Here is a 103,189-nt window from a genome sequence, read left to right as displayed (position 1 = left end):
TCCTGAAGAAAGAAAAGATTGTCACCCTTCTTCCTACACATTACCACCAAGGAATAGTGATATTTCTTTTATAGAAGAAATTCAAAAAAAAATTCCATCCACCTGCGTACAAGCGGCCGCACTCCATTAAAAAACATAACGGAGCAGTAAGTTCTTACGACAAATTAGTTCCACCGGATCCTTGATCAGTTTGAATTCAAAGCAAGCTGCGTTACGACATGTCCAAATGACCCAGCATATCGCAGCCAAACGCACAGCAGCAGAAATTCAATTGGATCTAGATGTATATCATTCCTTGATCTGCATTTTATTTTTGGATTTTATGAAACTTCAGAGTTTACAAAGGATTAAAAGAAAAGGTCGTTTTGCCAGTTCTCTGGGCCGAAGCCTAGTTTATCTTCTCCTGCCGGCCTGGCCCGCCTCTCTTCGTGTCTGTCTTACACCTCTCGGCCGTAGCCCCTCTCTCCCTTGGCCGTAGCCCCCCTCTCCCTCACCATCTCTTTTTTCTCTCTTGGGCCACCCTCTCTCCCTTGGCCCATTTAGTGGACCGGCCTATACCTGGCCCAGGAGAGATTTTCCCCTGGGCTTTGCCCTCCTCTCCATCGATCTCCAGGGCGTGAGCTCGCCCACGATCCAGAAACTGCGGCCGCCTTCCGCAAACGCTCAGTCGCTCACACGAAAGGTCGCAGCATTCGCTAAAAAAAAAACGAAAGGTCCGCAGCAGTAAAAGCCAAGTTGACTAATTTGCTTCTGCTGCTCTAAAAAAAGACTACTAAATCTAAGCAGGGACGGATCCAGGATGTGAGTATAGAGGGGCAAATTTAAAAAGTTTGACATTGAAGGGGGCAAATTGAGTACTAATTCTAATATTTTTCCCATTTTTATTCATGGATGGTACTAATTTTACCTTGAAAATACTCTTAGCAGGGATCAAAGACACTTACGATGGGTCGGAGGATTTTTTTTTCACCGCACCCCTTCTCTTGCTCGCGCATCCGCTACCCCTTGTCTGTTTTAAATTAGTTACTTTGTACTAAATTAGCGACAACTAAAATGGAAACATAATAAGTGTTGCTGAGTTTTTCAGAATAGGTTGCTGAGTTTTTCAGAATACCTGTACGTTTAGGCTTCTAAAGCCTATTAATCATTACTGTTTCTATGCAAACAATTTTGGTGCTTCTGTTGGATGAACGAAGTTGAGGCTAATAGAGATTGGAGGAAGATGAACACATGGCACTCCTACTATAAAGTACATGTAAATATGAAAAGAAAAATAATCAATTAGCATTATACTCCGTATTATTTTGTCTCTAAACGGCTGCATGTACAATTAATTTAAGACGGACCAAGTAAAACGATTAGTCAGCATTTTTATCTCTCGGCTGTAATTAAGCTGTGCCCCAAATACAATTTCTAGAAGGAATATGAAGATTTACGATTTCTAGAAGAAACGTAACCAATCCGCCGATTTGCTGATGGCGACGATGACAAGACGGACGGACACTAACACGGACGTGGGATCCACAAAAATTAATTAACAACCCTCCATACGCATATATAGTTCACATCCATGTCCGAGGCGCAGAGACAGTCACTCGGCGTGATCGATATCATCGCGACGGGTTGTTTGTAAATCGCACTTAACGTGACTTTGAAGTCAACGATTCTGGCAGGCCGGTCGATTACGATCTGCAAACCGATCGATGCAATTACGGGACGATTAGGGCTAGCTAAATCATGTGGACAGACAATATGGCCACCTAATTTTCTTAGGCTCCGGTCCCATCGGATCGAGGGCTGCTTAATTTTCGAAGCCACACATGCAAATACGATCATTAACACAGTAGCATGATTGCGGATCGAGGGGTTGCACACATGGTAATCGATCGGACCTGGTCGTTGGACATCCCGGGCAGGCAGGCAGGCAGCTGGATATAGCCCTTTTCTGGAGGAGACATGCATGTCTATCTCCGTTGTTTGACGAAGGTGACCAAAAGCAAAGCCTAAAGCCGATATGTCGATCGCCCTCGCGCGCGCGGCAAGCGCGCAGCCAAGAATAACCGCGGCCGTCGGCGCGCCCGAGAGAGAGATACCCACACCACACGTACCTGATCACCCATTTGTCAATGGTGCCGATCGAAGTGGTGCGTGCGCGCGCCGGCTATACCTCTATCTGTGTCATGCAGTTTAAGCTCGCGCGATATGATGGGCCGGCTGCGCTAGCTGGGCCCCCGACTCTCCCACACGTCTCGTGCCGACACTCCCGTGCGGGCAGTCCGGCCGGCCCGTCGGTCAACCTCGTGAGTGCGCCATGCAGGGAATCAGGATATATAGGACCCAGCGCCACGACATTCAGATCGACACGTCAAGATTAAGATCGGGCCACGGAATTAATTACTTCCATGCATATATATATGGTTATGGTCGTCGCGTCACTAGCTAGACTTCTGTGGTCGATGTCGACCCGAGCAACTTGTACGTGTGCTCTGCCTCCAAAGCCAAAGGTCTAGCTAGCTAGCTACATGCCTTAGCCGGAATATTGCACAGCGCGGCGGATCCCGGATATATGTAGTGTTATATCTCGTCGGCACACACGGCCGGATCGCGCGGAAGTAGCCTGGAGAAACAAGTCAGAAACTGGTATGGATGCGCGCGGCGCGTACTTGTCGCTGGATATGGTGGTTCTTGCGCGCGGGGTTTCAAACGATCGAGACGGTACGGTTCAGGCGTCGCGCTCATCGATCGATCAGCAAATGGCCGGGGTTTCTGAATCCATCCGGCGAGTACCGAGTACGTCGCACAACGCTAGCAAGCTAGCTGCGGCTTGTGGGGGAAGAAGTAAACAAACGGACGAAACGGTATCGATGCGTCCCGATCTGATCGGTTTTTTTTTCTTGCGAAGGCTGATGATCAAGAGGTCGACAGTGCTGGGAGCTACTTCTAGCCAGCTGACTGTCAGACAGGATGGATGAATTGCAGACTGGGCGTGCGGCGCGTCGTTTTCCATGCCTAGCTAGAGCGCGGGGAATTCCGGATCGGATTCGCTTATATATCAGTGGCCACAAGTAGTGGCCTGGCTAGTGTGGCCAAGCGTCAAAGCGTGTTAGTCGTTTTAAGAAACAACTGCACTGCTAACAGGTTGTAGCACGTTGGTGCGCTGTCTGTCGATTTTCCTTGGCATGTATTCTTAGCTTGCAGTGCCTTGGTTATACTTATAGCCGTTGATGTATTTCCAGATTGCACTCCACGCCGACGTAATGAAATGAAGCAATGCTCCAGATGGACTTCCTGCAGCTGCAATGAGACCAGTCAGGCAGTTCGGTCACCTGAACTATTTGCCGGGCCGGATATCCGGCACGAAGAAAAAGAGAGGCAGAAAGATACTTTTCTGAACAGGATGTACAGCAGGAAGCTTCCTTTGCAGAAATCAACATCAGAGAGGATTCCATCAGCATACAGTATATATCTTCCCTGGGAAGCAGACGGCATGCAAGAATTTACGTACGACCCGCCTTACTTATATTGCTCCTGGTGGCTGATAAGATTATTCACGGTGGTTATAGTCCCTCCTTGATGTTGTGTACCTTTTTCACGAGGTAGTAATAATGTCCCTGGCGACATGATGGAAGCTTGAATTCCAGTGTGGCTTCTTTTGAATGACTACATATATAGGTGCACAAAAAGGAATGTCACGTCGTCTGGGAAAAACGAGAGCACAAAACGTAAAGTCAGACACTGAGCTCTGGGCTGAAAGGGAAGAGATGCGCTTCTTCAGCAAAACGTGACAAAATAAGGAGTGGAGCATTCATGTCGGAGTCGCACTACTTCGCTGTTGCTAATGCTCCGCTCGATGATATATATCAGCTGACAACGGCAATTAAGCTAATCAATTAATGATTTCGATCTATCACAAGCGATCAATTAGGGTTCTGCAACGATTTCACGGACGACGTACGGGAGATTCGATATATTTTCTTCCCCGGCCTGAGAAAAGCTGCGTACATTCGAGTTGCGAGTGAGAACTGAGAAACTCATCTGTAAGCTCCAAACATTCGGAGATAATGCAGACCGTTTCTTTCTTATTTTTAACGTCACCTTCCGTGCTGTACCTCTTTTTGTTATTAAGCATAGAAACATGTTACGGACGTCCTACTATATCTACCTAAGATACAGTACTACCTGTACAATCCATGGCTAAATTAATTTTGCTTTCCCGGTAAGTCTTACAAGCATGTTACGCGCGGGAAGAGACTGGTAAAAGGAAACAGATGAATCTATGAGTAGTAAACTTCTCTTCCGAAAAAGAGGATTTTTTTTTAGTAACAGACTGCACGTCATCGACCGTACGTACGGCGCGACACTCAATACTGATACCGGTACCACCACAACTTTCTGCACTCACTCCAGAATCCAGACATGTCTATCTCAGGGGGAAACAGGACCGTACGTGGTACACCGGTTAGTTAGGTTGCTTGTTTCAGCTTCTTGGCCTTCGTAGCTAGCTAGCTTCCCTCGGCGCAACTTCAACGAGGGTTACTATAGCCGTTACTGAGAAAAGGAAAAATATTTAACTCATAACTAGTAACAAATTTTCTAATAAATCGTTATTAAGAGTTGATACTAAACATTAAAAACTAGATATTCATGTGAGATGGTGGAGCCCATCAAGTAAGTGTTTTAGTAACAAGTGGTCTCTCCAACAAGTATATGGTTGTTACTAGTATCTTGGTACAAGCGCCCAAGCAGTTTCTTGTACAAGTAATCAGTATTTTATTTTTTCATTTTCTCTTCCATTCACATCATCAAAAAGACTATGTGGCATGCTCAACTGAGGTGTACTATTAGATGCCCTTATACTAGCTGATACTATTGTGCCGTGAGAGCAAGAAAAAGCATTGAAAGGAACAGTACTGGCCCGGCCTCCCAATGAAATAAAGTGGCCTGAATTAGGTGGGAGGGGACTTAATTAGTGCACCCGTTTGGTTTGCATGGCTTGAGCATGCATGCAGGCGCTAGCTTTTCCGTTGTGGCCAGCGAACGAGCTCAATCATGCAAGTTACTCATGCAAGGCAAGTGCACATCACGCCATCTTTTTGTGATGGCAACGGCCTCTAGCTAACTCGCATTACCGGCCAGCAGCATACGTACGTACTCTGTCTCGCCAAAGCCAGAGGCTGAAATATATCAGCGACATCGCGATGAATAATAAACTAGTCACGGCGTGGGATGTGCCGGTCGAGCCGTATTTGCGTAATGTGATGTGTGTAATGCAGCCAATTAGCTGCTACTAGCTTAGCTCAGACCGGCCGGCTTGCATAACTTCAAAGAGGAGCCACCATGATGCAAGCTAAACCCTTTTTGCGCCTCTTCTGCCCTTTTACTTTCCTTTCTAGAGGAGGCATGTCAATTCTCGGCCAGGCAGGAGGGAGAGAATCCAGCTGCCTGATCTTTTCACCCCCCACAATAGGGACATGCACTTGCGGTCACAAATTCTTAATCAACTGGGCACTCGATCGATCGATTCCTTTTACATGTCATGCACTGACCGTTCGTACGTACGTACTTCCACGTAGTCCTTAGTGTCGGTAAGATACTTTCTAATGCGACTCCGTATATATACACTAGATGCATGGCTCGGTGCGCCGTGTGCGTCTCCTTTCTCTGCCCACTAGCTTTTTCTGAAGTCTGAAATACTCCGTCAACTACGTCAACAACAGTATGAGAATACTGGACGTAGCAGTTGTCGTCCCCCTAGGTACCGGAAATTGGAGTTTCCTTGAAGAAATGAACAGGGGGTACAAAAGGAATCGGAAGGGGATACTGTCTCTCCCTTTTCGCGGCTGAGCTTTATATTTATTTTCTTCTTGTGGGTGAAAGCGGCCAGCTTGTCTTTGAGCCATGCACTCCTGCAGCTCGACTGAAAGGGAAAAGCTACCTACCTTGGTGACGCAGAATTGGAGAAGAAGCATTGTTTCGATTTCCGAAATGCAGTAGTACATGTAGATCATCCGAATCAAATAGTAATACAGTATGCAAGTGTTACACTATGTCTCTTCAATTTTACTCGTACAAACCTGACAAGCTTGCCAAGTGGCAAGAGCATTCACCATTACTTTGTTGTATCGCCACTACCACCAATATATATTCTTCATCGCCGGCCGGGTCTCCCCCTTTTCGAAAAAAAATAATATTCTTCATCGAGATAATGAATAATCATGCAGTGGCAGTTAGACAGGTCATATGTAAGCGTACCGAGCAATCTGAAATGTCAAAGTAACCGAGACAGATGCTCAACGTTTCCTAAAACCCATTCTTCTAGAACATTTTCCATGCACACTATGTACTGATAAATGGCTTGGTTACAGTGCATGTACGGTTATGTGAGTTAAACTGATATTGCACCGTGCAGACGCATGCGTGCATGTAGCTGCAGTTGAAAGAGCCCAAGCGGAAGGCGCGACCATTAGCTAGCTAGCCATATGTCCTCATGGCAACCAAGCTGTGAAGTCACTGAAGTGAACAAACAATATGCATGTGATGGAGCAAATTGGAAGCTAAGCCCGACCCTGATAGGTCACCAAACGTTCGCGGCCGTGCGCAGGGGCGGTGGTCTCGGTGCTACGCTAACCTGCATGCTTTCTCCAACGCACGCTAACTTAGCCTCGCCGGCCGGGCGGACACATTCCCAGCTGCGCGTCCCTGTCCATGCGGTTGCAGCTCCCTCCTGCACCTTGAGCTCTCTCTCGATCCCCGCTGCTGTGCTGATGCTTTATACTACTCCGATCCTACACGAAATGCTATCATTCACACTGGCCTTCAAGCCACACTAAATAGAACGAGCGCGCTTCACTATGTAGATTCGGGCCGTGTTGTGTCGTGCGCTGTGATTTCTTGCCCGGCCCCACTGGCGACAACGCGTGCATTTGCAGAGAAGAGAAACTGTTTTACAAGTTGAGTACTGCTCGTCTAAGATCCGAGGAACAATAAGGCTTGGCATATAGAAAACAGGTGCATCTCCTTTTTGGCGTAGGAGCCAAGAGCTCTCCTGCACTGCACGCAGGCGCAGCGGCAGTGGCTTTATGGAAGGGGCCGTTCGCCTTTTAGCGTGTGTGTACTGGAAGCGGCATGATTGCTTGCACGATTGATCGCCTTCTCAAGGCACCGCACGTACGCGCTACACGAGCGATCGATGGGAACCGATCGAGCGCGGCCGGCGCGTACGTAGAAGAGGAACTGAACATTGTATCGCTATCTTTTATCCTCCCATCAGGTAGTACACTGGTACTGTTTGTTAATCTCACTACTACAAACCGATCTATATGTCACGGCACATCAGTAACGGGTCCGGCGCGACCGTTACTGATGAACAACATCAGTGTCGGTCGCGGCCGCGACCGTTACTGATGTACCATCCTTCCTCGCGAGAGACATCAGTGACGGTCGGTTAAGAGACGACCGTTACTGATGAACCACGCATCAGTAACGGTCGCCCTAACGCGCCCTCCATTGATGTGTGGTACATCAGTAACGGGCCGTGTTAAAGCGACTGTTACTGATGTCTTCCCTATTATCAGTAACGGTCGCCCATGTTCCGATCGTCACTGATGATACTCGCGGTTTAAATACGCGAGGCAGAGCCGCAGCTGGTCGCATTGCGCGTCGTAACGGACCAGCTGCGGCCCGTTCTTCTCCAGCAATGGCGAAGCCCTGCCCGAAGCCGCCGGCGAGCCCCGCAGGTAGCCCCTCCTCCGTCTCCCTTCCTCCTCTCCCCCCCCCCCCCCGCGCGCCGGCGGCCCCCATCTCCATGGGCCGGCGAGCTCCAATCTTCGAGCCCGAAGCTTCCCTCTCACTTGCGAGCTATCTCTCCCTCCCGATCTATCTCGCCGGCCTCCAATTTCTCTACGAAGTTCCCCAATTTCAAATTTTTGAGCTCCGGCCACCGATCAAAATGCGGTCTCCTCCTCGTCGCCCGGAGCTTCCCTCTCCCTTGCGAGCTCTCTCTCCCTCCCGATCTTTCTCGCCGGCCTCCAATTTCTCTCCGAATGTCTCTAATTTCAAATTTAATTTGCGGACCACGACTTTATCCTCTTATTCCTTAATTTGGAATGTCTGGAGAAATACGCAGACCACGGCTTTATCCTCTTCTTCCTTAATTTGGAGTAAGTTAAAGTTTACATATGGAACCATTTTTTTTTCTAATTCAGTCTTTCTTATACACCATTAGATACTAAAGTTTGTTTCTTTTGAAAACAAAGACCATTGGGTGACACTACTCATTTGTTTGGTTTGGTCCGCGGTGTACTACTTCGATTCACTACTTCCGAAGAAGGGTGTTCGAGGTCGCTACTGGAAACCCATCAAATCACTCATTAACACTGCCTTGAAAGTTGCGACCAAGGGAAAACTAGCTGGTAAAGATAAAGACGAGCCTCACCACAACCACATGTTCCCTTGCCAGCAACAGCCGTCCGGCAGTGTGTACTGTGGCTACTACTGCTGTCACATCCTTATGGAGAATGCCAGCATGTTCAAGCCTAAGTGGAAGGGGTCAGTCGCGGCGATGGAAGAGTACTGGCGGCCCCGAATGACAATGGGACACCGACCTAAATGGGTCATGTATAACATTCAAAGGGAGTTCGCCCATCTCATCAACAATGAGGTCATCAAGCCTAGTGGGGACTTCTACGAACGCGTGGAACAAGTGATGACTAGGGTTCACCCACAACAATAGCTTCAAACTTGATTTTGCTATGAAATTTTGACACTTTGTAATCAATGTCGTGAAGTGAGATACATTTGTATTCTTTATATGCTTTAAATGACGCGGCTTTATATACATTTGTATGCTTTAAATGATGTGGCTGTGTATTTTCTTGTGATGTGCTGTGTATTCAAATATATATTTTTTTGTGTATTTTCTGTGGTTTTAATTATTATTTTAATTACTGAAAATGTATCGGTGTCGGTCGCTCGCCCGACACTGATGTGGCAAAGCGACCGTTACTGATGTACATATCATCAGTGATGGGCATGAAAACGTGACCGTCACTAAAGATGGTCTTCATAAGTAACGGTTGGGTCGGGCCGCCCGCCACTAATGATGGTACATCAGTAACGGTTGGACCGACCGTTACTGATGATACCCATCATCAGTAACAGGAAGTTAGTAACGGCGGCCCCGACCGTTACTGATGTTGTTTTTCGACCGTTACTAATAAGCCTTTCTGTAGTAGTGTCTGTACGATTTTGCTATTTCTAAGAGGACCGAGAACTATTTTGGTGGATGGTAACAATCTTCTACTCCCTCCGACTGGTATTATTTGTCTCAAATTTGCCCAAATGCGGATGTATCTATGTGTAAAAGCGTCTAGATACATGTAATATTTTGACAAGTAATTCCGGCCGAAGGGAGTAATTCAATTATGAAATTCGTTCAGGATTTATAAAAATATACTCCCTCTGATCCTAAATTCTTGACTCAAATTTGTCCAAATATGGATGTATCTATTGTTAAAAAGCGTCCACATACATGTAATATTTCGACAACAAATTAGGATCGGAGGGAGTAAATGATAAGAACCACTTAATCGGATGTTTATGATCATCGACCGAGGAATGCGTGCTCGTGCGAAATTGTGTGTTCTTTTTTATCGAAACTAGTGTATTCGGTGTGTGTTCTGCAACGCGTTAGCTTATTAGTTTTAAACCTGAGCTGCTTACCGTCTAATGCTCGATTTAACATTGCTGAACTATGTTGCGCTGAACTTATTTTATAATTAATTTGATATGGAAAAAAATACAAACGAAAGCAAGAAAGTTGGTTAAGCAAACACGGAAATAGGCAAAAGCTGGCTGAAAAAGCTAGATTGTCATAACCCTCCTAGTTCTTGAGAATCTAAAGAGAATATGCACAGATGCATGCTTACCGTCCGCCGGGCCCCTCTGCTAATTCTTGATACCGTTGTCACGATTTGGGCACAGTGGCACTGCGCGACAGACAGCGGTTCTGGGAATTAATTAAAGCGAGGGCCGGGGTCGACACACTTCCAATTCTCCTACTGTCGGCTGCCACCAGCAAAAACGATTTTAGGGGCAGTGATCCGGTTATTCCCGTTCGAGAAAAACAGCGTTCTATTTACACGGGCGAGTGCGACCTCAGCCACCCGCATCGAACGTTTCGACCCTAGCTAGCTAGCTCGCCTAGCGTGGTGTAGCGTCAGGTTGTCACGGTTCACCACCGCGCGGGCGACGGGATTAATTGCGCGCTCGGCCCATTTGCAAATCGATATGGACGGAACGCGGCAGTCAAGCAAAAGCCTGTCGATAGCATATGACACACAGGGTTAGTGCGATCAATGTAATCCAAGCACAGCTAATACGAGACTATTATATAGCAGCACAACGTGGCCGCTCTGTTGAAATGTTCTGCATTGATGTGTTGTGTTTGCGCCAGTAAAACTAACTTGTCAAGTAGAAAAATAGACCGGTGTGATACCGAACGTAAAGGAACGCACAGCCTATGTTCGTAGCATTGCAAACAGAGTACAGATGGTGTGTGTTTAGCTTGCGTGATCGCAATAGTCCCCTAGATGATTAATGGTGTGCCGTGCTCCATAACCATGTGTTAGAGAGAGAGAGAAAAGAAAATCTATAGTCGTATCTCCAACTAACCCCACCTTTTTCTTCCGTCTTTTCCATCCTGCTGTAGCGTTGGGGCCGGCCCCTTTGCCCTCTCCATCTCTGCTTCTCTCTGCTGTTACACCAGTAGCAGAAGTTGCTTCTCTTCCTTGCGCCCGCACGCACCCAGCAGCTATTTTAAATCCCACCTCCCAGAGACGGGATGTATCTTAAGCTTCAATCCATTGAAGCGCAAGCACATCAAAGCACACACGCACATACGGATACTCCTCGGCGGGTTAGCTAGCTTGCTTGGAACCCACTTGATTGCTGCTTCGTCTCCCCGTCCTCCCCCCCCCCCCCCCCCCCCCCCCGTACGTGCGCAGTTCTCGGCACGCTTCCTCATATATACCCCGGCCAGCCTCCACGAGACCGATAGATTCACAGACAGATAGATACTCGGGCAACGAACCAACAACACTGCCGAGGTAGCTCGCCAGTTGCTTCAATTCAGTTCGTTCAACCGGCCGCGGGCTATGGGGCGGCACGCGGGCACTGGCGGCGTGCAGCAGAAGCTGCGCAAGGGGCTGTGGTCTCCCGAGGAGGACGAGAAGCTCTACAATCACATCATCCGTTACGGCGTCGGGTGCTGGAGCTCTGTGCCCAAGCTCGCTGGTACGCTCCCATTCCTACTCTGCTCTTCTGTTTCGTTGCATCTGTGATCGGTTCTCGGTTCGCGCACGTCGTTGGTACTGAATGCGTGCTGCTGAATCTCAGGCCTGCAGAGGTGCGGCAAGAGCTGCCGGCTGCGGTGGATCAACTACCTGCGCCCCGACCTGAAGCGGGGCAGCTTCTCGCAGCAGGAAGAGGACGCCATTGTCGGCCTGCATGAGATCCTAGGAAACAGGTACATTGCCTTCGAGATTTTACCTGTTGTTAGCAATGTGAAATTGGTTAGTTAGCGGCAGGTGACCCTGATCAGCAAAAACAAAAAAAATCAATGCAGGTGGTCGCAGATTGCATCTCACCTGCCGGGCCGGACGGACAACGAGATCAAGAACTTCTGGAACAGCTGCCTCAAGAAGAAGCTGCGACAGCGCGGCATCGACCCGAGCACCCACAAACCCATCTCCAGCGCGGCTGCGGCCGTGGAAACGGACCAGGCGCCGAAAGATCAGAAGCCACAGACCGCCGTCGAGGGTTTCAGTACCCTAAAGCAGCAGCAGGTGTTCGACCCATTCCCGGTCACCGACACCTTCAACGGCGGCTTCGACGGGGTCGGTATGACATTGTATGACAACCTCGGTGGCAAGGACGCGTCCGGGTTCGTGGACTACAGCAGCGTGCTGGACGTGTCGGAGAACCTGGGCTACGGCGAGAGCTCCAGCAACAGCAGCAACTGGAACTGCGCGCCGGAGGTGAACAATGTGCTCGAGGGGCATTGGGCCTCTGAGAGCAAGGCGGAGCCTTTCGCCGGCTACGGCGGCGGCGAGCAGGATGAGGCGCTTGAGCACAAGTTCGTGCTGCCCTGCCAGGGCGGGCAAGAGCACAGCATGGCGCATTTTGACTTCAACCTCGAGTACTTTTGAGGCATTTCTGAATTTAGCTATTATTACTGTCGTATATATCCTATTGTTTTTACACACGGGGCAAAGACCAACACCTGGGAGATTAGAGACTGTATTTTGTTAATTTTCTCTAGTCCTTACTCCTTTAACACGCTTTTCTTTTTCTGTGTATGGTTTTTGTATGGCTAAAATAAGAAAAAAGGTATAGGAATGTGAACATTGTGTAGTTTTACTACTCCGTATGAGATTTGTAAGAATAAGTCTCTTACTCTTTTGCTCAGTAAGTTGCTACCACATGGAAGATTTGTGCCTTGTGGTTTTCCTCTCCTGAAAAAGGAACTAACATCATGGCTCTTACTAATTGCTTTGGCCGGTCGCCATCCTGCTTTAGCTTTTATATTGATTTGTGTCTCACGAAATCGATGAGAAAGACAGATGCTACACTATATCACTCGGAATTAGGAGCAGCTGCGAGTGCCACACTGCCACACGAGTCAATTTCAGTGATTTGTTTGGGAACAGTAATGCTCGCACAACGATTTCACGGGCATTATTAATGCTGCTGTTAGCTTCAAGCCCAAATTTTTCTCGAAAGGCCCCTTTTGCTAAAAGGTACTGCACCACGCTAATCACTCCCATGACATCGAATAGTTTAGCGGTGTTGGTAGAGAAACAGAGAGACGAGTGAGATTAAAGAAAGACGCTAACCACCTTGCTGCCGATTTGGGATTCCCACCTACGGAGTATTTGTTTTGTATCAGCAGTTCGCCGACAGTAGTATACACTCCATGTCCATGTGACGAGAAATGTGAGTCTCGTCGGTTTTGTCGTGGCGCAGAGCCATGATGTCTTGCTTGACGCCAAAAACTCTGACCGCGCGCAGGTAGCGGCGACACGAACACTGCAACTGCATGATGGCTGCAAGCGTCGTCGTGGACATGGTGCTTCCAATCCAATCCGAAGTTTCAGAAGCGGCCAGGAAAGGTGTCAAAACGGAGGGGCCATCGCGTAGCATAGCATGGATGCATGATGTCTTCACAAGGAACGGCCGTGTCAGGCAGGCGCAGGTTAATCGTCTCCCCGACACCGACGCTGAACAGAACTACAGAAGCAAAGGGGATGACGTACGGATGATAGCATCGAACACCACGCGTGGGCGTGGCACTATAAGCTGCCTGGCACGTTTGGTTTGGTGGCCTCGTGGTTTCGTCGATCCCTGGGGAGCCAGGTTGGAATCATTCATCAGGGATAATACGAAAGCAGACCACCAAACATCTGATTTGATTTGATATCCTGATCTTATCTGTCATGCACCAGACGGCCGATCAGCGATCTGTGGACCGGACGCAGCGAGAGACCACGAGGAACAAATTGACGACCAGGCACAGTCCGCGAACAGGGGCGGGGCGACGGGGCTCGTCTGGTACGGAGGGCATGGGAGCACGAAGGGCGCTGCTGTGTGCCGCTGGTACGGGCGTTGGCGCGACCTGGCAGGCAGGGCTCTGTGCGATGCGAGGGTCGGTTCACGCCGATCTGGTCGCTGTGACGCTGTAGCGGGTTGAAGCCGGAACAGCGGCGGCGATGTATGTACGTGCGGTCCGTGTGTGCGCCAGTGGCGATTGGATCCTTTCGTCGACACATGCGCAGGCAAAACACGCACGTGGAAACTGTAGCGGAAGCAAGAACAACTGATACGCTACCGCTGTCGTTGCTGTGTTGTTGCCATTGCACGCCCCTGAATCTGAATCGGATGATCCTTGACTCTGTCGCGTGTCGCGTGCTCGTCTCCCGCCCCGGCACTCCGCGCGTAACGGAGGCCTAGACCAGCCCAGCCCACTAGCATTTCGTTGCTTCCGCAGTGTGGCCACGTCTCGGCCCATACATAGGCTCAAAGGTCGGCCTGTTCCGTTTCAAAAAAAAAAAAGGTCGGCCTGCACACCAAGGCCCCTAATTAAACACATGACAACGTTGTTGCAACTAGACATACAAGTACCGACATCGATCCATCGACGATGGTTCAGGTGGGCAGCGCGGCCGCAAACCACAGCGACGGCGACAATGCCAAATGTACACAAGTATTACAACAGTACTTCTAAATTCTAAAGGTACAGAACATCACCATGGTGCGATTCAACATCGATCACGCACACCAACATGTGCACAAGTACTGATCGGCTACCGAACTTTGATATACTAGTGGTGCACACAAGTACTGATCGGCTAGCACCTAGCAGTACAGCTTATGAGGCTAATATATGTCTATCTAATCTAACGCCATACAAGCCCAAGAAGCGAGAACCGTCGTCGTCAACTGAGGCGCGTACGTGCTCAGTGGTGGCCAGGGAGCTTCTCCTTGATCTTCTGCATGATGCCCTTCTTTTCGTGCGTTGCCGCTGCATGCGTCCCCGTCCCAGCCGCCGCCGGCACCGCGTGCCCGGCGCCCTTGTGCTCCTCCTGCTTGTTGCTGTTATTGCTGCCCGGAAACTTCTCCTTTATCTTCTCCTTGATGCTCTTCTTCCTCCTCTGCCGCCCGCCTTGACCGTCATCCTCCGACGACTGCACGTACACATGGTCGCGCAACAAGACATATGAAGGTACAAGCGAATTAACTAAATACATACTCGGATGGCGAACGAATTAAAAGTGCACATACCGAGCTGGAGCTGGAGCTGCCGGAGCGGCGAAGAGTTTCGCCGAGCGTCGTGTGCTCCTCCTTCTCCCTGCTGGACTGGAGCTGGTCGCCCGCGATGATGCCGCTGCCGACCACGCCCTCATCATAAGCGTACGCCGTGGTCTCGCCAGGGGCGAGACTGCCGCCGCTTAGCGCGCCCTCATCGTGTGTGTAAGCCTCGGTGGCGCCGTTCGGGGAAACGGCGCCGCCGCCGCCAAGTATCACGCCCTCGTGCGGGTACGCCGTGCTAGCCATGCCGGCGCCGTAATCGGCCGGCGCCACCACCATGTCGCCGATGCCTTCCGAGCTGTACGTGGGCAGCAGGCCCAGTTCCCTCGGGATGGGGTTGCCGTACTGGTCGACCGGCGGCACTGGGTTGCCGTACTGGTCGACGCGCGGGTACGGGTGCCCGTACTCTCCACTGTAGTCCGCCATTAGCTGCGCGCTCTCGCCGCAGTGCTTTCTTTCTAACGGATTTTCACGATTTGGGTTCTGTGGCCGTGGGCAGTGGCTTGTGAGTTAGTCTCGATCGGCGGCGGCGCCTTCGCGCGCGTGCTGCTCGCAGAGGATGGGAATGGATCGATCAATGGAGGCGGAGCAAGCGTCTACGATTCCGTTTTTATGTAGCCGTAGGAGGACGGCGGTAAGCGCAGGGACGCCACGTAGTCGCCGCATGCGGCCACGTATGCACTGGCTAGCTGACGGGAGGAAGACACGTTATCTCCGGACGTGCCACGTTTTGGCCCGGTCTGGGAGACCCCCGTTGATTGTTCGCATTTTATGTTGGAGTACAACAGTTCGAATCCCATCAGATCGCAACCATCTAAAAATTGCTGATATTCTGATCGGATCAACAGGGAGAAGTCCGATGCCTTGCGTTTATTCATATCCTATCTCACTAAGAAATAGCCGTGGACAGTAGACTCCTCTTTGTGCTTCGCGCGGGGAAGCCTCAGCTGAGTGGTGCGGTGGCATGTACATGGTCGTCTTGATCAGGGAGACGGTGCTGCTTCTGACGTGCCGCTTTCAACACGCAGGCTGTTTTCCCGCTGGTAGTGTGATTTTGCACCCTGGTTTTACATGGGAAACGGGAAAGGGTTCCAGATTACAACACATTACTATGAATTTGCACCCTGGTTTTACATGGAAAATGGGGATGGATATGGAATCACTCAACATGGCATTCTTTAGCTAAGAGATGACACGCTGACAATGTTAAAGAAAATTCGAGCACATGTCTTAGAGATGAGCACACTGACAATGTTTTTTTTTCTTTCGAGCACATGTCTTAGAGATAAGAAATGTTAGCACACCAAAAATATTGAATTTAACAGTTATGCCAACAAATCAGTCAAAGACTCCTATTTAATTAATAATTCAAAATTGGAAGTTCAAAGTTTCATAACTAGCTTAAGTATACTCAACACTATCCGAGCTTTATAATGAGTTTTGCCTAATGACATACCTACATGAGTCTTAGAGACCCGAGAAGATATTCTGTGCAACCACCCTTTTAAGTGCTATCGTGCTACCAACGCATGGTAGCACCCATATAATTTTTTTAAATGAGTGAGTTTATAAGATATGTATTTACAATCCTACAAAGTACTATTCGTGTATGAATTTTCCTTTTTATTCCTCAATGTGTATAATGATTTTGGATTCGGAATTTGTGTGATTGTATGCAAATATTTTATAAACGCACTAAATGTTTTTCAAACAAATTGAAAACTTTTAGGATGCTACCATGGTAGCACGGTAGCACCCAAAGGCTGGGGAGGTAGTACCGGATATACGTCCCTCAAAAATATAATGCTAGGAAAATCACCTACGAATATTTTTGGAGGCTCAAATAATTTTAGAAAAACATTACGAGAGCCACAATAATACATCATATAGATCGTCAACTAAGGCTGCAGTCAGTGTCATAGCTCATTGTCAAGAAGTTATAAACCGGGAGCTGTAAGGGATATTTTGTAGGATGCATATTTTACGCAATTTATATAACATGAAAGATTGGGGAGAGAAGTAACTGGGTTAGAGTAACTTACTTGGAATATTGACCCCAGCTTTTTCAATCCTTTTGTGCGCAACATCAGAACATCTTTGGAGACATTATTCTCTCTCAAGAACTATAGAGAAAGAATAAAAACCATGATAACCATGACAGAAATATAAGCATACGTGCATGGCACTGTGAACATCAATGAACTGAGGTGGGCAGTGCTTACTGCTCGGCAGACACGCCAAAGTGTTGATTCGATATCAACCACATTAATTTTCCACAAGGAACTGAGCATTGCGTCCTTTTTCTCCTCGATGCTCTTCATAATCTGCTCTTCCTTGTTGTCTCCGTCCTCAATTTTTTTCATCCCTTCTTGCAATTGTATCAGAGCAATGGCACCTATAATAAGACTTAGGATCAGGCTAATTCTCCACAAAAGGAAGGAAAACAACACGGGTAAAAGAGCATACTAGGATGTACCTGCAGCTGCGTTAACCTGTGACTTTACGTGGTGCCCCTTGTCCCTAACCCACTCAGCTATGAATGGCACGCCCATATACATTCTACTTTTTCCAAGTTCTCTTGCTGCTTGTCGAACATAAATGTAGCCAATAGTGTGAAGCATAGCCTCACCGAAAGCTGAAATATTATTTTACATAACTGAACCACATGAAAAGCTCTAGTAGAATATGTATCGTTTTCATAGTCAGGGAATGGAAACGAGTCTTGCAGGCATCATGCTATAATACTTGAGAAATTATGAGTCGCAGAAGCTTTTCGACTTAAGATCCTTTCCAGGATCATAGTTTTCCTTTGGCTTGTTTGGGAAAACAAATACAGATTTGGGAAGGCTTTGAAATGCTTGGTTACAGTAAAAGTACCTACTGAAATCTAGGCTGTGTGGAAACTGTTCAATGAAGTATGTTTTCAACACAAGGCTATCTCCAATCCTCACTATGTTAATGTGCTTGATTGGCCAAAAATACTTCAGGACTATGAGTGGTAGTTGTTGCAGAGCAACCCATTAAGTAGTGAAGCATTTTTCTTTCTCAACATAAGGCTCGCCTCTGTTATATGCTGCATTTGCCAAATGAAGAAAGCAGTAGGAATGGGCGCTGTAAACTAAGAAAGCAAAGCAAGCAGTGATGCGATACAGCTAGTTTGCTTGGTTTTTCTCCCTGGTTTTACTTAGTTTGTCTGTTTTCTTTTTTTGACCGAACTTGTCTGTTTTCTTCAATTTAGGTTGTTTAGGTTTATTTTATTGTGTGGTCGTCAGCACACTCGTGGCGTTATACCTGTTCCACTTTCTCCTTAATACTACGCTCTTAAGAAAAAGTATTCTAGAAAAAACAATTTCCCAGGGCACGAGGCTGATGGAACATGTGGCAATGAAATTTTTTGATGCAGGAGAGCAGGACGGTGCTGAAGATCAACTATACTTGGGCTTCAAATTGGTGATGGAAGTGAATGCTTATTAATGTAATGAAGTTTCACCTTATTTTTTTCACCATGATGTTGTAATAGTTCTCAGATAGTGGGTGGATCTTGCGAATTCTGTCCAAGTCATCACTATGCTTCCATTTTGAACTTTTGTAGCTTCAGTTGATTTCTAGTAATTGAAATAGGAGGGTTTCTCCGACCTAAATATCAAGCGTTTTTTACCCCAACAAAAGAACACAAATGAACCAAAATAAAAAGGAGTTACTTGCACTTTGCACCAGGATGATCACTGCTTGACTTCTTTTTTGAAAGAGAGACTGATTGACTGCTCATGTCACTTTGCAGTTTGCACCAGATTTTGCAAAAGGTTTTTACTGTGCAGCAGGTCCGGCACAACAATACTATACTGTCCACCAGGTCCCGTAAAAAAACACTCGTATGCAAGTTTGAAAAAATCTGGAAATAATCATACATGTGTATTATGGAACGAAATATATACCTATAGATTTTGGTGAAAAACCATGATCATCTACCTGGTTAAAAATTTCATACATGTCTGCAAAAGAAGCACACATGTGTTTTGCACAGCCTGCAGATTATCATATTTTTTAACCAATATCTATAGGTATATATATCGTCCAATAATACACACCTATGAGTGTTTTTAGATATTCTGTGCTTTATATGCGTGTTTCTTTTACGGGACCTGCTGTAAAGAGAAATATTATTGTGTGCTAGACATAGTGCAAAGTGAAATCTTTCAGAAAACCTAGTGTAAACTGACACAGGTGGTGATCTGTCTGATGCAAAGTGCAATTTACTCAAATAAATATAGCTGGTTAATCATGAAAAAAGAAAACAATTAAATATGCGTATATGCAAAGCAATACAAGTTGATGAAATTCCCATGCTTCTAAGGAAATTGGGATGAAGGTGAGTATGATACCGGCTTCAGATAAACGTTGAGCTTCTGCACTTGCCCAATCACCAAATTCCTTATGCCTTCTGTCAACGTATGGTTGAATTCTAAACTTAAGGCTCTGAATAAGTTTTTGCTCTCTTTCGGTTTGCAATTCCTGCAACCCAGAGAAGGTATTAAGGTCCAGGTGTGAAGCATCTGCCAAGACTAAAGTTTACTGCAAGTAACTGAGTATTATTGGAGCACTATACCTTTATTTTCTCTTGAATCCTTGCACTTGCCTCTGGACTATCTGAATCTTCCTCTGTCTCTACAGAAGCTACGGATGCCAGTGCAAGCTGGCCAACATAATCTTCAAAATAGTCACTCCCAAAGAGCATCCCAAAGACAGCAGTTGGATCAATCATGTTATCACTGAAATGCCATTATTAGAAATTCAGTGGCACCTTTAGCTACAAATTTGACAAGGATGATTAGCAAAAGAAATGCACATGCGACATACAAGTTAAATTTCACTCTTCGTGGCAATTGGATTTTCCTTAAAAACTTGGTTTGTTCTGTGTAATACCATAAAAGGTGTTGGGAGCTTAATATTTCATTATAAGTGTATAAAAAAAATTCAGGCTTACTGGGGAAGACCTTCCTTTCCATGCTTATCATAAGAATCCTTCTTTACAGGGTCACTTAGAACTTGATAGGCCTCACCTAATTCCTTGCGGAAGTAACTCATTTAAGTCAGTATTTGTAGGATTGCAGAAAGCTAGTAGCCCTGTAAAGACTGCAGAGATAATGGGTATAACAATGCAACACAACGAATTCTGTTACGAAGTAAAACAATATCAGGAACAGAAATGCAACCAGAGTGACCATCTCATTTGTTCTGTCATCTACAAACCATTGCGACACTGCATCCACAGCTGCTATTGCCTCTCCTAGAATATTGATTCTACAGCCACAGTCCATATATACGACTATCTCTGCATTCTAGAATCAAGGAATAGAACGGGAAGGAGCGGAGCACACGGCGCAATAGAACAGAAGCGAAACAATGTACCTGAAACTTCCGCGCGGCATCAGGGTTCCCGGAATTCTTGTCCGGGTGAACCAACTTGGCCTGAAAACCCAAACATCTCCAGCACAGTTAAATCAGGACCCATGCCATCGGCATTTGATCGCTTTAGGATTTACGCACCTTGAGGTAATAAGCCTTCTTGATCTCTGCCGCGGAGGCGGCAGTGCTGACCCCCAGGGTGTCGTAGTACGCGGTGTCCTTCACCATCGCAACTCCTCCTGATCGCACTGCCCCTGAACAAACGCAAACAGAAAGAAAAAAATGAAACCTGAGGAGGATCGAATTGGAGAGGGGGATAACAAAATCGGTTTATTGGAGAGAGGTGAGGCAACGCAATCAAGAATCGGAAAAGCCGAGGAGTGGTGGTTTCCTCGCCTGTCCAGGAGCCCGGAGATTATGGGAGCAGGTTGATGTGATGTGGTCGACGCGAACGAAGTTTGCTGGGTCGGAACCCGCACTCACCTCGCGCGTTCCCGTCCAGGACAAAATTCCGGTACGGCCCGCTTGGAACTTGGAAGCCCGTTTCTGGGCCCAACACCGGGGCAGTATCAGCGGAGCCAGAAGCCCAGAACACAGGAAGGGGCGACAGCCGCCGCCGCAAGCATGCGCGCTCGTCCTCCTCCACGAATCCGAGTCCACCCGCCGCCGCCGCCGGCCATGAAGAGGCTCATTCCCACGCATCTGGAGCTATCGGCCGCCATCCACGCCGCAGTGGACGAAAATGTCACCGCCGCCGTCTCGCTCGCGCTGAAGTTGGCACCCACTGTCCCACCATCCCGCTCCCGAAGCAGTCCGTCGCTCTCCTCCGCCGCCTCGCCACGCACCGCCCTGTCGGCGCAGCGCGGGACCTACTCGCAGGCGCTCTCATTTGTCCCCAGCTCGCCGCGCTCCTCGCGATCTGGTCCTAACCGACCACGGCATCAGCACCGATGACACGTCCACAGTTCCTGCTTCTGCAGGTCGAATCAAGTTCTTTTTCTTTCCATCGTTTTCTTGTCAGGAATTAGTAGAAACCAGGAGCATCTCCACTCGGCCCCGTAAAGCCCCCCAAACTTCAAATGGGGCGGCGGCATCCGAAAACCCATCCAGTATAGGCTCCTAATTTTAAAATTTAGCCGGCGCGGCAATGCGGGCCACACCTGTCGACGAGATAATCTAATTTTCCCTCCACTCCCCCCCCCCCGCCTGGGCGACCAGTCCCGCCATTTCTCCCCATTCTCGCTGCCGACACCACCACAAAGCGCCTCGCCGACACCACCGCCGCTCCAAAAAAACCATGGCACCGAAGATGTATGCAGCGCCTCGTCCCACGCTGGCCGGCGACGTAGCGGGGAAGAAACCCAAGGAGAAGGAGCGACTGCCTGGGATGAGCAACGCCGACTAGGCGGCGGATTGTACCCGCCACAGCGTCGAGAACGCCTCCCACCGTGAACGAGAGAGGAAGGCCAACGAGAGACACCGACCTGGCCCGGCAGATGGAGGCGCAGAGGGTCGCGGCCTCGGCGCACAAGGCTCGCATTCCTGTGCCGCGGCCACCCTCCAGCCAGCACTGGAGCAGCGGGAGCCAAGGGAGCTCTTCGTCGTCCCAGTCGCCGTCAGGCATATCGCCGGTGTCGCCCCATATGCCCCATGACAGCCATGGAAATGCCACGCCGTCCCTCTCGCGGTTCTCGTCGGACTACCCCGACACCGATCCCCTCGGCGGCTTCAACCCCAGCACCTTCGCCGCGGACCCCCTCGGAGGTTTCAACCCCAACGCCTTCACCTCACCTCCTCTGCGGCAGGGGCCTCTTTCCTACAACGGTTCCTCTCCGTTCGCCTCCTTCCAGCAGTTCCCCGCCGGCTGCAGCCAGCCCGCGAGCAACCCGTTCGGCAGAATGTCGCAAGGTGACTCCATCATGGCCGACATGATCAACGACGGCTCCCAGCATGTCCACTACACATACACCCAAGAAGAAGAGCTTTACACCGCCGAGGACATTGAAGAGCGAGAAGAATGGGCTGACGGAACAGAGGAGCCCGTCGTCGCCGAGCCGAGGGGGAAGAAGAAGGGTGCGGCCGAGAAGAAGAAGGCCGCCGGCGGAGGCCGAGGACCCAAATGGACAGCCAAGGAACACGAGTGCCTCGCCGAAGCTTGGAAGGTCGTGAGCATGGATCCCTTCACCGGCGCGAATCAATCTAGCGACACCTATTGAAGGCGTGTGAAAACGGCGTATGATGAACGCCGGGTCATCGATCGGGAGTTCGCGTCAGTGACCCACGATCGCAACGAGTCCGGCTTGTCGCACCGATGGCAAATGATCCAACAAGCGTGCAACAAGTGGCATGGCATTCAAGAAGAGGTGCGCCGGCGACCCGCAAGCGGCAGCAACACCCACGATCAGGTAAGCCAGCGCCTTGTTTGAGCTTTTTGTCGCCGATTATACATTTGACGCCCGGTCTTGTAGATGGTCGCCATGCTCACCGGCTTCCGAGACGACAACGACGGTGCCGATTTCAAGTTCATCCACGTCTTCGCAAGAATTGAGACGTGCGACAAATGGACGGAGACGCGGAATGGCCTCGCCAAGTCCGGCACCTATGACCCGAAAGCCGCTCCTCCGGTGTCGGAAGTGCCAAGTCCGGCACGGCGGTCGCGGCGTCACGGTGGGCGACGGTGATCAAGATGCAAGATGACAAGTTCAAGATCCTCAAGGTGAATGTCGCGGCGCAGAAGAGGCGGGATGACTTGTTGATCTTTACATGCGACACCACCAGCATGGATGCCGAGGTGAAGGCGTGGTACGACGGCCAGCGCATGATCATTTTGGCCGAAGTGAGAGCGCCGACGTTGGCGCCCGCCACAGCAGCAACGACCACCTCTACTCCATCGGCACCCTCACCGCCCGAAACAGCAACTCCGGCCACTTCTATACTACCGGCGGGCTAGGAAGTGCCATCAGCACCGGCGGAAGACGAAGGGGCCGAGTGATTTCATTTTTATTTAAATTTGATGTTATTTTGATCGTCGAAACTTGTGATGACTTGGGCAATTCGGTGATTTGAGCCGGTCTGTGAAATGGCGGCAAAACTTTGTTTGAATTGTATTTTTTTTGGGGGGGGAGGGGGGCCAAAATTTGGGGGGTGCGGCTGGGTCGCGGCTGGGCCTCAAACGAAGAGGGTGCGCCGCACCCGCCCCCCCCCCCCCCCCCCCAAATGGCCTAGCGCCGGACATGAAATGGGGGGCCGAGTGGAATTGCTCTAAGGACATCTCCAAGGGAACCCCTAAGTCCTCCCCATTTGTCCAAATCTGTCCATATGGGGGTCCATGAGCAAAATACATAACCAATGGGAACTCCATTTGTCCAAAAGTGGTCCACACTCCTCATTTTTTCCGCAAATTTGGGGAGAGTATGGAGAGTACCTATTTGTGCAAAACTCAACCAAATCTTGTCCACTTGTCTTTTTGGCCCAGATGTCAAAGACTTATGAAGAGATAAATGGGAGTTACCATTGGACAACTTAATATTTTGCCCACCTCCATTTGTCCAAAGACTTCTAAAATGGACAAATGGGAAAGACAAATGGGGGTTCACCTTTAAAGATGCCCTAAGTTAAAGTATTTATGGATGGAGCTTTTTTTGATCGGACCCTAGCTTGTCAGATGATTGTCACCCATTCAGCCTGGTCTGTATGTCTCGCGATCTTCGTAAAACTAGTTATGTGCGTATGTAATCGGTACGGTAGGATACTTATGCATTCGGTGCAAACCCGTTGGTGGCAATAAAGTGTACCCGTAACATACCTATTTTCAGAGTTTTCAAAAACTTCTTTTGTAAAAATGATTATCGCTGAATTAATCCGAGCTTACCTGAAGATTGCTTAAAATCTTCAGTTAAATTGAATTAACATTAACTAGAATATAAATTGGACTTTCTTTTGATCTTATTGGTTATCTAATATCCTTTTAAGAGTAAAATACACTGTAGGTACTAATTCTTTTGTAAAGATTCCAAGTTATTTCTAATACTTTCAAAATGAACGTTTGAGTCCTAATAGTTTCATAAGTGGTTCATCTGTTGTCTGCGTGTGTCTAATGTCTTGACGTGGCCAGCCACGTGGACTGGGCCCGCCTATAATATAACCCTTCGATGGGAATTCTTAGAAATTTTTTGACTTTCTTCTCCTTTCCTACTGACATCCCGGCCTTCCCTCTCCTTCTATGAAATTTGCTGATATTTTCGAAATTCATTTGATATATATTGTAATTTATTTTATTTGTACAAATATAAACCTCTCCCTTTTCGTTTTTAGCCTTTGGGCTGAAATGCCCAACTCTCTCTTCTCTATTTTTTCTCTCCTTGGGCCATCCTCTTTCCTGGCCAACTTCTCTCCGGACCGATACTAGATAAACAGAGGGATTCTCTTGGTCCGGTCTTTATTTCTCAGTGTCGTGTGAATGTGTGGGGTTGACAATGGTCTATTGTGTCGCCGGACCATGAGAATTCCTATGTTTATCTAGTATCGTTGTTGAACGAAATTGGACGAACACACACCTATAAAAATAATTTTCATCAAAAAGCATGATTTTACTTCAAATATAATCATTTTTCTGCAAAAGAACCGGTTTTCTGCAAAATAACCATATAGCCTTTTTTTAAAGTCCCACATATGATTATTTAGGTTTGCCCGACGAGGCAAGTTGGGTAAGTATTGTACTCATGCTCATGGTCGGATGAACCCCTCCGAAAATGGTAATTTATTTATACCATATACTAGTATTTACACTTAATCAAGTTTCACTCATGTTCGATGCTCTAATACGCTACTAATTCACATGGTTCAACAACCCCGCCACCCACTTATGCGCTTTGATCTAACTAGGCACTGATATCTACAATACTCTTTGTTGTCTACCTTCTGGAGGATAGTAAGCTGCAACGCTAAGCTCTAAAATGTTGAGTTCTCACTCATGGACACTGACGCGAGGGAATGGCCCTTCGGGTCCTCACCTTTGGTATACCTGCTACGGCATAACAGGGGTCCGCTCGAAGGCCCACTACAATCCATCAAGCCAACTACCTCGGCTTGGTGCTCAAGATAAGAACAGATAATTAAGGAAACCAAATCAGGGTTTATCTCTAATTGTAACCGATCCGGACTCTACGCCCGAAACCTAGCCTCCTATATATTCCCTCCATTTCACAAAGAATGGCGTCCACGGTTTTCGAGATCGAACTTTGACCAACGATTACATCAATATATGTAGGTTATATGCTACAAATTTTATATTGTTGAAAAGGTCTTTGAAATACGAATCCAATGACATAGTTTTTTAAGCACAAAACCCTCAGATCATTAGTCTAATTGTTGGTCAAAGTAAAATCTTGAAATGTGTGCGTGACATTCTTTGTGAAAAGGAGGGAGTATATAAAGAACTAGGAGGGGGAGCCGGGGAGGGGGGAGCCTATTCTCTCTTAGAGGGATCCACGGATCTCATCTCTCATACACGCCTTCATGGCAACCTTGTAATCTCTCCATCAATACAGATCAGACAAGCATGACGTAAGGGTACTATCTTCCGAGGGCCTTGAACCTGGGTAAATCGTGTCCCCCGTGTCCTTATTAGCCGACGGAATCGTCAACACACGCCTGTGCTCTCACTACTTGAAAGCCCTCTAGTTTGGGTATGCCGAAATAGCCCCTCGTCATTGGCGCCGACCGTGTGGAAGATGTGTTTTGGATTTACGATTTCGCTCCGATTCCGGCGGCCAGCCACTGCACCGACGTACGTGAAGAAACCAATCTACTCCACCGCCAGCAGCCACCCTCGTGCGGACCGATCGAACACGAAGCTACGTGGTGCAAAAAGAATCAAAGAAAAACTCATCTCGAAGACGGTGGCTCCCGTACGTACGGTACAATCAGATCGGGCCTGCCGAGCAAAAGTGCAGGCCGCGTCTCCACGACGTGTGTGATCCAGAGAATCCTCGTCGGCATCTCCACGGTGTGTGCGATCGTCGGCCTGCTTCCAATTCTACAGACCCATCGAACGAGCAGATCCGATCTGTTGGGTACACATCCAAGCTCGAAGCATCGATCGGACAAAGCTGTCAAATCACAACCCCGTCCGCTCGAAGCCATGAACAGAGGAATCGCTGCATGCTCGCCTGCACGAAGCCGCGCGCTGCCGCAGATTGGCGGTAACAGGCCCACGCCTTGCCGTGAGGAACGCTGCCACGGCCGTCCCAGATCTTTGCGGAACAGAAGCAACGAAGCAATCAGCGAAAGAGCAGTACCGGACGACCCGCGCATCACGCGCGCACCCGACAGATCGACCGGGATACGCGGCGTAAACCTCTCACGAACCGATCATCCTCTTCAAGTCTGCATGCACGAACGCCTCTTGAATCCAACGAAACGAGCCCGCTCCGCACCCGACATGGAAAATGCAGCCGCAAGGGTCCGGCCCATACTCCTATATGCTGTCCATATACAGCTATTCCAAGGAAAGAAAGGGGCCCACTAGAAGGCAACAGAACACCACGTGAAGTACGGAGTACTAATCAAGCCGGTGACCAGCGAGAAGCCGAGAACGTGGATCGATCAAGCAAACATCATACGTGCGTGCATCAGGGGCTTGAAGCATACATCCAACATGGCAACATGCAAAATCTGCATGTCCCAGATCGAAGCAAAGTTCAGCATGTGAACCCGCGTGTCCGCGAACCACGCGACCAAACGTCCGACGTCATTCCGTGCCACGTCGTCTCCTTCCGTTACATTGACTCCAGCCGACGCATCAATTCCGTCCGACCCCGAGTCCGACGTGACTTCATACACACCGCATCAACTCCCGTTGTCACGACGACTTCGTCCGCCGATCGCGTCGACTCCGTCTGCTATACGGACTCCGCTTGTCGCGTCGACCCGACCGCGCCGCATCGACTCCGTCCGCTGCGGCCCCGTCAGCTCCGTCCGCCGACTTCCGCCGCACCCAACACTCGGGGGTTGCGCTCCGCAGGCAAAACGACTTCCGCCGCACCGTCTAAAGATACACTGCTGCAGCTACACCTTGCAGATAAGTATTGTTATTTATTTGTTAATTTCGAACATGACACGTTTTGATCAAACAACTAAAACTCCATCGACTACAAATAGTCGACTTTCTTCGGCTACGATGACTTGATGCACTTCCGAGTCCTCGTAGTCGAAACACCTTCGACTCCACGTGCTAACAAACATGCCGCCTGAGTAGCTGATTCTGCCTACGAAGTCGAATCCATGAACTCCAACCGAGTTGCAGCCCAACTGGCAGGTTGGCATGGGACAGAAACGACGGGCGTCAGGCTAATGAAAGGGCCTGCGTACGACATAGCACGCCGAGTTCGATCAAATAACAAAATAATTGTTAAATTAATAAGCTAATGAGATATTCTAGCAGGACTGTATACTTTAAACTGTTTTTGCAATTACTGCAGTTTACATCAAGACAGGCACAAAGGCCACGAAGATTTGAGTCTATGCTTGACTATCAGCAGTCAACCATAGCCTCGGGGGCTACTCCCACCGGGAGTGCTCATCGCGCCTATCCGACTCACCGATTCGCCGCCTCGTCAACGCCATATGCGCCGTGTCGACTCCGTCCGACCCAGCGTCCGACGCGACTCTGCTGTCACGCCGACTACGACTACAAGATACGTGACCCGCGACTTTGAGTCTCTACCCGAGTCTACGACTCGGCTAGACACTAGGGGGCTACTCCCACCGGGAGCGCTGGCCGCGCACCCGGTTATTTTGGCTGCATCGCCCTTCGGGTTTGCCGGCTTCACCATCCTTCGGGTCCTCGATAGAGTCGACCAGGATTATCTGCGCTAACAATCGACAGAGCACAAGTCGAGTCCGCTCCTTGATAAGCCTCACTCGCCGATACGAACTAAGAATCACACCCGACAATGGGTACTTTACAGTTTTCCCGGGTCGCATAGACTGCGAAACACACCCGAAGCCACGTTCATAACGTGAAGGTAAGACCTGATGGCTTCCATCGGGCCTGGAAATTAGCACCGTCTGGCAATTCTAGTTTATCCATGACTGCAACATGATGAAGATCCCGACGGACGCGTCGGTTGATCACCCCACGGTACTGGATTTCGAGTCTGTAAAACCCCCGGCAGGTTTGACTCAAATACTGCCAGTTATCCAAGTTCGAGCCTGGGGCTCGAGTGCTGATGTATGCTAAAAAAGTTTTTGCCCTGGTGCAATTAACTGGACTCGACCAGTCGAGTATTCCAGGCGTGTTACGCAACCATCCCGCAAAGCTTTTCTGAATTCCGTTGAAATTATCTTGTGTCTCTGAGACATAGCTCGACACATTGCCGAGTCGACAGCTTCTGTTTCTTGCGTCCCTACTCGAGTCTACGACTCGACCAGTCACTCGGGGGCTAACTGACGAGGGAATGATCCTTCGGGCCCTCACCTTTGGTATACCTGCTACGGCCTAACAGGGGGTCCACTCGAAGGCCCACTACAATCCGTGAAGTCCAACTACCTCGGCTTGCTACTCAAGATAAGAACAGATAATTAAGGAAACCAAATCAAAGTTTATCTCTAATTGTAACCGACCCGGACTCTACGCCCGAGACCTAGCCTCCTATATAAAGGACTAGGAGGGGGAGCCGGGGTGGGGAGAGCCTATTCTCTGTTAGAGGGATCCACAGATCTCATCTCTCATACACGCCTCCATGGCAACCTTGTAATCTCTCCATCAATACAGACCAGATAAGCAGAACGTAGGGGTATTACCTTCCGAGGGTCCTGAACCTAGGTAAATCGTGTCCCCCGTGTCCTTGTTAGCCGACGGAATCGCCAACACACATCCGTGCTCTCGCTACTCGAAAGCCCTCTAGTTTGGGTATGCTGAGGCAGCCCCTCGTCAGACACGGCTTCTAGACCGATTGCTGGCAACGTGGTTTAAATTTTTGTCAAATTCCCTTAAATTTTCTAAAATTTTGGGTACGAAATATGCATCTAGAAATTTCAGATCATTTTACATAATTAGTATTAATTCATAAAAAAGAATCCAAACTAATGTCAAAATTTCCAAGACTTTGGTCATTTCGATGACGACTGAAATATTTATGTAGTGCTCTAAACAAAAATCTTCATAAGTGTGGCACCCCCCCCCCCCCCCCCCTACTTGGAGGATCGGATCTTGATGGGTGAGGTCACGTAAACTGCATCGACTGTCTATGGCTAAGATGGAATCTCCACACATTATTTTTGTTCATTTTTCATTGTAACTTTTAATAGAAATATCATTTTTTAGTTAACATAAGACTCCTTTTTTCCTTCAGCATCGTTATTTATCTTGTGTAGAATTGTTTTTTGGGGATCTTGTGTTGTACAATTGTTACTTGTCAAGAGAAGACTCTTGTATTAACCGTCGAGTGAAGACGTTGAGACTAGTTAAACAGCGTAGGTCCCTCTGCTCAGCGTCCCGCACCACCGTGGTCCAAACCGTCCCGACGGGTTATCCAACGGTCACTCCTACCGCGGCGACCCCGCGTGCGCCATGTCGACGAACCGAAGCCCATGTAGCGCGCTTCCGTGTCACCCCCTCGGCCCTCCTCTGTCCTTTGCCCACCGATGAAAGGGTAGCCGAAGCTTCTTTCCCCTTCTTCCCCAAAAGAGAATTCTCCGATAAAAAAAGGACTGAAATTCAAACAAGGCTCCCCTCCCTTTCGTATACGCTCTTCACGGGATACAAGGTTTGGGGACCACAAATCCGCCGCCGGAGTCGAGCTTGGAGAGGGAGGAAGGTCGGGATGTCGGCGCCCCTCGACCGGCCAGCGAGGCCCAGTGAGTGTTGAGTGCTCCTTTCGATCCCCCCCCCCCCCCCCCCCCCGCCTCGTATTTGCCAAGCGGAAAGATTATGGCCGCTGTAAGGTTGCTTCCTTGGGGTTGTATAATTATAGTAGAACATGACAGTTCACTAAAGACAATCAGTATAATTGAGATTTTAGCTCTTGGATTCAGGGCGCTGTGATTCTGTATGTGATGGCTTTCTGTTGAGGAGAGTTTCAGTTTTTTTAAATAATTGCAGTATGTTGAATACGAAATGGAGTAGGAATTATGATTAGTTGATTACATCAATTGGGTTTCTGAATGTGTTGATACCTGTGATGACTATTAATTCATCCTAAATCATCGCTAAGTGCTCAGTTCACCTATTGGCTATTGCTTTTTTAGAAGAATATGGATCACTAGGTTCCATTTCACAAAAATGAAACCCAAACTGTTACAGCACTTCTGTTAAAAAAACGAAGAAAGCATCTGACATAAACTGGATACATCGTTATTGCCTAGTGCTTATCGATACTACGGCAGCAATTGCCGGTTTCTATTTTACTAAGAGAAGGTACACTCTGACAATATTGCAGGTGCAGGTTTTGAGGGCTTTGCGCATGATGACGAAATTGAAGAGAGCAAATCTGACGAAGATAACTCAGAAGGTGACAAGAAGGCCAAAATGGGACCCTTCAAGAAAAGAGCGATTAGTGCGGGAAATAAATTTAGGCATTCCTTAAGGAAAAAGAGGAAACAGAAGAGTGACAATTTAGTCTCCATAGAGGATACCAGGGATGTGCAAGAACTGAAAACTGTCGAAAGATTCCGCCGATGCTTGCTTGATGGGGGCTTGTTACCAGAATGCCATGACGATTATCACATGATGTTGAGGTACCACATGCATACTTGGGTCTTCCTAGGTAGATTACCTCCATTTCCAGCAAAAATATCCAAAAGTAACATGTTGCTTTGATATTCTAGAGTAAATTTCATAAAACAACAACTTTAATGCACAAACTATAAAAAAAACTACATATTAAGAACCATTTTGATAGAACTATAAAATTAGAGATCGCGCCACAAAACTACAGAGGGTTTTCTGAGTACCATGTGATTCAGGATTTTGTGAAGTTGCATCACAACCTGTAGTTCTGTGGTATAATTGGTCTCTAAATATGTAGCTCTGTGAAATTGATGTTTACTTTGTGCTACAGAGCCTACGGTTGATCCCTTAATCTGTAGTTTTGAGAAATTGGTACTTAAACTTATGTTTTTTTGGTAGTTTGTACATTAGAGCAGTGGCTTTCTTACTCTTATATCAAATTTGATGTCTTTCTTAAAGCTATGTTCAGAAGAAAAATCCTTTTCTGACCATTTGGTGCTATGCATTCCATGTGTAGATTTCTGAAAGCAAGGAAGTTTGATATTGAAAAAGCAAAGCATATGTGGTCAGAAATGCTTAGATGGAGGAGTGAATTTGGGGTCGACAATATAGAGGTAAATCTAAATATGAAACTTACACCAAGAAATCAAAGATTATTTTTTGAGACCATATGTGGGAGAGCTGCATGTATGTATAATTATATAAGATAGATGAATATCTTATAACACCTAGGAGAATCAGCAACTAGGATGTGAAAAAAAAAACTTGTAAGGAGAAATAATTGCTACAAGATGACACAACATGGCGACCACAACCTACAACCTAATATCCTGAAGCTCCTTTGCTCTAGCCATGCTCCACACCCTGAAGGTTTGTTACTTTACAATGAAGTTAAGAAACACTTGATTCTTTAGGAATTCAACTACACCGAACTACATGAAGTTAAGAAGTATTATCCCCAGTTTTACCATGGAGTGGATAGAGACGGAAGGCCTGTCTATGTTGAACTAATCGGGAAAGTTGATGCCCATAAGCTAGTCCAAGTAACAACTATTGACCGATATGTGAAGTATCATGTCAAGGAGTTCGAGAGATGTTTCCAGATGAGGTTTCCAGCTTGCTCCATTGCTGCGAAAAGGCACATAGACTCGTCTACTACTATTTTAGATGTGCAAGGGGTGGTATGTTTTATTTTTCCAGTTCTGTTTTCAGTCAATCCACTTCTATGTGGTTATTATAGTAATTTTCTTTTTTGTAATTCAGGGCTTAAAGAACTTCTCAAAAGATGCAAGGGAATTGATCATGCGACTGCAGAAGGTCGACAATGACAACTATCCAGAGGTAGAGGATCCGGTCATTCTGCTTCAGTGTTATGTTTACTGTCTTCTGCTAATTGACAACCTCTTAATTCATGTGCACATTTGTTTCCTCTTTTAAATTGTATATATAGTTAATGACTACTCATTCTGAATGCTCTTGGCAGACATTGTACCGAATGTACATTATAAATGCTGGGCAGGGCTTCAAGATGTTATGGGGTACAATAAAGTCATTTCTTGATCCACAAACTGCTTCGAAGATTCATGTAAGTAGTGCAACTGTGAAATATGTTTATTTTCTCATCATTCATGGCCAACTCTTTTTATTGCGAGTTTGTGGGTTAACTTTTAGTGCACGTAATGATTACCTCTACCTTTCTCATAAAGGTTCTTGGAAGCAAGTACCAAAATAAGCTGCTTGAAATAATAGATGAGAGGTTAGTACTGGTCTGTCAAAACTTTTATTCATTTAAACTTAATAATTTCTTCATGTATATTTCTGTATGGCTTCTGTCTGATTTTGCTGGTACCTTGTTCAGTGAACTGCCAGATTTTCTTGGAGGCAAATGCAGGTGTGAAGAGAACGGAGGTTGCTCAAAATCAGACAAAGGTCCTTGGAAGGATCCTAGCATAATAGAGGTTTTCTCCTCCTCACACTCTTATTACTTGCTGGCCTGCTTTATATCACTAGCATAACGCATCTTCCATTTTACCAGAGGGTCCTTAATGGTGAAGCAAACTATGGTCGGCAAATTCTTGCCATATCAAGCACCAATGGAACGAAAGTTTGTAATACTAAGCCTCATTACTCAGCTGTAAGAACGATTTGTTCTGATTATATAGATTACTAGATGACCTTAAAAAAAGTTAAAGGGAAAGGAATCACCATAAAATTCCATTAAAACTTTTACCCTGATCCCCTTTTCGACAGAAACAAGCCAGTGATGTCTCAGATGAGTCTACTCCTGAAGTAGAAGACATTTCGTCACCTACGGCTCCAATGAACACCGTCATGGACCCTGATTTGACCCTTCTTAATGAGGCAAGTTATTCCCCTTTTAGTTGTCATTCCATTATTATTTTTAACTAATTCCACCGCTAGAACTGCATAAATTATATACCCAATTGTAAACATATGATTTAATTTTACCATATCCATTCTTCAACTGGCTTTGTCTTTGGGCTTTGGTCATTTCAACTACCTGAGCTTAAGCCATGACAGTCTTCTATTTGGAACATCGATGGTAGGTGAAGTGCCTTTTGTGTTACTGCGAGAGTCTTAATTTCTTGTATCTATTCTCTTCACAGTACTTCTTGTTGGCAAGTGTAATCATTAAAATATGTTGTCTACTTGCAGCCACAATCGTCAGGGCATGCTTCAACTTCTGGTGCTGCTCCTGTTGTAGAGGAGAGCTTCCATCTTGTTGACAAGGATGCATGTAACAGTCCAATTTCCACGTCAATGGCTTCTGCATCAGGTTTTTATATCTGTTATCACTCTTATGCCTCTTACTAACAAGTTTTGATGACTTATGACCAAATTGTGACAGACTAGAAACATACTTACCCTCAGTCCGACATAACGAAAAATCTAAATGGGTAATATGGAACGTATTAATTTTTCGGGAATATTATTCGATGTTTTTGACTTAGAATATGGTATATTATAATTAGCCTGAGTACAAGTTTAATGTATTTATATTGACTGGTTTTTTTGCATGCTTCACTCAGGTTCATTCTCCTTGAGAAATATACCTATCGCACTGGGAGTGCTGCGAAGTCAGATTATTACTTGTGTAACCGTTTTAATTATGAGCCTTTTTACGGTGCTCCGGTCTGTCCGAAGAAGAATGTCTAAAAGGTTCTCGAGTCAGGTCACTGCCTGTGACTTTCTTCAACAATTGGAGTTTACGGAAGAGGTTCAACCTCCATCTCCTTCTCGATATACAGAAAATGGTACCCTTTCGCATGTATTAAGGCGGCTTGGTGAACTAGAGGAGAAGGTGCATGTACTTGGAACAAAGCCATCTCAAATGCCACATGAAAAGGAGGAAGTGCTCAATGCAGCTGTCCGCCATGTGGATGCATTGGAAACCGAGCTAATTTCTACAAAGAAGGTATTTCTAGTTTGTTAAATAAACTAGTAAGTTGCCCGTGCGTTGCAACGGAACACAAAAGTTTACCATCGATGTTCTCCACATGCTCTTCAGTAGAAACCATGTATTATTTTTTTAGCTGTCACTTTCTTTTTAAACAAGTTGCACATATCAGTGTTTGAATCTTTCAAGTGCAAAGAAGGTATTTCTAGTTTGTTAAATAAATGGCAGTTCTCGAGCAATGACTTCAGATTAATGTTTAATGATATCAAGTATATTAGTTATTGTTGTGAGTTTAGTACTTGTAACACTTTACCAAGTCAATTGTTTGCACTACAGGGATGAGAATCAACATATTGCTACCCTCTGTCCATTCATTTGGTTAATATGTTTTTTGTATGATCCTTTATTTATCTCATATGCAGACACTTTACGAAACATTGATGAAGCAGGACGAGCTGCTTTCATATGTTGAACGACAAGAGAATATCAAGTTCCGGGTAAGATATGGGTTGTACTTGTACATTGCTCCTATAATTTGTTCGTCCCTTCCAAATATTTTTTATGCTAGCGTCCTAGTCCATACCGTAATATGCCTCCGTGGTTCCATCTATTAATTGCAGAAAAAGAGGCTTTGCTTCTAAGCACTGGAGTACATTCCAAGCTATTTCTCTTCCATCAAGATAGGATACTCTTCTTGCCAATTGGACGCATATATTTGTTCCGGTGTAAAGTTCTGTAAGTATTACAAATAGAGGGGTCCGTGAGCATGTTGGAACTCTTTGATGTTCTAGGTTGGAGTAATCGTTGATGGTTGTGACATTTCTGAGTTCAGAAATGCAAAGGTGTAGAGAGTTGAGAATTAAGATTCTTGGTTTGTGCGTTAAAGCAAGATGTTTGTTCATTTTTGGCTGTTTCCTGGCATATGCCTAACCTTGTAAGATAGATGGTAGGCTGTCCTTCTACATGCTGATATATACGAGGACTGAGAACCGATGCCTGCTGTTATATCCATGACATGCCAAGCAGTGCATAAATTTGGTTGCTTCCATTGTAATATTGTATCAGGGAGGGCTTCTCTTCCATAATTCCATCATCTATTTATTTTCTTTTTTGTATCTGGGGTTTAAACGTGTGATCTTTCTTACAGACATCTGCTGCGTTTCCTGTAGAAGGCATCCTTTTTCCTGTCCATCTATTTTTATAGTTGAACGTTGAATTTCTAGCCTGTAGAACACCAGCATGATAGTAGCATCCATGCTTTAGTGACCGCATTTGATGGGTCGAAGTCCTTAGGAGAAAGGACTCCAATTTTAGAGGACGGCATATGTGATTCGTGCGGGACTTTAGAGAGTACCTTACCGCCTACGCCGGCCGTCGTTAGTCGTATTGTGGTGGGACACACTGGCTTGCAAGTCGTGCCGACGCGCCTAAGAGCAGCCAGTGTGGTAGATTACAATAAGAGTGCATCTTCTTGCGTCGGTGTAGTGGCAAAAGGCTACTACCTTCGTTCCTAACGTAAGATGTTTTAACTTTGTTTTAAAAAATCATTTTTTTAAAGTTTGACCAAAGCTTATATGAAAATGCACTAATCAAACAAATATACCACGAAAATATATAGTACACGGATTTGACAAAACTAAAGATATATAACATGACGGATTTGACAAAACTAATTTAGAGTTGCAGATGTTGATAGTGAATTAAGACAAATCTAGTGGAGTACACTGTACATCTATATCTAGAAACGGAGAGTACCATTTTGCTTCGTTGTAAGTTTGTAACTTGTAAGCTGTATGTTCCAAAAGAAACTCTGCAAGTCTGGAGGCAAGCCCTTAAGCAATCGAACGGGATACGCTGACTGACCCAATGCAATTCTGGTTTGACTGCAAGACTGAAGTTATCAATCGGAATGAGAACTTCCTTGTGGATATTCCGCTGATGTCTTTGGCACACCCGATGCCGGAAAACACTAGTGGCCTTCTGGGGACACCATCATGCACGTATGTATGCCGTCAGATCAGCCAGTGAAAGCTGGGTCGCAGCAGTCAAAGGTCACAGCACCATCTCCATCTCGTTGATTGCTCCACCAGTAGGATTTGACCCGCTCGATTCTGCCACTAATTCGATTCGAGGCAAAGAGCATTTTCAAGAGCGTATCCATTTTTTGGATACCCAAAATCATTATAGTTACGGAAGAGAGAAAATATGGAAATTCAAATTGGTTCTAACTTTCTTAGCATACCTAAAAATGAGTACCCAAATCCATTGATTCTAACCGGTCCCACCTGCCATTGAGCCACCACCTTCTTCTTCCCCCACGCTCCCCTCTCTCCCAAATTCTTCTCTCTCCCTCCTGCATCCGATCCACATCGGAGAAAGGTCACGCGCAAGGCATGTTGGGCGGCGGAGGGCGCGGGTCGGGGCCGGGTCAGGGCGTTGCTTGGGGTGGGAGGGGCGGATCAGGGAAACTCCTCGTCGGGGCAAGGAGGCATTGGTCGGGGAAGCTCCTCGTCGGACCGAGGCAGCGAGGTGTGGTGGCGGTGCTCGTCGGGAAAGGCGCAGCCGCGGGTGAAGCTCGTCGTGAGTGGAGGTCGGGCACGAGCCCTGACGGTCGCCGCCTGTCAGGAGGCGCAAAGGAGGTGGCGGCGCCGGTCCGAGCTCGATGGGAAGCCATGCATCTCGCTGGAGGTGCTCGGATTCGACGAGGGATGGGCGCAGGGAGTCCGCGTGGACGGGGGAGAGCGGCCGGCGGCGGGGGGGGGGGGGGGGGGAAGCTTCGTTTCCGGCGGCGGCGCCAAATCCGGCGGTCGGGTGGCAGGAGGGAAGGGAGAGAAGGGGACGCGGGAGTGAAATTTCAGGCCAGTTGGAGATTTGCGTCTTTTTGTTATTCTAGCCTAGAATATTGGGGGCAAAACATGAGCAGCTGTCCAAATTATATCGAACAAATATGGTTACGCTGCTGGAGTTTGTTTTTGAAACAAAATACTCATATTGTCAGTTTTTAGGTATTCTAGCAAAATATGGATATGTCATTGGAGATGCTCTTGACAAGCTATTGCTGCTTCCACGTTCGACGCTTCCAAATCGAGCTCCGCCTTGCGCTTTTTTGCTGTTTGGGTTGTCTCGTTTTGACCTGCGTCGCCGGCAGGCAGGCGGCAGCAAGGGCACGGACAACACGTGAAGGATTCAGACAGTAAATCGAACATGGTGTGCTGTCTGCTGTGCACAAGTGACGCAGCTGGTGTCTCTATGAACTGAACCTAGAGACTACGATTCGGGTACAATCCAGCGACCATATTCACAGGCTTATTAGGTTGGTGCTTTCATTCTGGCACGTCAGGCAACAATGTTTTGTTCAACTTGAACCACTGAACCCTTGGACTGCATCCAAACTGACGTCATTTTTGGCGACGAATTGTAACAATGGTCAAGCCTGAAAAGTTTGTATGGCTGTTGGTGCACGTTGCAGATTCTGTATGTCAACTTGGGAATTTGAGGTGACACGTAGAGGAAAAGAGGAACATGCTAAAAACCGTCCATTTCCAGTGCCCATTCCTGTAGCCACTTAGTTTTGTTCTCGATCGAGCCGTGAAGTCAAGGGGCTGCCAAGACCAGGAGCACTGCATATTCACGGCGCTTAGTTGTCAATGACTGAAACATGATTGGTGTCCCCTGAATTCGCCATCGGCGCAGGAGTTGATGCATGTCTTACTCACAGATCTCATGTACCTGGATTTGATATATGGAGCTCGTGACGTTATGGATCCCTCCGGTGGTTGTAGTGTCAGGTTCTCCTGATGGTTTAACTTAGGTGACAGTGGTGACCGAATACATGCAATAAAATTGAGGCAATATATTCTGATGCTTCTCTAGTGGCTCAGGTCTGTAGGATGCCTGATGTCACAAACCACAAATGAAGGAAGTGCTTAAGTTGTACTTGGGACATATGCTTCTCAGTTCTGAGGTCATGAAATAAGACACTGTAGGTTGGCCCTGTCTGCAGCACTTTTTTGGTGCAGAGGCTGTAAGATCAATAAATTCTTTCTTTTCAGTTTTTTTTTCTGCCATATATGCAACCGATGTAAGAACGCCGTACTTCCGAAGAAGCTTGCTTACGAGAGAAGTTCAATCTAGATCAATCATCTCGATATTAACACTTCATTGCGCCTGACACTCCCAAGTTTTTGGTTCCGAGAGAACCTTGAGTGTTATTTTTCATAACTTCTTACTGAAAAGACATGAGACGAAATAATTTATTCGCAAAGATAGAATACCTGGAACTTGAAATTTTGTATTTGACCAATCTTTTATGCAGTGGTGGCAACATATGTTGCCCCCTTTAGATTTCTTATCATCTATATTTTCCCTCGGGCATATGCTTGGATTGTTGTATTTTTTTGGGCGGAGGCTGATATTTAGTTCAATTTTTCAGGAGAGTCTATTATATACTAAAAGTAATATGAAAGGTACCGATGGGAGACCACGTTGATCCACATCGTCAGAATTATTTTGATGGTTAGATCTAAGAGTTGTACAAACTCAACGGTTAGATCTACGTGACACGTAAAATTTCATTTAGATCGTGTAATTAGAACCTGGAACAACATAACGTGTCACGTTCCTTTTCCTAGAGTCAAAACGCAGGGTGCATCTGGCCGACTGGATTGCCCGTTGCGCTGCCCACGCAGACCCTGAGTTTGGCCGCAACATGCCCTAATTAAGGCTTGGTGCCTTGGTATTCTCTAACCTAATACGGATTCCTGTATGGCTGCACTGAGGTTGATGATTTAAGGTGCCCTTGATCGGCGGAGTTAAAGCACGAGGTTGACTCCTTTATATATTTGCGGTCCGGTTATCATCAATGGAAGGAGTACTAGTTTTATTTTGTCCTCATTGAATTAGTAGCGGCAGGGATGAAGAGAGTATCCATGCATATCGTCGCTTCGCTCCCTTTCCAATGGTTCAGAGCGAATGCGAAGAGTAAGGTTGGTCACAGCGAGGAGTAACATAAATCAGTAACATGCATATGTTACTAGTCTATGTTACTACTTTAATAGTGGGTAGTAACATATTTGTGGTAACATAGAAAGCTCATTTATTAGTTTTATAGACTCATTGTATCTTGGGAAGTGTGATGTGATGGTAATATATTTAGTTACCCCAACTCTCTCTTTCCTCATTAACAACATGCCACATCACTCAAATTGCTTAGTTGGCACTTTAGTTACCACCTTTGTTACTCCCACTATGACCAGCCTAAAAAGCATCCAACGCTCAGACCAAAAATTACTAATAGGAAGGATGAATATTTTTTTATTACACGTACTGCTTAATTTCCATGCATAGTCCTTAAGATGCTTTAGATAATTGTATTAAGAATCCTTAAGATGCTTTAGATAATTGTATTAAGAATTAAGATTAAGAATTAACAAACAATGTTGTATATATTTAAAACTATTTGTACGAGCCTGCATAACCACGATGTAGAATAACTATCTATATTCATCTATATATACATGGCATATTCTTTTTATTATGAGAAACACAGTACAAACGAAGACGCTCACGACACGCGCTTACACTCACCTCTTGTACAGAGCGTATTCTAAGCAATAAGATATGGAACTTCGTGTGTTGCCTCATCCTTTTCGCCAGTATGGTTGTGTTCTAAAGCATCTCTCTAATTTCTTGGGTATATTTGATGGAGTATTCTAAGCAATACGATATGGATCTAACGAGGAGGATATATTTGATGGAGTATCAAAAACACCAAAGTGGTTAAGGCCCACGTAGGATCAATATGTTGGGTTAGTGGTAAAACCGATATTTATTCTTACGCTCTGAATGTACCTCCATCTGGCGATCAATATATTATAGCCTTTCAACTTTATTTTCTGTTGTTTTCTTCATGAGTAACGAGAATTTGAAGTACTAAACTCAGTTCCGCTTGTAATAATCAATATTCTATATATCTGCAATAATGGGTTATATATAAAAACGGCGAGCTCGCCGTGTAAACTTTAGTCCAATTATTGGCACAATATATAATCACGTAAAAATTTAATCTCACGTTACGATTTAGTTCTCCTGAAATCCTACAGACTAATGTAACTTAGCGTACACGCGACCTATCAGCGCAAGCAACCGATTGGCCAATTCCACATGTGAAGTCTAATTCAAGCATGATCTGAAATTTAATTCCAGATATATAAATAAAACTAATATCACCTTGAATGATCAATTAGTCTGATGCAAACATTGATCGACATGTTGGCTCGCGTTCTGAACTTCGATTGTGAGTTGCATTCTAAAACCACATATGTATAAGAGGTTGTCTCATGTTCAAAACATGATATATTTATATACTTCTTGGTGTAGTGAGATCAAGGTTTTAAATCACGCGCTAAATTATTTCGCGGCGGCATCCTCCAGATGCAATAGCGGCCGCTATTGCGCCTCAATCGTGTCATGGCGTACAAAAAATTTGTGCCAAATCTAAACTTATCTGTTATATAATGAAGAAATTAATGCAAAATTAGGGATCAACGTTGATTTCGCGGCAACTATCATAGCACCGCGCCGAGGCTTCCGTGCCGCTGTAGCGGCCAAATCGCGTGCTATTTGTTTACATGAGTGAGATTGGTTAATTCTACATAGGTGTATCGGGATTGATTAATTTCATTTGAGAGTATTAAGCTAATATCAAGTCAAACAAAACATGCGAGCTCTTGAGGTGGGGAGTTCGGTAGGAGCGCAACAGGTTAATTTTCCGAAGGTTGGTGCTTCCGGCCCTTGAAGTTGTGTTTTTGGTTTGGGAGTTATTCAGAGTCATGCTAGGGCGTGCTCCACCGACCTGGGAAATTAGGGCCTTCGGTTCGTTGGTTTTCTTTTCTTTGCTCCCCCACTATCGGGCGCCTTCCTTGAAAAAAAAAACATGACAACTCTTATAAACATGCTATACTACGGCGACCTAAAATTGAAGTTTGAAACGTAGACCGCTTCTATCTATATGACACATACATATCATTGATTTGATGTTTTTTGAAATAACATAGCAATACATATCTATGTGAGACAAAGAAATAAAAACATAAAAAGATGTTTCCCGCGCAATTAATTGCGCGGGACACCTTGCTAGTTGAACTTAACAGTAAATACCGCCTCCTCTCACAAAAAATACAACATTTCAAGCAGGGTTTTAATGTGGTTAATGGCAATGAAATATAGTAGTCGCTCTCTTGAATCTAAATCTCATTCGCACTAGCTGGCAAGTTCACTTTATTGTTCGAGAAAAGCAAGTTCACTTTATTCTCAGAATTTCCACAAAATACCTTTCTATGTGAAGTATGTATTCATCATCCATTATATTACATCAAGTAAGATTATATAGATCCACAGCCCTATAAATATATTATATTGCGCATGCACAGGCATAAAGTCGTAATATTCCCTGTAACTGTGAGCCAACAGAATGTGTGGAAACCAGAAAACTAGGGCCGCGTAATCAGATGCATGCAAGGACGGTTTAGCTCGAAGGGTCGCTATACACTGGTCAAAAGGGAGTGGAGTGGAGGGAGAGAGGTTCGTTTGAATATATGCATGGTACTTTTCAAATGCAATCATAGTGTAAAATTCAAAAATACATAAGGTGCTCATGCACTAGCTAGGGAGAAGCTCTGCATGCACCTGGTGAACTCTTAAATTAACAACCGCCAATTAGTCCGAGACCCACCACGCATGAACCCCCAATAAGTCAACAAGGGTATCGGACAATGAACACATATTTCTAATTAACTTGCAGCAACGCAAGCATATACTTTTTGTATATATGCTCTCCTAGTATCTTTATTCTGCCAAGTTGGTATTAAGTACATATAAAACGTCCATATAACCTCATTAATAAGAAGGTTACGCGATTTCATTTAGCATTTAGTATGAACCTTTGGACCCACCTCAGAGGCATTCTTTTTCCTCTTGTAAATTTAAAAAGGTTTTAAAATACCAAGAGAGAACACATCAGAGTGCCCTCCTAACAGTGCCAATCATCATGATTTTCTATTCAATTGTATTTTCCTTTTCTACTTGGGTAGCCGTAATCAAGAAGCACCTCAAAGCTCTCTCCTAACAGCGCTGCATCATCATAATTTTCTTGCCAGTTGTGTATATGCTGCATTTCATAAATCTAATTTCTAATTGATTTTGAACTATCTCTGGACTCTATATTGTTTTGTAGGAAACCAATTTGCTAATGTACTTTTATTTATCATTACAAATTTCATAAATAAGAACACATTCTTTATGAACCTAATTGCATTTTTCACATACACATATATTGAATGTAGCTATGTAAGGATTTCCTATGGAGCTCATAAGAAACCAAATTGCTAATTTCTTTTATCCGTTGCTCCAAACTCTTATATAAATAATTTAGTTGTATTCTATAAACCCAACTATCAGCATTAAACAATATTGCTAATTAAATATGTATGAACGCAAAAATTACTAATTCTCTTAAGTTGTTTTTCAAATCCTTCCATTTTTACTTAAAACTTCATAATTTATTTTTGTATTCTTACTGCACATATAACTTTAAAAAAAATTAAAACATGGTTTATTCCAAGTTTATCTACGAAAGCAATTGATATTTTTTATTTCTTATCCCAAATATATTATACAAAATAGAGTTTATATTTGTAATATCCAACTAATAATTCACATATAAATTATTCCAAAATTTAGCTATTTATATTCTCTTTATGGATATTGTATGAAATCCAGTTTACAAGTTTATTTATATACAGGTTTTTGTATAAAAAAGTTAAATACAAGATTTTGATGTTGAGGATCAGATGCTCCAGATTTGTCGCTATTAGGTAAGATCGTCGGTGCGGGAGGCGGCTGACCACCCGCCCCTCGACCGATTGATAACTAGTGCACCCCAAATATAATCTGCAAATAAACCAGCACAGTTTTCAGTTTAGTGATTTGGCAAATTTCAACTTTCAGAGGTTGGGCACAGTATTGAACAACGACGGAGCTAGGGCCACCACCCCACCCCCAGCCTATTTTTTTCTCTTTGTTTCATCCTCCTTTTCGTCAAGCTCATCCACTGGTATTGAAGGGGCAAAGTGCTGAGCATAGGTAGTTAGATACCTTAAATATTGTATGCAGAGATATAGAATGTGGAATATATGAGTACCATATCTTCAATTCTTAATGTGCTGTCAAAGCCTTGATGGGCATTAGACATTTGCAGTGCAGGCTTGCAACAATGGACGTGTCCACCTTAAGGCGTTTGCTAGGCCAGATTTTGCATTTTCTTTGTTCTCCTTTACCTCAAATGCAAAAGAAAGAGAGATGCCTATTAGCCATGCTATGTGTTTACAATAGCATATTAGCATATGTCTAGTCTTAATCAGTACGTGTGCAAATCCCGTTACATAATCTTTAACTGTAAAAGCTAGCCAAGTTACATAATTTCGCATTGTCTGTCTATGCCTTTTCCTAAGTGCAGGCAAAGATTCTTGTTTGTTCCAAAAATTTACTTTTCGTGATATATATATGAAGTTAATTAGTCCATAGATTTGCACTGCGTGATTAATATAAAGGGTTTAGGCTTTTCTTAGTGTGAAGTACTTTGATTCTTCATGAATAAAGTTCACCCCTCAGTTCAAGATCATTTCTTCCTCCTTGCAAAAAAAAAAAAAAGAGACCAGTTCTGCCTGAAAAGTACTGCAAGTACATGACCCGTTTAACTCACGAGTAGTCCTGTTTAGCTCGCCGTGACAAGAAAACAGGGCAACACAAGACAATGTGATCCACAACTCTATCACTCTATCTCCAGTTTCTTATACTTGGAAGTTGGAGCAAGCAACAGCGAACTGGAGAGAGAAGAGAAGAAGAGAGGAAAAAGGACCCGGTTTGCAACGATACCTAACACTCTAGATTTCGGAAGCAATTCACGGGAGCCTCAGGCTCTCGCTATCAGCACATTCCATTCCACTCATGATAGGCAAGTTAGAGGAAGGAGAGCAAACACTGCTGGTTCCGGTTGGGGAATGTACCGATGAGACGTCGTCACACATCACACGAGACACGAGTCCGCCCACCTGCACTGCACTTTGGCACTCCTTGGGACACTCTGCTCCTCTCGTCTCGTGTGCCCGCCCACTGCCCCCAATTCCTTCCCTTCTGCACGGAAAAGAAAACGGAAAAAGGTGGCGATCGACGGTCCAGCCCCACCGCCTCTCAATTTTCCACCGGCGACACGCCTAGCTGTCCCGCCGCGATACGCCACGAACCCACGGCCCCCGAATATCTTCCCCAGAGGGCCAGCTTTTGGGGATTCTCAATCATAAACTAAACTGCAGGATTGCTGAATCTTTTCTCTTGTTTATATACGGATGGATGGAAATGGCGTTCGTGACACCCAGCTGGCTGTGTCTGTGTGTGGCGTACCGTATCTAATCTTCGTTTGCATTTACTCATTTCGATTCATAAAAAGTGCTATCCACTTAGTACAAATTTTTTACGAAACGAAGTACTTAGTACAAAATGGACAACAGTTTTATGAATAGGGGGAGTACTTAATAATGATACCATTACTATAGCTGCAGCTTGAGAGGTCTGATATTTCTCCCCATTGCATACGGTAGCCACTTAGCCAACGGTGTGGAGCGAGCATGGCGGTCGTCATTTTTATGAGTACAATTTGCGCAAGTGGGGGCGCGCCCCTCGCAACTGGACTATTCGGATTCCATTTGGCCGCCTATAAATACCACGAGGTGCGAGCACTGCAGATGCCAAGCTAGGCAGCCAAGCCGGTCACAAAGCCAGGACAGGCAAAGCTAAGCAGTTTGGAGAGGAGACCAGCTGATACTGTCTGAAATCCGAAGGTGAGTTCTTAAGAAGCTGCTTGATTTGGCTCTGGAATGCTTGATCTCATGCGTGTGCATATCATGTAGCTGATGAAAATAGCATTGTTTTGTTTGTCCACATATATGATCGGTCGGTGCTGCTAGCTAGACAGCTAGAGGATGATGGGCTACATATGCTCTGCATTTAGCATGTTTTGTCCACTTCCATTGCATCTGTTGAATCAAGAACCTTCCATTTCTGAAAGGAAGCACTGAACAGGGGAGAGGCTTTCAAGCATTCAATCCATGTTGCCTGTTTAAACATGGAAATGCCTGTTTGAAAAAGTGGGCAGTCTTTCGAGAACTGCATCCATTCGCCTATTTAGACATGGAAATGGCATTTGTTCCATTTGGAAACAGGTTCTCTGTTCCGCGCCAACAAGAAAATCTTCCTCATAAAAAAAACATGGATATGTCTCTGAACAAAGTGGAAAGTGTCCTTTGAGTTGTTACTGTAGGAGTCATGGTAGACAGGGCACCAATTAAGCACAAAAGGTGTCGGTTGACTCAGGTTTCCAGCCACTTATTATGGAGGGAACATGGCCGATAAAATATATTTTAATAAGAAGACATGGCCGGAAAATGTTTCCACCAGTAGTTTTGCTTGGCGTCTTTTAATTTCTGCATAGCATTCTCATCACACTGTCACTTCGTTTCACCTGAGAGAGTCCAATCTGCCGCCGTGCACGGTATGATAACATCGAATCCGAGACCATGTACTTAAAGCCTGACAGTATTGTACTTTATCTGACTGAACCTGGCTTCTCAATGAGTCGTACCAAAACCGAGCCAAAAAGGACATCTCAGTTAGACATATCACGCTTTGTTTGCATAAAGTGGCCTAAACAGATGCCTCGAGAATAACTTTTACACCTACCGTGTAACTGCCCGTAGCTAGAGATACGGTGTAGAGTAGCTCTTTTTTGCTGCCAAACATATTTTGTGCAAAATGTTGTTGTACTACACAGTTAAGCAGCGTCCTGAACTTGTATGTATTTTACATTACAGGACCACAGGAAGAAGGCATTAATTCTTGATAACCAGTCCACTACCACCAGTGACCAGCCATGGCTTCCTCAATGGTCCACTGCTCCGACAAGCTCCCGTTCATGAACGTGGAGACGATCCTCCACATGAAAGAAGGCCTCGACGAGACCAGCTACGCGCAGAACTCTTCGCTTCAGGTGAGCAATTCATCCACCTCGATCACGGATGATTGACATTCCCAATTCAGATCAAGACACATTCTGAACACGTATATTATCAATTCTTGCAGAAGAGGGGCATGGACACTCTGAAGAGCCTGATCACCAACTCTGCCACGGACGTGTACCTTTCGCAGATGCCGGAGAGGTTCACGGTGGCCGACCTCGGGTGCTCCTCGGGCCCGAACGCGCTGTGCCTGGTGGAGGACATCATCAGGAGCATCGGCAAGGTATGCCGCGGCTCGTCGACGCAGCCGCCGCCGGAGTTCTCGGTGCTCCTCAACGACCTCCCGACCAACGACTTCAACACCATCTTCTTCAGCCTCCCGGAGTTCACCGACCGGCTCAAGTCGGCCGCCAGGTCCGACGAGTGGGGCCGGCCGATGGTGTTCCTGTCCGGCGTCCCCGGGTCCTTCTACGGCAGGCTCTTCCCCCGGCAGAGCGTGCACTTCATCTGCTCCTGCTCCAGCCTGCACTGGCTCTCCCAGGTCCCTCCGGGGCTCTTCGACCAGACCACGAACGCGCCGATCAACAAGGGGAAGATGTACATATCAGACACGAGCCCTTTCGCCGTCCAACTGGCCTATTTTAGGCAGTTCCAGCGAGACTTCAGCCTGTTCCTAAAGTCGCGCGCCGCCGAGGTCCTCCCGGGCGGCAGGATGGTTCTGGCCATGCTGGGCCGGCAAAGCGAGAGCCGCGCCGACCGGAGGACGAACTTCCTGTGGGAGCTCCTGTCCGAGTCATTCGCGGCACTCGTGTCAAAGGGGCTGGTTGGGCAGGACAAAGTGGACGCGTACAACGTGCCGTTCTACGCGCCGTCGCTGCGGGAGGTGGAGGAGGAAGTGCGTCGGGAAGGGTCCTTCGGAGTCGACCACGTGCAGGCGCAGGAGATCAACCTGAGCAGCAGCGGCGACGCCAAGGAGGACGGCAGGACGGTGTCGATGGCGATCAGGGCCATCCAGGAGTCCATGCTGAGCCACCACTTCGGGCCGGACGTCGTGGACGCGCTGTTCCACGAGTACACCCAGCTCGTCACCGAGTCCATGGAGAGGGAGGAGGTCAAGAGCGTCCAGATTGGGGTGCTCGTCACCAGGTTGTGAGATGATCTGAGTCTGTCTTAGCTAGCGTGGATTTATTAATGGTGCTGATGGTTGACGCGTAGAAGGTAGCAGTGCGTGTATAGCTTGACTCTGTTCTGTTCTTTGTTGTTGTTGTCGTCGTCGTCGTCGTCTTTGTTTTGTTGTTTCCAGTATCAACTGGTGGAGTACTAACTAGTTTCATGTGGCTTAACTGATAGGATTGGAAGAATGAAAGCCATATTGGCAAGTGTATTTCAGTTTAAATGAAAAGCATATACAATTCAAGTGAGTATGGCTCAATATATCGACTTAAAATAGTTATGTTAGTCGACATAAACCGTCTGGTCTGATTATTGTTGCACGAACTAGCACGTTGGCCTGCGCGAAATGCGCGTGATAGACCTGATGATCGCTCTTGTATTATTTTTTTGTACGTGTGCTAATGATTTTTTCATTTTGTACCTCTTTTGATTCCCTACTGTACTGTTATATCCCATCTGGCCGGGTTTATAAGGCTCGCTCGGGATTTTATAAGGGACTTTGGCGAAAGCGACACAAAAAAAATATCGTTGTATTCGTATTGGAAAATTCAACCAATAGTATATGTTTATATAGCTACATTTCTTTTTGTATAATTGTTCGTCAAAGTTTGGTACAAAATTCAATGCGGGTCTTATAAATTGATGGAGTGAGTATAATTTACTGATATTAGATTTTGTCCGATATGTATCTATTCATCATATTTTTAAGTACTTTTAATTCTAAAATCGAAAATATGATATTTGTATACCTAAGGGCTTCCAGGGCGTGCCAAAAGCCAAATTTGTCAAATATATCCAAATTGGCATTGACGCTAAATTTTAGTTTTCATGCAGTGAAATGATGCCAAATTTTGCACGTAAATGGGACCCACAAAAGAATGGATTAATTACCCATTTCCCTTGTCTCTTCTTCTTCCCCAATCTCACTTTCCCATCAAATCCTCGGACCCCAACTCCGCCAGCGCCCCACGGCACCACCTCCGCTCGCGGCCCTGCACCTCCTCCACTCCTCCGACGCACGCCCTCTGCCCCACCTCCGCCCCTTCTACGCACGCCCTACACCGCCTCCGCTAGTGCCCCTATGCCGCGCTCGCCCAACAGCGCCTCCGACCCCTCCGCGCGCACCCCTGCACTGCCTTCCGCTATGCCCGGCACCACTGTGGAGGCTTTAAGGGATATAGTTCTGTACCTAAATTGTGTAATCCCTCACATGAGCCTCTCATTCCCCAAATCCCCTAGGCGGCCAGGCCACAACCGCCACAGTACTCCCACCCTTGTCCGTTGCTGCTCTGCTTGGCGCCTCTCGCCACTGCTTCTTGTTGTTAGTTTGGACTCGGTATTTCTTTTTGGAGGTTCAGTCGAACGTAACATCAAATAAACGATGCGTCAGTTTCCCTCATTTTTTCCTTAATCTATTTTTGGCGGATTCTTTTTCTTAATCAAGGTGGAGGGCCTCGGTACCCTTCATATTGCTTTTAGTTTATTATTTAATATTTTCATGACCTGTGAAGAAATAAAATTGATAACATATTATGTTACATTTGGCACCATAAAAACAAACACTTAGATTATTATGTATTTTATTTCATGACCTATGAAGGAAAACAACGAAAGTAAAGTTGAAATGTTGTCGTGTAAGAGACTATGTTATGTTTGGCAAAAAAAAAACAAATTTAACTTAATTACCACTAATTACAATAAATTGGGCTTACTTGGGCCTAAAAATATTTTAATGTTTATTATAGCTCAACAAATATACCTCTAATTATCTCTAATGTCACTGTTGGAGTGTTGGGCCTAATTGGCCCTGAAACCACTTTAATGTTTAGTAATAGCCCATCAAACATACGCTCTCATTAAATCTTGATCATTAGATATAAGATCGAATGGTCAAATTAATTGAGATGATGTGGATTAACGTGAAGCCTCCCCTCGGTACCTCTCATATTGCTTTTAGTATAGGCTTTGTGTATCCGAACTACAAATTCATGATGTCGATGCAGATATGCAAGATTTTACAGTACCAATCGGCACCAACCTTTCCTTTTGCAGGTAATAAGGCTTTAGCTTATTCTTGCGACTCGTGAAAAAACAATGAAAAATTTATTATCGTCTAATGCAGTTCGATGTTGTGTTCGACAACATAGAAATAAATATTTAGCTTAGTTAGCATGCTGGCTTATATGAGTCTCAAACCACTTTGATGTTTTGTCCTTATCCCATCAGATATACCCACCTTAATAAATCTTAACCATGAGATATAAGATCTAACGGTCTAAATATTTCAAATGATGTGGATGATCTACATGGAGCCTCCCCTTGGCACCCTTTATATTGACTCTATTAGGAGTAACATATTTTCTTAAGCAGCTGATTCAATTTCATTTATTTTTGTACTATAGTTTTGGTTTTGTAGGTATTGGATTGGATATGAGTGACTGGAGAGTGATTCATGTGGGGCAGCAAATAGTTAACATCGCCGGCAACGTGATAGGTATGGATAAGTTCTTTTAGCAAAACCGTGCTGTGAAACGTGACATGTCTTTTTTTATACGAAAAGCCCAAAGCCTAATGTATCGTAACAACGTTTGGAGTGGGCTTTCGGTTTCCTCCTTTTTAGCAACCAACGTGACCTTCATATAGATCTGAATTTGAACGCGTTTGGAGTGGGCTTCGGTTTCCTATTTTTTAGCAGCCAACGTGACATACATAATAGATCTGAATTTGTACGTGCCTGTGAGAAGAAAGGCAAACGTTGTTCACGACCCTCAGATCTTAGATTTAACGATCAAAATAATTCTGATGATGTGGATCAACGTGGAGTCTCTCCTCGGTACCCCTCATATTGCTTTTAGTATATAATAAATAGATTTCATTTTTATATCAGATGGTTGTTTACTGCAGTTATTTCTCAGCCACAAAACCGACAAGCCAATGTCAAGGATCTGTCTCGTTTATTTGACTTGTATTACTTCTGTCCTCAACTTCTTTTGTTAACAACAAAATGAAGTCAACTAGGACTGTTGTTTGCAGTTACAATACCTAAGCTCCAACCTCACAACACACTTCAGATGTCACTTCATGAGCCGAAATCCGCTGGGGTCCTGGTCGGAGTGGCTTCGTGTGCTACTAGATCGTGTACCTATGGACGAGGGAGCAAAGGGTTCTGATATTGCCATGGCGTGCATAGCACACTTGTGCAATGACGTGATCCATGGAAAAGTGAACATTTCGCAATGGCATACGAAAATTCATTTTCTAGCGGCTCAGCTAAGTGCCGGTGCCCATTCGGCCGTTCCTTCTCGCAGCGATTCGTGCTGCCCGACAACGTAGCCCGTGTACGTCACATGTATCTATGCCCCAATATATTAAATTAGAGTTGGTGTGATGATACGGTCGCCGCCGTAGGTTAACTTGGTACGGTCGTCGTCCTAGGTTAATTTCGTTAAAATTACAACCAATATGTCCCTGTCCGTTATTTTTTTTCCTCCAGTTAAAATTACAACAAATATGTCACTGCACGTTAGTTTCTTTTCCTCCAGTTTTTTTCACGATTTCTCCTACTCCATCTTACAACTGACGCCACCACACCCGCATGCCGACCTCGACGGCGCTATGAGTTGCCTACACAGAAAATAAAAATAAATAGTTTATGATTTTGTTGACCCGTAGCAACGCGCGGGCACACCTGCTAGTTCGTTATTATCTGCAGCTAGTTTCGTGGGTGGACCCATACGGTGGGGGTGGCTAATCCTGGCCATCGGGCCGACCCGGCACGGCCCGGGCACGAGATGGGGACGGCCCCGCACAGCACGGCCTGGCACGGGTGGGCACGAAATGAAGTCGTGCCGTGCTGGTTTGGCCCACAGGCCTGATCTGGGAAGAAGACCTGGAACACAGTCATTTCCGGCCTGGCCTAACGGCCTGAAAGCACAAAGGCCCGAGCTGTGTACGTTCGGGCTGTTTCGGCCCGTTCGGGGTATTTTGGCCTGTTCGGGGCGTTTTTAAAGGAAAAATTCTGTAAAAATTGAAAAAACACTGGAAAACACGTAAAAAAGTTTGTAAAAAAGAATTAAAATTGGTTTGTTTTCATGTCGTGCTTTTCGTGCCGGGTTCGTTCCCGTGCCGTGCTCGTCCCGGTGCTTTGCATGCCGTGCTCGTGCCAGCCCATGGGCCGGAATCCCTAAAAAATCCTGTCACGTGGTGGGCTTCATGCTTGGCCCGACACGATTTGGCCCGGGCCGTGCTTCAACGTTAGACAGTCGGACTCATATGGGTGTGTTCTTTCAAGAATGCTCTGTAGGACAACATTTTTTGCTATTCATAGCCGCAATGAACACATTAAGGCATGTTGCCAACTTGACTTACAACAGTTTGAGAGTTGCACATCTTCACATAGAGAGGGTTATATCATACTCTTCTCTGTTATGCGTATAGCTTCATTCTTCCCAGGTCCTACTTCATGAGATCTCCGATCACATAGGTTGGGTGTACTATGGCGTAACGTTCATGGGTCTCAATCCCATCTCCCTCGATGCGCTCTCTATCACATTACGTGATAGTCCCTTTGTAAAGGGATCTGCCGGGTTTTGTCTGTTTGAATATATGTAATAGTTATTACTCCACAGTTTCTCAATTTCCTGACAGACTTCACACGACAAGACCATAGGAGGCAGCCAGGGATAGTAGTATTCGGATGGTAGTAAGTCTAGCAACGGGTGAATAGGTGTCGAAGTAATCTTCGTCTTCTTTCTGAGTGTAGCCTTTTGCCACCAGCCGCCTTATACTTTTCAATAATACCGTCACGCTTTAGTTTCTTCTTGAACACCCACTTGAAGCCCACTGGCTTACAACCATGTGGTCGTTCAGATAACTCCCAAGTCCCATTAGAAAGAATGGAATCCATCTCACTCTGGACAGTTTCTTTCCAGTCATCTGCATCCGAAGATACATAAAGGCTATGCAATGGTTTTGGGAGTATCCTCCACAAGGTACACAATGAAGTCATCACCGAGGGATTTTGCAATCCTTTGTCTCTTACTCCTGGAAGGAGCTTCATTGTCATCCTTCTCAACATCATCCTCAGGATGTTCGAATTCATTATCAGATGTATTAGATTCAGTTATGCTAGACTCAGATAATATTTCAGAAGAAATCTAGCAATGTTATGCATATCTTTCATAGGAAAAAATATTCTCAAAAAATGTTGCATCATAAGATTACATAATAGTATCAACATGCATATCAGGTACCTCGGATTTAACTACTAAGAATCTATAGCCTACACTCCGCTGAGCATAGCCTAGAAAGATACAATCCACTGTTTTCGGTCCGACCTTGCGTTTCTTGGGAATTGGAACATTGATCTTCGCCAAACATCCCCAAGTGCGCAAGTAAGAAAGTGATGGCTTTCTCCCAATCGACTCCTCATAGGGAGTCTTCTCTTTATTTTTGTTTGGAACTATATTCAGGACATGACATGAAGTCAGCAGAGCCTCCTCCCACCATGCCTTAGATAAACCGGCGATGACTAACGTGGAATGCACCAAGTCAGTCAACGTGCGGTTTTTCTCTCGGCGACCCCGTTTGATTGGGGCGAATAAGGAGGCGTCCTCTCATGAATAATAACATGTTCCTCACAAAATTCATCAAATATATTGGAGAAATACTCACCACCACGATCCGACCTAATACGTTTGATCTTTCTCTCGAATTGCTTTTCAACTTCAGCCTTATAGATTTTAAAGCAGTCTAAAGCCTCATCTTTCATTCGCAACAAATAAACATAGCAGAATCTATTGGCATCATCAATTAACGTCATAAAATATCTCTTTCCACCTTTTGTCAACACACCATTCATCTCACAAAGGTCAGAACGTATGCGTTCTAGAGGTGCCAGATTAATTCTCTCCTCGACCGCCGTGTGGGGCTTTCGAGATTGCTTTGATTGCACACAACTATGGCACTTAGAACATTTGGCAATGCTAAAAGTAGGAATTAAACGAGACATTAAAACGAAATTAATATGACATAAACGAGAGTGCGAAACACTTGCATCATCATTAAGATTGCCACAAATATGTTTCACTGACATGTTACTAAAATCTGAAAGGGAAAACGGAACAAAGCCTCCGCACTCATAGTCTTTACGAATAAATTGTCCATGTTTGGAAACAACTACTTGATTAGACTCCAAAACTACCTTAAAACCATCTCTGCATAAAATGGAACCGTTAACGAGATTCTTGTTCATGGAGGGGACATGCATCACATTCCTTAGCCGCACAATCTTGCCCGATGTAAACTTCAGATCGACCGTACCAACACCATGAACAGTTGCGTGTGACGTGTTTCCCATCAAGACGGTTGAATCCCTTCCATGCTGGTAAGAAGTAAACAAAGAGATGTCAGAACATACATGAACATTAGCACCCGTATCAATCCACCAACATGGAGATTGAAATAATGGAAGAACAATAGGTAAAATACCATACGTCTCAGTGTTGCTAGCGGTCACAACGTTGACAGTCTTCTGCCCATTTTTCCCTCTGCGATCTGCACAATCATGACAGTCTCTGGATAAGTGGCCGAGCTCTTGAAGGTAGTAGTCTGCGCAGGCTTGTTGTTAACAACAGCGGACTTCTTCCCTTTGTTCTTTGCGTTGCCGTGAAAATTCCTCTGTATCATATTGGTGTTAGACGGAATTTTAGCAGCCCTCTTTGTGGTGTCCTTAGCCTGAGCTTTCTCTTCAACATCAAGGAACGCTATCAGTTGTTTGACTAATATCTCCTGTCTCTTGTGTTTCAGAGACGTGGCGAAGTTCCTCCACGCAGGAGGTAACTTTGCAATGTGCACCCAGCCACGTACTTATCGGACAAGTCACACTTGAGAAGTTGGATCTCTCTCACAATGACCTGTATCTCTTGCACCTGTTCAACTACAGAACGGTTATCCACCATCATGTAATCATTAAGAGACTCCATGGTATACAGTTCACTGCCTGCATCGGTTGCACCGAATTTAGCATCCAGTACATCCCACAACTCCTTCCCATCTTCTATGTGCATGTACACAGCACAAAGACGGTCAGAAAAATCACTCAGAATGATGCATCCTCTAAAGGCAACATTGGCATCCTAGAGTTTTTTCTGAGCTTACTCACACAAATCTCTGTCAGGTTTGCCGTTTGTTACCCAGAATGCTTTCAGAGTCTGCAACCAGAGCATGGCCTTTAATTGTCATCTCTCGAACTACACCCCGAAGAATTTATCCGTCTTTAGTGCATCTGCTAAACCCATATTTAAATCCGGAAATTGCCTATAATAATGTTTTTGGACTGTTGGAAAATTAAACAGTTTCGAGAATATAAAAAATATGAATAATTCTAGAATATAGATCATGACGACAGTGGCAACTAACACACGCATCTCAAAAATACTAGAAGTATTTAACAGCCCAACGAACATCAATATGAACTTGCAAATCATAGCTAAATTGTAGATCGTATTACGGATTACGTATTGTTGTGATGAAGAAGAAGCCATGACGACGATCGATTTGACTTGACGACGTTCCTGACGACGAAGACGGCGGCACGTAGCACCGCCTGACTTGGACAGTAAACGACCTGTGGTGACGGAAGCAAGCAGTCGCGCGGACCGCTTCCCAAAAACCTTATTCTCCCTCTCCCATACAGGATCGCAAAGACAAAAGGTTCCGGAGACCTGCTCTCCCGTTTGCTGGTACACGCCTGCGTTCCGGATGGAGTAGACTACGATGACGGCGCAAAAGCGAGAGACAGGCGAAACCCAAACTCGGTTGTGTTGTGTACCGATCGAGGGACGGGGCGGCTGTATAAATTTCACGCAGGTATAGGTCGGTTCGGTTTAGGAATCCTGAACCGACTCCACAAAATCTGCACACGTCCGTAACAGATTCCAAAAATACCTCGCACGCGTGACAAAAAGATAGGAAGCCCGGCTCGGCTCGTCTCGGCTTGAACTCGATCCACGAAACGCGCGCCCGCGCCGTGACGAGGAGGAGGAGCGCGCGTGGGGATTTCTCTTGCTCACTTGCTTACTAGGTGAGAAGCAACATCCCTTATATGTTGGTCACACTCACTCTAAACTAGCAACATGGACTATTCGCACTCCCCTCATCCCACTTTATGAATGGGCTTTTGATATTTTCATAATTATTAAATCTTGGGCCTTGGGTTGATCAGGTCCACCCAAATTCTAGCAATTCTTGTGTATCCAGGTACTTGGTGCAGCCTTTAACGACTGGAATTCCGAGTTTGATTATCTAGTTTTCCGCAGATCTGGTCTGGCTGCAAGTTTCAGAGGACCATAACTTGGAGAATGTACTCCGTTAGCCACCTTCTTCCACCAGAAGCTTAGGTGTTTTTCGGTTCCCCAATTTCCTGAATCAGATTTTTCCCAACACCCCAATTTCCTGACGCTGTAAGATAGGCAAGTTTACTATACTAGTTAGAGAAAATACTCGAATCAGAATTTCAATGATATACTATCGAAATAATTATGATATTGAAATCTCTTTGAGACATTTTGATATAATAGTTCAATTTCTGGGTATGTCTGATACATGAGATAATTAACATGTGGAACTTTAGGAGGAGCAAATTGGTCATGAAAAAATTCTTATTTATCCAGATACTTGTTGTAGCCTTTAACTACTGAAATTTCGTGTTTGATTCTCTCAGGTCATCTACTGCCTCCTTCTCTTCCTCCTTCAGATCCTCCTCCTCTGGCTATGATTACTTAGTGCTTTGATCTGTGATGTGTTCTTGCAGGTGAAGACTTTATCTGAAGAAACAAAGAGATCTGCTATGGCATTTTTCCAAACCAAACTCATAGCTTATGAATGAGAACTGCTAATTCCAGTGTGATAACTGCCATAAAAGATCAGGTTTTCATCAGTGGCTTGAATCCATGACAACTATCTGGGGTAGAACCGTAGAAGTTAATTGTTTTCAAGTTGCAAAGTTTTACCAGCAGCTCCTGACATGTGTCTTCTAGGTTGAATCAGGTTTCCATCAGTGGCCAGCTGGGCCATGTCGCAGTGGATTGAATCCATTAGGTTGTAGCTAACGTCTTTAGATTTTTTTCACAATCATGTGTCTTGTAGTCCTATGGACTGTGAGTCGGAGCCTAGAGGGTATGAATGGGCAGCTCCTGACCTCATGGCATGATTTGCATGTTCTCTCATGGAGGTTAATTGTTATCATATCTGATAGAATGATGATTTGCCGTTGTGGTTTGACATGATCCTATACCGTGACAGCCGAGCTAGTTTGGGAACCGGGTGTTGTTTGGATTGTCCTGTGTTGTGTTCAATATCACTGTAAATTATTTGGTTTTTGATTACCTACAATTACCAACAATCCTAAACACTTAGATTGTTCTTGGAGCTGAGACCCACCCAGATTAGTTTTGAGCCATGTAAAGAATGCCAATAGTAAGTCTCTTTTCAAAATAAATATGTAAAAGGTTATAATACTTTTTTGCAGATGTTCAAACAAATTCTCCTTGGTCAGATTAGGAACCGACAGTACGCGGAGGATCATTTCGATCTTGTATGTTTTCTGATGTAGAAGTCATCAAACATGGCTTTTATGCTAAAGAACCGCCTTCCCCTATGAGAATCACAGTAATCATGACATTTGAGCATAGGAGAGGTGCTACCACAGATAAGACAGCTTGCTTTTCTTATTCCACGCGAATCTCTTCTTCCTCCTTTTGTCTTGCACATCCTGTCTCTCTTCTTCCATGGATTGGCTTGTTCTTCTTCTTCGTCCTTCGTCTTTTCAGATGATATTTTCTTCTCCATCACCTCAGCTACCAAGCGGCGTAGACGATCGACATTTTTCTATGTGTATACGATCTTGTATGCAATGCAATGAAATGTATTCGATCTTGTATGCACTGCAATGAAATATATTTGATATGCATGTATGGATTTGGAGCTAAATATTATGCATCATGTGTGTATTCTACGATCTTGTATATGCAGTACTACAATGGAATATATTAGTCGATCTTGTATGCAAAGCAATGAAAAGGGTTCGAACCATCATTCAATATGAATTTTCATTGCTGTAATTTGTTTATGTGCGATATAAATCACAAATTAGAATTATCGCAGACTAAACAAACATCAGTGGTCTATTTTTTTAATCCTAAGAGCATTAGCACTGACGCGTGTCACATAAAAAAGCGTTAGCGTAAAAGGCAGACGTGTCAGAAGTTCAAAAGTCATCACCTGACTAGTCCGAAATGCATCACAGTGGGTTTTCCACGTGTCAGAGATAACTAGTTCTGCAGCAGTGTGGTGGAGGAGCCGCGGCAGCTGCAGCAGCAAGAAGAACATGAAGACTCTGTCTGTCTCGCATAGTCAGGCCCATCCCCGCCGGACGGCCGGAGTTCCTCCCATCGTGCACCACCAAATCCGTCCCATGCCGGAGCTCGCCTTGCCGCCAACGACCTCCGAGCCTCCCCGCGCCGTCGTGCCTGGACCGGCGTCGTCCCACGCCGGGGTGTATTCCATGTTGGAGCTCATTCCGCCGCCGCACGGCCCAGCCCGACCGGGGAGGAGAGAGATTGGGAGGAAGCGGGGAGGAAGCAGAGGAGGTAGCCGGCACCGGCGGTGCAGATGGTCACGACGACCAGAGGGTTGCCGGCCGATTTCACTGTAGAGAGAGGGAGAGAGACGGGGCCTGATGCTGGCATGGTGGCAGTCAATTTAGTCAAAATTTGCAAAGTATTCAAAAAATCCAGGTTCAAACATGATTAAGGGGGAATCTAAACGGTATTAAAATTTCAAGGGTGTGTTGTAACCGACTAACCGGTATTCAAGTTGAGGAGCTAGTTTAAACTGCGTGGTAAGTTTAGGATTGTAATATGGACTTATCTATATTACAAACAGGTTCAAACATGATTAAGGGGGAATCTAAACGGTATTAAAATTTCAGGGGTGTGTTGTAACCGACTAACCGGTATTTAAGTTGAGGAGCTAGTTTAAACTGCGTGGTAAGTTTAGGATTGTAATATGGACTTATCTATATTACAAACACAATGCCGATGTCTAATACCAAGATCCAATGTGTACATCCAAACTAGCTATAACTTCTTTTCCACCTTTTTCCTCGGTTGCTTTCCAATGTTTATTAATGAGTTTTTTTAATCAATTGGGATGTTCAAGTATTTAATAGGTAAAGTGCCAGGTGCAGTGGTGCACAGGTAAAAATATCCTTATACATTTGAACTTGTCTGACGGCTTTACCTAGACAGTCTAGGTAAACTTCACTTCTGAAGAAAGTGAGTCGTGAGTCTCATTTGTAAGTGGTGGTGCAAATCAGGCACTTAGTTTAGGCAATGGCAGAACTTCCACAAAGCAAAAGAAGTCCTTATTGAAATAGCTCTGTAGGGGAACATTCAGGAACAAAGGCGGAATCAAATGACATATTTCTCATTTGTATTTATATTAAAAAAGAATGATGGTTCAGCTATATATGAACAGAGACAATCTGGTATATAACTGTACAAACAGATATCCACCACACCAACTACGGCGCCCAAACTGGGTTGCAGTACTCTCCTACAGAACCTCAGCTAGAAACCCACTCTTTCAGAGTCCTAACAAAACGAAAACAATGATTGATCACTTCATGTTTGATCAGGCGAGCAACGGCGCAGATGAATCCTTGCATCTCCATTTCCTGCTGTAGTAAGCGTACAGTACCAACTGCGTTGCTCCCAGGACAACTCCAAGCCCATTAGGCAACTGAAAGTTCACATATGTGAAATTTGTCAGTACAAGCATTCACACAAACACATTGATTCAAGTGTAGATTGAAATGGGGATCGACCGATCGGGTGCTCACATAGATGAAGAAATCACGCAGCAGAAACCCATATACCGCGAATGATGCGCTCATCAGCAATGTAGAGAGGGACAGGTAGAACGGCATGAACTCTACGCACTCGGTCCGAATCACCACGCCCTGAAGAACCAAATGAATGGTGGCATGTGAAGAAACATGGCAAAACCAGTTTGATATTAAGTCCTAGATTATGCCGTTGCTTGGTTGGAAGGCGTACCATGACGGCTAGTGGGGAAGCAAACATGGAGATGAGCGATGCCATGCTCACGGCGCCAACGAACTGCTGCCGGAGCGGCTGGTCAAAGAAAGCGAGGCTCCCGTACGAGACCACCGCAAACGCGCAAACCAGGAGCGCCAGGAGCCCTATGATCCTCAGCTGTGGAGGAAACGGAGAACATATTTCAATGTTTTGCTCATAGTACCGTATGTAGAAACGGAGGTGAAAGTGAGAATGGGTTCAGGACGGGAAGGAAATTACTATACCCGTGTCTTTCTGCTGTCGGCGTAGATGAAGAAGAGGGAAATGTAAGCGAGCTGGAACACCGCTCCGGTGCCGTTGACGGTGGCGACGAGGAGCCTGCCGTCGGAGACCCACGGGAGCGCGTACCACAGGCAGATGAAGCAGTTGAGCAGGGACAGCAGGTAAGGGAGCCCATCGAATTGCTCCGTTGATTTGGCTTTCAGAATCCTCTTGAACGTCGGCCTGAAAACGTAACAGGAAACACCAATCCATCAGAAACCTCTCTCTCCATGCCACGATGATCGAATTGATAACAAAAGACACAGCGAGATCATGTGTAATGGAGTATATGCTTACACTGGTGACAGGAAGAGAGCGAAGGCAAAGATGTTGCCTGCAAAAGGAGTTGCCCAAATTCTCAAGAGATTAGCAACTCTGTCTTTCCAAACCATTTGCTACATGTAACTTGCAAGTGCGAAAGATGAAGAACATTACCTGCGGAACCTGCAGCAAAGCAAGAGATGTCATACAGGGAGAGGGAATCCATGGAAGCCTTTTTTTTTTCCTTCTATCTCCCCTTTTCCACGTCTGCCTTCTTGTACTGATACACTGCAGGCTGTGGCTCTTATAGAGGACCGCACGACTCAGTTAAGGCGACGAAAAGGCCACAAACCACATGTTTGAATGTATGGTTGAATCACTGAGAGCCTGGCCCTGGGGATACACACAGTCACACACGCCCTCCTCTTTTTTTCCCACCTACGGCCTGCAAGACTGCGAGCATGTGTCTCCACTCAGCAGCAGGAAACCAAAAACTTGTCTTCATATAGTAATGCCAGATTCCTTTCGTTTTCGTGAATTGTATGGGTGTAATCCTCACAGACCTGATTTTATTTTCCTTTATTATTTTTGGCGACTAGCTCATTATTTGCCGACAGGCTGGCAGAGTGTACAAACTCATTACTTGCATTACGGTAAAGTGAATTTTCCCAGCTGCTATCATTTCCAGCGGTCAGATCGAAAGCATCTTTCCTGGCTACCGGGTAGTTGATAGGTCGGATAGCATATCTTCGTCATGAACACAAATCGGCCAAGTCGCTGTACAAACTTGTGGCTGAAAGAAAGGTTGGATACTTGGATGGCCACCGCTTGCTCGTGTTATTGGACCCAAAAAATCGCCGGTCGTAGCAACCATTGGATTGGATGGCCACGAACACCTCTGGAAAGTGGATGACTAAAGACGCAGTTGAGGCTGACACGCCGTGCCATGTCGCTTGCTTAAAATGAGCAGACAAACTTGGCACGGGGAAATGCAACGGTTCTGCAAATCTGTGCTCAAAACTTCTGAAGAAAAGCCCTTAGTTTCACAATATGTGGCTATACCAGCTTTTGGACAAACGCTTCTCAGAGATAAAATATCTTGGCAGGGCTGGCGAAATCCCGTCGGGCATTCTTTTTTTTTTCATGCCCCAGTATCGAAGAAAAGTTGGCGAAAGCCAGCTCAAAATGTCATACTCAACAAGAACTCCAGCCTACAGTGCTCCTGAATTGTAGAATCCACCAGTATTCCGAACCGTGACTCACCATTTAACGAAATGACGTTCCAGGTGAGCTCTTTCGTATTAAAAATCACCCGTAGAAAACACAATTTGAAGCAGGGAAAGCGCAAACGCCTTCGGACAACATGCAAAAGCACATGAGCTTCATTTCCACAATTGGGCAGATAAATATATGAATGTCGGACGGCCGGACATTTGGGGAGCAATGTGGTCCAAGCGAGTGCAATCATCTAATGCACAAGCAACATTAAGAGTCTAACCCCACACATCTCAGGATTATTTATTTCTGTAATGAACAGTCTGATATGTTGGGGATTATCACAGACCACCACTACAAAGAACGTCTCAAACTGTGACATGGTCATGAAAAGGGGACATACCTCCCCAAAAATTAAGTATAAGAAATAAAGAGCAAAATTTTCAGAGTCGACCCGCTTAAACTCATATGCTACAAGGACAGCAGACCTAGGAGATACTAGACAAGGGTCTTCAGAATACTAAACACCCACGCATATTAACCACAACCAATACGGTGTAACTTTGCACAGCAAGACACAGAAACATGGGCGGGGAGAACATCAGCACGATGTCGTTCAAAACCCGTCAACTTCATCATTTGTGTGGCCATTCAACGAGTTTAGTTACAATTACCCATCAGCTTTGAACAACTTTGCATCTTCTGTCCTCTTGCTTTCCAAGTTCCAATCATGTACCTGGGGATAATAATAATACCTTTTAAGGCTACTAACAAGATATAACTTGCATGAATGAAAGGACAAGCATTAAACAGCCCAAAAGTCCACCAAGGTGCACCATCCAAGTACAAAATTCACCATACTCATTTCCCACAGTACCGTCATTTTAAGTCTACAATGACAGGCTAGTTTATTATCCAAAATTTCCATGCATACAGAACATTAGCAAGTATAGAGAATACATCATGGATAGATTGCGGGTACATCCCTGAAATGAAATCAGCTAAATACCCTATCTAACTGAGTGTTATGCTAGTACCAGTAGTCAGCTATAGGTGATGAAAAGGAGCACAGTATATATCAAAAAAAGGTGCCTCCTAGTACTCCACCCAATGGTGGCAGGTTCGTCAAGATAGCAGATAGAACAAAAAAAGGTGCCTCCTAGTACTTCCCACATAAGGATGGTAGCAACTTCCATCATACCTACCCACTCTATTAAATAAAGTCTAAAGTAAACCTGCCAATATCTTGGACGCCAAATATTTGACTGAAAGCAGAGTATTGTATATCTATAAAACAGTCAACTTACAGGTATTCTGGAATTCAAGAATTATTTTAACAAAACCAACAGGAAAATAGACATAAAACATATGATGTGAATAACATGGCTATTCCCCAACAAGAGCAAAATTGAGGGCATAATTCTTGTTCGCTGAAGTTGAATCTGAACAGTGTACTAAATGAACCATATGTAATATTGTTATAAAACTACACCATACAGCATAAGTGGGTAAGTTAGTGGTGTATAACCACCACTGTATACACGCTGCTTCGAGAACCACGAAAAAAAATGTTAACTTATCATATCTAACAGATCCTCCGCCAAAAGACCATTAGCATATAAAGAACACTGTTTATGATTCTACATGCACCCTGGCCTCTTAATTTCTTCTAAATGCAAAACAATCAAAATTATTCAGGTATCACTTAATTACAGAGATCATTGGTGTCTTCCAGAGATCACTTCATCACGAACCGAGCATTTGATTTAAGAAATCAGCTCCTGGTATAAAAGCTCGTTATATGTATGAGAATTGGCATGATATGATGTCTCCATTCATATTGGAAAGCTAAAGTTTAATATGGAAAGAATCGTGCTTATATACTTTTGTACATATAAATACTGAGTCTTGACAATGAAAGGGGAGCACTGAAACACTCAGATTTGATAGGCATCATGTTGCTCCCTTGTACTTTCCACGATTCAAGAAATACTTAGAAGGTAAGACAGCAACTCTACTGATAAACCCAGAAGGCATAACGGAATTTGAAAGATTAAGGGTCATTTGTTCAAAATTTCTTCTTGGCATCATTTCCCCAAACTCGGTAAAATATGTTTTTAACTGTATACACAAATTATTACAATCCTGTCAATAACAGTGTCGTGTCGGCAGTTGCGATACTTTGAGACAGAAAGATGGAATCACAGGTGCTGCTACATTCAGTCCAAGAAAATTAACTCAGGACATGCTGTTGAATTTTTATACATGTCAATAGCAGGAGCATACCAATTTATAAGCAAGGGCGGTGTAAAGTGAGGAGAATAAACTAGAAGTACAGATCCATGGATTTGCTATTTATCTCTCACACACAAAAAAATGATACAATTTTCACAGTGGCAACCCTCACGTGAGGGTATATTTTAGCATGTTTCACAAAAACACATGGTCTACTGTTTGCAATTACTACTTCTGTTCTTGATGAAAAGGCATCCCCAGTGCTTCTGCAGTTGCTTGGAAAAAAACTATTTACAGCGCTTCTCATGTTTCAAAGGTCTACCATACCAAGAATGTGTCAACTATTACACAAATCCCACAACTTCTAGCAAATTTACAGAATCCATACAAACAATCAATTGGCAGTCATTCCCATTGAGAAAAGCATCAACAAAAACACAATCATAGAATGCAGAACCATCTCACCTCAATCTATCTCTCTGAACCAGCAAGGGCATCAAAAACCCCGCAGCAATTCCACCATTTCGCCCGATGCCCTGCAGCAGCCACCGCTACTGCAGGTCCACGCGCCACCTGCAATGAAAGTAACATGGCCAGTGAGACATCACAGTTTCAAAACGTGGGGGATGGGTGGTAATTGGTAAACACTAAACAGGCAGAAACATTATGTACCTCTGTAGTCTGCACACTAGCTGCCTCACGAGACCGTGATACCTCACCCTTTGCCTCCGGTTCCTGCACCACATCTGTCGTGGCCGTCTGCCTGACCACAACCTCATCGCCTTCCGTCTCTGGTTCATGCACCGGATGCACCTTGGCCGTCTCCCGGACCACCACCCCCTCGCTCTTCACCTCCGGTTCCAGCACCTCAGGTGCCTCAGACACCACGACATCCTGCACCTCCGGTTCCTGCACCACGACATGCGCCTTCGCCCTCACATCTACCTTACCCTCTTGTTCCCGCTGACCGGCTTCAGGCGGCAAAGCATCAACCATGACCTCCTCCCCGGCATCGCCCGTTGCGTCCTCCTGAACGACCTCGTCGGTGCGCTCCACAGGCACCTCTGAGGCGGCCCCCTTCTTCTCCTCCTCGTCGGCCTCCGCCCTCGGCGTCACCATCTCCTCGGAGCTCTCCATCGAATCCTCGCTCGCATCCACTGCGGGCAACACCACCGCCAACAACAACACACGGCATCAGAAACACAAATACATCCATCATATTATAGGGCACGAAAGGGGGCAGGGCAAAAGGCGAACAACTAATAAAGCGGCCGGTGGGAACGTGGGGGAGGGGTGGCCGACGCCAGCGGAGAGCATGGGAATGCCACCCTCGCCGCAAGCGCAAAAGGCGATTCTTGCCTCCCCGCTGATGCCGAAAGCGGCATGTCGCAGATCTGCCCGGGCTTAAAGAGTGGGGACGAGGAGAAGGTTAGATGCCATGCGTACCTGGAGGAATGTTAAGTGGGATTGGTAGGTGGTTGCCATCGCTGGCGGCGTCGCCGTGGCTGGAGTTATTGCTTCCGTTGTTCCCGTTGGCACCGCCTTCGGAACCGGCGGGGTGGTCCCCCTGCTGCTTCTTCTTGAGCTTGGCACGCTTCTTGGCCCCCTTCGGCATGGCGGAATTCGAGGGTGGTGCGGCGCCGGCGCGGAGCGATGGAACGCGGGATAGAGAGGGCGAGGGGGAAGAAGATGGAGGAGGAAGGAGATTTGTTTTGTTGTGGAGGGAGGGGATCAGCTCGTTTTTGTTAGGTTTACACAGAGGATGGGTCAAATTTGAACGAGATTTATCTATAGGAAAAATACAAAACAGCTTGTTCTTTTCCGGGTGGGTACGTATACAAAGTCTGAGAGGCTATTTTGGTTCGTCCAATAGTAAAGCTATACTCAATGCACATAAATATTTTTTTCAAAAAAAATGGTGATGCCGTGTTTTAGTTTCTAGGATTACATGAAGATCATATTAAACAAAAAAAGGAAAATGTTGAAACAAAATATATGTTTTCTTCTTGGAAAGATCTTTTTTTCATCTTATTGAAATCAATTAATTATTGCAATTATTATTTATATTTATATGTTTTGAGAATATAGAAAGTCAAAACGTCCCTAAAATGTCTTCTTTGATTATTATATTTTCCAGCTCCGTGTCCAAATATAGATGATTATAACTTGGCCATTCTCGCTATGGCTCATAACGATGGCATTTCTCATGAGGTATCTTGATGGATTTTAGACTCACTTTTAAACACGAAGCTAAGGTTACAAACGAACAGGATCTAAAGCTAAAGCCACACAGAAATGTACGATCACAGAATATACATTTCGGTGCACATGGCAACTCGGGTTTGCCTAGCAGTTCCTCGGACGGAGCGTTTCGCTTTTGTTTTGCGAGTGGACAGACACCGGTGGTCGGGCAGGCGAGCCCCATTGGGGCCTCCCCCTCAATTTAGGAACGTCGTCAACAATAGGAAACAGAAGAAACTCGTGCAAATTCCATACACGGTCGAAAAACGGCTCTTCTCTTCCACGGGCTATATATGAGCTGCAACTTACATAAGGTCAACAATAGAAAGCAGTAGAAACTGACAGCTCATCTCGGAGCTGGTCATTACGTAGCCCAGGCCCAGCAAGCGATACACAGCACTAGAGTTGTCAAGGCCAACCAAGGCCCGATCCTTTCGATCGGTCTAGGCACTTCCTGTGCGCAGAAGATCGTGTGGAAACTTTCGTTGTCAGGATGTGGTCAGTTTGAAAGAGAACCACATATAAATCCCGAGCCGAACTCGTGCCAACGCTCCGCCTCGTGCCGGGCTGGTGGAGCCTGGGGGCGTCCTTTTGCAAATGTCTCCGTTGATGCAGGTGTCGTGTTGCAAGTGGCCCCACTCCCCCCGGGGAGAGGCTGACGTGTCACCCATGGGCAAATTGGATCCAAAGACTGAGCTATCAAGTTCATAGTGGCATGACGGCGTCGTCTTGGAAGGATCAGAGGGTCTCGCCCGAGATTTAATTGGAGATGGCGCAACATTTTCCACTATCGTTAATTCCTCGTCCGTTCAAGTCTGAAGTCAGTTTTTTTCTGTCATTAAACTCCTCGTCCGTTGAAATCTGAAGTCAGTGTTCGCACGAAGAATAATACTCTCACTGTCCTCCTAAAAGAGAAGACAAAACGGATCAAGTTGGCAATAAAATGGTCTGGGTATTCAAATCTGGCATTATTTTACAACAATATATCGTGATCTGAGTACAAGATTCCTTTGAGTTTTTTTTTAACTGATTCTGTTTTGTACCGATTTCAGATCTACTGATGCACGAGACTAGTATGCTTTAGTATTCAGGTGTCCCCCAGATTCGTTCCTCTACAATATGGCAAACCATGTGGATGTCAGTGCAAAACACAAATACAGTATAAGAATTTCAGGTTAACATGCATGCACTCACTTGGAGCACATAATGATGTCTGAAAGAAAACGGGGAATTGTTTTTGCTCGAACTGTCCAGAGAAGGACAGGTGAAGCGTTGGTAGCGTGTAGCTTCCATTCTGTTCAACAGTCTGTGGCTCCATGTTGCACGTATCACCACAAGATGGATGAGACCGGGCCTACAATAAACAAGCATGAACATGACATAAAGGAACCCCCCACAGCGATATTATCTGGAAAAAGTTATGCATTACAATAAAGCAATTAACTATGGCTTCTCATGAGCCATGGAACAACTAATTAGCTATATATTTTTGTATTGGTGGACATGGTACTTTATCCTAAAGCAAGAAAGCATCCTAGCACAAGCGCCTGGGCCATGGCCACAGTGATCAGGATGTGTGTAGCCAGCATAGATTGCCACACGCTTCGAGAAGCAGGGATGTTTGTAAACTGGACAATAAATAGGATGGAAGTTTGTTCTTTTCTTCCACGGACACCAAGAGATAGCAAATAAGTTTCCCAATTCGTCTGTTGTTTTCCAAGTAAAATATATTAGAAGTCCTAATTCTTTTTTAAATGTGTCTAATTAGTTCCTAAACTTAAAAAATGCACGCTGCGTCTTCTCGAAACTTTTCAAGAAAAATCACGAATTGGATCAATACTTTTCAAAATTATTCACCGCGGTCCTAAGTGTGTGTCTTCTAGTATGATCGGTGCTGTTTGACCTAGCATCACATAGGCCTAAGCCCACCTATCAGGAAAATGCTCTGAAAATTAAACCATACTCCATACCATAGTGGTCATGCACTGAGTCAAATGATGTAAAATTTACTTGATTTCAAATGGACGAAACAATGGAGATTTTTTTTTTGGCAAATGGCAATCCGGCTTATCACCCGACAAGTGGGCGCAGGTCTACATGACGCTGGTCAAACGGCGATGTCACCCATCAATCAGCCTAGGAGACACATACTTAGAACCTATGGTGAACAACTTAAAAAAAATATTAGGATCTAAGGCCTCGTTTGGCGCAGGAGTCTTTTTGGGGTGCCCATTGTTTTTCCCGGCCCAGCCCAGACACCCAAAAATAGTAATGTGCTGATTGGCATGCCGGTTTTCGTGTGTACAAAACCCTAGAAACCCACAAAAACACGTCGAGCCGAAAAAAAAACGAGACGCGAGTCGTCCTTGCACCGCCCGCCTCTGTGCCGTTGCCTGCGGCTGCGCCGTCGCTGTCCTCTGCATCGTCACCCTCCTCGGACACCGTCGGCACCCGCCTCCCCGACGTCTTTGTTCACGCGAGGAAATCTGGTAGATTTCGATTTGTTCCTCCCGAAATTCCTTTGTTTTTTCGCTGATTAAGTTACTGGATGATAGGAACTGCCGGTAGTTGGTGGTGTTAATTTGATCTCGACTTGTTTCTTCAACTTGCGTAAAGCTGGGTGTAACATTAGCAGATCCAATTCTTTTTTTGAGACGGGATCCAATTCTACTTTGCCTTGGTGTTGAATTTCATCACAAGCTAGCTCTGTTTTTGTCTGAACATACGAAAACGCTCCACGTGCTGAGTTGAAGGCCTGAAGCTGGCTGTGTTTTTTTTTTCATCGATGTTTTCCTTTCCAATAGACTGAGTTGATGTTGTAAAAATTATATGTTTATTACAATTTCATGTGCTGATGTACTTCAGTCAGAAATCTCCTTTTAGAAAGCACTTGTGCCGAACACTGAAAATTGTGATGGGGAAGGAAATTGAGTGGAAAAAAGTGTTTTGGTGATGAGAGTGTTTTTGCCCACAACACTAGGTAAAAGACACTAGACACCCCAAAAACACCCCTGTGCCAAACAGGGCCTAAATGTGCAAAAAAAAATTCAAAATTTCATGACTAACTTGACACATTTAAAAAATAATAGAATTTTACTCTTTTCCTTTGGTGTTGGTTGTTACTTGACAGACAACAGATTGGTAATCGGCAATTCAGTCAAGTACTTGTGACTTAACCCTCAAACCGTCAAAGAATGATCTACTAGCTTCCCCGGGACTTAACGTTCAAACCGCCAAATAGTGTCAGTTTTTGTTAGCTTGTTCAGATATCAGGCAACGAACAGTTTCGGACTCTCGGTTAGTACTGTTACGCTCAGAAAGTTGCAATGAAATCCCCCTTGAATGCATCATGGGACCCGGCTACGTTTAGTAGTACTACCAGAGGCATTACGACCCGGCTACGTTTAGACCAGAGGCGTTAGGACAAGATACCTACTGGCTGCTTAACTGTTTTCTTTGACATGAGTTGCTTAACTACTGAAATGTACTTATTCCACATTATCCAATAGCATACCAACGTTAATGTGTTAACAATCGGTGATTAATTATTACTCTCTCCGATTCATAATAGGTATCTTGAATTTAATAGAAGATTGTACTAACTTTAACTTTGAGAAAATACAAGGCGCTACTCTTCAGGGGTGCACGCAAAAAGAAACGTGTTACTTCCACGTCCAGAGTACAAGGTCCTATTTTGAGAAAATTTGTCCAAATGATCAAATATCACTGAGAATATCTCTTTCAAATATACCACTCAAATTTTGCACATGTCCAAATTAACCACTACCATCAATTGACCGTCAAGTCGCTGATGAAAAGACTCGCTCGGGTGTTGTCTACATCTGGGGCGTTCTTAGTGAAGCCGTTTTATAAGAATTTGATTAATTCTGATTGTTAATTTCGTCATAAGATTATTTAGAAACTTTTTTTTGGCAAAAAAGACGACCAATCTATTAATAATCATCAACATCAATACAAAGAGTTCTAAGAGTATTAAAAAATTACAAGTAGATCTTTGGACCACCTAGCAACAGCAACAAGAACTAGAACGAGCCAAAGGCGGGCCCCGTCTTTTCCCCTCCATCACCGGAGCCAGGCAGAGCTTGGCTAAGGGTTGCTTATGGTAGTGGACGGTGGGGTAGTCGTCGTGCTAAGGCCCCAAAGGACCAGCGCACCAGAGCTGCAACCATCGCCAAAGATGAGAACTGTACATCGGAAGAGACATACCTAAAACCATACGAACAAACGCAGAAGCTGACCGAAACCCAAGGGATTCGCCAGAAACCTAAAAAGCTGGCCAGATCCCAAGGGATTGTCGGAAACACAACTCCACGCCAGGCCTAGTGCCCAACGATTGACTCCAAACTTTAGCCTGACGACGCTTTTGCGAGGAAGAACACCGATCTGAGGCAGGCTGCATGACTTTTATTCCCATAGCCGCCGACGCCCCAACACCGGAGACGAAGAACACGAAGACCCAACGAGGAACGGTCATCAGATCTGAGGTTCCCCCCCCCCCCCCCCCCCCACATCTAGCAGTCGTAGCAGCCAACAGAGGGCAGGGGAACCAGCGGCGGCGGTGTTAGATCGCCTTGATCGCGGGAGGATGGGAAAACGGTTCGCATCTTTACTCCATCAGCCGATTAATCGATTATTTAGAAACTTAAAGTGACTCTTAAGAAAAATGTGTGGTTCTCAAAAAAAAAAAAACTTGGCTAAGTGAAATTGGAATGGTTGGAAGAAATATGGTTTTTGTGATCAAGATGAGACTATCCTGCATAAGTTTTTTCGGTGTCCCTGTCAATCTTGGCGTGGAGAGTTGTTTTTTTGACATTTAATCTTTCACGTCCTGCTTGCATTGCTAATTTGTTTGGGCTGTGGCTAAAGGGTGAGTAAAATAATTAATCATTTAGCCTTTTAGGGACTTGTGTGATTTGCTAATCAATTTGAAAATGCACATATTGGTTTGGTTTTTAGCAATAAAAATTATGTTCTTGAACCTCACGCTAGTTCCGTACCTGCTTACTACTGCTTCAGACAGATGTCAAAAAGTTTATGAAATTTCGGTGCAGTCGTTTGAAGATGGTGGCACCAGAATTTTTCAACCTGATTGGATAGCGCGCTGCTAATATATAGACTTGATGGCGGTTGATTCATTTTCGGCTGCTGTTTATACGTGATGTAAACTTTGAGGCTTGTTTGACATTGGTGATTTAAGAATATGTTGGATGCCGATGCACTGGCCGGAGAGTTTCACTCCTTCTCGGAAAAAAAAAACTTACGCCAGATAAGGATGCTAACCGTAAGGTCAATCACATACTAAGTAAGGTCAATCACATACTACAATAATCAAACGAATATAAGATCACACACGGAAATCCGGACAGACACACACGCCCCCCGGACACGCCCACTGCATAAACACACACACATGCACAGCACAGAGCCGCTCGATCTCGGAAATTAACCAAACGATGATACAAATTAACCGGAGGACATCAAAGGCTATATGAAACCCGAGCGTAAACCAATATGCTCGATCGCCAAGTTGATCTGTCGACCTTGAATCATCACACTTTTGTTTTCGCATATACGTGCTCCCTCTCCTATTATCGATCCGATCAGTTCCCGCCGTGAATGGCGAGTATGTAGAAGAGCTGCGTCGCCGACAGTATGATGGTGAAAGCCTCCATGGTTATCTGTACAATCAAGACCGTCACAAACAGTTAAATAACATGTCAAATAGCAAGGCACAAAATGTGACCGTGCGAATGGGGTAACAGTACTGTATTTGCGGATCATACCAATCTGGCATTCCTGCCGTGCAGGTCAATCTCCTTAACGGCCAACCTGGAGAGTAAGAAAGTTGCCGAAAGAGGGCAGAAAATGGTCAGGAAAAACGGTACACCGAAGAGGTGGTCGAAAAAGTTTTTGTGTCACATTTACCCCATGGCAAGCAGTGTGAGCAACCAGGCAATGAAGCCGGAGGAGGCTGCCGCGGGCATGCTCTCGTGGCTCCACGCCCTGACATGATGGAACCCCGCGAGCGCCGCCGCCATGCCGACCACGCTAGCGATCACCGCGAAGATGACGAAGAACCCGGTCGCCGCGTTCCCCATGGGGAAGTAGATCGGAGAGAAGTGCGCCGGCAGCTCCAGCCCGGAACCTGGTAAGAATGCAATAACGGTGCTCGAGCAATCAGTACACGAAGTCAGCAAAGACAGAGAACCCGGCCGCCAGATGCCGGCCGGTGTTGTTCATAAGAGTACAAACCAATGAAGAAGCCGTAGTTGATGGCGTGATTGATGGCCCAGCCACCGATGGCGGCCACGATGAGGTACATGCAGAAGTTGAGCACCAGGAGGAGGCCGGCCACCGGCTTCATCGCCGCGTTCGCCATGTGCTCTTTAATTCACGGCCTACGTACGTACGTGCGCTGTGGTCTGCTACTTACGAGTACTATACGTCTTTCACTTGGTTCTTTCAGGAGGCACACCGGCCGGTAGCATCAGCAGATGCACACCTTATATACACGCGGCGCGCACGATCGACGGAGAAACTCAAATTAATGCTGGCGGCTGGCTCAATTTGTTCCTTGCTTCCGCTGGCTGCATGGACAGCCGGTTAGTTGCTTCTGGGGGTTACGTCAAGTTTGGGACAAACTTGATGCTTAAGGCAGCCGTCGGCACAACCGGGGTCTTTGAGTTCTCGACTTGTCAGAGATTCCGTTCGTCTCGAGGTTAAAGTGACGGCTAACTAGCCGGTGGATACCTTTCCTTGGCAGTTCATGCACATTGCATCCCTTTTCAGCTTAGTTTGGTTTGCTACCCGCGCTTTATTCGTTAACAGCCGAAGAACGCAGCTTTCGTTCGAATCCGTGAATTTGTGTCCGTATGAACTGTGTCGAGGACTAGTTTGGTAGATGCAGACACGTAAATGAACATAAGAGCATTGCTACTAGCTAGTGCAAATCCCCAATCTAGTAGCTGATGAAAATCCACCAAATTCTTGCGTCGGCACCGCTGGCAAGACCGTGAAAAAAAAACAAGGTAAATAAGTCCTCTCTTTTGTCAGATGTGAGTGGCATGTGTGTACGCCTTCTGCCGGTCCTTTCGCTGCTTTTGGTCCGGCCACTCATATCAAAATACCAAATCGCTTTTCGTGGTCTGCTTGGATCCTTCTTTCCAAGAAGAGGCGAAGCAATCTTTTCGAAATTTGAAATGACACAGCTCGACCGACTTTTGGACGAGGCATTTGGGACCCAAATTTTGAGTATACAACTGTCCCATACGACGCACGTAACAATCGATCTCGTCAGCCAGATTTAGAGTTTTCCTACAACACCTGTACAGAGGGCAACACGAGCCCCGACCCGACCGATCGGAGCCTCTCCTCCCACATCTGCCGTGAGGAGCCGATAGCAGCACGAGGACGCCGGGAAGACGCGGCACCGGAGGCTGGGCCGCGCCACCCGACGGATCCATCTCAAGCCCACTACCGGGCCTGGCCACCCGCGACGAGCTGCGCAGAACGCCGCTGGCCCAGATCCGGCCCGCAGCGAGTGCAGACGGCCAACCTCCGAGCAGCCCAGCACCCCGGCAGCGCTTCCCCACGTTCCCTAGCAGCCACCGCAAATCGAAGTCCGCGGGGCCAGCCGCCAAGGGACCCGCCGCTCCTCCGCAGATCCGAGCGCAGCAGCCATGAAACTCGGAAGAAACGGCCGCAGAAACCCCGCCGCGGCGCCGCCGCCGTCGGCCGCGCGGGCTTCTCCTGGCGGCGTCATCCGGCCCAAACGTGGAGAGACTCTGTACAAACTGGGCCGCCCCAGGTTTCTGCTACAGACTTGCCTGCAGGGATGCCTGGCCTAGCAGGCCCATCAAGCGACTGCGCGCATCTTGGTCCGCAGCCCACAGAGGCCGAAACGACAGAGAACGGGGACCACAAATCGCAAACGATGGGCTTCTAGTGAACGAAGGCCTTCATAAATCACAGAGTAAGTCATAAAGCGACGGCCGGCCGCCGGCGGCCGTCGTTTGCAGCCAGAGCCAGGGAAGCCTCCAGGTTAACTGAACCTAGTGGTATCCTGAAAAAAAAAAAAACTAGTGGAGGCGGCGAATGCAGCCTTCTTCTTTGTGACGTGACAGACGAAGTTTCTAACCCTGGCACCTGCGTCACCGTGCATGCAACGCCGATGCCTCGTCAATACTGTTTTGCTAGTCGCCGACCTGCCCCAACGAATACCTTCCCCCCCATTGGTTTGACTCGGTTTATCACAATCTTGGCTCAGCCTCTGATCAAGACTTCCACTGCCCAACTTGATCTCATCAACCCGCCGCATATCTGATATTCTGATTGCCATATTTAATTAGCAAGTGGCAACTGATCGATGTCTGGTGGTTAGTAAACTGGAGCAGTAATGAATTTCAGGCCCTTGCAGAAAGCTGCTGCTGGCTACCAGGGCCGTCGCCGACACGTCGATCCGTGGTATGAACGACGGAGCCACAGTATATGAACGACGGACGAACGAAGAGACGGAACCCTGCTTTTAAAACGAGTTTCTATGGGAGTACGACGGAAGACCCACAACGCAGTAAGCAGTATGCCGATGCATGTTTATTAAATCTCACACATGTATATCTTTTTCCAAGTCAAGCACAACGTGCTATGAAAGCAATGAAAGTCAGATTAATATGTTTCCAGGTCAATCTTTTTAGAGCATTTGCAAGACGACTACAACGTCGGTCGGTCTGTTCCATACCATCTCGTTAATTTCCTCTTGTATGCTTAGAGCACGAGATTCAGAGTGAGAAATCAACCGTAACCCATAATTCTAGGCCAGCATACATCCATCCACAAGTTCCGTGTGCATTCTATTATAAGGTTTAGATCGACTTGGGGTATGTGGCTGAGCATGGGACGTTTTCTGAGGCTGGGCAACAAGGATGAAGATTCATCAGAAAACAATATCTAATTAGAACGATAAGCCACGTGTTTCAGATTGGTCAGTGAGCATGTATTCCACAACGTGGTAAGTGTTTTAGCACTGAACACGACTGGTTAAAATTAGGCAACTTAATATATCTTTTGGCCAGTACAATAACATGTGCTAAAAGCGTCATATGGCACTTCTTGCTATAATCAATTAAACGCGTCTATAGTAAAGAATCAACGCACGTATCCCACGAATCTTGAGTGCGGATTTTGCAACAAGCTCAGTATCGAAAAATAGAGCTCACAGGATATTTTGGTTTGTCAGCTTGCTCAGTATTTTATTGCCACCCCCTCACGCGCTGGAACGTCGCCATCAATTGTTTGCAAGTGCGAAATGTTCTCTGTCGTAATGGCATGTATTTGGAAGTTGAACTTTAGGATATCTGTAATGGTTGACTTGTAGGGAGGACCAGGCCGCTAGGAATTCTAACAGCCAAGTGAGACCGATGAGCCGAGGGCGTCGTAGATGGTCTCAGCTCTCGGCTGCTTTCAGGGGACGAAACAAGCTTGGTGGTTCATGAGCTTCTTTTTGGCAACTCGCAGCCTCTCCGAAATACTCTAGTGTTAGGGACTCCACGGTGTGTGCCAAATAGAGGTGCCAAATTGCAATTTGGCATTTGACACCTCTATTCAACACTGTGAGATTTGGCACCGGAGCAAGTACGTGTTCCGACGCCAAATTTGGCTCCGGAATAAACAAATCGATCGATGACTGCCTCCCATCTCTCGCACTGAAGCTTCGAGGAAAAAAGTTCCCTCGGTCCATGGCCTTCTCTGTTGCTGCTCCATCCCCGTCGACCCCATCCCCGCCGCTGCTGCCACCATGGCCTCCTGATGCTGCTGCGCCATGGCCATCGCAGCCTCTACAGCGACAGCTCCTGTAGAGAATTCGAGGTGGACCTAACACACTACGAGAGGGCCTATTCACCTATACCAACTACTTTGGTGTAGTTGATTAGTCCCTTTTTATTTCTACTTACTTAGTGCAAGCTTCCGGGCGGCAGAGCCACTCACGTTAAAGCAAGTCTTGAATCCGGGCGGCTATGCCACTCACGTTGAAACAAGACCGTTGTGATTCCGGGCGAATCCGCTCACGTTAAATCACAACTTATATGCACCAAGTACTTAGAAATAACAAGGCCTAACCGGGAGACTTATATGAACAAAGTAGTACTATATTGCTTTAGGAATATTAGTACAAGAGAGAGCATACACACCTTACACTTGCTCACACCTTGTTCTCCACCTTCTTCACTTCCTTATTCTCTACTACACAAGGTGTGAGGCAAGGGCCTCTATTTATAAGACTACATGGCCATTGGATCTTTGACATGTGTCAAAATCTTAGCCATTGATACAAAATATCTAAAACCTTCCACACACTTCTACATAAATATCTAGATACTAGAAGGTTTCCTATTTATTTATTTTAAACTCCTATTCTAGAGTATTCCAAAGCTTCTTTATGCATATCTAAACACTAGAAGGTTCCCTCTTTTATTTATTTTATATTCTAGAGTATTCCATAGTAATGTCTTCTTTCTTGTAATATTGAGAACACTCTAGAAGCTTGCATTGTATTCTCCAACAGCTCCAGAGCCCCTCCTCCCGGCAGAGCTCCCTCCCGTACTGAGGCTTCTCTATTCTCCAGTCGCTTGAGTCTTCCCCTTCCTCGTTGAGATTGGATGCATGTTGATGAAACTTAGATGGACGGGAGGCTTCTCAAATGGTGAATCCATTTATATGACATGCATAAGGAGATTGTGGATACTTGAGCCGATTTGAGGAAGGGATTTCTTTGCTGTAGGGAAGAAGAGAAGCAGAGAAGGGAGGAGGAGAAAGGCTGCGGGCAAGGATGGAAAAGAGGAGGGAGAACATAAATTTATCATCGTTTCAGCTTTGTGGGTCCCATGTAAAATATATTTGGCTTTTGGCACATTGGAGTGAACATAGCCATTTGGCACTGATGCCAAATAGTGATGAGGTGGTCTATTTGGTTTTGACACACTGTGGAAGCCCTTAGTATCCTGACTACTGGTATGGTTTACTGGCTCTGGTTGTGCCCAATTGCCCATTCATCTGATCACGTCGATCGTTACATTCACACGTGTCAACGTCTCTTTGCCTTTTTTTTCTTGTCATTAATCTCCTCTTTACGACATGGTCCTCCTTTTTACTCCACGGAAAGAGGCTTATCGTAAAACGACTCGAACGAGTACTCGAGTAGTAGAAAAGACGAACGAGCCCATTACCGTGTGCAGGCCTTATCCACAAACATATCACAGCCCGCGCAGTTAACTTGACGGCACCAGAAAGACGAAGCTACGGTTCAGAAAGAGCCCCCACTAGATTTGGGAGTGATCCAAAACATGCAAAGAATATGCGCCCATCAGGTAGAGAGGCATCAACTCGATCGGATGCACCTGACCTGATCTATACTACAACGCACTGAACCCGTCCTGATCCGTCATGCCGGAAAGGAAACCATCCTAACAACACCCGCAAAGAAGGGTCAAATCACCGCGGCTAGCGCCTGGCGCTAAGATAGAGTTTGACCATCGGCAGCAGCTACAACCTCGTTCCGCCGTCCCCTCGGCGTTGACGGGGGCTGCGCACGAAGCACGCGCCCCCCGCGACTCGCTCGCTGTCTCTTCCACGCACGTTTACCACGCATCGCACGCAGAGAGAGATGGCCATACAAATACGCTCCTTCGCAGGCTCAATCCATCACCTCGCAGCACGATACCCAGACGTGCGAATCCAATTACGGAGTACTACCATCGCCCATTCTCCCGGACATTTTCTTCTGCGAGAAGAAGGAGAAACCGATCGATATGGATGCCAACGTGGCGAAGCAGCTCCGGCGGCTCCGGACGCTCGGCCGCGGCGCGTCCGGCGCCGTCGTCTGGCTCGCCTCCGACGACGCGTCCGGCGAGCTGCTGGCGGTCAAGTCGGGCTCGGCGGCCCGGCTGCAGCGCGAGGGCCGCGTCCTGGCCGGGCTCTGCTCCCCGCACATCGTCCCGTGCCTCGGCTCCCGCGCCGCGCCGGGCGGCGAGTACCAGCTTTTCCTCGAGTTCGCGCCGCGGGGCTCGCTCGCGGACGAGGCCGCCAGGAGCACCGGGGGCCGCCTCGCGGAGCGCGCCATCCAGGGGTACGCGGCGGACGTGGCGAGGGGCCTAGCCTACCTCCACGGGAACTCCCTGGTCCACGGGGACGTCAAGGCGAGGAACGTCATGGTCGGCGCCGACGGGCGAGCCAAGCTCGCGGACTTCGGCTGCGCGAGGTCGACGACGGCAACGGACTCCGGTCGCCCGATCGGCGGCACCCCGGCGTTCATGGCGCCCGAGGTGGCGCGCGGGGAGGAGCAAGGGCCCGCGGCCGATGTCTGGGCGCTGGGATGCACCGTCGTCGAGATGGCCACCGGCCGCGCCCCGTGGAGCGACATGGACGACGTCTTCGCGGCGGTCCACCGGATCGGGTACACGGACGCCGTGCCTGAGCTTCCCGGGTGGCTGTCGCCGGATGCCAAGGACTTCTTGGGCAAGTGCCTGGCGAGAAACCCTCGCCACCGGCCCACCGCCGCGCAGCTGCTGGAGCACCCGTTCCTTGTGTCCGCCTGCCGCGACGTCGTCGAAGCAGAGCCGGCGAAGCAGGACTGGGTGTCACCCAAGAGTACACTCAACGCGGAATTCTGGGAGTCGGACGAGGAAGATGAAACAGAGGATATGCTGAGAAGCGCGACCGAAAGGATCGGCTCATTGGCCAGCCCTTGCGCGGCCTTGCCAGACTGGGATTTCGAGGATGGCTGGATCGAGGTGCACAGCGAACGCTCTGAAGCTTCTACAGCAACAACGACGGCCACGGTGATAGCCGGCGCAGATTTCGGTCCTTGGAGTGAAGCATTGGAAGCGGAGGTTGATGTCCAGTCAGTTGATGTGGACGCTGTGCCAACTGTACAAGGAGCACTTGATTTCGTTGAGTACGATAGATATCTGGGTGTCCTTGTGGCTAGGGGCAAACAATTGTGCCTCCTACCTTGTCACAGAAGGCAATTTGTAAATTTCGTCAGTCATTGTGATGGACAAAGAACAATAAAATTTGATTTTGCACAAATTTTGTCCTTTCCTGAACTTCCTTTCGCATGCTGTTTACATTTCAACACCCATTCTTTTTTTGCAGGTAAAAAACCTTATATTAATCATTTGGACAATTACAATCACGACGCAGGGCGTCAGCTAAGAAATCAGGTTTTTGACCCAGCCAGCAAACAGAGCGGCTTTGAATTCTAGCAAAATTAGCTAAGCAGTCACTAACACAATTTTGGTCCCTCGAGCATTTTTGGAATTTGACGCCCGGCCGTTGGCGGCTAAGCTGTTGAGCAGACTTGATTCGATTCCTATGCAAGGATAAATTGTCACTTCCAGTGTCCAGAAGGCAGAGTGTTTAACTCTGATCTACTGCTAGTATTACCGATTATTGCTGTTTTAACGTGTTGTGTGCTTAACTGCTCTGCCTCACAATGTTCCACATGTTCTGAGTTCCAACAAACGACTGCTCCGAGTCTTCCCGGGAAACTCGTGGACAGAAGGGAACCCAAATGCAAGTGCGAATCTGCAACGCAGGAGGATTAAAAAAACGGTTTTGCTATCGATAAATCCCATGTTTTTTAGTTAGAGATCAATCGACATGTTATCCATCGGATTTTAATCCAACAATAGCAAATGAGAGATGATAGAATGTTGATGACCCTCGATCTTAATCCACGGCTCTGAAACGTCGACTGATATTTAAAACTCATTTCTTAAAGAACAGGTGACTTAGAAATAGCCACGTCCATAGAAAACCATTTTAGATTAAGATAATAGCACCCGCAATACATAAACTTGAAGCGTGCGAACAATTTAATCCTAGAACTTGAAAAATGGGACCAAGGAGTCCAAAACTTGTTTTGGCGGGTGATTAGTGCCCAGATTAGTGCGAATTAGCCACAATGGTTGTTTAGCCGGTTTGCATTTTTTTCGTTTTAGTCCCTGCGATCGAAAAATATTTTTTTTCTCATCCCAGTCAATCAAGGCAAATGATTCTATAAGAATCTTTTTTGAATATACAAAATGTAATACTGAGTAATCATGTGAACTAAATGCATATAGAAACAGGGTGTGTGCACTTTTGTTTGGGGTAACTCTACCGAAACATTGGCTCAAAATCCTAACAAACACGAGCTATACTTTATCCAAAAGGGTAATCAACAAACTATAGCATACATGAAGAGAATTGCACGTTTGGATCACCCGATCCATTTAAGGTGGCCATGACACGCCATTAATCATGAAAAAAACTCCCAGCACAAACAGATCAGAAATTCAAGTAGTACGTGGCAGACTAGCATCCCGTGCATGTGCTTACCTAAACATGGTCACGCCAGAAACGAGAGATAACTAACTTTTTTTTTTTGTGAGAATCGAGAGAGATAACTAACTGATCCTTCCATCAGCCTCAGCTCAGCCAAACTTAATCCGTCACATGGATGCTGAAAAATCGGTCGGGCTTAAACTTCCCAGAAAATGGCCTGCCTAGACGCCAATGCAATCTGGCCGCCGAACGAAACGTGCCCTCCCGAGACGGCGATGGAAGATGATGCACTTGTCTAGCCCTTTCGCTTACGGCAGCGCTTGTTCCTAAGCATCTCCACGTTGTAAGAAGCTTGATGTGAGAAATGTTCAAGACATGGCTGGGAGCCTGGGAGGCTACCACGACGCACAGAAAGGAAAAGGCATAGATGACACGATGCATCAAGCATGCCTTATCTATATTGGAGGCCTGGACTAGCTTCTCCCTTGTCTTTCTGAGATCCTGATAAATTAACCAATTATACGTGTGGCTATTTCTCAGTTGTCTGATTTTGAAGTAAAAGATATTGAATCTGAATTGACGAATCAGATCCGTTGAATTAAGATCTAAGGGTCATCTCCGTTTTCTACCCTCCCACATGATATCGTTAGATTAAAATCCGACGATATCTCTAACTAAAAATCAGTCAACTTCTCGATATCAAAACCACTTATGTTAAGTAGACTTTAGTGGTGTCTCGAATGATATCATTAGATTAAAATCCGATGGTATCTCTAACTAAAAACCAGTTAACTTCTCAATAGCAAAACCAATTATGTTATGTAGACTCTAGCTGTGCCTCGAATTTTTTCTGTCCTTGGAAGTTCAGCTAACTTTAAGTCCCGCTTCCGCCGCTGACGTCAACCTTCGTTGATCCGGCTCATCGTAATAATGATGCCACGTAGGACAAAATCTGACGTGGAAGAGAGAGAAATGAAAAAAAATGCAATAAGCTTTCTCTTAGCTAAGAGATGATTTCTTCACAAGAATTATAGGCGAAGATAAGACAAAGTTTTTCGTTGTACAAGCTTTTATATTTTCTTAATATTTATTTAATTAATTATATTCATATAAATATTAATTGTAAGATATGATATTAAAAGCTAACCTTCTCGTTGTAGTACAATATGTTTTGTTGTGTTTTTCTTAATGACGCGTAACGCATAAAAAAAGGTGAAATATCAGGTGAAAACCCTCGTTCGGTGCAAACCGTGAAAACTCCACCAAAAAAATTCAAAAAATTCTCAAAAAAATCATATATGTTAGAAAAGTGATGTTAGAAATATGTGTAAAATTTCAAGTCCAAACTCAATTTCATTTGGTAGCATCGGAAAAAACAAATTCTGCATGAATAGTGATCTTCGAGTGTTTGACACTATTCATTGTAAATTTCTCTTTTTAATTCCTTCCAAATGCTTTTTATTCTGAACTTGAAATTTTGCAGGTTTGTAGAACATCACTCCCAACATATGGTATTTTTGTAGAATTTTTTTGAAACTTTAAAAGATGATTTTTATAAAGTTTGCACGGTTTGCACCGAACGAGGGTTAAAATCCCTAAAAGAGCATATGCGTCGGGAAAAAAAATCTAGCGTGTATCACGTCAACAATTCTGGCACCGATGGCACTTGCCCTGCTGGCTGCAGCGATCCCGATCCGTCAAACAAAAAGGCAGCAGATAAACGACGGGAAAAAGGGCCAAAAACCACGACCAAGATTGGACCAACCACAGGTTCGTTACACCTTCCTTTGCAGCCAGACGTTCCATGCGAGGCTTTTCTTGCACAGCAGCCGCGCACAAAAAAGCGCACGCTGCTTCGGCTCGCAGCGTGCTCTGATTTACCGCACGTGTTCCAGGCGTCCAAAGCTCTCTCTTCCTCGTCGCACGCCACTCCGCACATATAAAGGGCAGATCTCGCGCACCGTCGGTCCTCCATCCGGATCATTCCCACATCCACCTCGCAACAAATCATCTCAGCTTAGAGTGTCCAACCCGAATATCAAACGATGGATGTCACCGTGGTGAAGCAACTCAGGCGGGTCCGCACGCTCGGGCGCGGCGCGTCCGGCGCCGTCGTGTGGCTAGCCTCGGACGAAGCCTCCGGAGAGCTCCTGGCCGTCAAGTCGGCCGCTGCCGCGGGTGGCGCGGCGCGGCTGCTGGAGCGCGAGGGGTGCGTCCTCACGGGGCTCTGCTCGCCGCACATCGTGCCCTGCCTCGGGTCCCGCGCCGCGGAGGAGTGCGGCGAGTACCAGCTCTTCCTCGAGTTCGCGCCCGGCGGCTCGCTCGCGGACGAGGCCGCCAAGAGCGCCGGGGGCCGCCTCCCGGAGCCCGCCATCCGGGCCTACGCCGGGGACGTGGCGCGCGGGCTGGAGTACCTCCACGCGAGGTCGCTGGTACACGGGGACGTCAAGGCCAGGAACGTGGTGATCGGCGGTGACGGGCGCGCCAGGCTGACGGACTTCGGCTGCGCGAGGCCCGTGGATTCCTTGCTCCCGATGGGCGGCACGCCGGCGTTCATGGCGCCCGAGGTCGCACGCGGCGAGGAGCAAGGGACGGCGTCCGACGTGTGGGCGCTCGGCTGCACCGTTGTCGAGATGGCCACGGGCCGCGCGCCCTGGAGCGACATGAGCGATCTCTTCGCCGCGGTCCACCGGATCGGGTACACGGCCGACGTGCCCGAGGTGCCGGGGTGGCTCTCGGCGGAGGCGAAAGACTTCTTGGACGGCTGCTTCAGGAGAACACCCGGTGACCGGTCCACCGCAGCGCAGCTCTTGGATCACCCGTTCATCACTTCGGTCGCCGCCCGCGACTGCTCCAGGGCAGAGCCAGAGGCCGCGAAGAAGCAGGGATTCGTCAGGTCTCCCAAGAGCACGCTGCACGACGCGCTCTGGGACTCGGACAGCGACGACGAGGCGGACGATGTGTCGACGACGGCGGCGGCCGAGAGGATCGGGGCATTGGCGTGCGCCGCCTCGGCCTTGCCGGACTGGGACTCGGAGGACGAAGGCTGGATCCACGTACACGACGAGGTCACCAAGGTACCCGACTCGCCGCCAGCCGATGCGGGTGACTACTTCGTCTGGGCCGAAGAATCAGAACCGGAGTGTGAGCCGTCCTCCGCTGCTGCTGCGGATGACAGTAACGGCGGCATCCCGCGCAGTGCTGCAGGGTCAATGGACGCCTCCATTTGGCAGGGGATTTACTTGTGTCCTGCGGCGCATTTAGGCAGTGGTAAAAATCTGTTCTCGCATCCGTTGGAGCCTGACGCTGCTAAAACAATGAGATGTAATCGTGCTTGTCACATACACAGAGTAATGAAATCCACTTTATTTGCTCAAATTTCCCCTCTCATTCCTCTCGTGCGTATGCTTCTCGTCACAACTCTATGAACCGAATTACTTCAAGCGACACGCGAGTCACTCAATAGAGTCGAACTTGCTCACGGGTAGCATGGATTCGTCTGACAGTCTCCCTATAGTAAAGTAGGCAGATTTCTCTCTCTCAAAACGACCTTGCGTACGGAATACTGAAACAGTCGCTAATCACGTTCCCACGTGTTATTTTCTTCGCCAGCAGTACGTGTCCTCGGAGTACTGGAAATGTCTTGATTCATACGGAGTACTACTCCATTTCAAAATGGAGGGTTCTGACTAAATTTTGCTGTTTATCTTCGAATGAATGTGTAAGAAAAAAGTTAACAAACAAATATTGTGAAGCTTTTTAATGACAAATTTAATGATCCAACTTACCCCCAAGTTAAAAGAATTCCTTATTTGTTAGTGGTGTGTGCGCATTTTTTTTGTGAGGACACGTTTTTTCCGAAGAGGATAACAAAAAAATATTAGACATACGGCGCATTAACATGACGTCATTTTAAAGGCAAGATGATGCAATTTAGTACAGTATACATATTTAAGTGGACTTCTCTGATCGCCAAGATGTCAACTGGAGGACAGATCCGATCCTATGCCAACGCCTTTTTGGATTGATCATCGATGGTGTGGCAACTTTGGACGGGTGGTGGCAGTTCAAAATCATCAGATTCGTCTTTGAGATCATATGCTTCAGGAGATGGGGTCCGTTATACTTATGACTTTAAGTCTTTAACGACTGGGTTAATTCGATCTTTTTTTATCACGAACAACTTGAGTGAACAAGCAGAAAAATGTGGTGCAGGTTGGCTACCCCCTAGGTTCCATAAAAAAAAACGCAGATCGAAATCTTGCCGAACTGGCTACCTCCGAGCTGTACAGTAGCACTGTCAACGATAGAGATCGAATCATCGAAGGCATGGCACAAATACGGATAACAAACGTGGAATTAGCCTCATTGATTTGCAAACAAGGAGGAGGCGATCTGAAAATCATGTGCAGATGCAAGCGTCGCAGGAAGCATTGCATCACGCATGCCAGCTTGACAGTTAGGAGTTAGGCGGTGAGCTTTTAGTACGAGCCATGAGAGCAACCTGCGTACCTTGCTCCTGTCCATAGACCTCGGCGGTCCCATGTGGTGTGAAGGCGCGTGATTTAGTCGACTGACCACCAAACGGGCACACTGCTCGTGGGCTGCGAGATATATTCTGCATTTCGCTATATATATATCTCATTTGGTGACTTCATTACTTTGCAGTTTCGGACAATTTTTTATGACATGCTATGTTAGGCTGAAGCGCTGAACCATTCTGCGGTGCGAGTTTCTCGGCCTGATACTAGGGTCTGGCACATGTGTTGATCTGGCAAACCAAACGGGCCTCAGCGACCATGTGAAGCACCAAGCCTGAAATAAAAGTGAGTATCCTCGAGACCTTGACATTGCGAGTCAACCGTACAATAGAAAAGAGCTGTCAAGTAAATGAATCTTCCTTGCACATATTCGTTGAGCAGCGTGCAGTGTGAAATGGGGTATGCATGTATATATATCGTTCGTTCTGAACTCAAAAGTCCAAATGCGACCTCATGATATATTTACTGAGAGCATTTTGAGCTCGTAGATGACCCGCTGCGTTTTGTTTCATACCTGTCTGAATTGACTGAAAGATCAAGAACGAGCAACAATTAAAAAAAGCAGCAGCAGCAGCACAAAGAAGACTAGGAAAGGTCCAAACCTGCCAAGGACGCAACGTCCCGGTTCACGGCCCGTGAAAAACACACGAGCTCAATTACGAAACTGCGTACCCTGCTCGGTCGGACATGTCGCGGTCGAGTAATCCAACTCTAAAAGTCCGAATCATCGTCATCCGTGGAGAGAAACGCCGAGGACTTCTTCCTCCCTTTCCGTTCTTTCTTTCTTCTTCCAATTGCTCGGCACTACTTTGTGTGCTTTCCAGAGGAGGCGTAAGCACTAACGCAGTGTAGCGTGCAGAGTGACCGGCGCAGCAGTTGGGCACGGCAAAGCGACCCTGATATGCGTTTGTCTCGGGCCGCGAGATTTTTTTGTTTACTCGCCCTTGCCCCACTGATCAGGTTTATCCTTGGGTTCCTTGCTGGGACGAAGAACATGCGTGCACCACAGCACCTCGTGCTGGTATAATGGTAGTATGCTGCTCGATCGGATGCGCATCTCGACATAATTAACCAGAGTGGCTTAATTAGGTAGGTATAGCAAGGAAGGTTCTCTCTGATCTGAAACTGAACCATGAGAAAGACGAAAGGAAGACTTATCTGGCGGCGGACCGGGTGTGCGTCATAGCGGGCGTCACGGAGTTGTTCGTTGTACCGTGCATGTCCTCTGACCAGATACTTCCTCCTGTTGCTTGGACAGCTATGTAATATATGTATTATGGTTGGTTAGTAGTTACAGATGGCAGTAACTGTGCCATTTCAAGAACTAAACTGTTAAATCAGGATCAGGGCTTAATCCCCTACTTCAGTTTTGCCTATTTCTTAGTTCATATAACAATTTTTTGATTCAATCATTAAGACTCGTGTAAGATTAATGTAGGTCCGATGGATAAGAAAATCTTCATTCGTGTCTCTGTAAACTTGGTCTACGATTTACGACAAAAAATGGGAAAAGTTTTAGTTTGATGAAAGAAAATAAATGTAGATGACTTAGTTTTGAGGCCCACCTGCGGTATCTAAAAGTGACGCAACCAGTGAGGTGTGGCGACCGCACGGCTTACATATGCACGGGATTCTTGTTGCTCAACTGCTTCATATGCAGGTCAAGTCCTTGGCGTTCAATCTCCGTTAAGCAGAAAGATCGTTTCGTTGCAAAGTGTTGACTTTGGACGCCACCTAACACGGATGGGTTGAGAGCCGGCGCTGCCTTCCTATGATAAACCAATTTAGGGCTCTAGAGGCAGCTAAAAACTAGTCCACCACCACCCCGATCCCCTCCCCTCCTTTGCACCTGGAGAAACACCAAAGCGCCTTCAGATTAAGTTTGAAAAGAAACAGCCAGCAAGAGAAGTTGTCAACAGAGATGAGAAGGTAGTTGGCGCACAGCAAGGTTGTTGACAGTTTTCAGATCCTGTGTTGGCAACCAAATTCTTTTACAGCACGATGACTTCACTCTGTTTTAAGCAACGGAACCATGGACAATTGCCAATTAGTCACAACGGTGCACACACGAGTAAAAAAAATCAACAATTCAGAATTCAGAAAATGGAGCAAACTTCTTTGTTCATGCACCCTTTCTTGGTAAAAAAAAACGCACGTGATGAACACGGAGTAGAATAGATGCGTGCACCTGCCACTTGCACAACAAAGCTGCAAGAGCTGGAAAATCTAGAAACATGCACTGAGGTTTCACGGAAGAGCTTACCGAGAGTTTTGGACGCGTGTCACAGTGAGCTAACCTTGAGGATTTCGACAAGCTTATTCATGGACCTCCTCTTCCCATCCCTCCTTCCACGTGTGCCAAATATCAAACGTGTACGGCAACTTTCTCTGTACTACTAGTCGAGAACAACACCTGGACGTTTGGAACACGCTGCCACTTGGACGTCACTTGGAGATGAGGCCGCACGCATAGCAACATGTCGATCCCAACTTCTTTTCATTTTAGCCTAGCCAGTGTAATGAGACTCCCAGTTGACCGGATCATTGTTTGGTCGGCCTCAAAATAAAAAAAGATCACTGTTTGGTCACAAAGGGAGTAAGGGTCAGTTCGGAAGAGCTGCAATCTTATTGTACACACTTTAGGTAAATGTAAAATGATGAATTTGCGATATCCAGGATCAGCATTTCTTTAAGCAAAAACGAACATACGCAATCAGCTTGTAGCCGAGCATTACTAAATCCAAACCGGAAACTGACAGAGAACTGCACAAGCCAAGAAAGGCTGAAGAATCCAAGTGTCCCGCATGTGGCGTTCTCTAGCCTTGACTCGCATGATCTAGTAACTACTTTTAGCATGGCCCCATGAGGATATACGTATACGTGCTACGCCCAGTGATCCGCAACGGTTCATGCATATCTCTAGAGCGAACAATGTTTCTGGAATCATCACACCGCACTAGTTCGGCGGAACTTGTCAGATCGTTGCCAATGTTAAGAAAATCATTTAATTTAGTAGAACAGAACGCGAATATGAGGAGTAAAAGAGGAGATTCTTTTGCTAATAAAGACTTTGTTATTTCACATTCATCAAAGATGTTTACAGAAAATACAGTTGGGTCACTAAAGATACCCAAAGAGAACTCTTTCTGCAGCTCGATTGACAGAGCAATTAATCCTACAGCACACCCGCGACCAGCATCCTCCACGTATGCGTCGGTGAAATCTGCCTCCGTTTCCAATGCTTCACCCAGAACGCACTCGTCCTCGCCGGCCTTGTCCGCGGGCGCTACGGCATCGGAAGCTTCACAGCGCTCGTTGTTGAGCACGTCAATCCAGCTTTCGTCGGAATCCCAATCCGGGAAGGCCGAGCAGGTGGATGCCAATGCTTTGATCCTCTCGGCGGGGCTCTCTGAATTTTCCTCCTCCTCTTCGGTGTCGGACTCCCAGAGTGCGGCGTCCAGCGTGCTCTTGGGGGACACCCATTTGGTTGCCATCTCGTCTGGCTTCACCCCGCAGCCGGCTAATGCCAGGAACGGGTGCTCCAAGAGCTGCGCCGCCGTGCACCGGTTGCGGGCGTCCCGTGCGAAGCACATGGCCAAGAAGTGCTTCGCCTCTGCAGACAGCCACCCGGGCACCTCCGGCACGGCATCCGTGTAGCCAATCCGGTGCATCGCCGCGAGGACATCATCCATGTCGCTCCAGGGAGCGCGGCCGGTGGCCATCTCGACGACCGTGCAGCCCAGAGCCCAGACATCGGCCGCGGGCCCCTGCTCCTCCCCGCGGGCCACCTCGGGCGCCATGAAGGCCGGCGTGCCCCCGATGGGCCGATCGGAATCCACCGTCCTCGCGCACCCAAAATCCGCGAGCTTCGCCCGGCCGTCGGCACCGACCACGACGTTCCTCCCTTTGAGGTCCCCGTGGACGAGCGACATCCCGTGGAGGTACGCCAGCCCCCTGGCCACATCGGCCGCGTACGCCCGGATGGCGCACTCCTCGAGCCGCCCCCCGCTCCTCTCGGCGACGTCGGCGACGGAGCCCCCGGGCGCGAACTCGAGGAACAGCTGGCACTCGCCGGAGTCGGCGCGAAAGCCGAGGCACGGCAGGACGTGCGGCGAGCTGAGGCCGGACAGGATGTCCCCCTCGCGCCTGAGCTGCTCCGCCCCGGCCGCGCGCGCCGACTTGACGGCGAAGAGCGCGCCAGAGAGGTCGGCGGCGGCGAGGGACACCACCGCGCCGGAGGCGCCGCGGCCGAGCGTGCGGACGCGTGTCCACCTGCCGCTGACCGCTGTATCCATTTCTTCCTTCCTCGGCGCTCGTTTCTCGCGGAAGCAGTGAGTATGTATTTCGAATTTGTGGTGCTTGGGAGCTCGCTGGATCGATTTTGGTTTCTGCGATTTTAAAGTGGAGCGCCGGGCCTGGGCGTATATATAAGGCGGGGGCGGACAAGATATGCAAACAGGTGGCGTTTGGCTTCGATCCGTAGGAATTCCGCGGTGTGGTGGTGTGAAAAGCATGTGACGAGCAACGCGAGGAAACGGGAGGGTGCGCGTTGACGGGACACTGGCTTGTGGGCCGCGCGAGTCGGAGGCATCAACAACGTGGCTGCACAGCGGAGCACGTGTGGGATATCCCGATTTGGGTTCCGAGAGCGGGGAAGGAGAAAGGGGATGAAAAACGACGTCAAATTGGGCAGGAGCGCGGGAGCGTGTTCTCCTCTATATCTCTCTCCGTGGAAGGTCTTTTCTTAAACCACGTCATCGCTTCTCTCACGGTCGTGTGTGAAGTGTGAACTAATGGATCTGGTAATTCCGGCGAATATTCAGCGCCTGAAGCCCGATAAAAGATCCAAGTAAAATCGAGCCGACAGCTTGTGTTTACTACTAAGGTCCCAAAACTATTTTTCAGAAAATTGTTACTTCTTTCCTTCAAGGCTTCAACTAATACTCCCTTGCACTTTCTGTCCCTCCGTGGATGTCCGATATATTTCTCCCCTCGACCTTTTCAAGACCCTTTTAACCTTGCACAATGGTCCTGCAACATGTTTTCAAAACATATAATCGTAACTAGATGTTTCTATGAATTCTCAAAAAGTCATACATGCATGACAATTTTAGCAAAAACAAAACTATCAACGAAAAAATGATCATATTTTTAGGTTATACTATTTTTTTTATGTGACATGATTTTCGCCATACAAGTGACATTATGATTTTAATGATGTAAAAAATGATTTCAGATTATTTTGAAAAAGCTTCCAGGGACGAGCTTATTTTGATAACTTCTAATTTTTAAGCAAGGCAGTTTCATGTAATGATCTGCTCCGTAACTCTTTTGTGTAATGATTTAACAAGAGCAAATTATCATCACTTTGCAATTATACTTCGCTTACTGATATGGTATCCGACACATTGGTAAAAATTTCATGGTAAAAGCAGTCGAGTTGTCGGCTCATTATTTAAACTTTAATTACATATGTATCGAAATATTAGCACATGCTTTTGTGATCGTACAAATTATGGAAAGTTATCTCACGTTGAAAAGACCAACCACAATACTTTTGTGATCGTACTTCTAATATTGCGGACTCTATTAGTTATGCGTAATAATCTAACATCACACAGAAAAGACGGGCTGCTAGAGATAAAAAGTTTAATCTATAGCATACTAAACTTTAGATTTCGAGTGACCAAAGATCCCGTAGACATGTGAGTATATCACTACCTAAACAAAAGTAGTATGTTGATGCACATCATTTGAATTATTTTAGATCACTATAATTTATATTTACTGATCAAATTTAATAAGGGAATGTGTTCAATGGATAGCATTAGAATACTACATTAGTTTAAAGACCAAAGCGCAATGTGCCACTGTTAGTGTTAATCCAATATTTATTTTGCGAGCTAAACATATATAACATGCTTTGTTAAATACATTTAATCAAATATTAAGTAGCTAAACATATATAATATGCAAAAAATTAATGTGTATTATTTTCAAACACATAATACTTATGTACTTCTAAGGCTAAGTTTGTGGTTAATGAATTGAGTTGCAATGAATTATTTCTTAGTAATGTGATGACAAAATCAAAGAAATAGAATCGATAACAGGAGTGGTGGATGGGACATGAGAGATCAATCCACCGCAATGGCAAATGTGAAATGCGGCTAGGTATAATGGGATTTGAATAATTTTACTTTTGTAGGCGTGCTATTGATTAATTATATTTTTCTAACTATCAATGATACTCATAATCCAAACTTTATCTTTTATTTTTATTTTTTTATAGGTAAAAACTAAGGAGATGGAACGAGAGCTGGAGTCACGTGCCAGGTTGTCCTGAACCCTGACCACGGTCCAAATCAATCACGGGCGTGCTTATCGCCCGCGACCGTCGAAGAAATGTGATGTCAACTACTCAGCCGGTGGCGAGTCCCAAGTTTATCCTGGCGTGCTACGGTAGCAGCCGCGTGCACTCCTCGAGACGCATAGATGTGGTTCATGCAGCGGCGCGCGTGGCGCGAAAGAACAGGAGGAGCGGTGCACGTAGCCGGCACAGCGTTCATCGCCCGGCCGGCCTGGCATCTGGCAAGAGCCTGATCGAGTCCTGCAGAGCGAGGACACGGCGAACTGAACAGTTCGGTGGGCTGCACATATGTCATCCTGAAGTTAATTCGTCCTACGGGTCCATTGCGTGCATATTTCTATAACGCAGGCGGCGGCGAACGAGTTTGATGCGATCAAATTTAGGTTGAGCGGTGGCCAGAAAGGATACGTATTGCTGCTCTGGCTAACCTACGAGAGGACAACTGGAGTAAAAAAAGAGATTAACTAACTGGGTCGCCCGTGAACTGTGTCTGGAACAGAGTCGCGCAACTGCGATGTGTCTCGCTGGTCCCTCTTTTTTATCGTTGGCATGGAACTGGTCGATCTGAAACAAAAATGTGAAGAGCCCCGGATTATAGGCGCGCGACTTCGACTGATGTGCTTCTTGTGAAGATATCAATTACAGTACATGCTCTGAACACAGCACGATCAGAGGAAAAAAAAGAACATTATAATCACGTCCTGGTGATAAATATCCCTCCCTGGCCTATGCCAGCGAAGTGATCATCCTCCTCGCACCAATCGAATCATTCTCGCGGAGCTCAGCTCGAAATTAGTTGTCGACAGGTAGAAGAGTTCCAAAGTCCTATGCAAGATACAGTTATGAGTTCTCACCTGCTGCAAAACGCTCGTCGGTGAGTTGGCGGCAGCCTTTGCCGGTAGGTGTTCCGCCCCCGGCCGGGCCGATTACCTGTCACAGTTGTCACCTCGACAAGTGTCCAGATCACAGGGTTTTCTACTTTTCTTTTCTTTCTGGAGTATTTTTGTCGAGTGGGGAATCCGGAGAAGAGCTGGAGTTTCATTCTTGGTGGAGGAGCGCGACACGTAGCTGCGTACTAGTGGATGACGTTATATTTGCGTCGTCTCAAACTTTGGCATTTTATATTGTCGATCCTTCTAAAAGCAGTGGATGAAGAACGTGAGCAAACACTAAATATAGCCACACAAACAAAGCGACGCGACGCTGTAGGAGTAGAATGACACTGCACGGTAGGGAAGCCTTTTATACAGTCGCTAGATATTAATATGTCTCCGAGATGACCGGTGACTTTATTAGTTTAAAACGTTGACTTTTTTCTCGGTGGAGCAAGGAAGAACTATAGGGAAAGTCAACCTGAACAGCACCTTATTTATTCATGCGTACTTGTTGAGCATTTGAACTAGAGGCGTGCGTAAAAGCCTAGTTAATCACGTGTAGTTCCACAAATAAAGATGAGAGTGGTGCACGTATGACGTATACCAGGTGCACAAGTTTAATCGACAAACTAAATCAGGGACTGGACTGAATGGTTCCGTGGACTGCACATATCTTTGGAGCCAGTTGGTCTGGACCACATCGCTCCACCTGTAACAGTTTGGTGCTGCCAAAGTACGCTCGGAAGGTAATTTGGCCACGACGATATGCAATTTTCCTCTTACGTCCGCCTACAATCTTTTTAGATAGAAAATAAGCACCTGTCGAGTTAACAACATGCCACTTTGCAAACACCATCTAGTTACTCCTGGTAGTAGTTAAGCGGCCACAAGATTGGAACATTCTATACGCGACTTCATGAATTCCCGATTGCCAATTAGGAAGCTATCAGTGATTCAGAGTGTTCCGTGTAGGCGTGTACTACTTAATTACTCTCCAGAATCAGGAAGCCACGAGTCCATCTGTGAGGCCAGAATGTTCTAGACCTCTCTAGATCCAATTCAAGTTCATCCTTATTCTGTCCCCACGGAGTTGACGTGAAAGCCACAGAGATAGCATGGTGCATGGAGTGGCAACCAAGACAGGTGGAGCCCTGAGAGATGCACACGAAATCCGTGGAACCTTCCGTGACACGCACGAGTCGGCAAAACCATGCCAAAACCCGAACGCTCTTCCCGAACCCCGGTGGTGGTGGACTCCGTCGGACGCTTTCGCGGACGTATTCCGCCGACGCCGCCCATCGCGTTCCCGAAAGCTGCACACGTAGACGTAGGTGCTGACCGGCGCACGACCGCGGAGTCTTCGCTTTCAGTCAGACTACGGGGCAGGTGGCGCCCGTATAGACGCAGCGGCCGACTGTACCCCGCGAACTAGTACACCTCTTTGCCGCGTCCGGGTCGACACGCATGGCACGGCAGCCCGTCACGTGACAATCACCGAAAGACGGCAGCTACGACGCCTGCCGTACTACCAGTACGTCCAACTACATCTATTGCGAAAAGGGGGCCTGCTGAGGCTGAAATAGTGCGTCGTGATGGAACCGATGATACACGGGTTACGTCAGCCGGCGCGCCGGCCCCATGCATGACCTCACGAACGGGCCGCACCGACGCGCCACCCAGTGCTGCATGCGGAATTAATCCCTCGCAGCGCGTCCACACGCACCACACACACGCAGCCACAGCACGTAGGGTGCAGGTTTGGCCGTAGTCGGCGGTGCCTTGGCCTGGCCGGCCGGTTGGGTCCCCAGCGGCGGGCACAGCATAATATCCATGATCCATCCCAATTCCTCCCCCGCCCCTCCCCTATCGTGAAAGTGGCAGGTACGGCTTCTTCTTTTTTCCCCTTTCTTTTGCTTCAGCGGACGTCCGCGCCGTCGGCTGCCTTTTCCACTCTGGAGGCTTTGTTCTTGCCATGCGATTAGTTTAAGTGAAGGGTGCGTACGAGAACGTGTAGGCTGACGCTGGCCGCCGACGTGTCGACCAGGCCGGGGGATATGATTAGGAAGCCTCTGCCTGTTTCGTGGCCCGAGAAGCCGAGGCATCCGCGTCGACCTGGATTCGAATTCTTGGAACGGAATAAACCCCCAGGCATCGTCGAATGCCTGGTTTCTCTGCCGAGGGAAACAGTGATCTGGGGGTCTGCTTGCCGTGCCATCACAACCAAGCTATAGTAGTCACTGCCTCTTCGGTTCATTACGGCGTGATTACTTGCTGCAGTAAATAACAGCAGCAGTAATAGTAGTGGTAGGATCTTTTGTGTGTGAAACTGACATGCCCTTTTCTCCGGACACGGATATAAACTCAGTACGGAGTACGAAGTTACCAGAATGCGACCATCGCAGGGTATGAACAGAGGAGACTTTATCAGGACGGCACAGTAAAAATTGTGGAAAACGAACTTTTTTTATTGCATTTATTCTGTTACAGGGTATCTGAAATGAAAGTACATCTCGGCCTGAACTAGAACAGGCTTCATCCTGACGAACAATTGCAGGATGAACGGCTAGGATACCGTCATCGAAAGGATCATCCTCTGCTTCCAGTTCATCGCTTGAAAAGCTGCCAACGACAACCATGTCTTCAGCTGGCACCGTCGCCGATCCTGACACTTTGCTTGGCGTTCTGCACGCCACATCTGCCTCCTCCTTGGTCGCTGGCGAATCACAAGCCTCGTCATGCTGGTCGCCGAGCACATCGATCCAACCTTCGTCGGAGTCCCAGTCCGGCAAGGCCGAGACGGGGCAGGACAATGACTTGATCCTCTCGGACGAGCTCTGTGAAGAAATCTCATCCTCTTCCTCCTCCCCGTCGGTCTCCGATTCCCAGAATGCGGCGTCCAGTGTGCTCTTGGGAGACACCCACCTGGCCGCCTTCGCTTCTCCCGCCTGCACTGCCACGAACGGATGCTCCAAGAGCTGCTCCGCCGTGCACCGGTCGCGGGCGTTTCTCGCGAAGCACATGGCAAGGAAATTCTTGGCCTCCGCCGACATCCACATCGGCACCTCTGGCACGGCGTCCGTGTAACCGATCCGGTGGACGGCGGCAAGGACGTCGTCCATGTCGCTCCACGGGGCGCGCCCGGTGGCCATCTCGATGATCGTGCAGCCGAGAGCCCACACATCGGCAGCCGGGCCCTGCTCCTCGCCGCGGGCCACCTCGGGTGCCATGAACGCGGGCGTGCCTCCGATCGGCCTCGTCGAATCCAGCGCTCTCGCGCACCCGAAATCGGCGATCTTTGCGCGGCCGTCGACGCCGATCACGACGTTCCTCGCCTTGACGTCCCCGTGCACGAGCGACTCCCCGTGGATGTACGCCAGCCCGCGCAGGACGTCCGCCGCGTACGCCCGGATGGCGTGCTCCTCGAGGAATCCCCCATTCCTCGCGACCTCGTCGGCGAGCGACCCGCCAGGGGCGAACTCCAGGAAGAGATGGTAGGACCCGTCGCGGTCTTCGCCAAGGCCACCGATGCACCGCACGATGTGTGGCGAGGAAAGGCCGGACAGTATCCCTTGCTCCCGGCTCAGCAGATCCGCGTCCGCCGCGCCCCGCACGGATTTGACGGCGAACAGCTCGCCCGACGCGGCGTCAGTCGCCAGCGACACTACGGCGCCGGACGCGCCGCAGCCGAGCGTCCGCAGCCGCGTCCAGTGCCCACTCACGGCGATCGCCATTAATTCTCCTTTTCTTTTCTCTTGTCTGTGGCTGCTGCTGCTGCTCTTTTTGTTTCCTTTTGTTTGGTCTGAGTTGGCTTTGTGTGGCCTGTGGTTGTGCGCGTTTATATATACAGCATCCCAAGGAGGTTAGGAGGGGGAAGAAGAAGGAAAGAGAAAGACGACTTGGAGTTAATTGGGTGGGGATTAGATTAGGGAGCCGATCGGGGAAGGTGTTTGGTGTGTGTCAATGCTCAACTTGGCATGGCACAAAGCGTGGGGGGTGCGTTGTAGGCACGCGCGGCAATTGGAGGCTGCGTGTGTGACCGTGTGTGTGGTTGGAATGGGAACGCGCGGCTCATGCTGCCAATGAACGATCGAGCGGCCGCCTCCGTCCCCTGGCGCTTCTGGGCTTCTGGCTGCACATCACATGCCCACCTCATGCTTCTTTCCCATCTCCTCGCCAGTCGGCCACCAATGGCACTTGGCGCATGCATCCTACTGTTATTTTCTTTTCCTGTGAGAGGGAACCTCCCAGTTTTGTTTTTGTGGTGAGCAAATACAATACGCACTCTGTTTTGGTGTGTTTTCAGAAAACGGAGAACGAGGAACAAGAGATATATGTTACTCCGGTTGAGGACTAGAAAACTGCCACGGTATTACTCTGCGTTTCTGTAACGGGAACGGCCCTGCTCGTGTTTCTCGTTTAATTAAAACAGGCGGGCGAGCATCAATGCAGAGGCCACTTGCGCATGTGAAGCACGAGTGAGTTAGTACTTTCGCGTCAGGTCAGCTGCGCGATGATCGCTAATTAATCCGCGCGAGGCATGCAGGCACAAGTCAAGAATCAAGATTGTTGATCTCGGGTCTGTTTCATCAGCTGTGTGCCCAATTTAATCCGCGGTGCCGTGCCGCGGCACCGGTCAAGATTGGACGTGCAACGGCCGTATCGCCTTGTTCCTCTTGGTCAGCTGCGCGAGCGGATCAACCGCCGCGAAAGCAAAGTTTTGTGGCACCTGCAGTGGTTGGTGATTCGGCTAGCAATGAAAAAAGTTCGATCTCTGTGTATGATGATTGTGTAAACATGTCAGGAGCCGAGGTCAACGCCTGTGGCCAAAGGGGGCTTTGGGTCGGCACCCTGGTTGCTGCTTCGACATTGTGACTCGCAACAGAGTCATGATGATGGTATGCTAGTATCGGAGTAAGCGGCTGTTTGCTCCACCAAACCCACCGTCGGCGTCGACCTGGTAGGTAGGACCGGTACTCATCTTCTACGGCTACCATGCACTTTAACAACATATCCTGAAAAATTCCGGAGCGGACTTTGAGTAGATCAATTTGGGAAAGGAATCAAGACAAGACCGGAGGAGCTCGGAATAGACAGAGATACTCATATCCTTGCGTCCACTGTGACCGATTCGTCCGAGAGTTGGTGCATTTTACCCACTACGGAGTATGTGCCAGTGGTAGATTGCAGGCTGTGTAGATTGCAGCGGTGCATTCAACCACTGTCGCCTAGAGCCAGTAGCAGGCAGTAGTTTCATGCCGTGCAAATTGCTAATGCACTTGACCACTTTCGCCAAGTGCACGTAGTTGCTCCAGGCTGTGCGAACACTGTGCTAGGCCTCCATATCTTGTTTCCTGTTTCTTCTTTGCTGGCTCATTCATACCCTGGGACGGTTGGTTCGGGATAATCCTGCTGCGAAACCAGTGGCGATACTTTCCTGTCTCCCGACCGAAAAGGAAACCACAGGCCACAGGCCACAGCTCGCAGCAGCAGTGGCGATCGAGCGCCAGCATCTTTGCGGCGTCCGAAAAGGACCAGACCATACCCAAGCAGCAACACACCCAGCAATTGGGATATGCGTCAGAGATGCGTCGCCTCCATTTCCCGCAGCTAGCATGAGAATCGCTCGACGCCTCGCTGTGCCGCCGCTCTGTCGGCCCCTTCCGGCCGGGGGCCGTCCATCCCCTCTTGCACCGGTGGTGGGACGCGTCGGATCGACGTGCACACTGCTCGGCCTCGTTGCGTCCCAGCACGGAGCAAACTGGCCAACTGGCAAAAGTGGATGCCACAAAGCGGTAGAGAACACGTATGATGTGGTCACGACCCACAGAAGTCTACTAGAAGGAAACAAACAGCTTAATTGCTCCCGGATGCTTGACGATCCGAATGGAATGGATCAGGTCAGGCGCTGGATTTGGCTCGGCGGCACCGATGGGTCTGGCCACACGTCGGTGGTGGCATCGGCACATGGCGTGCCCGCGCATTGCGAGCGCGTTAGATCTGGTGGCGCCGCCGAGGGAGGCAGGCAGGCACGCACGTGAAACCGAGCCCGACATCTGGAGAACCGGAAAAGCTCACGTTGCTCTGCCGAACTCGACGATGGCATCAAGTTCAACGGCCCAAGTCAACACGCGCTGATCGGTATGCAAGCTATACTGCCCGAGTCAAGTGTTTGGTACGGACTGCGGAGTATAGTACTCCTACTGCCTGTACAAAGTCTTCAGAACTTTAGTAGTAGTAGTAGCCTCACAACCCTATGATTACATTAAGCCCCCGTGATTACATTAGCCCTTCATTCCAGAATGGCCAGCTGTTCAAATTGGGCTGTAGTTTATACCCTGTGCCAGTTGGAAGAATGCAAGGCTACCTCTTTTTAGTTGAACCGGCTCCAAGACTGGAGTAGGTCAACCATTTTGCCATTTTCTTACTTGATCTTTTTTACACTGGAATGGTGATACTCCATCTGTTTTTTTTTTCGTTTCTGTTTGACGTGTATGTAAGGTTGCTGACGAACAACGCACAAGACAGGCGAGGGAGCTTGTCCTGGAATTCGTCAGTCCAAACAGAGTGATTTCATTTCAAGCAGATAAAAGGAAGTGATGGATCATGGACACGAGTGTATCTCCAAGTAGGCATGTGGCATGCTAAGAAAGGGCCCCGTTAAACAAAACCCCATCTGTGTTGAGTGACGGTGCACCCACCCATCTAGCAATCGTTCCCCGCAGGCTGCAGCTGTAAAGAGACTACGCAGCTGCAACAGGACATTAACTTCGACAAATGCAGTGCAAAGATATGCTGTGTTTCACTCTGTATTCAGTGCATCGATGTTCATCGAACAAGGAGCCAACTGTTGTCCAAGTAGTAGTATGATGGGAAATTTGACTGTGGGAGCTGGAGGAGTATACAATTTTATTTAGGATCAGAAAACAAGGTCCAGTTGGATTTAATTTTCAGGTTTTTTAATTGAGCGCAGATTTGATACGAGACAGATTCAGTTAAAGTATTACTCGCAGATGAAAAACTGTGGGCAATCCCCTTTTGTTTTCAGCTTGAAGAATCAACCGCGGATTACCATTTTGCTCTCTTATCCTGAACAAAGGATGATAATGTTGATCCCTGGTAAAAGGCAACTTGAACACTTCACTTTTGGCGCATGTCGAACTTTCCATTAAAATTTTGTAGATTCCTCCAAGACTCGAAGATGGCCTTGAACTTCGTGATCGTCAGCGAGGCGTTGACACATGACACTGGCCACTGGCCGGGCTTTACTAGCTGTAGTGGAGTCAACGCCTAAAGAAAGAAAGAGGAGACAACCAAAATGATAACATTAACATAGTCAATGCATCAATGAAATATTAATGGACGTTGACATTTATCGGCCAGCGGTGGGCTGATGGCGAGGTACTAGTAATTGACAAGTTGGAGTGGTTATGGCTTGGGTTTGTACGTAAAGCCGACCTGATTGCAATAGAAATATAGTCTCCGCCTAACTCCGTCACATTAGTGGTTCATTAGTTAATCGCATGCCTGGCCAAAAGGCCATTGGATAACAGGATAAGGCATCTTGAATTACCGGCTTGGAATCGAACCCTTGAGGATCTGGCAGTTGAGCAGCCAGCCTCCTCTTTTGGTTGAGCTGAAGCAGTTATTGCCTCCTGAGTCCCCGAGCAAACAAGGCCTAGAACTACAGCTAGCCTCTGTTTCATGACTTCAGAGAAAAACCGAAATGAACGTAGTAGATTGGCAACCGACTAGTATCGCTGGTATTTTGAGACGTTCAAAAAGTAAACGGCGGCTAACAAACTTCTATTAGGATATCTGTTCTTCTGTTGAACGTCGTACCTCTTAAAAAACCCGGTGTAGCCTCACCGTCAGCTGCCAAAAATTGACAAACATGCACCTTCGAATTTCTGGAGAATCTGCCATGTGCTGACAATGTCAGTCTGGTGCTCTCTACATGTCTTTAGCATCAGCAAGTCAACTCAATGTTCCCTCAAAAAAAGCAAGTCAACTCAATGGGCCGCAGCCCGTAAGTGATCATGGCGTCTCTTTTCCTTGCACGGAAGCAACAGGGCCTGAGAAATGTGCTTGGGCTTCGGCCTTGCCACCTAGTCACACATCTATCTTGAAAAACGACTAGTTTTTCACCGGTCTGTCTATATATACGGATTGACTATATTCTCTCTCGTATATTTTAAATATCTTATAACTACCACACGACGGTTCGTGGCATATCCTGCTCTCCAAAACTCAACATCTTCAAAAAACCTTGATCTTGTTCCATCTGCAATCAGATTTACAAGTGCAAATCTAATATCTAATTAAAATACCAGAAATTCTACGGTAAAAATTACGTCAAAAAGTTATCGTGCGGTCTAAATTAATCAAAATACAATGCAATCCGAGAAAAACACAAATCAATCCGATTGGTACTTGAGCTCAAGGCCACGCGTCCCAGGCTAATCTTGGTTGATCTAGATTACAACAGTTCAGATTTTAAGTATTTCTCTTGGCTATTTGAGATGCATGTAAAAAAAATGTGGCATGGTCAACTCCGATTGGAACACATTCCAATTACGATTCATGTTTCCGTTAGTAGAACTCTAATCACATCTGATGGAAGGACTCAAAGACACATACAACCGCACAGGTATACATGGAGAGCAACAATTCCGATTGTAGTTCTATCGGAGGCATCAAACTGTTATACGTGTGAGTCATACCTGCTCAATTTCGACGACAAACAAAACGCAACCACCGTAAGCCAGATCCTCCGAAGGATAATTTGCTTCGTAGAAAGCCTTTTACATTTGATTTTTATATAGAAAAGTTAAAAGTTGTATCTACAAAGAAAACTATATTTGTATATAAACTATAGGAGGCACGGGGCGGCTGGGGAGGCAAACCCTAGCCGCCGCCGCCACCCCTCCCCCACCCCTCCACCCTCTTCCCAGTCTTCCTCCTCCTTGATGCCGCTGGAGACAGAGGTCGCGGGCGGCCCTCGAGGACGGCGACGGCGGGGTGTCTTCTCCGCACTGCGTGAAGGGTGGCAGGCGATGCGCACCACCGACGGCGTGGATGGCGACCGGTCGCGGGATGGTGGCTGCGGGTGGTGCGGTGGCGGTCGGATCTGGCCCCTGTGCGGGCTTAGTTGCGGCCATATGGCGCCGGTCGAGGTGGTGCAGGAGGCGTTGCCGTCAGTCCATCGTCGTGGGCGCCGTCGGCACCGTCCTCATTGCAAAGGGCTGATACCTTTTGCGGTGCTGCAGGTCGAGGTGGTGCAGGAGGCACCGCCTGCGGCCATGGGTTCGATCTGAGGCCTCGTATGGTGGCCTAGCATGGTGGCTCGGCCCAGGGAGGTCGGAGGAGCGCCGGATTTGTTGCTGAAAGTTGAAGGCGTCGTGCTCAGGCAGGTATATGGATTGCTCCTCCTGGCCTGTCGGAAGGCGACGATTGATCTGGAGTCCCAACCCTCGGCAATAGCAACATTGTTTGTTTGCGTTCGTTGGGGTACGGATTATATCAAGTGCAGGTGCTACGCACGGCGTCTCATCTCATGGAGATGCGTCAAGTCATGCCTATTGCTGCTGGTCCGAAGGTTGTGCGACAGAGGTTAGAAGTGAGGTGGTGGTTGGCTCGTCTTTTAGCATCCTTTGTGTGGTATCCTAGTAACGATGTGTCGTTAGGCGATGATGATGGTACATGCAGATGTTTCGGCGTGTATCATAGGGTTAGTGGTAGTTTGGTGTACACTGTTTTTTTTCTTTTTGGGTCGATTTTGTTCGGATTCTTTGCCTAGCTTTGCTTGGCTTTAATAATATATGGCTGTGTGCATCAGTCGATGCAGAGGCCGGGGGTTTCCTCCTTTTCGAAATAAATAAATAAATATAAAATTACAATTAATAAATTTTCTTTTGAAAATAGGAAATTCGTTGGATATGGTTAAATATATATTAATCATAACCAAGTGTACCGTCGTATTCGGACCGATCGTATCGTACGCCGACATGCGCCTTGGGGATGTAGCCATGAAACCAAGTACTCCAAAATCTAAACGTCTATAATGGATTTCTAAAATGAAACTTCCCAAATATCTAAAATAAAGAAGGAACAAAAAAACATATGTTACCTATAGAAGCTCGGAACTTTTGTATTGCACACTCTTTTGCAAAAAAAAAGTAACGACTATGTAATCTACTCGCTTCGTCCCATATTAAGTGACTCGAATTTGTCTAAATATGGACATATACATATATACTAAAATACGTCTAAATACATGTAATATTTCGGCACTTAATATGGGACGGAGGGAGTACAATATATTGTGTTATAAACATAAAAAAGTTAAGCATTCAAAACTATATATTTTGGTACATAAAAAAATATAACAATCAAATTGTTCCAAAAATAATTGGACATATCCAAATACAATATATCTAAATTGCGTACAAAGTGAATTTATTAGAAAACAAGAGAAAAAAACATAAAAATTGGGTATACAAGGCTCGTATTGAAGTTTGTGCTACAGTTTGACCAACAATTATTCAAAGTTATAATTAATACATGTATAAACGTTATGCCATTAGAAAGAGTTTTTCAATACCAATCCAACAGTATATCTTTTATGTCACAATAATCTCATTTGGCCAATGTAATTTTTGTCAAAGTTTGACATAAAATTTCGCGTGGGCCTTATAAATCCAATCTGAGGCAGTACAAATCTAGCCACGCAATCTGTGCCGCTAGTTAATAGCTACAAAAAACTGCAAATGCTGCTAAAGTTCAATGCAATATATCATCTCAAATTTATCACTCCGAATCCTCAAGTAGCAGCAGCAGCACCACCCTTCTTCCTCCTCCCTCCCACGAATACTCCCACGAGTATGTAGTACCAGGAGTAATACACTATTTGTTCGTCGAGGACTGATAAAACCAAAATACAACTTATATTTTAGGGACGAAGAAAGTAACATGAAAGACACATGCATACAAACAGCTACCGTACCAAAACAAAATTAAGCTGCAAT

The 103,189-nt window shown here is 46.7% G+C and overlaps 12 protein-coding genes and 3 long non-coding RNA genes across 17 annotated transcripts; 5 read left to right on the top strand and 10 right to left on the bottom strand.

The window, feature by feature from the left end:
- Positions 1 to 10,993: 10,993 nt before the first annotated feature.
- LOC100834497 (myb-related protein Hv33) lies at positions 10,994 to 12,486 on the top strand. Its single transcript, XM_003569586.4, has 3 exons — positions 10,994 to 11,292; positions 11,395 to 11,524; positions 11,624 to 12,486. Exons 1-3 carry the CDS (start codon positions 11,154 to 11,156, stop codon positions 12,204 to 12,206), a joined length of 852 nt encoding a protein of 283 aa, XP_003569634.1. The 5' UTR covers positions 10,994 to 11,153; the 3' UTR covers positions 12,207 to 12,486.
- Positions 12,487 to 14,278: 1,792 nt separating this feature from the next.
- On the bottom strand, positions 14,279 to 15,448 carry LOC100834197 (dehydrin Rab25-like). The gene is made up of 2 exons (XM_003569585.4): positions 14,839 to 15,448; positions 14,279 to 14,741 (listed from the first exon to the last, which is right to left on the bottom strand). Exons 1-2 carry the CDS (start codon positions 15,289 to 15,291, stop codon positions 14,514 to 14,516), a joined length of 681 nt encoding a protein of 226 aa, XP_003569633.1. The 5' UTR covers positions 15,292 to 15,448; the 3' UTR covers positions 14,279 to 14,513.
- A 145-nt stretch (positions 15,449 to 15,593) lies between these two features.
- On the bottom strand, positions 15,594 to 21,253 carry LOC100844456 (chaperone protein dnaJ 10). 2 transcript variants are annotated; one of them, XM_024458380.1, is made up of 11 exons: positions 20,668 to 21,253; positions 20,413 to 20,525; positions 20,275 to 20,334; positions 19,860 to 19,932; positions 19,723 to 19,777; positions 19,472 to 19,634; positions 19,248 to 19,377; positions 17,342 to 17,500; positions 17,088 to 17,260; positions 16,908 to 16,988; positions 15,594 to 15,926 (listed from the first exon to the last, which is right to left on the bottom strand). In XM_024458380.1, the coding sequence occupies exons 2-11, from the start codon at positions 20,497 to 20,499 to the stop codon at positions 15,849 to 15,851; spliced, it is 1,059 nt and encodes a 352-aa protein (XP_024314148.1). In that variant the 5' UTR covers positions 20,500 to 20,525; positions 20,668 to 21,253; the 3' UTR covers positions 15,594 to 15,848. The 2 variants fall into 2 exon arrangements, with proteins under 2 accessions (XP_024314148.1, XP_003567032.1); XM_003566984.4 differs by lacking the exon at positions 19,723 to 19,777 and having other exon boundaries at positions 19,850 to 19,932.
- An 8,598-nt stretch (positions 21,254 to 29,851) lies between these two features.
- LOC100833885 (phosphatidylinositol/phosphatidylcholine transfer protein SFH8) lies at positions 29,852 to 35,469 on the top strand. Of its 2 annotated transcripts, none has more exons than XM_024459905.1 (14): positions 29,852 to 30,132; positions 30,714 to 31,011; positions 31,521 to 31,617; positions 31,918 to 32,184; positions 32,267 to 32,344; positions 32,487 to 32,588; positions 32,710 to 32,759; positions 32,862 to 32,961; positions 33,039 to 33,137; positions 33,254 to 33,364; positions 33,680 to 33,800; positions 34,054 to 34,439; positions 34,844 to 34,918; positions 35,042 to 35,469. In XM_024459905.1, exons 1-14 carry the CDS (start codon positions 30,099 to 30,101, stop codon positions 35,060 to 35,062), a joined length of 1,839 nt encoding a protein of 612 aa, XP_024315673.1. In that variant the 5' UTR covers positions 29,852 to 30,098; the 3' UTR covers positions 35,063 to 35,469. The 2 variants fall into 2 exon arrangements, with proteins under 2 accessions (XP_024315673.1, XP_010232199.1); XM_010233897.3 differs by having other exon boundaries at positions 29,852 to 30,138.
- Positions 35,470 to 36,064: 595 nt separating this feature from the next.
- On the bottom strand, positions 36,065 to 37,173 carry LOC112271024. The gene is made up of 2 exons (XR_002963803.1): positions 36,664 to 37,173; positions 36,065 to 36,538 (listed from the first exon to the last, which is right to left on the bottom strand). It is a non-coding gene; the product is annotated as an uncharacterized LOC112271024 (long non-coding RNA).
- An 8,024-nt stretch (positions 37,174 to 45,197) lies between these two features.
- On the top strand, positions 45,198 to 47,921 carry LOC100833577 (salicylate carboxymethyltransferase). Its single transcript, XM_003569583.4, has 3 exons — positions 45,198 to 45,316; positions 46,346 to 46,521; positions 46,614 to 47,921. Exons 2-3 carry the CDS (start codon positions 46,405 to 46,407, stop codon positions 47,640 to 47,642), a joined length of 1,146 nt encoding a protein of 381 aa, XP_003569631.1. The 5' UTR covers positions 45,198 to 45,316; positions 46,346 to 46,404; the 3' UTR covers positions 47,643 to 47,921.
- A 5,803-nt stretch (positions 47,922 to 53,724) lies between these two features.
- Positions 53,725 to 54,292, bottom strand: LOC112270550. Its single transcript, XR_002962791.1, has 2 exons — positions 54,157 to 54,292; positions 53,725 to 54,044 (listed from the first exon to the last, which is right to left on the bottom strand). It is a non-coding gene; the product is annotated as an uncharacterized LOC112270550 (long non-coding RNA).
- A 4,838-nt stretch (positions 54,293 to 59,130) lies between these two features.
- On the bottom strand, positions 59,131 to 60,813 carry LOC100832956 (bidirectional sugar transporter SWEET2b). Its single transcript, XM_003569581.4, has 6 exons — positions 60,520 to 60,813; positions 60,382 to 60,418; positions 60,048 to 60,267; positions 59,782 to 59,940; positions 59,565 to 59,684; positions 59,131 to 59,464 (listed from the first exon to the last, which is right to left on the bottom strand). Exons 1-6 carry the CDS (start codon positions 60,569 to 60,571, stop codon positions 59,357 to 59,359), a joined length of 696 nt encoding a protein of 231 aa, XP_003569629.1. The 5' UTR covers positions 60,572 to 60,813; the 3' UTR covers positions 59,131 to 59,356.
- Positions 60,814 to 61,830: 1,017 nt separating this feature from the next.
- LOC100832645 lies at positions 61,831 to 65,535 on the bottom strand. Its single transcript, XM_003569580.4, has 4 exons — positions 65,242 to 65,535; positions 64,468 to 64,952; positions 64,261 to 64,368; positions 61,831 to 62,296 (listed from the first exon to the last, which is right to left on the bottom strand). Exons 1-3 carry the CDS (start codon positions 65,408 to 65,410, stop codon positions 64,267 to 64,269), a joined length of 756 nt encoding a protein of 251 aa, XP_003569628.1. The 5' UTR covers positions 65,411 to 65,535; the 3' UTR covers positions 61,831 to 62,296; positions 64,261 to 64,266.
- A 5,798-nt stretch (positions 65,536 to 71,333) lies between these two features.
- LOC100832331 (membrane protein PM19L) lies at positions 71,334 to 72,577 on the bottom strand. Its single transcript, XM_003569579.4, has 4 exons — positions 72,310 to 72,577; positions 71,983 to 72,202; positions 71,841 to 71,886; positions 71,334 to 71,735 (listed from the first exon to the last, which is right to left on the bottom strand). The coding sequence occupies exons 1-4, from the start codon at positions 72,434 to 72,436 to the stop codon at positions 71,658 to 71,660; spliced, it is 471 nt and encodes a 156-aa protein (XP_003569627.1). The 5' UTR covers positions 72,437 to 72,577; the 3' UTR covers positions 71,334 to 71,657.
- Positions 72,578 to 75,090: 2,513 nt separating this feature from the next.
- On the bottom strand, positions 75,091 to 76,285 carry LOC112271045. Its single transcript, XR_002963833.1, has 2 exons — positions 76,245 to 76,285; positions 75,091 to 75,905 (listed from the first exon to the last, which is right to left on the bottom strand). It is a non-coding gene; the product is annotated as an uncharacterized LOC112271045 (long non-coding RNA).
- A 1,250-nt stretch (positions 76,286 to 77,535) lies between these two features.
- On the top strand, positions 77,536 to 79,431 carry LOC100844165 (mitogen-activated protein kinase kinase kinase 17). Its single transcript, XM_014898640.2, has one exon. The coding sequence runs from the start codon at positions 77,862 to 77,864 to the stop codon at positions 79,314 to 79,316; it is 1,455 nt and encodes a 484-aa protein (XP_014754126.1). The 5' UTR covers positions 77,536 to 77,861; the 3' UTR covers positions 79,317 to 79,431.
- A 2,900-nt stretch (positions 79,432 to 82,331) lies between these two features.
- On the top strand, positions 82,332 to 83,822 carry LOC100843865 (mitogen-activated protein kinase kinase kinase 18). The gene has a single exon (XM_003566982.4). It carries the CDS (start codon positions 82,425 to 82,427, stop codon positions 83,805 to 83,807), a length of 1,383 nt encoding a protein of 460 aa, XP_003567030.1. The 5' UTR covers positions 82,332 to 82,424; the 3' UTR covers positions 83,808 to 83,822.
- Positions 83,823 to 87,754: 3,932 nt separating this feature from the next.
- Positions 87,755 to 89,353, bottom strand: LOC100843555 (mitogen-activated protein kinase kinase kinase 18). Its single transcript, XM_024460125.1, has one exon. It carries the CDS (start codon positions 89,213 to 89,215, stop codon positions 87,770 to 87,772), a length of 1,446 nt encoding a protein of 481 aa, XP_024315893.1. The 5' UTR covers positions 89,216 to 89,353; the 3' UTR covers positions 87,755 to 87,769.
- A 5,061-nt stretch (positions 89,354 to 94,414) lies between these two features.
- On the bottom strand, positions 94,415 to 96,224 carry LOC100843256 (mitogen-activated protein kinase kinase kinase 18). The gene has a single exon (XM_003566980.4). It carries the CDS (start codon positions 95,894 to 95,896, stop codon positions 94,430 to 94,432), a length of 1,467 nt encoding a protein of 488 aa, XP_003567028.1. The 5' UTR covers positions 95,897 to 96,224; the 3' UTR covers positions 94,415 to 94,429.
- Positions 96,225 to 103,189: the final 6,965 nt, after the last annotated feature.

The sequence above is a fragment of the Brachypodium distachyon genome, chromosome 2 (assembly GCF_000005505.3).
Source record: "Brachypodium distachyon strain Bd21 chromosome 2, Brachypodium_distachyon_v3.0, whole genome shotgun sequence".
Taxonomy (NCBI): Eukaryota; Viridiplantae; Streptophyta; class Magnoliopsida; order Poales; family Poaceae; genus Brachypodium; species Brachypodium distachyon.
The sequence above is the reverse complement of the archived record's forward strand: the minus strand, read 5'-3'. Positions and strand labels throughout refer to the sequence as shown.

Coding starts and splice junctions, on each gene's coding strand:
- LOC100832331 (XM_003569579.4), bottom strand. CDS start 72,436: ATGGCGAACGCGGCGATGAAGCCGGTGGCCGGCCTCCTCCTGGTGCTC. Junction 72,203..72,309: donor CAACTACGGCTTCTTCATTG/GTTTGTACTCTT, acceptor CATTCTTACCAG/GTTCCGGGCTGGAGCTGCCG. Junction 71,736..71,840: donor ACGGCAGGAATGCCAGATTG/GTATGATCCGCA, acceptor TTGATTGTACAG/ATAACCATGGAGGCTTTCAC.
- LOC100844456 (XM_024458380.1), bottom strand. CDS start 20,499: ATGGTGAAGGACACCGCGTACTACGACACCCTGGGGGTCAGCACTGCC. Junction 19,378..19,471: donor GGATTCAAGAGAAAATAAAG/GTATAGTGCTCC, acceptor TCTGGGTTGCAG/GAATTGCAAACCGAAAGAGA. Junction 15,927..16,907: donor AGCTGGGGTCAATATTCCAA/GTAAGTTACTCT, acceptor ATGTAAAACCAG/GGTGCAAAATCACACTACCA.
- LOC100832956 (XM_003569581.4), bottom strand. CDS start 60,571: ATGGATTCCCTCTCCCTGTATGACATCTCTTGCTTTGCTGCAGGTTCC. Junction 60,268..60,381: donor GCTCTCTTCCTGTCACCAGT/GTAAGCATATAC, acceptor TTACGTTTTCAG/GCCGACGTTCAAGAGGATTC. Junction 59,941..60,047: donor CCGACAGCAGAAAGACACGG/GTATAGTAATTT, acceptor TTTCCTCCACAG/CTGAGGATCATAGGGCTCCT.
- LOC100843865 (XM_003566982.4), top strand. CDS start 82,425: ATGGATGTCACCGTGGTGAAGCAACTCAGGCGGGTCCGCACGCTCGGG.
- LOC100843256 (XM_003566980.4), bottom strand. CDS start 95,896: ATGGCGATCGCCGTGAGTGGGCACTGGACGCGGCTGCGGACGCTCGGC.
- LOC100834497 (XM_003569586.4), top strand. CDS start 11,154: ATGGGGCGGCACGCGGGCACTGGCGGCGTGCAGCAGAAGCTGCGCAAG. Junction 11,293..11,394: donor CTCTGTGCCCAAGCTCGCTG/GTACGCTCCCAT, acceptor GCTGAATCTCAG/GCCTGCAGAGGTGCGGCAAG. Junction 11,525..11,623: donor CATGAGATCCTAGGAAACAG/GTACATTGCCTT, acceptor AAATCAATGCAG/GTGGTCGCAGATTGCATCTC.
- LOC100834197 (XM_003569585.4), bottom strand. CDS start 15,291: ATGGCGGACTACAGTGGAGAGTACGGGCACCCGTACCCGCGCGTCGAC. Junction 14,742..14,838: donor GCAGCTCCAGCTCCAGCTCG/GTATGTGCACTT, acceptor GTGTACGTGCAG/TCGTCGGAGGATGACGGTCA.
- LOC100843555 (XM_024460125.1), bottom strand. CDS start 89,215: ATGGATACAGCGGTCAGCGGCAGGTGGACACGCGTCCGCACGCTCGGC.
- LOC100833885 (XM_010233897.3), top strand. CDS start 30,099: ATGTCGGCGCCCCTCGACCGGCCAGCGAGGCCCAGTGAGT. Junction 32,185..32,266: donor TTTTAGATGTGCAAGGGGTG/GTATGTTTTATT, acceptor TTTGTAATTCAG/GGCTTAAAGAACTTCTCAAA. Junction 32,345..32,486: donor ACAATGACAACTATCCAGAG/GTAGAGGATCCG, acceptor TGCTCTTGGCAG/ACATTGTACCGAATGTACAT.
- LOC100844165 (XM_014898640.2), top strand. CDS start 77,862: ATGGATGCCAACGTGGCGAAGCAGCTCCGGCGGCTCCGGACGCTCGGC.
- LOC100833577 (XM_003569583.4), top strand. CDS start 46,405: ATGGCTTCCTCAATGGTCCACTGCTCCGACAAGCTCCCGTTCATGAAC. Junction 46,522..46,613: donor CGCAGAACTCTTCGCTTCAG/GTGAGCAATTCA, acceptor CAATTCTTGCAG/AAGAGGGGCATGGACACTCT.
- LOC100832645 (XM_003569580.4), bottom strand. CDS start 65,410: ATGCCGAAGGGGGCCAAGAAGCGTGCCAAGCTCAAGAAGAAGCAGCAG. Junction 64,953..65,241: donor CCCACTTAACATTCCTCCAG/GTACGCATGGCA, acceptor TGTTGCCCGCAG/TGGATGCGAGCGAGGATTCG. Junction 64,369..64,467: donor CTAGTGTGCAGACTACAGAG/GTACATAATGTT, acceptor CTTTCATTGCAG/GTGGCGCGTGGACCTGCAGT.